Below are 131787 nucleotides of genomic sequence, written 5' to 3'. Positions count from 1 at the left end.
CCCCTCTGTTTCGCACCCTCTGTTTCAGCCCCACTGATTCAGCCCCTCTGATTCAGCCCCACTCATTCAGCCCCTCTGTTTCAGCCCCTCTGTTTCTCGCCCTCTGTTTCAGCACCTCTGTTTCTCGCCCTCTGTTTCAGCCCCTCTGTTTCAGCCCGTGTTTCTCGCCCTCTGTTTCAGCCCCTCTGTTTCTCGCCCCCTGTTTCAGCCACTCTGTTTCTCGCCCTCTGTTTCAGCCTCTCTGTTTCTCGCCCTCTGTTTCAGCCCCTCTGCTTCTCGCCCTCTGTTTCAGCCCCTCTGTTTCTCGCCCTCTGTTTCAGCCCCTCTGTTTCAGCCCCTCTGTTTCTCGCCCTCTGTTTCTCGCACACTGTTTCAGCCCCTCTGTTTCTCACCCTCTGTTTCTCGCCCTCTGTTTCTGGCCCTCTGTTTCAGCCCCTCTGTTTCTCGCCCTCTGTTTCTCGCCCTCTGTTTCAGCCCCTCTGTTTCTCACCCTCTGTTTCAGTCCCTCTGATTCAGCCCCTCTGATTCAGCCCCACTCATTCAGCCCCTCTGATTCAGCCCCTCTGTTTCTCGCCCTCTGTTTCTGCCCTTCTGTTTCTCGTCCTCTGTTTCAGCACCTCTGTTTCTCTCCCTCTGTTACAGCCCCTCTGATTCAGCCCCTCTGTTTCAGCCCTTCTGAATCACCACCCCTGATTCAGCCCCGCTGTTTCAACCCCTCTGTTTCAGCCCCTCTGTTTCTCCCCCTCTGTTTCTGCCCTTCTGTTTCTCGTCCTCTGTTTCAGCCCCTCTGTTTCTCGCCCTCTGTTACAGCCCCTCTGATTCAGCCCCTCTGTTTCAGCCCCTCTGCATCAGCCCCTCTGATTCAGCCCCTCTGTTTCAGCCGCTCTGTTTCAGCCCCTCTGTTTCTCGCCCACTGTATCTGCCCTTCTGTTTCTCGTCCTCTGTTTCAGCCCCTCTGTTTCTCGCCCTCTGTTACAGCCCATCTGATTCAGCCCCTCTGTTTCAGCCCCTCTGAATCAGCCCCTCTGATTCAGCCCCTCTGTTTCAACCCCTCTGTTTCAGCCCCTCTGTTTCTCGCCCACTGTTTCAGCCCCTCTGTTTCTCGCCCTCTGTTTCAGACCCTCTGTTTCTCGCCCTCTGTTTCTGCCCCTCTGTTTCTCGCCCTCTGTTTCAGCCCCTCTGTTTCTCGCCCTCTGTTTCTCGCCCACTGTTTCAGCCCCTCTGTTTCTCGCCCTCTGTTTCAGCCCCGCTGTTTCAGCCCCTCTGACTCAGCCCCTCTGATTGAGCCCCTCTGTTTCTGGCCCTCTGTTTCAGCCCCTCTGTTTCAGCCCTTCTGTTTCAGCCCCTCTGTTTCAGCCCCTCTGTTTCTCGCCCTCTGTTTCTCGCCCTCTGTTTCAGCCCCTCTGTTTCTCGCCCTCTGTTTCAGCCTCTCTGTTTCAGCCCCTCTGTTTCTCGCCCTCTGTTTCTGCCCTTCTGTTTCTCGTCCTCTGTTTCAGCCACTCTGTTTCTCGCCCACTGTTACAGCCCCTCTGATTCAGCCCCTCTGTTTCAGCCCCTCTGATTCAGCCCCTCTGTTTCAGCCCCTCTGAATCAGCCCCTCTGATTCAGCCCCTCTGTTTCAACCCCTCTGTTTCAGCCCCTCTGTTTCTCGCCCTCTGTTTCTGCCCTTCTGTTTCTCGTCCTCTGTTTCAGCCCCTCTGTTTCTCGCCCTCTGTTACAGCCCCTCTGATTCAGCCCCTCTGTTTCAGCCCCTCTGAATCAGCCCCTCTGTTTCAGCCCCTCTGAATCAGCCACTCTGAATCAGCCCCTCTGTTTCTCGCCCTCTGTTTCAGCCCCTCTGTTTCTCGCCCTCTGTTTCAGCCCCTCTGTTTCAGCCCCTCTGTTTCTCGCCCTCTGTTTCTCGCACACTGTTTCAGCCCCTCTGTTTATCGCCCTCTGTTTCAGCCTCTCTGTTTCTCGCCCCCTGTTTCAGCCCCTCTGTTTCTCGCCCTCTGTTTCTGCCTCTCTGTTTCTCGCCCTCTGTTTCAGCCCCTCTGTTTCAGCCCCTCTGTTTCTCGCCCTCTTTTTCAGCCCCTCTGTTTCTCGCCATCTGTTTCAGCCCCTCTGTTTCTCGCTCTCTGTATCAGCCCCTCTGTTTCAGCCCCTCTGTTTCTCGCCCTCTGTTTCTCGCCCTCTGTTTGAGCCCCTCTGTTTCTCGCCCTCTGTTTCAGCCCCTCTGTTTCAGCCCCTCTGATTCAGCCCCTCTGATTCAGCCCCTCTGTTTCTGGCCCTCTGTTTCAGCCCCTCTGTTTCAGCCCTTCTGTTTCAGCCCCTCTGTTTCAGCCCCTCTGTTTCTCGCCCTCTGTTTCAGCCCCTCTGTTTCAGCCCCTCTGTTTCTCACCCTCTGTTTCAGCCCCTCTGATTCAGACCCTCTGATTCAGCCCCACTCATTCAGCCCCTCTGTTTCAGCCCCTCTGTTTCTCGCCCTCTGTTTCTGCCCTTCTGTTTCTCGTCCTCTGTTTCAGCCCCTCTGTTTCTCGCCCTCTGTTACAGCCCCTCTGATTCAGCCCCTCTGTTTCAGCCCTTCTTAATCACCACCTCTGATTCAGCCCCGCTGTTTCAACCCCTCTGTTTCAGCCCCTCTGTTTCTCGCCCTTTGTTTCTGCCCTTCTGTTTCTCGTTCTCTATTTCAGCCCCTCTGTTTCTCGCCCTCTGTTACAGCCCCTCTGATTCAGCCCCTCTGTTTCAGCCCCTCTGAATCACCCCCTCTGATTCAGCCCCTCTGTTTCAGCCGCTCTGTTTCAGCCCCTCTGTTTCTCGCCCTCTGTATCGGCCCTTCTGTTTCTCGTCCTCTGTTTCAGCCCCTCTGTTTCTCGCCCTCTGTTACAGCCCCTCTGATTCAGCCCCTCTGTTTCAGCCCCTCTGTTTCTCGCCCTTTGTTTCTGCCCTTCTGTTTCTCGTTCTCTATTTCAGCCCCTCTGTTTCTCGCCCTCTGTTACAGCCCCTCTGATTCAGCCCCTCTGTTTCAGCCCCTCTGAATCACCCCCTCTGATTCAGCCCCTCTGTTTCAGCCGCTCTGTTTCAGCCCCTCTGTTTCTCGCCCTCTGTATCGGCCCTTCTGTTTCTCGTCCTCTGTTTCAGCCCCTCTGTTTCTCGCCCTCTGTTACAGCCCCTCTGATTCAGCCCCTCTGTTTCAGCCCCTCTGAATCAGCCCCTCTGATTCTGCCCCGCTGTTTCAACCCCTCTGTTTCAGCCCCTCTGTTTCTCGCCCTCTGTTTCTGCCCTTCTGTTTCTCGTCCTCTGTTTCAGCCCCTCTGTTTCTCGCCCTCTGTTACAGCCCCTCTGATTCAGCCCCTCTGTTTCAGCCCCTCTGAATCAGCCCCTCTGATTCAGCCCCTCTGTTTCAACCCCTCTGTTTCAGCCCCTCTGTTTCTCACCCTCTGTTTCAGCCCCTCTGATTCAGCCCCTCTGATTCAGCCCCACTCATTCAGCCCCTCTGTTTCAGCCCCTCTGTTCCTCGCCCTCTGTTTCTGCCCTTCTGTTTCTCGTCCTCTGTTTCAGCCCCTCTGTTTCTCGCCCTCTGTTACAGCCTCTCTGATTCAGCCCCTCTGTTTCAACCCCTCTGAATCAGCCCCTCTGATTCAGCCCCTCTGTTTCGACCCCTCTGTTTCAGCCCCTCTGTTTCTCGCCCTCTGTTTCTGCCCTTCTGTTTCACTTCCTCTGTTTCAGCCCCTCTGTTTCTCGCCCTCTGTTACAGCCCCTCTGATTCAGCCCCTCTGTTTCAGCCCCTCTGAATCAGCCCCTCTGATTCAGCCCCTCTGTTTCAGCCGCTCTGTTTCAGCCCCTCTGTTTCTCGCCCTCTGTTTCTGCCCTTCTGTTTCTCGTCCTCTGTTTCAGCCCCTCTGTTTCTCGCCCTCTGTTACAGCCCCTCTGATTCAGCCCCTCTGTTTCAGCCCCTCTGAATCAGCCCCTCTGATTCAGCCCCTCTGTTTCAACCCCTCTGTTTCAGCCCCTCTGTTTCTCGCCCTCTGTTTCAGCCCCTCTGTTTCTCGCCATCTGTTTCAGACCCTCTGTTTCTCGCCCTCTGTTTCTGCCCCTCTGTTTCTCGCCCTCTGTTTCAGCCCCTCTGTTTCTCGTCCTCTGTTTCAGCCCCGCTGATTCAGCCCCTCTGTTTCAGCCACTCTGAATCAGCCCCTCTGATTCAGCCCCTCTGTTTCAGCCCCTCTGTTTCAGCCCCTCTGTTTCAGCCCCTCTGTTTCTCACCCTCTGTTTCAGCCCCTCTGTTTCTCGCCCTCTGTTTCAGTCCCTTCGTTTCTCGCCCTCTGTTTCAGCCCCTCTGATTCAGCCCCTCTTTTTCCGCCCCTCTGATTCAGCCACTCTGATTTCGCCCCTCTGATTCAGCCCCTCTGTTTCTCGCCCTCTGTTTCAGCCCCTCTGTTTCAGCCCCTCTGTTTCAGCCCCTCTAGTTCAGCCCCTCTGTTTCTCGCCCCCTGTTTCAGCCCCTCTGTTTCAGCTCCTCTGTTTCAGCCCCTCTGTTTCTCGCCCTCTGTTTCAGCCCCTCTGTTTCTCGCCCTCTGTTTCAGCCTCTCTTTTTCTCGCCCTCTGTTTCAGCCCCTCTGTTTCTCGCCCTCTGTTTCAGCCCCTCTGTTTCTCGCCCTCTGTTTCAGCCCCTCTGTTTCTCGCCCTCTGTATCAGCCCCTCCGTTTCAGCCACTCTTTTTCTCGCCCTCTGTTTCCCGCCCTCTGTTTCAGCCCATCTGTTTCAGCCCCTCTGTTTCTCACCCTCTGTTTCAGCCCCTCTGATTCAGCCCCTCTGATTCAGCCCCACTCATTCAGCCCCTCTGTTTCAGCCCCTCTGTTTCTCGCCCTCTGTTTCAGCCCCTCTGTTTCTCGCCCTCTGTTTCAGCCCCTCTGTTTCAGCCCCTGTGTTTCTCGCCCTCTGTTTCAGCCCCTCTGTTTCTCGCCCCCTGTTTCAGCCACTCTGTTTCTCGCCCTCTGTTTCAGCCTCTCTGTTTCTCGCCCTCTGTTTCAGCCCCTCTGTTTCTCGCACTCTGTTTCAGCCCCTCTGTTTCTCGCCCTCTGTTTCAGCCCCTCTGTTTCAGCCCCTCTGTTTCTCGCCCTCTGTTTCTCGCACACTGTTTCAGCCCCTCTGTTTCTCGCCCTCTGTTTCTCGCCCTCTGTTTCTGGCCCTCTGTTTCAGCCCCTCTGTTTCTCGCCCTCTGTTTCAGCCCCTCTGTTTCAGCCCCTCTGTTTCTCACCCTCTGTTTCAGCCCCTCTGATTCAGCCCCTCTGATTCAGCCCCACTCATTCAGCCCCTCTGATTCAGCCCCTCTGTTTCTCGCCCTCTGTTTCTGCCCTTCTGTTTCTCGTCCTCTGTTTCAGCACCTCTGTTTCTCTCCCTCTGTTACAGCCCCTCTGATTCAGCCCCTCTGTTTCAGCCCTTCTGAATCACCACCCCTGATTCAGCCCCGCTGTTTCAACCCCTCTGTTTCAGCCCCTCTGTTTCTCCCCCTCTGTTTCTGCCCTTCTGTTTCTCGTCCTCTGTTTCAGCCCCTCTGTTTCTCGCCCTCTGTTACAGCCCCTCTGATTCAGCCCCTCTGTTTCAGCCCCTCTGCATCAGCCCCTCTGATTCAGCCCCGCTGTTTCAGCCGCTCTGTTTCAGCCACTCTGTTTCTCGCCCTCTGTATCTGCCCTTCTGTTTCTCGTCCTCTGTTTCAGCCCCTCTGTTTCTCGCCCTCTGTTACAGCCCCTCTGATTCAGCCCCTCTGTTTCAGCCCCTCTGAATCAGCCCCTCTGATTCAGCCCCTCTGTTTCAACCCCTCTGTTTCAGCCCCTCTGTTTCTCGCCCACTGTTTCAGCCCCTCTGTTTCTCGCCCTCTGTTTCAGACCCTCTGTTTCTCGCCCTCTGTTTCTGCCCCTCTGTTTCTCGCCCTCTGTTTCAGCCCCTCTGTTTCTCGCCCTCTGTTTCTCGCCCACTGTTTCAGCCCCTCTGTTTCTCGCCCTCTGTTTCAGCCCCTCTGTTTCAGCCCCTCTGACTCAGCCCCTCTGATTGAGCCCCTCTGTTTCTGGCCCTCTGTTTCAGCCCCTCTGTTTCAGCCCTTCTGTTTCAGCCCCTCTGTTTCAGCCCCTCTGTTTCGACCCCTCTGTTTCAGCCCCTCTGATTCAGCCCCTCTGATTCAGCCCCACTCATTCAGCCCCTCTGTTTCAGCCCCTCTGTTTCTCGCCCTCTGTTTCTGCCCTTCTGTTTCTCGTCCTCTGTTTCAGCCACTCTGTTTCTCGCCCTCTGTTACAGCCCCTCTGATTCAGCCCCTCTGTTTCAGCCCCTCAGAATCAGCCCCTCTGATTCAGCCCCTCTGTTTCAACCCCTCTGTTTCAGCCCCTCTGTTTCTCGCACTCTGTTTCTGCCCTTCTGTTTCTCGTCCTCTGTTTCAGCCCCTCTGTTTCTCGCCCTCTGTTACAGCCCCTCTGATTCAGCCCCTCTGTTTCAGCCCCTCTGCATCAGCCCCTCTGATTCAGCCCCTCTGTTTCAGCCGCTCTGTTTCAGCCCCTCTGTTTCTCGCCCTCTGTATCTGCCCTTCTGTTTCTCGTCCTCTGTTTCAGCCCCTCTGTTTCTCGCCCTCTGTTACAGCCCCTCTGATTCAGCCCCTCTGTTTCAGCCCCTCTGAATCAGCCCCTCTGATTCAGCCCCTCTGTTTCAACCCCTCTGTTTCAGCCCCTCTGTTTCTCGCCCACTGTTTCAGCCCCTCTGTTTCTCGCCCTCTGTTTCAGACCCTCTGTTTCTCGCCCTCTGTTTCTGCCCCTCTGTTTCTCGCCCTCTGTTTCAGCCCCTCTGTTTCTCGCCCTCTGTTTCTCGCCCACTGTTTCAGCCCCTCTGTTTCTCGCCCTCTGTTTCAGCCCCTCTGTTTCAGCCCCTCTGACTCAGCCCCTCTGATTGAGCCCCTCTGTTTCTGGCCCTCTGTTTCAGCCCCTCTGTTTCAGCCCTTCTGTTTCAGCCCCTCTGTTTCAGCCCCTCTGTTTCTCACCCTCTGTTTCAGCCCCTCTGATTCAGCCCCTCTGATTCAGCCCCACTCATTCAGCCCCTCTGTTTCAGCCCCTCTGTTTCTCGCCCTCTGTTTCTGCCCTTCTGTTTCTCGTCCTCTGTTTCAGCCACTCTGTTTCTCGCCCTCTGTTACAGCCCCTCTGATTCAGCCCCTCTGTTTCAGCCCCTCTGAATCAGCCCCTCTGATTCAGCCCCTCTGTTTCAACCCCTCTGTTTCAGCCCCTCTGTTTCTCGCACTCTGTTTCTGCCCTTCTGTTTCTCGTCCTCTGTTTCAGCCCCTCTGTTTCTCGCCCTCTGTTACAGCCCCTCTGATTCAGCCCCTCTGTTTCAGCCCCTCTGAATCAGCCCCTCTGAATCAGCCCCTCTGTTTCTCGCCCTCTGTTTCAGCCCCTCTGTTTCTCGCCCTCTGTTTCAGCCCCTCTGTTTCTCGCCCTCTGTTTCAGCCCCTCTGTTTCAGCCCCTCTGTTTCTCGCCCTCTGTTTCTCGCACACTGTTTCAGCCCCTCTGTTTATCGCCCTCTGTTTCAGCCTCTCTGTTTCTCGCCCTCTGTTTCAGCCCCTCTGTTTCTCGCCCTCTGTTTCAGCCTCTCTGTTTCTCGCCCTCTGTTTCAGCCCCTCTGTTTCAGCCCCTCTGTTTCTCGCCCTCTGTTTCAGCCCCTCTGTTTCTCGCCATCTGTTTCAGCCCCTCTGTTTCTCGCTCTCTGTATCAGCCCCTCTGTTTCAGCCCCTCTGTTTCTCGCCCTCTGTTTCTCGCCCTCTGTTTGAGCCCCTCTGTTTCTCGCCCTCTGTTTCAGCCCCTCTGTTTCAGCCACTCTGATTCAGCCCCTCTGATTCAGCCCCTCTGTTTCTGGCCCTCTGTTTCAGCCCCTCTGTTTCAGCCCTTCTGTTTCAGCCCCTCTGTTTCAGCCCCTCTGTTTCTCGCCCTATGTTTCTCGCCCTCTGTTTCAGCCCCTCTGTTTCTCGCCCTCTGTTTCAGCCCCTCTGTTTCAGCCCCTCTGTTTCTCGCCCTCTGTTTCAGCCCCTCTGATTCAGACCCTCTGATTCAGCCCCACTCATTCAGCCCCTCTGTTTCAGCCCCTCTGTTTCTCGCCCTTTGTTTCTGCCCTTCTGTTTCTCGTTCTCTATTTCAGCCCCTCTGTTTCTCGCCCTCTGTTACAGCCCCTCTGATTCAGCCCCTCTGTTTCAGCCCCTCTGAATCACCCCCTCTGATTCAGCCCCTCTGTTTCAGCCGCTCTGTTTGAGCCCCTCTGTTTCTCGCCCTCTGTATCGGCCCTTCTGTTTCTCGTCCTCTGTTTCAGCCCCTCTGTTTCTCGCCCTCTGTTACAGCCCCTCTGATTCAGCCCCTCTGTTTCAGCCCCTCTGAATCAGCCCCTCTGATTTAGCCCCTCTGTTTCAACCCCTCTGTTTCAGCCCCTCTGTTTCTCGCCCTCTGTTTCAGCCCCTCTGTTTCTCGCCCTCTGTTTCAGACCCTCTGTTTCTCGCCCTCTGTTTCTGCCCCTCTGTTTCTCGCCCTCTGTTTCAGCCCCTCTGTTTCTCGCCCTCTGTTTCTCGCCCTCTGTTTCAGCCCCTCTGTTTCTCGCCCTCTGTTTCAGCCCCTCTGTTTCAGCCCCTCTGATTCAGCCCCAATCATTCAGCCCCTCTGTTTCTGGCCCTCTGTTTCAGCCCCTCTGTTTCAGCCCTTCTGTTTCAGCCCCTCTGTTTCAGCCCCTCTGTTTCTCGCCCTATGTTTCTCGCCCTCTGTTTCAGCCCCTCTGTTTCTCGCCCTCTGTTTCAGCCCCTCTGTTTCAGCACCTCTGTTTCTCACCCTCTGTTTCAGCCCCTCTGATTCAGCCCCTCTGATTCAGCCCCACTCATTCAGCCCCTCTGTTTCAGCCCCTCTGTTTCTCGCCCTCTGTTTCTGCCCTTCTGTTTCTCGTCCTCTGTTTCAGCCCTTCTGTTTCTCGCCCTCTGTTACAGACCCTCTGATTCAGCCCCTCTGTTTCAGCCCTTCTGAATCACCACCTCTGATTCAGCCCCGCTGTTTCAATCCCTCTGTTTCAGCCCCTCTGTTTCTCGCCCTCTGTTTCTGCCCTTCTGTTTCTCGTCCTCTGTTTCAGCCCCTCTGTTTCTCGCCCTCTGTTACAGCCCCTCTGATTCAGCCCCTCTGTTTCAGCCCCTCTGAATCAGCCACTCTGATTCAGCCCCTCTGTTTTAGCCGCTCTGTTTCAGCCCCTCTGTTTATCGCCCTCTGTATCTGCCCTTCTGTTTCTCGTCCTCTGTTTCAGCCCCTCTGTTTCTCGCCCTCTGTTACAGCCCCTCTGATTCAGCCCCTCTGTTACAGCCCATCTGAATCAGCCCCTCTGATTCAGCCCCTCTGTTTCCCGCCCCTCTGTTTCAGCCCCTCTGTTTCTCGCCCTCTGTTTCAGCCCCTCTGTTTCTCGCCCTCTGTTTCTCACCCTCTGTTTCTCGCCCTCTGTTTCTGCCCCTCTGTTTCTCGCCCTCTGTTTCAGCCCCTCTGTTTCTCGCCCTCTGTTTCTCACCCTCTGTTTCAGCCCCTCTGTTTCTCGCCCTCTGTTTCAGCCCCTCTGTTTCAGCCCCTCTGATTCAGCCCCTCTGATTCAGCCCCTCTGTTTCTGGCCCTCTGTTTCAGCCCCTCTGTTTCAGCCCTTCTGTTTCAGCCCCTCTGTTTCAGCCCCTCTGTTTCTCGCCCTCTGGTTCTCGCCCTCTGTTTCAGCCCCTCTGTTTCTCGCCCTCTGTTTCAGCCCCTCTGTTTCAGCCCCTCTGTTTCTCACCCTCTGTTTCAGCCCCTCTGATTCAGCCCCTCTGATTCAGCCCCACTCATTCAGCCCCTCTGTTTCAGCCCCTCTGTTTCTCGCCCTCGGTTTCTGCCCTTCTGTTTCTCGTCCTCTGTTTCAGCCCCTCTGTTTCTCGCCCTCTGTTACAGCCTCTCTGATTCAGCCCCTCTGTTTCAGCCCCTCTGAATCAGCCCCTCTGATTCAGCCCCTCTGTTTCAACCCCTCTGTTTCAGCCCCTCTGTTTCTCGCCCTCTGTTTCTGCCCTTCTGTTTCACTTCCTCTGTTTCAGCCCCTCTGTTTCTCGCCCTCTGTTACAGCCCCTCTGATTCAGCCCCTCTGTTTCAGCCCCTCTGAATCAGCCCCTCTGATTCAGCCCCTCTGTTTCAGCCGCTCTGTTTCAGCCCCTCTGTTTCTCGCCCTCTGTATCTGCCCTTCTGTTTCTCGTCCTCTGTTTCAGCCCCTCTGTTTCTCGCCCTCTGTTACAGCCCCTCTGATTCAGCCCCTCTGTTTCAGCCCCTCTGAATCAGCCCCTCTGATTCAGCCCCTCTGTTTCAACCCCTCTGTTTCAGACCCTCTGTTTCTTGCCCTCTGTTTCAGACCCTCTGTTTCTCGCCCTCTGTTTCAGACCCTCTGTTTCTCGCCCTCTGTTTCTGCCCCTCTGTTTCTCGCCCTCTGTTTCAGCCCCTCTGTTTCTCGCCCTCTGTTTCAGCCCCGCTGATTCAGCCCCTCTGTTTCAGCCACTCTGAATCAGCCCCTCTGATTCAGCCCCTCTGTTTCAGCCCCTCTGTTTCAGCCCCTCTGTTTCAGCCCCTCTGTTTCTCACCCTCTGTTTCAGCCCCTCTGTTTCTCACCCTCTGTTTCAGTCCCTTCGTTTCTCGCCCTCTGTTTCAGCCCCTCTGATTCAGCCCCTCTTTTTCCGCCACTCTGATTCAGCCACTCTGATTTAGCCCCTCTGATTCAGCCCCTCTGTTTCTCGCCCTCTGTTTCAGCCCCTCTGTTTCAGCCCCTCTGTTTCAGCCCCTCTGTTTCTCACCCTCTGTTACAGCCCCTCTGATTCAGCCCCTCTGATTCAGCCACACTCATTCAGCCCCTCTATTTCAGCCCCTCTGTTTCTCGCCCTCTGTTTCAGCCCCTCTGTTTCTCGCCCCCTGTTTCAGCCCCTCTGTTTCAGCCCCTCTGTTTCAGCCCTTCTGTTTCTCGTACTCTGTTTCAGCCCCTCTGTTTCTCGCCCTCTGTATCAGCCCCTCTGTTTCAGCCCCTCTGTTTCTCGCCCTCTGTTTCTCGCCCTCTGTTTCAGCCCCTCTGTTTCTCGCCCTCTGTTTCAGCCCCTCTGTTTCAGCCCCTCTGATTCAGCCCCTCTGATTCAGCCCCTCTGTTTCTGGCCCTCTGTTTCAGCCCCTCTGTTTCAGCCCTTCTGTTTCAGCCCCTCTGTTTCAGCCCCTCTGTTTCTCGCCCTCTGTTCCAGCTCCTCTGTTTCTCGCCCTCTGTTTCAGCCCCTCTGTTTCTGGCCCTCTGTTTCAGCCCCTCTGCTTCAGCCCTTCTGATTCAGCCCCTCTGTTTCAGCCCCTCTGTTTCTCGCCCTCTGTTTCAGCCCCTCTGTTTCTCGCCCCCTGTTTCTGCCCCTCTGATTTAGCCCCTCTGTTTCAGCCCCTCTGTTTCAGCACCTCTGTTTCTCGCCCTCTGTTTCAGCCCCACTGTTTCGCGCTCTCTGTTTCAGCCGCTCTGTTTCAGCCCCTCTGTTTCTCGCCCTCTGTTTCTGCCCTTCTGTTTCTCGTCCTCTGTTTTAGCCCCTCTGTTTCTCGCCCTCTGTTACAGCCCCTCTGATTCAGCCCCTCTGTTTCTCGCCCTCTGTTTCAGACCCTCTGTTTCTCGCCCTCTGTTTCAGACCCTCTGTTTCTCGCCCTCTGCTCCTGCCCCTCTGTTTCTCGCCCTCTGTTTCAGCCCCTCTGTTTCTCGCCCTCTGTTTCAGCCCCGCTGATTCAGCCCCTCTGTTTCAGCCACTCTGTTTCTCACCCTCTGTTACAGCCCCTCTGATTCAGCCCCTCTGATTCAGCCCCACTCATTCACCCCCTCTATTTCAGCCCCTCTGTCCCTCGTCCTCTGTTTCAGCCCCTCTGTTTCTCGCCCCCTGTTTCAGCCCCTCTGTATCAGCCCCTCTGTTTCTCGCCCTCTGTTACAGCCCCTCTGATTCAGCCCCTCTGTTTCAGCCCCTCTGAATCAGCCCCTCTGATTCAGCCCCTCTGTTTCAACCCCTCTGTTTCAGCCCCTCTGTTTCTCGCCCTCTGTTTCAGCCCCTCTGTTTCTCGCCCTCTGTTTCAGACCCTCTGTTTCTCGCCCTCTGTTTCTGCCCCTCTGTTTCTCGCCCTCTGTTTCAGCCCCTCTGTTTCTCGCCCTCTGTTTCTCGCCCTCTGTTTCAGCCCCTCTGTTTCTCGCCCTCTGTTTCAGCCCCTCTGTTTCAGCCCCTCTGATTCAGCCCCTCTGATTCAGCCCCTCTGTTTCTGGCCCTCTGTTTCAGCCCCTCTGTTTCAGCCCTTCTGTTTCAGCCCCTCTGTTTCAGCCCCTCTGTTTCTCGCCCTATGTTTCTCGCCCTCTGTTTCAGCCCCTCTGTTTCTCGCCCTCTGTTTCAGCCCCTCTGTTTCTCGCCCTCCGTTTCAACCTCTCTTTTTCTCGCCCTCTGTGTCAGCCCCTCTGTTTCAGCCCCTCTGTTTCTCGCCCTCTGTTTCAGCCCCTCTGTTTCTCGCCCTCTGTTTCAGCCCCTCTGTTTCTCGCCCTATGTTTCAGCCCCTCTGTTTCAGCCCCTCTGTTTCTCACCCTCTGTTTCAGCCACTCTGATTCAGCCCCTCTGATTCAGCCCAACTCATTCAGCCCCTCTGTTTCAGCCCCTCTGTTTCTCACCCTCTGTTTCAGCCCCTCTGTTTCTCGCCCTCTGTTTCAGCCCCTCTGTTTCAGCCCCTCTGTTTCTCGCCCTCTGTTTCAGCCCCTCTGTTTCTCGCCCCCTGTTTCAGCCCCTCTGTTTCTCGCACTCTGTTTCAGCCTCTCTGTTTCTCGCCCTCTGTTTCAGCCCATCTGTTTCTCGCCCTCTGTTTTAGCCCCTCTGTTTCTCGCCCTCTGTTTCAGCCCCTCTGTTTCAGCCCCTCTGTTTCAGCCCCTCTGTTTCTCGCCCTCTGTTTCTCGCACACTGTTTCAGCCCCTCTGTTTCTCGCCCTCTGTTTCTCGCCCTCTGTTTCTGGCCCTCTGTTTCAGCCCCTCTGTTTCTCGCCCTCTGTTTCAGCCCCTCTGTTTCAGCCCCTCTGTTTCTCACCCTCTGTTTCAGCCCCTCTGATTCAGACCCTCTGATTCAGCCCCACTCATTCAGCCCCTCTGTTTCAGCCCCTCTGTTTCTCGCCCTCTGTTTCTGCCCTTCTGTTTCTCGTCCTCTGTTTCAGCACCTCTGTTTCTCGCCCTCTGTTACAGCCCCTCTGATTCAGCCCCTCTGTTTCAGCCCTTCTGAATCACCACCTCTGATTCAGCCCCGCTGTTTCAACCCGTCTGTTTCAGCCCCTCTGTTTCTCGCCCTCTGTTTCTTCCCTTCTGTTTCTCGTCCTCTGTTTCAGCCCCTCTGTTTCTCGCCCTCTGTTACAGCCCCTCTGATTCAGCCCCTCTGTTTCCGCCCCTCTGAATCAGCCCCTCTGATTCAGCCCCTCTGTTTCAGCCGCTCTGTTTCAGCCCCTCTGTTTCTCGCTCTCTGTATCTGCCCTTCTGTTTCTCGTCCTCTGTTTCAGCCCCTCTGTTTCTCGCCCTCTGTTACAGCCCCTCTGATTCAGCCCCTCTGTTTCAGCCCCTCTGAATCAGACCCTCTGATTCAGCCCCTCTGTTTCAACCCCTCTGTTTCAGCCCCACTGATTCTCGCCCTCTGTTTCTGCCCTTCTGTTTCTCTTCCTCTGTTTCGGCCCCTCTGTTTCTCGCCCACTGAATCAGCCCCTCTGATTCAGCCCCTCTGTTTCAGCCGCTCTGTTTCAGCCCCTCTGTTTCTCGCCCTCTGTTTCTGCCCTTCTGTTTCTCGCCCTCTGTTACAGCCCCTCTGATTCAGCCCCTCTGTTTCAGCCCCTCTGAATCAGCCCCTCTGATTCAGCCCCTCTGTTTCAACCCCTCTGTTTCTCGCCCTCTGTTTCAGCCCCTCTGTTTCTCGCCCTCTGTTTCAGCCCCTCTGTTTCTCGCCCTCTGTTTCTGCCCCTCTGATTTAGCCCCTCTGTTTCAGCCCCTCTGTTTCAGCCCCTCTGTTTCTCGCCCTCTGTTTCAGCCCCTCTGTTTCGCGCTCTCTGTTTCAGCCGCTCTGTTTCAGCCCCTCTGTTTCTCGCCCTCTGTTTCTGCCCTTCTGTTTCTCGTCCTCTGTTTCAGCCCCTCTGTTTCTCGCCCTCTGTTACAGCCCCTCTGATTCAGCCCCTCTGTTTCAGCCCCTCTGAATCAGCCCCTCTGATTCACCCCCTCTGTTTCAACCCCTCTGTTTCAGCCCCTCTGTTTCTCGCCCTCTGTTTCAGACCCTCTGTTTCTCGCCCTCTGTTTCAGACCCTCTGTTTCTCGCCCTCTGCTCCTGCCCCTCTGTTTCTCGCCCTCTGTTTCAGCACCTCTGTTTCTCGCCCTCTGTTTCAGCCCCGCTGATTCAGCCCCTCTGTTTCAGCCACTCTGTTTCTCACCCTCTGTTACAGCCCCTCTGGTTCAGCCCCTCTGATTCAGCCCCACTCATTCAGCCCCTCTATTTCAGCCCCTCTGTTCCTCGCCCTCTGTTTCAGCCCCTCTGTTTCTCGCCCCCTGTTTCAGCCCCTCTGTTTCAGCCCCTCTGTTTCAGCCCCTCTGTTTCTCGCCCTCTGTTTCAGCCCCTCTGTTTCTCGCCCTCTGTATCAGCCCCTCCCTTTCAGCCACTCTTTTTCTCGCACTCTGTTTCTCGCCCTCTGTTTCAGCCCCTCTGTTTCTCGCCCTATGTTTCAGCCCCTCTGTTTCAGCCCCTCTGTTTCTCACACTCTGTTTCAGCCCCTCTGATTCAGCCCCACTCATTCAGCCCCTCTGTTTCAGCCCCTCTGTTTCTCGCCCTCTGTTTCAGCCCCTCTGTTTCTCGCCCTCTGTTTCAGCCCCTCTGTTTCAGCCCCTCTGTTTCTCGCCCTCTGTTTCAACCCCTCTGTTTCTCGCCCCCTGTTTCAGCCCCTCTGTTTCTCGCCCTCTGTTTCAGCCTCTCTGTTTCTCGCCCTCTGTTTCAGCCCATCTGTTTCTCGCCCTCTGTTTCAGCCCCTCTGTTTCTTGCCCTCTGTTTCAGCCCCTCTGTTTCAGCCCCTCTGTTTCAGCCCCTCTGTTTCTCGCCCTCTGTTTCTCACACACTGTTTCAGCCCCTCTGTTTCTCGCCCTCTGTTTCTCGCCCTCTGTTTCTGGCCCTCTGTTTCAGCCCCTCTGTTTCTCGCCGTCTGTTTCAGCCCCTCTGTTTCAGCCCCTCTGTTTCTCACCCTTTGTTTCAGCCCCTCTGATTCAGCCCCACTGATTCAGCCCCACTCATTCAGCCCCTCTGTTTCAGCCCCTCTGTTTCTCGCCCTCTGTTTCTGCCCTTCTGTTTCTCGTCCTCTGTTTCAGCACCTCTGTTTCTCGCCCTCTGTTACAGCCCCTCTGATTCAGCCCCTCTGTTTCAGCCCTTCTGAATCACCACCTCTGATTCAGCCCCGCTGTTTCAACCCCTCTGTTTCAGCCCCTCTGTTTCTCGCCCTCTGTTTCTGTCCTTCTGTTTCTCGTCCTCTGTTTCAGCCCCTCAGTTTCTCGCCCTCTGTTCCAGCCCCTCTGATTCAGCCCCTCTGTTTCAGCCCCTCTGAATCAGCCCCTCTGATTCAGCCCCTCTGTTTCAGCCGCTCTGTTTCAGCCCCTCTGTTTCTCGCCCTCTGTTTCAGCCCCTCTGTTTCTCGCCCTGTGTTTCTCGCCCTCTGTTTCTCGCCCTCTGTTTCTGCCCCTCTGTTTCTCGCCCTCTGTTTCAGCCCCTCTGTTTCTCGCCCTCTGTTTCTCACCCTCTGTTTCAGCCCCTCTGTTTCTCGCCCTCTGTTTCAGCCCCTCTGTTTCAGCCCCTCTGATTCAGCCCCTCTGATTCAGCCTCTCTGTTTCTGGCCCTCTGTTTCAGCCCCTCTGTTTCAGCCCTTCTGTTTCAGCCCCTCTGTTTCAGCCCCTCTGTTTCTCGCCCTCTGGTTCTCGCCCTCTGTTTCAGCCCCTCTGTTTCTCGCCCTCTGTTTCAGCCCCTCTGTTTCAGACCCTCTGTTTCTCACCCTCTGTTTCAGCCCCTCTGATTCAGCCCCTCTGATTCAGCCCCACTCATTCAGCCCCTCTGTTTCAGCCCCTCTGTTTCTCGCCCTCTGTTTCTGCCCTTCTGTTTCTCGTCCTCTGTTTCAGCCCCTCTGTTTCTCGCCCTGTGTTACAGCCTCTCTGATTCAGCCCCTCTGTTTCAGCCCCTCTGAATCAGCCCCTCTGATTCAGCCCCTCTGTTTCAACCCCTCTGTTTCAGCCCCTCTGTTTCTCGCCCTCTGTTTCTGCCCTTCTGTTTCACTTCCTCTGTTTCAGCCCCTCTGTTTCTCGCCCTCTGTTACAGCCCCTCTGATTCAGCCCCTCTGTTTCAGCCCCTCTGAATCAGCCCCTCTGATTCAGCCCCTCTGTTTCAGCCGCTCTGTTTCAGCCCCTCTGTTTCTCGCCCTCTGTATCTGCCCTTCTGTTTCTCGTCCTCTGTTTCAGCCCCTCTGTTGCTCGCCCTCTGTTACAGCCCCTCTGATTCAGCCCCTCTGTTTCAGCCCCTCTGAATCAGCCCCTCTGATTCAGCCCCTCTGTTTCAACCCCTCTGTTTCAGCCCCTCTGTTTCTCGCCCTCTGTTTCAGACCCTCTGTTTCTCGCCCTCTGTTTCAGACCCTCTGTTTCTCGCCCTCTGTTTCTGCCCATCTGTTTCTCGCCCTCTGTTTCAGCCCCTCTGTTTCTCGCCCTCTGTTTCAGCCCCGCTGATTCAGCCCCTCTGTTTCAGCCACTCTGAATCAGCCCCTCTGATTCAGCCCCTCTGTTTCAGCCCCTCTGTTTCAGCCCCTCTGTTTCAGCCCCTCTGTTTCTCACCCTCTGTTTCAGCCCCTCTGTTTCTCACCCTCTGTTTCAGTCCCTTCGTTTCTCGCCCTCTGTTTCAGCCCCTCTGATTCAGCCCCTCTTTTTCCGCCACTCTGATTCAGCCACTCTGATTTAGCCCCTCTGATTCAGCCCCTCTGTTTCTCGCCCTCTGTTTCAGCCCCTCTGTTTCAGCCCCTCTGTTTCAGCCCCTCTGTTTCTCACCCTCTGTTACAGCCCCTCTGATTCAGCCCCTCTGATTCAGCCCCACTCATTCAGCCCCTCTATTTCAGCCCCTCTGTTTCTCGCCCTCTGTTTCAGCCCCTCTGTTTCTCGCCCCCTGTTTCAGCCCCTCTGTTTCAGCCCCTCTGTTTCAGCCCTTCTGTTTCTCGCACTCTGTTTCAGCCCCTCTGTTTCTCGCCCTCTGTATCAGCCCCTCTGTTTCAGCCCCTCTGTTTCTCGCCCTCTGTTTCTCGCCCTCTGTTTCAGCCCCTCTGTTTCTCGCCCTCTGTTTCAGCCCCTCTGTTTCAGCCCCTCTGATTCAGCCCCTCTGATTCAGCCCCTCTGTTTCTGGCCCTCTGTTTCAGCCCCTCTGTTTCAGCCCTTCTGTTTCAGCCCCTCTGTTTCAGCCCCTCTGTTTCTCGCCCTCTGTTCCAGCTCCTCTGTTTCTCGCCCTCTGTTTCAGCCCCTCTGTTTCTGGCCCTCTGTTTCAGCCCTTCTGTTTCAGCCCCTCTGTTTCAACCCCTCTGTTTCTCGCCCTCTGTTTCAGCCCCTCTGTTTCTCGCCCTCTGTTTCAGCCCCTCTGTTTCTCGCCCCCTGTTTCTGCCCCTCTGATTTAGCCCCTCTGTTTCAGCCCCTCTGTTTCAGCACCTCTGTTTCTCGCCCTCTGTTTCAGCCCCACTGTTTCGCGCTCTCTGTTTCAGCCGCTCTGTTTCAGCCCCTCTGTTTCTCGCCCTCTGTTTCTGCCCTTCTGTTTCTCGTCCTCTGTTTTAGCCCCTCTGTTTCTCGCCCTCTGTTACAGCCCCTCTGATTCAGCCCCTCTGTTTCAACCCCTCTGTTTCAGCCCCTCTGTTTCTCGCCCTCTGTTTCAGACCCTCTGTTTCTCGCCCTCTGTTTCAGACCCTCTGTTTCTCGCCCTCTGCTCCTGCCCCTCTGTTTCTCGCCCTCTGTTTCAGCCCCTCTGTTTCTCGCCCTCTGTTTCAGCCCCGCTGATTCAGCCCCTCTGTTTCAGCCACTCTGTTTCTCACCCTCTGTTACAGCCCCTCTGATTCAGCCCCTCTGATTCAGCCCCACTCATTCAGCCCCTCTATTTCAGCCCCTCTGTCCCTCGTCCTCTGTTTCAGCCCCTCTGTTTCTCGCCCCCTGTTTCAGCCCCTCTGTATCAGCCCCTCTGTTTCTCGCCCTCTGTTACAGCCCCTCTGATTCAGCCCCTCTGTTTCAGCCCCTCTGAATCAGCCCCTCTGATTCAGCCCCTCTGTTTCAACCCCTCTGTTTCAGCCCCTCTGTTTCTCGCCCGCTGTTTCAGCCCCTCTGTTTCTCGCCCTCTGTTTCAGACCCTCTGTTTCTCGCCCTCTGTTTCTGCCCCTCTGTTTCTCGCCCTCTGTTTCAGCCCCTCTGTTTCTCGCCCTCTGTTTCTCGCCCTCTGTTTCAGCCCCTCTGTTTCTCGCCCTCTGTTTCAGCCCCTCTGTTTCAGCCCCTCTGATTCAGCCCCTCTGATTCAGCCCCTCTGTTTCTGGCCCTCTGTTTCAGCCCCTCTGTTTCAGCCCTTCTGTTTCAGCCCCTCTGTTTCAGCCCCTCTGTTTCTCGCCCTCTGTTTCAGCCCCTCTGTTTCTCGCCCTCCGTTTCAACCTCTCTTTTTCTCGCCCTCTGTGTCAGCCCCTCTGTTTCAGCACCTCTGTTTCTCGCCCTCTGTTTCAGCCCCTCTGTTTCTCGCCCTCTGTTTCAGCCCCTCTGATTCTCGCCCTCTGTATCAGCCCCTCCGTTTCAGCCACTCTTTTTCTCGCCCTCTGTTTCTCGCCCTCTGTTTCAGCCCCTCTGTTTCTCGCCCTATGTTTCAGCCCCTCTGTTTCAGCCCCTCTGTTTCTCACCCTCTGTTTCAGCCACTCTGATTCAGCCCCTCTGATTCAGCCCAACTCATTCAGCCCCTCTGTTTCAGCCCCTCTGTTTCTCGCCCTCTGTTTCAGCCCCTCTGTTTCTCGCCCTCTGTTTCAGCCCCTCTGTTTCAGCCCCTCTGTTTCTCGCCCTCTGTTTCAGCCCCTCTGTTTCTCGCCCCCTGTTTCAGCCCCTCTGTTTCTCGCACTCTATTTCAGCCTCTCTGTTTCTCGCCCTCTGTTTCAGCCCATCTGTTTCTCGCCCTCTGTTTTAGCCCCTCTGTTTCTCGCCCTCTGTTTCAGCCCCTCTGTTTCAGCCCCTCTGTTTCAGCCCCTCTGTTTCTCGCCCTCTGTTTCTCGCACACTGTTTCAGCCCCTCTGTTTCTCGCCCTCTGTTTCTCGCCCTCTGTTTCTGGCCCTCTGTTTCAGCCCCTCTGTTTCTCGCCCTCTGTTTCAGCCCCTCTGTTTCAGCCCCTCTGTTTCTCACCCTCTGTTTCAGCCCCTCTGATTCAGACCCTCTGATTCAGCCCCACTCATTCAGCCCCTCTGTTTCAGCCCCTCTGTTTCTCGCCCTCTGTTTCTGCCCTTCTGTTTCTCGCCCTCTGTTACAGCCCCTCTGATTCAGCCCCTCTGTTTCAGCCCTTCTGAATCACCACCTCTGATTCAGCCCCGCTGTTTCAACCCCTCTGTTTCAGCCCCTCTGTTTCTCGCCCTCTGTTTCTTCCCTTCTGTTTCTCGTCCTCTGTTTCAGCCCCTCTGTTTCTCGCCCTCTGTTACAGCCCCTCTGATTCAGCCCCTCTGTTTCCGCCCCTCTGAATCAGCCCCTCTGATTCAGCCCCTCTGTTTCAGCCGCTCTGTTTCAGCCCCTCTGTTTCTCGCTCTCTGTATCTGCCCTTCTGTTTCTCGTCCTCTGTTTCAGCCCCTCTGTTTCTCGCCCTCTGTTACAGCCCCTCTGATTCAGCCCCTCTGTTTCAGCCCCTCTGAATCAGCCCCTCTGATTCAGCCCCTCTGTTTCAACCCCTCTGTTTCAGCCCCTCTGATTCTCGCCCTCTGTTTCTGCCCTTCTGTTTCTCTTCCTCTGTTTCAGCCCCTCTGTTTCTCGCCCACTGAATCAGCCCCTCTGATTCAGCCCCTCTGTTTCAGCCGCTCTGTTTCAGCCCCTCTGTTTCTCGCCCTCTGTTTCTGCCCTTCTGTTTCTCGTCCTCTGTTTAAGCCCGTCTGTTTCTCGCCCTCTGTTACAGCCCCTCTGATTCAGCCCCTCTGTTTCAGCCCCTCTGAATCAGCCCCTCTGATTCAGCCCCTCTGTTTCAACCCCTCTGTTTCTCGCCCTCTGTTTCAGCCCCTCTGTTTCTCGCCCTCTGTTTCAGCCCCTCTGTTTCTCGCCCTCTGTTTCTGCCCCTCTGATTTAGCCCCTCTGTTTCAAACCCTCTGTTTCAGCCCCTCTGTTTCTCGCCCTCTGTTTCAGCCCCTCTGTTTCGCGCTCTCTGTTTCAGCCGCTCTGTTTCAGCCCCTCTGTTTCTCGCCCTCTGTTTCTGCCCTTCTGTTTCTCGTCCTCTGTTTCAGCCCCTCTGTTTCTCGCCCTCTGTTACAGCCCCTCTGATTCAGCCCCTCTGTTTCAGCCCCTCTGAATCAGCCCCTCTGATTCAGCCCCTCTGTTTCAACCCCTCTGTTTCAGCCCCTCTGATTCTCGCCCTCTGTTTCTGCCCTTCTGTTTCTCTTCCTCTGTTTCAGCCCCTCTGTTTCTCGCCCACTGAATCAGCCCCTCTGATTCAGCCCCTCTGTTTCAGCCGCTCTGTTTCAGCCCCTCTGTTTCTCGCCCTCTGTTTCTGCCCTTCTGTTTCTCGTCCTCTGTTTAAGCCCGTCTGTTTCTCGCCCTCTGTTACAGCCCCTCTGATTCAGCCCCTCTGTTTCAGCCCCTCTGAATCAGCCCCTCTGATTCAGCCCCTCTGTTTCAACCCCTCTGTTTCTCGCCCTCTGTTTCAGCCCCGCTGATTCAGCCCCTCTGTTTCAGCCACTCTGTTTCTCACCCTCTGTTACAGCCCCTCTGGTTCAGCCCCTCTGATTCAGCCCCACTCATTCAGCCCCTCTATTTCAGCCCCTCTGTTCCTCGCCCTCTGTTTCAGCCCCTCTGTTTCTCGCCCCCTGTTTCAGCCCCTCTGTTTCAGCCCCTCTGTTTCAGCCCCTCTGTTTCTCGCCCTCTGTTTCAGCCCCTCTGTTTCTCGCCCTCTGTATCAGCCCCTCCCTTTCAGCCACTCTTTTTCTCGCACTCTGTTTCTCGCCCTCTGTTTCAGCCCCTCTGTTTCTCGCCCTATGTTTCAGCCCCTCTGTTTCAGCCCCTCTGTTTCTCACACTCTGTTTCAGCCCCTCTGATTCAGCCCCACTCATTCAGCCCCTCTGTTTCAGCCCCTCTGTTTCTCGCCCTCTGTTTCAGCCCCTCTGTTTCTCGCCCTCTGTTTCAGCCCCTCTGTTTCAGCCCCTCTGTTTCTCGCCCTCTGTTTCAGCCCCTCTGTTTCTCGCCCCCTGTTTCAGCCCCTCTGTTTCTCGCCCTCTGTTTCAGCCTCTCTGTTTCTCGCCCTCTGTTTCAGCCCATCTGTTTCTCGCCCTCTGTTTCAGCCCCTCTGTTTCTTGCCCTCTGTTTCAGCCCCTCTGTTTCAGCCCCTCTGTTTCAGCCCCTCTGTTTCTCGCCCTCTGTTTCTCGCACACTGTTTCAGCCCCTCTGTTTCTCGCCCTCTGTTTCTCGCCCTCTGTTTCTGGCCCTCTGTTTCAGCCCCTCTGTTTCTCGCCGTCTGTTTCAGCCCCTCTGTTTCAGCCCCTCTGTTTCTCACCCTTTGTTTCAGCCCCTCTGATTCAGCCCCACTGATTCAGCCCCACTCATTCAGCCCCTCTGTTTCAGCCCCTCTGTTTCTCGCCCTCTGTTTCTGCCCTTCTGTTTCTCGTCCTCTGTTTCAGCACCTCTGTTTCTCGCCCTCTGTTACAGCCCCTCTGATTCAGCCCCTCTGTTTCAGCCCTTCTGAATCACCACCTCTGATTCAGCCCCGCTGTTTCAACCCCTCTGTTTCAGCCCCTCTGTTTCTAGCCCTCTGTTTCTGTCCTTCTGTTTCTCGTCCTCTGTTTCAGCCCCTCTGTTTCTCGCCCTCTGTTCCAGCCCCTCTGATTCAGCCCCTCTGTTTCAGCCCCTCTGAATCAGCCCCTCTGATTCAGCCCCTCTGTTTCAGCCGCTCTGTTTCAGCCCCTCTGTTTCTCGCCCTCTGTTTCAGCCCCTCTGTTTCTCGCCCTCTGTTTCTGCCCTTCTGTTTCTCGTCCTCTGTTTCAGCCCCTCTGTTTCTCGCCCTCTGTTACAGCCCCTCTGATTCAGCCCCTCTGTTTCAGCCCCTCTGAATCGGCCCCTCTGATTCAGCCCCTCTGTTTCAACCCCTCTGTTTCAGCCCCTCTGTTTCTCGCCCTCTGTTTCAGACCCTCTGTTTCTCGCCCTCTGTTTCAGACCCTCTGTTTCTCGACCTCTGCTCCTGCCCCTCTGTTTCTCGCCCTCTGTTTCAGCACCTCTGTTTCTCGCCCTCTGTTTCAGCCCCGCTGATTCAGCCCCTCTGTTTCAGCCACTCTGTTTCTCACCCTCTGTTACAGCCCCTCTGATTCAGCCCCTCTGATTCAGCCCCACTCATTCAGCCCCTCTATTTCAGCCCCTCTGTTCCTCGCCCTCTGTTTCAGCCCCTCTGTTTCTCGCCCCCTGTTTCAGCCCCTCTGTTTCTCGCCCTATGTTTCAGCCGCTCTGTTTCTCGCCCTATGTTTCAGCCCCTCTGTTTCAGGCCCTCTGTTTCTCACACTCTGTTTCAGCCCCTCTGATTCAGCCCCACTCATTCAGCCCCTCTGTTTCAGCCCCACTGTTTCTCGCCCTCTGTTTCAGCCCCTCTGTTTCTCGCCCTCTGTTTCAGCCCCTCTGTTTCTCACACTCTGTTTCAGCCCCTCTGATTCAGCCCCACTCATTCAGCCCCTCTGTTTCAGCCCCTCTGTTTCTCGCCCTCTGTTTCAGCCCCTCTGTTTCTCGCCCTCTGTTTCAGACCCTCTGTTTCTCGCCCTCTGTTTCTGCCCCTCTGTTTCTCGCCCTCTGTTTCAGCCCCTCTGTTTCTCGCCCTCTGTTTCTCGCCCTCTGTTTCAACCCCTCTGTTTCTCGCCCTCTGTTTTAGCCCCTCTGTTTCAGACCCTCTGATTCAGCCCCACTCATTCAGCCCCTCTGTTTCTGGCCCTCTGTTTCAGCCCCTCTGTTTCAGCCCTTCTGTTTCAGCCCCTCTGTTTCAGCCCCTCTGTTTCTCGCCCTATGTTTCTCGCCCTCTGTTTCAGCCCCTCTGTTTCTCGCCGTCTGTTTCAGCCCCTCTGTTTCAGCACCTCTGTTTCTCACCCTCTGTTTCAGCCCCTCTGATTCAGCCCCTCTGATTCAGCCCCACTCATTCAGCCCCTCTGTTTCAGCCCCTCTGTTTCTCGCCCTCTGTTTCTGCCCTTCTGTTTCTCGTCCTCTGTTTCAGCCCCTCTGTTTCTCGCCCTCTGTTACAGCCCCTCTGATTCAGCCCCTCTGTTTCAGCCCTTCTGAATCACCACCTCTGATTCAGCCCCGCTGTTTCAACCCCTCTGTTTCAGCCCCTCTGTTTCTCGCCCTCTGTTTCTGCCCTTCTGTTTCTCGTCCTCTGTTTCAGCCCCTCTGTTTCTGGCCCTCTGTTACAGCCCCTCTGATTCAGCCCCTCTGTTTCAGCCCCTCTGAATCAGCCCCTCTGATTCAGCCCCTCTGTTTCAGCCGCTCTGTTTCAGCCCCTCTGTTTCTCGCCCTCTGTTTCTGCCCTTCTGTTTCTCGTCCTCTGTTTCAGCCCCTCTGTTTCTCGCCCTCTGTTACAGCCCCTCTGATTCAGCCCCTCTGTTACAGCCCATCTGAATCAGCCCCTCTGATTCAGACCCTCTGTTTCCCGCCCCTCTGTTTCAGCCCCTCTGTTTCTCGCCCTCTGTTTCAGCCCCTCTGTTTCTCGCCCTCTGTTTCTCGCCCTCTGTTTCTCGCCCTCTGTTTCTGCCCCTCTGTTTCTCGCCCTCTGTTTCAGCCCCTCTGTTTCTCGCCCTCTGTTTCTCACCCTCTGTTTCAGCCCCTCTGTTTCTCGCCCTCTGTTTCAGCCCCTCTGTTTCAGCCCCTCTGATTCAGCCCCTCTGATTCAGCCCCTCTGTTTCTGGCCCTCTGTTTCAGCCCCTCTGTTTCAGCCCTTCTGTTTCAGCCCCTCTGTTTCAGCCCCTCTGTTTCTCGCCCTCTGGTTCTCGCCCTCTGTTTCAGCCCCTCTGTTTCTCGCCCTCTGTTTCAGCCCCTCTGTTTCAGCCCCTCTGTTTCTCACCCTCTGTTTCAGCCCCTCTGATTCAGCCCCTCTGATTCAGCCCCACTCATTCAGCCCCTCTGTTTCAGCCCCTCTGTTTCTCGCCCTCTGTTTCTGCCCTTCTGTTTCTCGTCCTCTGTTTCAGCCCCTCTGTTTCTCGCCCTCTGTTACAGCCTCTCTGAGTCAGCCCCTCTGTTTCAGCCCCTCTGAATCAGCCCCTCTGATTCAGCCCCTCAGTTTCAACCCCTCTGTTTCAGCCCCTCTGTTTCTCGCCCTCTGTTTCCGCCCTTCTGTTTCACTTCCTCTGTTTCAGCCCCTCTGTTTCTCGCCCTCTGTTACAGCCCCTCTGATTCAGCCCCTCTGTTTCAGCCCCTCTGATTCAGCCCCTCTGATTCAGCCCCACTCATTCAGCCCCTCTGTTTCAGCCCCTCTGTTTCTCGCCCTCTGTATCTGCCCTTCTGTTTCTCGTCCTCTGTTTCAGCCCCTCTGTTTCTCGCCCTCTGTTACAGCCCCTCTGATTCAGCCCCTCTGTTTCAGCCCCTCTGAATCAGCCCCTCTGATTCAGCCCCTCTGTTTCAACCCCTCTGTTTCAGCCCCTCTGTTTCTCGCCCTCTGTTTCAGACCCTCTGTTTCTCGCCCTCTGTTTCAGACCCTCTGTTTCTCGCCCTCTTTTTCTGCCCCTCTGTTTCTCGCCCTCTGTTTCAGCCCCTCTGTTTCTCGCCCTCTGTTTCTGCCCCGCTGATTCAGCCCCTCTGTTTCAGCCACTCTGAATCAGCCCCTCTGATTCAGCCCCTCTGTTTCAGCCCCTCTGTTTCAGCCCCTCTGTTTCAGCCCCTCTGTTTCTCACCCTCTGTTTCAGCCCCTCTGTTTCTCACCCTCTGTTTCAGTCCCTTCGTTTCTCGCCCTCTGTTTCAGCCCCTCTGATTCAGCCCCTCTTTTTCCGCCACTCTGATTCAGCCACTCTGATTTAGCCCCTCTGATTCAGCCCCTCTGTTTCTCGCCCTCTGTTTCAGCCCCTCTGTTTCAGCCCCTCTGTTTCAGCCCCTCTGTTTCTCACCCTCTGTTACAGCCCCTCTGATTCAGCCCCTCTGATTCAGCCCCACTCATTCAGCCCACTCATTCAGCCCCTCTGTTTCAGCCCCTCTGTTTCTCGCCCTCTGTATCTGCCCTTCTGTTTCTCGTCCTCTGTTTCAGCCCCTCTGTTTCTCGCCCTCTGTTACAGCCCCTCTGATTCAGCCCCTCTGTTTCTCGCCCTCTGTTTCAGCCCCTCTGTTTCAGCCCCTCTGTTTCAGCCCCTCTGTTTCTCGCCCCCTGTTTCAGCATCTCTGTTTCAGCCCCTCTGTTTCAGCCCTTCTGTTTCTCGCCCTCTGTTTCAGCCCCTCTGTTTCTTGCCCTCTGTATCAGCCCCTCTGTTTCAGCCCCTCTGTTTCTCGCCCTCTGTTTCTCGCCCTCTGTTTCAGCCCCTCTGTTTCTCGCCCTCTGTTTCAGCCCCTCTGTTTCAGCCCCTCTGATTCAGCCCCTCTGATTCAGCCCCTCTGTTTCTGGCCCTCTGTTTCAGCCCCTCTGTTTCAGCCCTTCTGTTTCAGCCCCTCTGTTTCAGCCCCTCTGTTTCTCGCCCTCTGTTCCAGCTCCTCTGTTTCTCGCCCTCTGTTTCAGCCCCTCTGTTTCTGGCCCTCTGTTTCAGCCCCTCTGCTTCAGCCCTTCTGATTCAGCCCCTCTGTTTCAGCCCCTCTGTTTCTCGCCCTCTGTTTCAGCCCCTCTGTTTCTCGCCCCCTGTTTCTGCCCCTCTGATTTAGCCCCTCTGTTTCAGCCCCTCTGTTTCAGCCCCTCTGTTTCTCGCCCTCTGTTTCAGCCCCACTGTTTCGCGCTCTCTGTTTCAGCCGCTCTGTTTCAGCCCCTCTGTTTCTCGCCCTCTGTTTCTGCCCTTCTGTTTCTCGTCCTCTGTTTCAGCCCCTCTGTTTCTCGCCCTCTGTTACAGCCCCTCTGATTCAGCCCCTCTGTTTCAACCCCTCTGTTTCAGCCCCTCTGTTTCTCGCCCTCTGTTTCAGCCCCTCTGTTTCGCGCTCTCTGTTTCAGCCGCTCTGTTTCAGCCCCTCTGTTTCTCGCCCTCTGTTTCTGCCCTTCTGTTTCTCGTCCTCTGTTTCAGCCCCTCTGTTTCTCGCCCTCTGTTACAGCCCCTCTGATTCAGCCCCTCTGTTTCAGCCCCTCAGACTCAGCCCCTCTGATTCAGCCCCTCTGTTTCTGGCCCTCTGTTTCAGCCCCTCTGTTTCAGCCCTTCTGTTTCAGCCCCTCTGTTTCAGCCCCTCTGTTTCGCGCCCTATGTTTCTCGCCCTCTGTTTCAGCCCCTCTGTTTCTCGCCCTCTGTTTCAGCCCCTCTGTTTCTCGCCCTCCGTTTCAACCTCTCTTTTTCTCGCCCTCTGTGTCAGCCCCTCTGTTTCAGCCCCTCTGTTTCTCGCCCTCTGTTTCTGCCCCTCTGTTTCTCGCCCTCTGTTTCAGCCCCTCTGTTTCTCGCCCTCTGTATCAGCCCCTCCGTTTCAGCCACTCTTTTTCTCGCCCTCGGTTTCTCGCCCTCTGTTTCAGCCCCTCTGTTTCTCGCCCTATGTTTCAGCCCCTCTGTTTCAGCCCCTCTGTTTCTCACCCTCTGTTTCAGCCACTCTGATTCAGCCCCTCTGATTCAGCCCAACTCATTCAGCCCCTCTGTTTCAGCCCCTCTGTTTCTCGCCCTCTGTTTCAGCCCCTCTGTTTCTCGCCCTCTGTTTCAGCCCCTCTGTTTCAGCCCCTCTGTTTCTCGCCCTCTGTTTCAGCCCCTCTGTTTCTCGCCCCCTGTTTCAGCCCCTCTGTTTCTCGCACTCTGTTTCAGCCTCTCTGTTTCTCGCCCTCTGTTTCAGCCCATCTGTTTCTCGCCCTCTGTTTTAGCCCCTCTGTTTCTCGCCCTCTGTTTCAGCCCCTCTGTTTCAGCCCCTCTGTTTCAGCCCCTCTGTTTCTCGCCCTCTGTTTCTCGCACACTGTTTCAGCCCCTCTGTTTCTCGCCCTCTGTTTCTCGACCTCTGTTTCTGGCCCTCTGTTTCAGCCCCTCTGTTTCTCGCCCTCTGTTTCAGCCCCTCTGTTTCAGCCCCTCTGTTTCTCACCCTCTGTTTCAGCCCCTCTGATTCAGACCCTCTGATTCAGCCCCACTCATTCAGCCCCACTGTTTCAGCCCCTCTGTTTCTCGCCCTCTGTTTCTGCCCTTCTGTTTCTCGTCCTCTGTTTCAGCACCTCTGTTTCTCTCCCTCTGTCACAGCCCCTCTGATTCAGCCCCTCTGTTTCAGCCCTTCTGAATCACCACCTCTGATTCAGCCCCGCTGTTTCAACCCCTCTGTTTCAGCCCCTCTGTTCTCGCCCTCTGTTTCTTCCCTTCTGTTTCTCGTCCTCTGTTTCAGCCCCTCTGTTTCTCGCCCTCTGTTACAGCCCCTATGATTCAGCCCCTCAGTTTCAGCCCCTCTGAATCAGCCCCTCTGATTCAGCCCCTCTGTTTCAGCCGCTCTGTTTCAGCCCCTCTGTTTCTCGCTCTCTGTATCTGCCCTTCTGTTTCTCGTCCTCTGTTTCAGCCCCTCTGTTTCTCGCCCTCTGTTACAGCCCCTCTGAATCAGCCCCTCTGATTCAGCCCCTCTGTTTCAACCCCTCTGTTTCAGCCCCTCTGATTCTCGCCCTCTGTTTCTGCCCTTCTGTTTCTCTTCCTCTGTTTCAGCCCCTCTGTTTCTCGCCCTCTGAATCAGCCCCTCTGATTCAGCCCCTCTGTTTCAGCCGCTCTGTTTCAGCCCCTCTGTTTCTCGCCCTCTGTTTCTGCCCTTCTGTTTCTCGTCCTCTGTTTCAGCCCCTCTGTTTCTCGCCCTCTGTTACAGCCCCTCTGATTCAGCCCCTCTGTTTCAGCCCCTCTGAATCAGCCCCTCTGATTCAGCCCCTCTGTTTCAACCCCTCTGTTTCTCGCCCTCTGTTTCAGCCCCTCTGTTTCTCGCCCTCTGTTTCAGCCCCTCTGTTTCTCGCCCTCTGTTTCTGCCCCTCTGATTTAGCCCCTCTGTTTCAGCCCCTCTGTTTCAGCCCCTCTGTTTCTCGCCCTCTGTTTCAGCCCCTCTGTTTCGCGCTCTCTGTTTCAGCCGCTCTGTTTCAGCCCCTCTGTTTCTCGCCCTCTGTTTCTGCCCTTCTGTTTCTCGTCCTCTGTTTCAGCCCCTCTGTTTCTCGCCCTCTGTTACAGCCCCTCTGATTCAGCCCCTCTGTTTCAGCCCCTCTGAATCAGCCCCTCTGATTCAGCCCCTCTGTTTCAACCCCTCTGTATCAGCCCCTCTGTTTCTCGCCCTCTGTTTCAGACCCTCTGTTTCTCGCCCTCTGTTTCAGACCCTCTGTTTCTCGCCCTCTGCTCCTGCCCCTCTGTTTCTCGCCCTCTGTTTCAGCGCCTCTGTTTCTCGCCCTCTGTTTCAGCCCCGCTGATTCAGCCCCTCTGTTTCAGCCACTCTGTTTCTCACTCTCTGTTACAGCCCCTCTGATTCAGCCCCTCTGATTCAGCCCCACTCATTCAGCCCCTCTATTTCAGCCCCTCTGTTCCTCGCCCTCTGTTTCAGCCCCTCTGTTTCTCGCCCCCTGTTTCAGCCCCTCTGTTCCAGCCCCTCTGTTTCAGCCCCTCTGTCCCTCGTCCTCTGTTTCAGCCCCTCTGTTTCTCGCCCCCTGTTTCAGCCCCTCTGTTTCAGCCCCTCTGTTTCTCGCCCTCTGTTACAGCCCCTCTGATTCAGCCCCTCTGTTTCAACCCCTCTGTTTCAGCCCCTCTGTTTCTCGCCCTCTGTTTCAGCCCCTCTGTTTCTCGCCCTCTGTTTCAGACCCTCTGTTTCTCGCCCTCTGTTTCTGCCCCTCTGTTTCTCGCCCTCTGTTTCAGCCCCTCTGTTTCTCGCCCTCTGTTTCTCGCCCTCTGTTTCAGCCCCTCTGTTTCTCGCCCTCTGTTTCAGCCCCTCTGTTTCAGCCCCTCTGATTCAGCCCCTCTGATTCAGCCCCTCTGTTTCTGGCCCTCTGTTTCAGCCCCTCTGTTTCAGCCCTTCTGTTTCAGCCCCTCTGTTTCAGCCCCTCTGTTTCGCGCCCTATGTTTCTCGCCCTCTGTTTCAGCCCCTCTGTTTCTCGCCCTCTGTTTCAGCCCCTCTGTTTCTCGCCCTCCGTTTCAACCTCTCTTTTTCTCGCCCTCTGTGTCAGCCCGTCTGTTTCAGCCCCTCTGTTTCTCGCCCTCTGTTTCTGCCCCTCTGTTTCTCGCCCTCTGATTCAGCCCCTCTGTTTCTCGCCCTCTGTATCAGCCCCTCCGTTTCAGCCACTCTTTTTCTCGCCCTCGGTTTCTCGCCCTCTGTTTCAGCCCCTCTGTTTCTCGCCCTATGTTTCAGCCCCTCTGTTTCAGCCCCTCTGTTTCTCACCCTCTGTTTCAGCCACTCTGATTCAGCCCCTCTGATTCAGCCCAACTCATTCAGCCCCTCTGTTTCAGCCCCTCTGTTTCTCGCCCTCTGTTTCAGCCCCTCTGTTTCTCGCCCTCTGTTTCAGCCCCTCTGTTTCAGCCCCTCTGTTTCTCGCCCTCTGTTTCAGCCCCTCTGTTTCTCGCCCCCTGTTTCAGCCCCTCTGTTTCTCGCACTCTGTTTCAGCCTCTCTGTTTCTCGCCCTCTGTTTCAGCCCATCTGTTTCTCGCCCTCTGTTTTAGCCCCTCTGTTTCTCGCCCTCTGTTTCAGCCCCTCTGTTTCAGCCCCTCTGTTTCAGCCCCTCTGTTTCTCGCCCTCTGTTTCTCGCACACTGTTTCAGCCCCTCTGTTTCTCGCCCTCTGTTTCTCGACCTCTGTTTCTGGCCCTCTGTTTCAGCCCCTCTGTTTCTCGCCCTCTGTTTCAGCCCCTCTGTTTCAGCCCCTCTGTTTCTCACCCTCTGTTTCAGCCCCTCTGATTCAGACCCTCTGATTCAGCCCCACTCATTCAGCCCCTCTGTTTCAGCCCCTCTGTTTCTCGCCCTCTGTTTCTGCCCTTCTGTTTCTCGTCCTCTGTTTCAGCACCTCTGTTTCTCTCCCTCTGTTACAGCCCCTCTGATTCAGCCCCTCTGTTTCAGCCCTTCTGAATCACCACCTCTGATTCAGCCCCGCTGTTTCAACCCCTCTGTTTCAGCCCCTCTGTTCTCGCCCTCTGTTTCTTCCCTTCTGTTTCTCGTCCTCTGTTTCAGCCCCTCTGTTTCTCGCCCTCTGTTACAGCCCCTCTGATTCAGCCCCTCAGTTTCAGCCCCTCTGAATCAGCCCCTCTGATTCAGCCCCTCTGTTTCAGCCGCTCTGTTTCAGCCCCTCTGTTTCTCGCTCTCTGTATCTGCCCTTCTGTTTCTCGTCCTCTGTTTCAGCTCCTCTGTTTCTCGCCCTCTGTTACAGCCCCTCTGAATCAGCCCCTCTGATTCAGCCCCTCTGTTTCAACCCCTCTGTTTCAGCCCCTCTGATTCTCGCCCTCTGTTTCTGCCCTTCTGTTTCTCTTCCTCTGTTTCAGCCCCTCTGTTTCTCGCCCTCTGAATCAGCCCCTCTGATTCAGGCCCTCTGTTTCAGCCGCTCTGTTTCAGCCCCTCTGTTTCTCGCCCTCTGTTTCTGCCCTTCTGTTTCTCGTCCTCTGTTTCAGCCCCTCTGTTTCTCGCCCTCTGTTACAGCCCCTCTGATTCAGCCCCTCTGTTTCAGCCCCTCTGAATCAGCCCCTCTGATTCAGCCCCTCTGTTTCAACCCCTCTGTTTCTCGCCCTCTGTTTCAGCCCCTCTGTTTCTCGCCCTCTCTTTCAGCCCCTCTGTTTCTCGCCCTCTGTTTCTGCCCCTCTGATTTAGCCCCTCTGTTTCAGCCCCTCTGTTTCAGCCCCTCTGTTTCTCGCCCTCTGTTTCAGCCCCTCTGTTTCGCGCTCTCTGTTTCAGCCGCTCTGTTTCAGCCCCTCTGTTTCTCGCCCTCTGTTTCTGCCCTTCTGTTTCTCGTCCTCTGTTTCAGCCCCTCTGTTTCTCGCCCTCTGTTACAGCCCCTCTGATTCAGCCCCTCTGTTTCAGCCCCTCTGAATCAGCCCCTCTGATTCAGCCCCTCTGTTTCAACCCCTCTGTTTCAGCCCCTCTGTTTCTCGCCCTCTGTTTCAGACCCTCTGTTTCTCGCCCTCTGTTTCAGACCCTCTGTTTCTCGCCCTCTGCTCCTGCCCCTCTGTTTCTCGCCCTCTGTTTCAGCACCTCTGTTTCCCGCCCTCTGTTTCAGCCCCGCTGATTCAGCCCCTCTGTTTCAGCCACTCTGTTTCTCACTCTCTGTTACAGCCCCTCTGATTCAGCCCCTCTGATTCAGCCCCACTCATTCAGCCCCTCTATTTCAGCCCCTCTGTTCCTCGCCCTCTGTTTCAGCCCCTCTGTTTCTCGCCCCCTGTTTCAGCCCCTCTGTTTCAGCCCCTCTGTTTCAGCCCCTCTGTTTCTCGCCCTCTGTTTCAGCCCCTCTGTTTCTCGCCCTCTGTATCAGCCCCTCCCTTTCAGCCACTCTTTTTCTCGCACTCTGTTTCTTGCCCTCTGTTTCAGCCCCTCTGTTTCTCGCCCTATGTTTCAGCCCCTCTGTTTCAGCCCCTCTGTTTCTCACACTCTGTTTCAGCCCCTCTGATTCAGCCCCACTCATTCAGCCCCTCTGTTTCAGCCCCTCTGTTTCTCGCCCTCTGTTTCAGCCCCTCTGTTTCTCGCCCTCTGTTTCAGCCCCTCTGTTTCAGCCCCTCTGTTTCTCGCCCTCTGTTTCAGCCCCTCTGTTTCTCGCCCCCTGTTTCAGCCCCTCTGTTTCTCGCCCTCTGTTTCAGCCTCTCTGTTTCTCGCCCTCTGTTTCAGCCCATCTGTTTCTCGCACACTGTTTCAGCCCCTCTGTTTCTCGCCCTCTGTTTCTCGCCCTCTGTTTCTGGCCCTCTGTTTCAGCCCCTCTGTTTCTCGCCGTCTGTTTCAGCCCCTCTGTTTCAGCCCCTCTGTTTCTCACCCTTTGTTTCAGCCCCTCTGATTCAGCCCCACTGATTCAGCCCCACTCATTCAGCCCCATTGTTTCAGCCCCTCTGTTTCTCGCCCTCTGTTTCTGCCCTTCTGTTTCTCGTCCTCTGTTTCAGCACCTCTGTTTCTCGCCCTCTGTTACAGCCCCTCTGATTCAGCCCCTCTGTTTCAGCCCTTCTGAATCACCACCTCTGATTCAGCCCCGCTGTTTCAACCCCTCTGTTTCAGCCCCTCTGTTTCTCGCACTCTGTTTCTGTCCTTCTGTTTCTCGTCCTCTGTTTCAGCCCCTCTGTTTCTCGCCCTCTGTTCCAGCCCCTCTGATTCAGCCCCTCTGTTTCAGCCCCTCTGAATCAGCCCCTCTGATTCAGCCCCTCTGTTTCAGCCGCTCTGTTTCAGCCCCTCTGTTTCTCGCCCTCTGTTTCAGCCCCTCTGTTTCTCGCCCTCTGTTTCTGCCCTTCTGTTTCTCGTCCTCTGTTTCAGCCCCTCTGTTTCTCGCCCTCTGTTACAGCCCCTCTGATTCAGCCCCTCTGTTTCAGCCCCTCTGAATCAGCCCCTCTGATTCAGCCCCTCTGTTTCAACCCCTCTGTTTCAGCCCCTCTGTTTCTCGCCCTCTGTTTCAGACCCTCTGTTTCTCGCCCTCTGTTTCAGACCCTCTGTTTCTCGCCCTCTGCTCCTGCCCCTCTGTTTCTCGCCCTCTGTTTCAGCACCTCTGTTTCTCGCCTCTGTTTCAGCCCCGCTGATTCAGCCCCTCTGTTTCAGCCACTCTGTTTCTCACCCTCTGTTACAGCCCCTCTGATTCAGCCCCTCTGATTCAGCCCCACTCATTCAGCCCCTCTATTTCAGCCCCTCTGTTCCTCGCCCTCTGTTTCAGCCCCTCTGTTTGTCGCCCCCTGTTTCAGCCCCTCTGTTTCTCGCCCTATGTTTCAGCCCCTCTGTTTCTCGCCCTATGTTTCAGCCCCTCTGTTTCAGCCCCTCTGTTTCTCACACACTGTTTCAGCCCCTCTGAATCAGCCCCACTCATTCAGCCCCTCTGTTTCAGCCTTTCTGTTTCTCGCCCTCTGTTTCAGCCCCTCTGTTTCTCGCCCTCTGTTTCAGCCCCTCTGTTTCAGCCCCTCTGTTTCTCGCCCTCTGTTTCAGCCCCTCTGTTTCTCGCCCCCTGTTTCAGCCCCTCTGTTTCTCGCCCTCTGTTTCAGCCTCTCTGTTTCTCGCCCTCTGTTTCAGCCCATCTGTTTCTCGCCCTCTGTTTCAGCCCCTCTGTTTCTTGCCCTCTTTTTCAGCCCCTCTGTTTCAGCCCCTCTGTTTCAGCCCCTCTGTTTCTCGCCCTCTGTTTCTCGCACACTGTTTCAGCCCCTCTGTTTCTCGCCCTCTGTTTCTCGCCCTCTGTTTCTGGCCCTCTGTTTCAGCCCCTCTGTTTCTCGCCGTCTGTTTCAGCCCCTCTGTTTCAGCCCCTCTGTTTCTCACCCTTTGTTTCAGCCCCTCTGATTCAGCCCCTCTGATTCAGCCCCACTCATTCAGCCCCTCTGTTTCAGCCCCTCTGTTTCTCGCCCTCTGTTTCTGCCCTTCTGTTTCTCGTCCTCTGTTTCAGCACCTCTGTTTCTCGCCCTCTGGTACAGCCCCTCTGATTCAGCCCCTCTGTTTCAGCCCTTCTGAATCACCACCTCTGATTCAGCCCCGCTGTTTCAACCCCTCTGTTTCAGCCCCTCTGTTTCTCGCCCTCTGTTTCTGTCCTTCTGTTTCTCGTCCTCTGTTTCAGCCCCTCTGTTTCTCGCCCTCTGTTCCAGCCCCTCTGATTCAGCCCCTCTGTTTCAAACCCTCTGAATCAGCCCCTCTGATTCAGCCCCTCTGTTTCAGCCGCTCTGTTTCAGCCCCTCTGTTTCTCGCCCTCTGTATCTGCCCTTCTGTTTCTCGTCCTCTGTTTCAGCCCCTCTGTTTCTCGCCCTCTGTTAAAGCCCCTCTGATTCAGCCCCTCTGTTTCAGCCCTTCTGAATCAGCCCCTCTGATTCAGCCCCTCTGTTTCAACCCTTCTGTTTCAGCCCCTCTGTTTCTCGCCCTCTGTTTCAGCCCCTCTGTTTCTCGCCCTCTGTTTCAGACCCTCTGTTTCTCGCCCTCTGTTTCTGCCCCTCTGTTTCACGCCCTTTGTTTCAGCCCCTCTGTTTCTCGCCCTCTGTTTCTCGCCCTCTGTTTCAGCCCCTCTGTTTCTCGCCCTCTGTTTCAGCCCCTCTGATTCAGCCCCTGTGTTTCAGCCCCTCTGTTTCTCGCCCACTGTTTCAGCCCCTCTATTTCTCGCCCACTGTTTCAGCCCCTTTGTTTCTCGCCCTCTGTTTCAGCCCCTCTGATTCAGCCCCTCTTTTTCCGCCCCTCTGATTCAGCCACTCTGATTTAGCCCCTCTGATTCAGCCCCTCTGTTTCTCGCCCTCTGTTTCAGCCCCTCTGTTTCAGCCCCTCTGTTTCTCACCCTCTGTTACAGCCCCTCTGATTCAGCCCCTCTGATTCAGCCCCACTCATTCAGCCCCTCTATTTCGGCCCCTCTGTTTCTCGCCCTCTGTTTCAGCCCCTCTGTTTCTCGCCCCTCTGTTTCTCGCCCTCTGTTTCAGCCCCTCTGTTTCACGCCCTCTGTTTCAGCCCCTCTGTTTCTCGCCCTCTGTTTCAGCCCTTCTGTTTCTCGCACTCTGTTTCAGCCTCTCTTTTTCACGCCCTCTGTTTCAGCCCCTCTGTTTCAGCCCCTCTGTTTCTCGCCCTCTGTTTCAGCCCCTCTGTTTCTCACCCTCTGTTTCAGCCCCTCTGTTTCTCGCCCTCTGTATCAGCCCCTCCCTTTCAGCCCCTCTGTTTCTCGCCCTCTGTTTCTCGCCCTCTGTTTCAGCCCGTCTGTTTCTCGCCCTCTGTTTCAGCCCCTCTGTTTCAGCCCCTCTGTTTCTCAACCTCTGTTTCAGCCCCTCTGATTCAGCCCCTCTGATTCAGCCCCACTCATTCAGCCCCTCTGTTTCTCGCCCTCCGTTTCTCGCCCTCTCTTTCAGCCCCTCTGTTTCTCGCCCTCTGTTTCAGCCCCTCTGTTTCAGCCCCTCTGTTTCAGCCCCTCTGTTTCTCGCCCTCTGTTTCTCGCACACTGTTTCAGCCCCTCTGTTTCTCGCCCTCTGTTTCAGCCCCTCTGCTTCTCGCCCCCTGTTTCAGCCCCTCTGTTTCTCGCCCTCTGTTTCAGCCTCTCTGTTTCTCAACCTCTGTTTCAGACCCTCTGTTTCAGCCCCTCTGTTTCTCGCCCTCTGTTTCAGCCCCTCTGTTTCAGCCCCTCTGTTTCTCGCCCTCTGTTTCTCGCCCTCTGTTTCAGCCCCTCTGTTTCTCGCCCTCTGTTTCAGCCCCTCTGATTCAGCCCCTCTGATTCAGCCCCTCTGTTTCTGGCACTCTGTTTCAGCCCCTCTGTTTCAGCCCTTCTGTTTCAGCCCCTCTGTTTCAGCCCCTCTGTTTCTCGCCCTCTGTTTCAGCCCCTCTGTTTCAGCCCCCCTGTTTCAGCCCCTCTGTTTCAGCCCCTCTGTTTCTCACCCTCTGTTTCAGCGCCTCTGTTTCTCGCCCTCTGTTTCAGCCCTTATGTTTCAGCCCCTATGTTTCAGTCCCTCTGTTTCTCGTCCTCTGTTTCTCGCCCTCTGTTTCAGCCCCTCTGTTTCTTGCCCTCTGTTTCAGCCCCTCTGTTTCTCGCCCTCTGCTTCAGCCCCACTGTTTCAGCCCGTCTGTTTCAGCCCCTCTGTTTCAGCCCCTCTGTTTCAGCACCTCTGTTTCTCGCCCTCTGTTTCAGCCCCTCTGTTTCTCGCCCTCTGTTTCAGCCCCTCTGTTTCTCGCCCTCTGTTTCTCGCCCTCTGTTTCAGCCCCTCTGTTTCAGCCACTCTGTTTCTGCCCCTCTGTTTCTCGCCCTGTGTTTCAGGCCCTCTGTATCTCACCCTCTGTTTCAGCCCCTCTGTTTCTCGCCCTCTGTTTCAGCTCCTCTGATTCAGACCCTTTTTTTTCAGCCCCTCTCATTCAGCCCCTCTGTTTCAGCCCCTCTATTTCAGACCCTCTGTTTCAGCCCCTCTGTTTCATCCCCTCTGTTACTCGCCCTCTGTTTCTCACCCTCTGTTTCTCGCCCTCTGTTTCAGCCCCTCTGTTTTTCGCTCTCTGTTTCAGCCCCTCTGTTTCTCGCACTCTGTTTCTGCCCCTCTGTTTCAGCACCTCTGTTTCAGCCCCTCTGTTTCAGCCCCTCTGTTTCTCGCAATCTGTTACAGCCCCTCTGTTTCTCGCCCTATGTTTCAGCCCCTCTGTTTCTCGCACTCTGTTTCTGCCCCTCTGTTTCAGCACCTCTGTTTCAGCCCCTCTGTTTCAGCCCCTCTGTTTCTCGCAATCTGTTACAGCCCCTCTGTTTCTCGCCCTATGTTTCAGCCCCTCTGTTTCTCGCCCTCTGTTTCAGCCCCTCTGTTTCTCGCCCACTGTTTCAGCCACTCTGAATCAGCCCCTCTGATTCAGCCCCTCTGTTTCAGCCCCTCTGTTTCAGCCCCTCTGTTTCTCGCCCTATGTTTCAGCCCCTCTGTTTCTCGCCCTCTGTTTCAGCCCCTCTGTTTCTCGCCCTCTGTTTCAGCCCCTCTGATTCAGCCCCTCTGATTTAGCCCCTCTGATTCAGCCCCTCTGTTTCTCGCCCTCTGTTTCAGCCCCTCTGTTTCAGCCCCTCTGTTTCTCACCCTCTGTTTCAGCCCCTCTGATTCAGCCCCTGTGATTCAGCCCCACTCATTCAGCCCCTCTGAATCAGCCCCTCTGTTTCCCGCCCCTCTCTTTCAGCCCCTCTGTTCCTCGCCCACTCTTTCAGCCCCTCTGTTTCTCGCCCTCTGTTTCAGCCCCGCTGTTTCTCGCCCGCTGTTTCAGCCCCTCTGATTCAGCCCCTCTGTTTAGCCCCTCTGATTCAGCCCCTCTGATTTAGCCCCTCTGATTCAGCCCCTCTGTTTCTCGCCCACAGTTTCAGCCCCTCTGTTTCAGCCCCTCTGTTTCAGCCCCTCTGATTCAGCCCCTCTGTTTCAGCCACTCTGATTCAGCCCCACTGATTTAGCCCCTCTGATTCAGCCCCTCTGTTTCTCGCCCTCTATTTCAGCCCCTCTGTTTCAGCCCCTCTGTTTCAGTCCCTCTGTTTCTCACCCTCTGTTTCAGCGCCTCTGATTCAGCCCCTCTGATTCAGCCCCACTCATTCAGCCCCTCTGATTCAGCCCCTCTGTTTCCCGCCCCTCTGTTTCAGCCCCTCTGTTTCTCGCCATCTGTTTCAGCCCCTCTGTTTCTCGCCCTCTGTTTCAGCCCCTCTGTTTCTCGCCCTCTGTTTCAGCCCCTCTGTTTCTCCCCCTCTGTTTCAGCCCCCCTGTTTCAGCCCCTCTGTTTCAGCCCCTCTGTTTCAGCCCCTCTGTTTCAGCCCCTCTGTTTCTCGCCCTCTGTTTCAGCCCCTCTGTTTCAACCCCTCTGTTTCAGCCCCTCTGTTTCTCGCCCTCTGTCTCAGCCCCTCTGTTTCTCGCCCTCGGTTTCAGCCCCTCTGTTTCTGGCCCTCTGTTTTAGCCCCTCTGATTCAGCCCCTCTGTTTCAGCCCCTCTGTTTCTCCCCCTCTGTTCCAGCCCCTCTGTTTCAGCACCTCTGTTTCAGCCCCTCTGTTTCAGCCCCTCTGTTTCAGCCCCACTGTTTCTCGCCCTCTGTTTCAGCCCCGCTGTTTTTCGCCCTCTTTTTCAGCCCCTCTGTTTCAGCCCCTCTGTTTCAGCCCCTCTGTTTCTTGCCCTCTGTTTCAGCCCCTCTGTTTCAGCCCCTCTGTTTAAGCCCCTCTGTTTCAACCACTCTGTTTCTCGCCCTCTGTTTCAGCCCCTCTGTTTCTCCCCCTCTGTTTCAGCCCCACTGTTTCAGCCCCTCTATTTCAGCCCCTCTGTTTCTTGCCCTCTGTTTCAGCCCCTCTGTTTCAGCCCCTCTGTTTAAGCCCCTCTGTTTCAACCACTCTGTTTCTCGCCCTCTGTTTCAGCCCCTCTGTTTCAGCCCCTCTGTTTCTCGGCCCCTGTTTCAGCCCCTCTGTTTCTCGCCCTCTGTTTCAGCCCCTGTGTTTCAGCCCCTCTGTTTCAGCCCCTCTGTTTCTCGCCCTATGTTTCAGCCCCTCTGTTTCTCGCCCTCTGTTTCAGCCCCTCTGTTTCTCGCCCTCTGTTTTAGCCCCTCTGATTCAGCCCCATTGTTTCAGCCCCTCTGATGCAGCCCCTCTGATTTAGCCCCTCTGATTCAGGCCCTCTGTTTCTCGCCCTCTGTTTCAGCCCCTCTGTTTCAGCCCCTCTGTTTCAGACCCTCTGTTTCTCACCCTCTGTTTCAGCCCCTCTGATTCATCCCCTCTGATTCAGCCCCACTCAGTCAGCCCCTCTGATTCAGCCCCTCTGATTCCCGCCCCTCTGTTTCAGCCCCTCTGTTTCTCGCCATCTGTTTCAGCATCTCTGTTTCTCGCCCTCTGTTTCAGCCCCTCTGTTTCTGGCCCTCTGTTTCAGCCCCTCTGTATCTCCCCCTCTGTTTAGCCCCAGTGTTTACAGCCCCTCTGTTTCCGCCCCTCTGTTTCTCGCCCTCTGTTTCAGCCCCTCTGTTTCTCGCCCTCTGTTTCAGCCCCTCTGTTTCAGCCCCACTGTTTCAGCCCCTCTGTTTCTCGCCCTCTGTTTCAGCCCCTCTGTTTCTCGCCCTCGGTTTCAGCCCCTCTGTTTCTCCCCCTCTGTTCCAGCCCCTCTGTTTCTCGCCCTCTGTTTCAGCCCCTCTGTTCCTCGCCCTCTGTTTCAGCCCCTCTGATTCAGCCCCTCTGTTTCAGCCCCTCTGTTTCTCGCCCTCTATTTCAGCCCCTCTGTTTCAGCCCCTCTGTTTCAGACCCTCTGTTTCTCACCCTCTGTTTCAGCGCCTCTGATTCAGCCCCTCTGATTTAGCCCCACACATTCAGCCCCTCTGATTCAGCCCCTCTGTTTCCCGCCCCTCTGTTTCAGCCCCTCTGTTTCAGCCCCACTGTTTCTCGCCCTCTGTTTCAGCCCCGCTGTTTTTCGCCCTCTTTTTCAGCCCCTCTGTTTCAGCCCCTCTGTTTTATCCCCTCTGTTTCTCGCCCTCTGTTTCAGCCCCTCTGTTTCAGCCCCTCTGTTTAAGCCCCTCTGTTTCAGCCCCACTGTTTCTCGCCCTCTGTTACAGCCCCTCTGTTTCTCGCCCTCTGTTTCAGCCCCTCTGTTTCTCGACCTCTGTTTCAGCCCCTCTGTTTCAGCCCCGCTGTTTCAGCCCCTCTGTTTCATCCCCTCTGTTTCTCGCCCTCTGTTTCTCACCCTCTGTTTCACGCCCTCTGTTTCAGCCCCTCTGTTGGGCGCCCTCTGTTTCAGCCGCTCTGTTTCTCGCCCTCTGTTTCAGGCTCTCTGTTTCAGCCCGTCTGTTTGAGCCCCTCTGTTTCAGCCCCTCCGTTTCTCGGCCGCTGTTTCAGCCCCTTTGTTTCTCGCCCTCTGTTTCAGCCCCTCTGTTTCAGCCCCTCTGATTCAGCCCCTCTGATTCAGCCCCTCTGTTTCTCGCCCTCTGTTTCAGCCCCTCTGTTTCAGCCCCTCTGTTTCAGCCCCTCTGTTTCTCGCCCTCTGTTACAGCCCCACTGTTTCAGTCCATCTGTTTCAGCCCCTCTGTTTCTCGCCCTCTGTTTCAGCCCCTTTGTTTCAGCCCCTCTGTGTCAGCCCCTCTGTTTCAGCCCCACTGTTTCTCGCCCTCTGTTTCAGCCCCTCTGTTTCTCGCCCTCTGTTTCAGCCCCTCTGTTTCAGCCCCTCTGTTTCTCGCCCTCTGTTTCTGCCCCTCTGTTTCTCGCCCTCTGTTTCAGCCCCTCTGTTTCTCGCCCACTGTTTCAGCCCCGCTGATTCAGCCCCTCTGTTTCAGCCCCTCTGAATCAGCTCCTCTGATTCAACCCCCTGTGTTTCAGCCCCTCTGTTTTAGCCCCTCTGTTTCAGCCCCTCTGTTTCTCGCCCTCTGTTTCAGCCGCTCTGTTTCTCACCCTCTGTTTCAGACCCTCTGTTTCTCGCCCTCTGTTTCAGCCCCTCTGATTCAGCCCTCTGTTTCAGCCCCTCTGAATCAGGCCCTCTGATTCAGCCCCTCTGTTTCAGCCCCTCTGATTTAGCCCCTCTGTTTCAGCCCCTCTGTTTCTCGGCCCCTGTTTCAGCACCTCTGTTTCTCGCCCTCTGTTTCAGCCCCTCTGTTTCTCGCCCTCTGTTTCAGCCTCTCTGTTTCTCGCCCTCTGTTTCAGCCCCTCTGTTTCAGCCACTCTGTTTCAGCCCCTCTGTTTCTCGCCCTGTGTTTCAGGCCCTCTGTATCTCACCCTCTGTTTAAGCCCCTCTGTTTCTCGCCCTCTGTTTCAGCTCCTCTGATTCAGACCCTTTGTTTCAGCCCATCTCATTCAGCCCCTCTGTTTCAGCCCCTCTATTTCAGACCCTCTGTTTCAGCCCCTCTGTTTCATCCCCTCTGTTACTCGCCCTCTGTTTCTCACCCTCTGTTTCTCGCCCTCTGTTTCAGCCCCTCTGTTTTTCGCCCTCTGTTTCAGCCCCTCTGTTTCTCGCACTCTGTTTCTGCCCCTCTGTTTCACCACCTCTGTTTCAGCCCCTCTGTTTCAGCCCCTCTGTTTCTCGCAATCTGTTACAGCCCCTCTGTTTCTCGCCCTATGTTTCAGCCCCTCTGTTTCTCGCCCTCTGTTTCAGCCCCTCTGTTTCTCGCCCACTGTTTCAGCCTCTCTGAATCAGCCCCTCTGATTCAGCCCCTCTGTTTCAGCCCCTCTGTTTCAGCCCCTCTGTTTCTCGCCCTATGTTTCAGCCCCTCTGTTTCTCGCCCTCTGTTTCAGCCCCTCTGTTTCTCGCCCTCTGTTTCAGCCCCTCTGATTCAGCCCCTCTGTTTCAGCCCCTCAGATTCAGCCCCTCTGATTTAGCCCCTCTGATTCAGCCCCTCTGTTTCTCGCCCTCTGTTTCAGCCCCTCTGTTTCAGCCCCTCTGTTTCAGCCCCTCTGTTTCTCACCCTCTGTTTCAGCCCCTCTGATTCAGCCCCTGTGATTCAGCCCCACTCATTCAGCCCCTCTGAATCAGCCCCTCTGTTTCCCGCCCCTCTCTTTCAGCCCCTCTGTTTCTCGCCCACTCTTTCAGCCCCTCTGTTTCTCGCCATCTGTTTCAGCCCCTCTGTTTCTTGCCCTCTGTTTCAGCCCCTCTGATTCAGCCCCTCTGTTTAGCCCCTCTGATTCAGCCCCTCTGATTTAGCCCCTCTGATTCAGCCCCTCTGTTTCTCGCCCACTGTTTCAGCCCCTCTGTTTCAGCCCCTCTGTTTCAGCCCCTCTGATTCAGCCCCTCTGTTTCAGCCCCTCTGATTCAGCCCCTCTGATTTAGCCCCTCTGATTCAGCCCCTCTGTTTCTCGCCCTCTATTTCAGCCCCTCTGTTTCAGCCCCTCTGTTTCAGTCCCTCTGTTTCTCACCCTCTGTTTCAGCGCCTCTGATTCAGCTCCTCTGATTCAGCCCCACTCATTCAGCCCCTCTGATTCAGCCCCTCTGTTTCCCGCCCCTCTGTTTCAGCCCCTCTGTTTCTCGCCATCTGTTTCAGCCCCTCTGTTTCTCGCCCTCTGTTTCAGCCCCTCTGTTTCTCGCCCTCTGTTTCAGCCCCTCTGTTTCTCCCCCTCTGTTTCTGCCCCACCGTTTCAGCCCCTCTGTTTCAGCCCCTCTGTTTCAGCCCCTCTGTTTCAGCCCCTCTGTTTCTCGCACTCTGTTTCAGCCCCTCTGTTTCAACCCCTCTGTTTCAGCCCCTCTGTTTCTCGCCCACTGTCTCAGCCCCTCTGTTTCTCGCCCTCGGTTTCAGCCCCTCTGTTTCTGGCCCTCTGTTTTAGCCCCTCTGATTCAGCCCCTCTGTTTCAGCCCCTCTGTTTCTCCCCCTCTGTTTCAACCCCTCTGTTTCAGCCCCTCTGTTTCTCGCCCTCTGTCTCAGCCCCTCTGTTTCTCGCCCTCGGTTTCAGCCCCTCTGTTTCTGGCCCTCTGTTTTAGCCCCTCTGATTCAGCCCCTCTGTTTCTCCCCCTCTGTTCCAGCCCCTCTGTTTCAGCACCTCTGTTTCAGCCCCTCTGTTTCAGCCCCTCTGTTTCAGCCCCACTGTTTCTCGCCCTCTGTTTCAGCCCCGCTGTTTTTCGCCCTCTTTTTCAGCCCCTCTGTTTCAGCCCCTCTGTTTCAGCCCCTCTTTTTCTCGCCCTCTGTTTCAGCCCCTCTGTTTCAGCCCCTCTGTTTAAGCCCCTCTGTTTCAACCACTCTGTTTCTCGCCCTCTGTTTCAGCCCCTCTGTTTCAGCCACGCTGTTTCAGCCCCTCTGTTTCATCCCCTCTGTTCCTCGCCCTCTGTTTCTCACCCTCTGTTTCACGCCCTCTGTTTCAGCCCCTCTGTTTTGCGCCCTCTGTTTCAGCCACTCTGTTTCTCGCCCACTGTTTCCGGCTCTCTGTTTCAGCCCGTCTGTTTCAGCCCCTCTGTGTCTCGCCCGCTGTTTCAGCCCCTTTGTTTCTCGCCCTCTGTTTCAGCCCCTCTGTTTCAGCCCCTCTGATTCAGCCCCTCTGATTCAGCCCCTCTGTTTCTCGCCCTCTGTTTCAGCCCCTCTGTTTCAGCCCCTCTGTTTCAGCCCCTCTGTTTCTCTCCCTCTGTTTCAGCCACTCTGTTTCAGCCCCTCTGTTTCAGCCCCTCTGTTTCTCGCCCTCTGTTTCAGCCCCTTTGTTTCAGCCCCTCTGTGTCAGCCCCTCTGTTTCAGCCCCTCTGTTTCTCGCCCTCTGTTTCAGCCCCTCTGTTTCTCGCCCTTTGTTTCAACCCCTCTGTTTCAGCCCCTCTGTTTCTCGCCCACTGTTCCAGCCCCGCTGATTCAGCCCCTCTGTTTCAGCCCCTCTGAATCAGCTCCTCTGATTCAGCCCCTCTGTTTCAGCCCCTCTGTTTTAGCCACTCTGTTTCAGCCCCTCTGTTTCAGCCCCTCTGTTTCTCGCCCTCTGTTTCAGCCCCTCTGTTTCAGCCCCTCTGTTTCAGCCCCTCTGTTTCTCGCCCTCTGTTTCAGCCCCTCTGTTTCTCGCCCTCGGTTTCAGCCCCTCTGTTTCTGGCCCTCTGTTTTAGCCCCTCTGATTCAGCCCCTCTGTTTCTCCCCCTCTGTTCCAGCCCCTCTGTTTCAGCCCCTCTGTTTCAGCCGCTCTGTTTCAGCCCCTCTGTTTCAGCCCCGCTGTTTTATCCCCTCTGTTTCTCGCCCTCTGTTTCAGCCCCTCTGTTTCAGCCCCTCTGTTTAAGCCCCTCTGTTTCAGCCCCACAGTTTCTCGCCCTCTGTTACAGCCCCTCTGTTTCTCGCCCTCTGTTTCAGCCCCTCTGTTTCTCGCCCTCTGTTTCAGCCCCTCTGTTTCAGCCCCGCTGCTTCAGCCCCTCTGTTTCATCCCCTCTGTTTCTCGCCCTCTGTTTCTCACCCTCTGTTTCACGCCCTCTGTTTCAGCCCCTCTGTTGGGCGCCCTCTGTTTCAGCCCCTCTGTTTCTCGCCCTCTGTTTCAGGCTCTCTGTTTCAGACCGTCTGTTTGAGCCCCTCTGTTTCAGCCCCTCCGTTTCTCGGCCGCTGTTTCAGCCCCATTGTTTTTCGCCCTCTGTTTCAGCCCCTCTGTTTCAGCCCCTCTGATTCAGCCCCTCTGATTCAGCCCCTCTGTTTCTCGCCCTCTGTTTCACCCCTCTGTTTCAGCACCTCTGTTTCAGCCCCTCTGTTTCAGCCTCTCTGTTTCTCGCCCTCTGTTACAGCCCCACTGTTTCAGCCCCTCTGTTTCAGCCCCTCTGTTTCTCGCCCTCTGTTTCAGCCCCTTTGTTTCAGCCCCTCTGTGTCAGCCCCTCTGTTTCAGCCCCACTGTTTCTCGCCCTCTGTTTCAGCCACTCTGTTTCTCGCCCTCTGTTTCAGCCCCTCTGTTTCAGCCCCTCTGTTTCTCGCCCTCTGTTTCTGCCCCTCTGTTTCTCGCCCTCTGTTTCAGCCCCTCTGTTTCTCGCCCACTGTTTCAGCCCCGCTGATTCAGCCCCTCTGTTTCAGCCCCTCTGAATCAGCTCCTCTGATTCAACCCCCTCTGTTTCAGCCCCTCTGTTTCAGCCCCTCTGTTTCAGCCCCTCTGTTTCTCGCCCTCTGTTTCAGCCGCTCTGTTTCTCACCCTCTGTTTCAGACCCTCTGTTTCTCGCCCTCTGTTTCAGCCGCTCTGTTTCTCACCCTCTGTTTCAGACCCTCTGTTTCACGCCCTCTGTTTCAGCCCCTCTGTTTCTCGCCCTCTGTTTCAGCCCCTCTGTTTCAGCCCCTCTGTTTAAGCCCCTCTGTTTCAGCCCCACAGTTTCTCGCCCTCTGTTACAGCCCCTCTGTTTCTCGCCCTCTGTTTCAGCCCCTCTGTTTCTCGCCCTCTGTTTCAGCCCCTCTGTTTCAGCCCCGCTGCTTCAGCCCCTCTGTTTCATCCCCTCTGTTTCTCGCCCTCTGTTTCTCACCCTCTGTTTCACGCCCTCTGTTTCAGCCCCTCTGTTGGGCGCCCTCTGTTTCAGCCCCTCTGTTTCTCGCCCTCTGTTTCAGGCTCTCTGTTTCAGACCGTCTGTTTGAGCCCCTCTGTTTCAGCCCCTCCGTTTCTCGGCCGCTGTTTCAGCCCCATTGTTTTTCGCCCTCTGTTTCAGCCCCTCTGTTTCAGCCCCTCTGATTCAGCCCCTCTGATTCAGCCCCTCTGTTTCTCGCCCTCTGTTTCAGCCCCTCTGTTTCAGCACCTCTGTTTCAGCCCCTCTGTTTCAGCCTCTCTGTTTCTCGCCCTCTGTTACAGCCCCACTGTTTCAGCCCCTCTGTTTCAGCCCCTCTGTTTCTCGCCCTCTGTTTCAGCCCCTTTGTTTCAGCCCCTCTGTGTCAGCCCCTCTGTTTCAGCCCCACTGTTTCTCACCCTCTGTTTCAGCCACTCTGTTTCTCGCCCTCTGTTTCAGCCCCTCTGTTTCAGCCCCTCTGTTTCTCGCCCTCTGTTTCTGCCCCTCTGTTTCTCGCCCTCTGTTTCAGCCCCTCTGTTTCTCGCCCACTGTTTCAGCCCCGCTGATTCAGCCCCTCTGTTTCAGCCCCTCTGAATCAGCTCCTCTGATTCAACCCCCTCTGTTTCAGCCCCTCTGTTTCAGCCCCTCTGTTTCAGCCCCTCTGTTTCTCGCCCTCTGTTTCAGCCGCTCTGTTTCTCACCCTCTGTTTCAGACCCTCTGTTTCTCGCCCTCTGTTTCAGCCGCTCTGTTTCTCACCCTCTGTTTCAGACCCTCTGTTTCACGCCCTCTGTTTCAGCCCCTCTGTTTTGCGCCCTCTGTTTCAGCCACTCTGTTTCTCGCCCTCTGTTTCCGGCTCTCTGTTTCAGCCCGTCTGTTTCAGCCCCTCTGTGTCTCGCCCGCTGTTTCAGCCCCTTTGTTTCTCGCCCTCTGTTTCAGCCCCTCTGTTTCAGCCCCTCTGATTCAGCCGCTCTGATTCAGCCCCTCTGTTTCTCGCCCTCTGTTTCAGCCGCTCTGTTTCAGCCCCTCTGTTTCAGCCCCTCTGTTTCTCTCCCTCTGTTTCAGCCACTCTGTTTCAGCCCCTCTGTTTCAGCCCCCCTGTTTCTCGCCCTCTGTTTCAGCCCGTTTGTTTCAGCCCCTCTGTGTCAGCCCCTCTGTTTCAGCCCCTCTGTTTCTCGCCCACTGTTCCAGCCCCGCTGATTCAGCCCCTCTGTTTCAGCCCCTCTGAATCAGCTCCTCTGATTCAGCCCCTCTGTTTCAGCCCCTCTGTTTTAGCCCCTCTGTTTCAGCCCCTCTGTTTCTGGCCCTCTGTTTTAGCCCCTCTGATTCAGCCCCTCTGTTTCAGCCCCTCTGTTTCTCCCCCTCTGTTCCAGCCCCTCTGTTTCAGCCCCTCTGTTTCAGCCCCTCTGTTTCAGCCCCACTGTTTCTCGCCCTCTGTTTCAGCCCCACTGTTTTTCGCCCTCTTTTTCAGCCCCTCTGTTTCAGCCCCGCTGTTTTATCCCCTCTGTTTCTCGCCCTCTGTTTCAGCCCCTCTGTTTCAGCCCCTCTGTTTAAGCCCCTCTGTTTCAGCCCCACAGTTTCTCGCCCTCTGTTACAGCCCCTCTGTTTCAGCCCCTCTGTTTCAGCCCCGCTGCTTCAGCCCCTCTGTTTCATCCCCTCTGTTTCTCGCCCTCTGTTTCTCACCCTCTGTTTCACGCCCTCTGTTTCAGCCCCTCTGTTGGGCGCCCTCTGTTTAAGCCCCTCTGTTTCTCGCCCTCTGTTTCAGGCTCTCTGTTTCAGACCGTCTGTTTGAGCCCCTCTGTTTCAGCCCCTCCGTTTCTCGGCCGCTGTTTCAGCCCCATTGTTTCTCGCCCTCTGTTTCAGCCCCTCTGTTTCAGCCCCTCTGATTCAGCCCCTCTGATTCAGCCCCTCTGTTTCTCGCCCTCTGTTTCAGCCCCTCTGTTTCAGCCCCTCTGTTTCAGCCCCTCTGTTTCAGCCCCTCTGTTTCTCGCCCTCTGTTACAGCCCCACTGTTTCAGCCCCTCTGTTTCAGCCCCTCTGTTTCTCGCCCTCTGTTTCAGCCCCTTTGTTTCAGCCCCTCTGTGTCAGCCCCTCTGTTTCAGCCCCACTGTTTCTCGCCCTCTGTTTCAGCCCCTCTGTTTCTCGCCCTCTGTTTCAGCCCCTCTGTTTCAGCCCCTCTGTTTCTCGCCCTCTGTTTCTGCCCCTCTGTTTCTCGCCCTCTTTCAGCCCCTCTGTTTCTCGCCCACTGTTTCAGCCCCGCTGATTCAGCCCCTCTGTTTCAGCCCCTCTGAATCAGCTCCTCTGATTCAACCCCCTCTGTTTCAGCCCCTCTGTTTCAGCCCCTCTGTTTCAGCCCCTCTGTTTCTCGCCCTCTGTTTCAGCCGCTCTGTTTCTTACCCTCTGTTTCAGACCCTCTGTTTCTCGCCCTCTGTTTCAGCCCCTCTGATTCAGCCCTCTGTTTCAGCCCCTCTGAATCAGCCCCTCTGATTCAGCGCCTCTGTTTCAGCCCCTCTGATTTAGCCCCTCTGTTTCAGCCCCTCTGTTTCTCGGCCCCTGTTTCAGCCCCTCTGTTTCTCGCCCTCTGTTTCAGCCCCTCTGTTTCAGCCCCTCTGTTTCTCGCCCTATGTTTCAGCCCCTCTGTTTCTCGCCCTCTGTTTCAGCCCCGCTGTTTCTCGCCCTCTGTTTCAGCCCCTCTGATTCAGCCCCACTGTTTCAGCCCCTCTGATGCAACCCCTCTGATTTAGCCCCTCTGATTCAGGCCCTCTGTTTCTCGCCCTCTGTTTCAGCCCCTCTGTTTCAGCCCCTCTGTTTCAGACCCTCTGTTTCTCACCCTCTGTTTCAGAGCCTCTGATTCAGCCCCTCTGATTCAGCCCCACTCAGTCAGCCCCTCTGATTCAGCCCCTCTGTTTCCCGCCCCTCTGTTTCAGCCCCTCTGTTTCTCGCCATCTGTTTCAGCATCTCTGTTTCTCGCCCTCTGTTTCAGCCCCTCTGTTTCTCGCCCTCTGTTTCAGCCCCTCTGATTCAGCCCCTCTGTTTCAGCCCCTCTGTTTCTCCCCCTCTGTTCCAGCCCCTCTGTTTCCTCCCCTCTGTTTCAGCCCCTCTGTTTCGGCCCCTGTGTTTCAGCCCCACTGTTTCTCGCCCTCTGTTTCAGCCCCTCTGTTTCAGCCCCGCTGTTTCTCGCCCTCTGTTTCAGCCCCTCTGTTTCAGCCCCTCTGTTTCAGACCCTCTGTTTCTCGCCCTCTGTTACAGCCCCTCTGTTTCTCGCCCTCTGTTTCAGCCCCTCTGTTTCTCGCCCTCTGTTTCAGCCCCTCTGTTTCAGCCCCTCTGTTTCGCGCCCTCTGTTTCAGCCCCTCTGTTTCTCGCCCTCTGTTTCAGCCCCTCTGTTTCAGGCCCTCTGTTTCTCGCCCTCTGCTTCTGCCCCTCTGTTTCACGCCCTCTGTTTCAGCGCCTCTGTTTCTCGCCATCTGGTTCAGCCCCTCTGATTCAGCCCCTCTGTTTCAGCCCCTCTGATTCAGCCCCACAGTTTCAGCCCCTCTGTTTCAGCACCTCTGTTTCAGCCCCTGTGTTTCATCCCCTCTGTTTCTCGCCCTCTGTTTCTCACCCTCTGTTTCACGCCCTCTGTTTCAGCCCCTCTGTTTTGCGCCCTCTGTTTCAGCCCCTCTGTTTCTCGCCCTCTGTTTCAGGCGCTCTGTTTCAGCCCGTCAGTTTCAGCCCCTCTGTTTCAGCCCCTCTGTTTCTCGCCCGCTCTTTCAGCCCCTTTGTTTCTCGCCCTCTGTTTCAGCCCCTCTGTTTCAGCCCCTCTGATTCAGCCCCTCTGATTTAGCCCCTCTGTTTCTCACCCTCTGTTTCACCCCCTCTGTTTCAGCCCCTCTGTTTCAGCTCCTCTGTTTCTCGCCCTCTGTTTCAGCCCCTCTGTTTCTCGCCCTCTGTTTCAGCCCCTCTGTTTCTCGACCTCTGTTTCAGCCCCACTGTTTTGGCCCCTCTGTTTCAACCCCTCTATTTCAGCCCCTCTGTTTCTCGCCCTCTGTTTCAGCCACTCTGTTTCTCGCCCTCTGTTTCAGCCCCTCTGTTTCTCGCCCTCTTATTCAGCCCCTTTGTTTCAGCCCCTCTGTGTCAGCTCCTCTGTTTCAGCCCCTCTGTTTCAACCCCTCTATTTCAGCCCCTCTGTTTCTCGCCCTCTGTTTCAGCCACTCTGTTTCTCGCCCTCTGTTTCAGCCCCTCTGTTTCTCGCCCTCTTTTTCAGCCCCTTTGTTTCAGCCCCTCTGTGTCAGCTCCTCTGTTTCAGTCCCTCTGTTTCTCGCCCTCTGTTTCAGCCCCTCTGTTTCTCGCCCTCTGTTTAGCCCCTCTGTTTCAGCCCCCCTGTTTCTCGCCCTCTGTTTCAGCCCCTCTGTTTCTCGCCCTCTGTTTCAGCCCCTCTGATTGAGCCCTCTGTTTCAGCCGCACTGAATCAGCCCCTCTGTTTCAGCCCCTCTGTTTCAGCCCCTCTGATTCAGCCCCTCTGATTTAGCCACTCTGTTTCTCGCCCTCTGTTTCAGCCCCTCTGTTTCAGCCCCTCTGTTTCTCGCCCGCTGTTTCAGCCCCTTTGTTTCTCGCCCTCTGTTTCAGCCCCTCTGTTTCTCGCCCTCTGTTTCTGCCCCTCTGATTTAGCCCCTCTGTTTCAAACCCTCTGTTTCAGCCCCTCTGTTTCTCGCCCTCTGTTTCAGCCCCTCTGTTTCGCGCTCTCTGTTTCAGCCGCTCTGTTTCAGCCCCTCTGTTTCTCGCCCTCTGTTTCTGCCCTTCTGTTTCTCGTCCTCTGTTTCAGCCCCTCTGTTTCTCGCCCTCTGTTACAGCCCCTCTGATTCAGCCCCTCTGTTTCAGCCCCTCTGAATCAGCCCCTCTGATTCAGCCCCTCTGTTTCAACCCCTCTGTTTCAGCCCCTCTGTTTCTCGCCCTCTGTTTCAGACCCTCTGTTTCTCGCCCTCTGTTTCAGACCCTCTGTTTCTCGCCCTCTGCTCCTGCCCCTCTGTTTCTCGCCCTCTGTTTCAGCCCCTCTGTTTGTCTCCCTCTGTTTCAGCCCCACTGTTTCAGCCCCTCTGTTTCAGCCCCTCTGTTTCTCGCCCTCTGTTTCAGCCCCTTTGTTTCAGCCCCTCGGTGTCCGCCCCTCTGTTTCAGCCCCTCTGTTTCTCGCCCTCTGTTTCAGCCCCTCTGTTTCTCGCCCTCTGTTTCAGCCCCTCTGTATCAGCCCCTCTGTTTCTCGCCCTCTTTTTCTACCCCTCTGTTTCTCGCCCACTGTTTCAGCCCCGCTGATTCAGCCCCTCTGTTTCAGCCCCTCTGAATCAGCTCCTCTGATTCAGCCCCTCTGTTTCAGCCCCTCTGTTTTAGCCCCTCTGTTTCAGCGCCTCTGTTTCTCCCCCTCTGTTTCAGCGCCTCTGTTTCTCCCCCTCTGTTTCAGCCCCTCTGTTTCTCACCCTCTGTTTCACACCCTCTGTTTCAGCCCCTCTGTTTCAGCCCCTCTGTTTCTCGCCCTCTGTTTCTGCCCCTCTGTTTCTCGCCCACTGTTTCAGCCCCGCTGATTCAGCCCCTCTGTTTCAGTCCCTCTGAATCAGCTCCTCTGATTCAGCCCCTCTGTTTCAGCCCCTCTGATTTAGCCCCTCTGTTTCAGCCCCTGTGTTTACCGGCCCCTGTTTCAGCCCCTCTGTTTCTCGCCGTCTGTTTCAGCCCCTCTGTTTCAGCCCCTCTGTTTCAGCCCCTCTGTTTCTCGCCCTATGTTTCCGCCCCTCTGTTTCTCGCCCTCTGTTTCAGCCCCGCTGTTTCTCTCCCTCTGTTTCAGCCCATCTGATTCAGCCCCTCTGTTTCTCGCCCTATGTTTCAGCCCCTCTGTTTCTCACCCTCTGTTTCAGCGCCTCTGATTCAGCCCCTCTGATTCAGCCCCACTCAGTCAGCACCTCTGATTCAGCCCCTCTGTTTCCCGCCCCTCTGTTTCAGCCCCTCTGTTTCTCGCGATCTGTTTCAGCCCCTCTGTTTCTCCCCCTCTGTTTCATCCCCACTGTTTCAGCCCCTCTGTTTCCGCCCCTCTGTTTCTCGCCCTCTGTTTCAGCCCCTCTGTTTCTCGCCCTCTGTTTCAGCCCCTCTGTTTCAGCCCCTCTGTTTCAGCCCCTCTGTTTCTCGCCCTCTGTTTCAGCCCCTCTGTTTCTCGCCCTCGGTTTCAGACCCTCTGTTTCTCGCCCTCTGTTTCAGCCCCTCTGATTCAGCCCCTCTGTTTCAGCCCCTCTGTTTCTCCCCCTCTGTTCCAGCCCCTCTGTTTCAGCCCCTCTGTTTCAGCCCCTCTGTTTCAGCCCCACTGTTTCTCGACCTCTGTTTCAGCCCCGCTGTTTTTCACCATCTTTTTCAGCACCTCTGTTTCAGCCCCTCTGTTTCAGCCCCTCTGTTTCTCGCCCTCTGTTTCAGCCCCTCTGTTTCAGCCCCTCTGTTTCAGCCCCTCTGTTTCTCGCCCTCTGTTACAGCCCCTCTGTTTCTCGCCCTCTGTTTCAGCCCCTCTGTTTCTCGCCCTCTGTTTCAGACCCTCTGTTTCAGCCCCTCTGTTTCAGCCCCTCTGTTTCTCGCCCTCTGTTTCAGCCCCTCTGTTTCTCGCCCTCTGTTTCAGCCCCTCTGTTTCAGGCCCTCTGTTTCTCGCCCTCTGCTTCTGCCCCTCTGTTTCTCGCCCTCTGTTTCAGCGCCTCTGTTTCTCGCCATCTGGTTCAGCCCCTCTGATTCAGCCCCTCTGTTTCAGCCCCTCTGATTCAGCCCCTCAGTTTCAGCCCCTCTGTTTCTCGCCCTCTGTTTCTCACCCTCTGTTTCACGCCCTCTGTTTCAGCCCCTCTGTTTTGCGCCCTCTGTTTCAGCCCCTCTGTTTCTCGCCCTCTGTTTCAGGCTCTCTGTTTCAGCCCGTCTGTTTCAGCCCCTCTGTTTCAGCCCCTCTGTTTCTCGCCCGCTCTTTCAGCCCCTTTGTTTCTCGCTCTCTGTTTCAGCCCCTCTGTTTCAGCCCCTCTGATTCAGCCCCTCTGATTTAGCCCCTCTGTTTCTCACCCTCTGTTTCAGCCCCTCTGTTTCAGCCCCTCTGTTTCAGCCCCTCTGTTTCAACCCGTCTGTTTCAGCCCCTCTGTTTCTCGCCCTCTGTTTCAGCCCCTCTGTTTCTCGCCCTCTGTTTCAGCCCCTCTGTTTTAGCCCCTCTGTTTCTCGCCCTCTGTTTCAGCCCCTCTGTTTCTCGCCCACTGTTTCAGCCCCGCTGATTCAGCCCCTCTGTTTCAGCCCCACTGAATCAGCCACTCTGATTCAGCCCCTCTGTTTCAGCCCCTCTGTTTTAGCCCCTCTGTTTCAGCCCCTCTGTTTCTCGCCCTCTGTTTCAGCCCCTCTGTTTCTCACACTCTGTTTCAGACCCTCTGTTTCTCGCCCTCTGTTTCAGCCCCTCTGATTCAGCCCTCTGTTTCAGCCGCTCTGAATCAGCCCCTCTGATTCAGCCCCTCTGTTTCAGCCCCTCTGATTTAGCCCCTCTGTTTCAGCCCCTCTGTTTCTCGCCCTCTGTTTCAGCCCCTCTGTTTCTCGCCCTCTGTTTCAGCCCCTCTGTTTCAGCCCCTCTGTTTCTCGCCCTCTGTTTCAGCCCCTCTGTTTCTCGCCCACTGTTTCAGCCCCGCTGATTCAGCCCCTCTGTTTCAGCCCCTCTGAATCAGCTCCTCTGATTCAACCCCTCTGTTTCAGCCCCTCTGTTTTAGCCCCTCTGTTTCAGCCCCTCTGTTTCTCGCCCTCTGTTTCAGCCCCTCTGTTTCTCACCCTCTGTTTCAGACCCTCTGTTTCTCGCCCTCTGTTTCAGCCCCTCTGATTCAGCCCTCTGTTTCAGACCCTCTGAATCAGCCCCTATGATTCAGCCCCTCTGTTTCAGCCCCTCTGATTTAGCCCCTCTGTTTCAGCCCCTCTGTTTCTCACCCCCTGTTTCAGCCCCTCTGTTTCTCGCCCTCTGTTTCAGCCCCTCTGTTTCTCGCCCTCTGTTTCAGCCCCTCTGTTTCAGCCCCTCTGTTTCAGCCCCTCTGTTTCGCACCCTCTGGTCAGCCCCTCTGATTCAGCCCCTCTGATTCAGCCCCTCTGATTCAGCCCCTCTGTTTCCCGCCCCTCTGTTTCAGCCACTCTGTTTCTCGCCCTCTGTTTCAGCCCCTCTGTTTCTCGCCCTCTGTTTCAGCCCCTCTGTTTTGCGCCCTCTGTTTCAGCCCCTCTGTTTCTCGCCCTCTGTTTCAGGCTCTCTGTTTCAGCCCGTCTGTTTCAGCCCCTCTGTTTCAGCCCCTCTGTTTCTCGCCCGCTCTTTCAGCCCCTTTGTTTCTCGCTCTCTGTTTCAGCCCCTCTGTTTCAGCCCCTCTGATTCAGCCCCTCTGATTTAGCCCCTCTGTTTCTCACCCTCTGTTTCAGCCCCTCTGTTTCAGCCCCTCTGTTTCTCGCCCTCTGTTTCAGCCCCTCTGATTCAGCCCCGCTGTTTCTCGCCCTCTGCTTCTCGCCTTCTGTTTCAGCCCCTCTGTTTCTCGCCCTCTGTTTCTTGCCCACTGTTTCAGCCCCACTGTTTCAGCCCGTCTGTTTCAGCCCCTCTGTTTCTCGCCCTCTGTTTCAGCCCCTCTGTTTCAGCCCCTCTGTTTCAGCCCCTCTGTTTCTCGCCCTCTGTTACAGCCCCTCTGTTTCTCGCGCTCTGTTTAAGCCCCTCTGTTTCTCGCACTCTGTTTCAGACCCTCTGTTTCAGCCCCTCTGTTTCAGCCCCGCTGTTTCTCGCCCTCTGTTTCAGCCCCTCTGTTTCTCGCCCTCCGTTTCAGCCCCGCTGTTTTTCACCATCTTTTTCAGCCCCTCTGTTTCAGCCCCTCTGTTTCAGCCACTCTGTTTCTCGCCCTCTGTTTCAGCCCCTCTGTTTCAGCCCCTCTGTTTCAGCCCCTCTGTTTCTCGCCCTCTGTTACAGCCCCTCTGTTTCTCGCCCTCTGTTTCAGCCCCTCTGTTTCTCGCACTCTGTTTCAGACCCTCTGTTTCAGCCCCTCTGTTTCAGCCCCTCTGTTTCTCGCCCTCTGTTTCAGCCCCTCTGTTTCTCGCCCTCTGTTTCAGCCCCTCTGTTTCAGGCCCTCTGTTTCTCGCCCTCTGCTTCTGCCCCTCTGTTTCGCGCCCTCTGTTTCAGTGCCTCTGTTTCTCGCCATCTGGTTCAGCCCCTCTGATTCAGCCCCTCTGTTTCAGCCCCTCTGATTCAGCCCCTCAGTTTCGGCCCCTCTGTTTCAGCCCCTCTGTTTCAGCCCCTGTGTTTCATCCCCTCTGTTTCTCGCCCTCTGTTTCTCACCCTCTGTTTCACGCCCTCTGTTTCAGCCCCTCTGTTTTGCGCCCTCTGTTTCTCGCCCTCTGTTTCAGGCTCTCTGTTTCAGCCCGTCTGTTTCAGCCCCTCTGTTTCAGACCCTCTGTTTCCTGCCCGCTCTTTCAGCCCCTTTGTTTCTCGCTCTTTGTTTCAGCCCCTCTGTTTCAGCCCCTCTGATTCAGCCCCACTGATTTAGCCCCTCTGTTTCTCACCCTCTGTTTCAGCCCCTCTGTTTCAGCCCCTCTGTTTCAGCCCCTCTGTTTCAACCCCTCTGTTTCAGCCCCTCTGTTTCTCGACCTCTGTTTCAGCCACTCTGTTTCTCGCCCTCTGTTTCAGCCCCTCTGTTTCTCGCCTTCTGTTTCAGCCCCTCTGATTCAGCCCTCTGTTTCAGCCCCTCTGTTTCAGCCCCTCTGATTCAGCCCCTCTGATTTAGCCCCTCTGTTTCTCACCCGCTGATTCAGCCCCTCTGTTTCAGCCCCTCTGAATCAGCTCCTCTGATTCAACCCCTCTGTTTCAGCCCCTCTGTTTTAGCCCCTCTGTTTCAGCCCCTCTGCTTCTCGCCCTCTGTTTCAGCCCCTCTGTTTCTCACCCTCTGTTTCAGACCCTCTGTTTCTCGCCCTCTGTTTCAGCCACTCTGATTCAGCTCTCTGTTTCAGACCCTCTGAATCAGCCCCTCTGATTCAGCCCCTCTGTTTCAGCCTCTCTGATTTAGCCCCTCTGTTTCAGCCCCTCTGTTTCTCGCCCCCTGTTTCAGCCCCTCTGTATCTCGCCCTCTGTTTCAGCCCCTCTGTTTCTCGCCCTCTGTTTCAGCACCTCTGTTTCAGCCCCTCTGTTTCGCACCCTCTGGTCGGCCTCTCTGATTCAGCCCCTCTGATTCAGCACCTCTGATTCAGCCCCTCTGTTTCCCGCCCCTCTGTTTCAGCCACTCTGTTTCTCGCCCTCTGTTTCAGCCCCTCTGTTTCTCGCCCTCTGTTTCAGCCCCTCTGTTTCAGCCCCTCTGTTTCAGCCCATCTGTTTCAGCCCCTCTGTTTCTCGCCCTCTGTTTCAGCCCCTTTGTTTCTCGCCCTCTGTTTCAGCCCCTCTGATTCAGCCCCGCTGTTTCTCGCCCTCTGCTTCTCGCCTTCTGTTTCAGCCCCTCTGTTTCTCGCCCTCTGTTTCATGCCCACTGTTTCAGCCCCACTGTTTCAGCCCGTCTGTTTCAGCCCCTCTGTTTCTCGCCCTCTGTTTCAGCCCCTCTGTTTCAGCCCCTCTGTTTCAGCCCCTCTGTTTCTCGCCCTCTGTTACAGCCCCTCTGTTTCAGACCCTCTGTTTCAGCCCCTCTGTTTCAGCCCCGATGTTTCTCGCCCTCTGTTTCAGCCCCTCTGTTTCTCGCCCTCCGTTTCAGCCCCTCTGTTTCTCGCCCTCTGTTTTAGCCCCTCTGATTCAGCCCCTCTGTTTCAGCCCCTCTGTTTCTCCCCCTCTGTTCCAGTCCCTCTGTTTCAGCCCCTCTGTTTCAGCCCCTCTGTTTCAGCCCCTCTGTTTCAGCCCCACAGTTTCTCGCCCTCTGTTTCAGCCCCGCTGTTTTTCACCATCTTTTTCAGCCCCTCTGTTTCAGCCCCTCTGTTTCTCGCCCTCTGTTTCAGCCCCTCTGTTTCAGCCCCTCTGTTTCAGCCCCTCTGTTTCTCGCCCTCTGTTTCAGGCCCTCTGTTTCTCGCCCTCTGTTTCAGCCCCTCTGTTTCTCGCCCTCTGTTTCAGCCCCTCTGTTTCAGCCCCTCTGTTTCAGCCCCTCTGTTTCTCGCCCTCTGTTTCAGCCCCTCTGTTTCTCGCCCTCTGTTTCAGCCCCTCTGTTTCAGGCCCTCTGTTTCTCGCCCTCTGCTTCTGCCCCTCTGTTTCTCGCCCTCTGTTTCAGCGCCTCTGTTTCTCACCATCTGGTTCAGCCCCTCTGATTCAGCCCCTCTGTTTCAGCCCCTCTGATTCAGCCCCTCAGTTTCAGCCCCTCTGTTTCAGCCCCTCTGTTTCAGCCCCTGTGTTTCATCCCCTCTGTTTCTCGCCCTCTGTTTCTCACTCTCTGTTTCACGCCCTCTGTTTTGCGCCCTCTGTTTCTCGCCCTCTGTTTCAGGCTCTCTGTTTCAGCCCGTCTGTTTCAGCCCCTCTGTTTCAGCCCCTCTGTTTCTCGCCCGCTCTTTCAGCCCCTTTGTTTCTCGCTCTCTGTTTCAGCCCCTCTGTTTCATCCCCTCTGATTCAGCCCCTCTGATTTAGCCCCTCTGTTTCACACCCTCTGTTTCAGCCCCTCTGTTTCAGCCCCTCTGTTTCAGCCCCTCTGTTTCTCGCCCTCTGTTTCAGCCCCTCTGTTTCTCGCCCTCTGTTTCAGCCACTCTGTTTCTCGCCCTCTGTTTCAGCCCCTCTGTTTCTCGCCCTCTGTTTCAGCCCCTTTGTTTCAGCCCCTCTGTGTCAGCCCCTCTGTTTCAGCCCCTCTGTTTCTCGCCCTCTGTTTCAGCCCCTCTGTTTCTCGCCCTCTGTTTCAGCCCCTCTGTTTTAGCCCCTCTGTTTCTCGCCCTCTGTTTCAGCCCCTCTGTTTCTCGCCCACTGTTTCAGCCCCGCTGATTCAGCCCCTCTGTTTCAGCCCCTCTGAATCAGCCCCTCAGATTCAGCCCCTCTGTTTCAGCCCCTCTGTTTTAGCCCCTCTGTTTCAGCCCCTCTGTTTCTCGCCCTCTGTTTCAGCCCCTCTGTTTCTCACACTCTGTTTCAGACCCTCTGTTTCTCGCCCTCTGTTTCAGCCCCTCTGATTCAGCCCTCTGTTTCAGCCGCTCTGAATCAGCCCCTCTGATTCAGCCCCTCTGTTTCAGCCCCTCTGATTTAGCCCCTCTGTTTCAGCCCCTCTGTTTCTCGCCCGCTGTTTCAGTTCCTTTGTTCTCGCCCTCTGTTTCAGCCCCTCTGTTTCAGCCCCTCTGTTTCAGCCCCTCTGTTTTAGCCCCTCTGTTTCAGCCCCTCTGTTTCTCGCCCTCTGTTTCAGCCCCTCTGTTTCTCACACTCTGTTTCAGCCCCTTTGTTTCTCGCCCTCTGTTTCAGCCCATCTGTTTCTCGCCCACTGTTTCAGACCCGCTGATTCAGCCCCTCTGTTTCAGCCCCTCTGAATCAGCTCCTCTGATTCAACCCCTCTGTTTCAGCTCCTCTGTTTTAGCCCCTCTGTTTCAGCCCCCCTGTTTCAGCCCCTCTGTTTCAGCCCCTCTGTTTCTCGCCCTCTGTTTCATCCCCTCTGTTTCTCGCCCTCTGTTTCAGCCCCACTGTTTCAGCCCCTCTGTTTCAACCCCTCTATTTCAGCCCCTCTGTTTCTCGCCCTCTGTTTCAGCCCCTCTGTTTCTCGCCCTCTGTTTCAGCCCCTCTGTTTCAGCCCCTCTGTTTCTCGCCCTCTGTTTCAGCCCCTCTGTTTCTCGCCCACTGTTTCAGCCCCGCTGATTCAGCCTCTCTGTTTCAGCCCCTCTGAATCAGCTCCTCTGATTCAACACTTCTGTTTCAGCCCCTCTGTTTCAGCCCCTCTGTTTCAGCCCCTCTGTTTCAGCCCCTCTGTTTCTCGCCCTCTGTTTCAGCCACTCTGTTTCTCGCCCTCTGTTTCAGCCCCTCAGTTTCTCGCCCTCTGTTTCAGCCCCTTTGTTTCAGCCCCTCTGTGTCAGCCCCTCTGTTTCAGCCCCTCTGTTTCTCGCCCTTTGTTTCAACCCCTCTGTTTCTCGCCCTCTGTTTCAGCCCCTCTGTTTCAGCCCCTCTGTTTCTCGCCCTCGGTTTCAGCCCCTCTGTTTTAGCCCATCTGTTTCAGCCCCTCTGTTTCTCGCCCTCTGTTTCAGCCCCTCTGTTTCTCACCCTCTGTTTCAGACCCTCTGTTTCTCGCCCTCTGTTTCAGCCCCTCTGATTCAGCCCTCTGTTTCAGCCCCTCTGAATCAACCCCTCTGATTCAGCCTCTCTGTTTCAGCCCCTCTGATTTAGCCCCTCTGTTTCAGCCCCTCTGTTTCTCGCCCCCTGTTTCAGCCCCTCCTTTTCTCGCCCTCTGTTTTAGCCCCTCTGTTTTTCGCCCTCTGTTTCAGCCCCTCTGTTTCAGCACCTCTGTTTCGCACCCTCTGGTCAGCCCCTCTGATTCAGCCCCTCTGATTCAGCCCCTCTGTTTCTCGCCCTCTGTTTCAGCCCCTCTGTTTCTCGCCCACTGTTTCAGCCCCGCTGATTCAGCCCCTCTGTTTCAGCCCCTCTGAATCAGCTCCTCTGATTCAACCCCTCTGTTTCAGCCCCTCTGTTTTAGCCCCTCTGTTTCAGCCCCTCTGTTTCTCGCCCTCTGTTTCAGCCCCTCTGTTTCTCACCCTCTGTTTCAGACCCTCTGTTTCTCGCCCTCTGTTTCAGCCCCTCTGATTCAGCCCTCTGTTTCAGACCCTCTGAATCAGCCCCTCTGATTCAGCCCCTCTGTTTCTCACCCTCTGTTTCAGACCCTCTGTTTCTCGCCCCCTGTTTCAGCCCCTCTGTTTCTCGCCCTCTGTTTCAGCCCCTCTGTTTCTCGCCCTCTGTTTCAGCCCCTCTGTTTCAGCCCCTCTGTTTCAGCCCCTCTGTTTCGCACCCTCCGGTCAGCCCCTCTGATTCAGCCCCTCTGATTCAGCCCCTCTGATTCAGCCCCTCTGTTTCCCGCCCCTCTGTTTCAGCCACTCTGTTTCTCGCCCTCTGTTTCAGCCCCTCTGTTTCTCGCCCTCTGTTTCAGCCCCTCTGTTTCAGCCCCTCTGTTTCAGCCCCTCTGAATCAGCTCCTCTGATTCAACCCCTCTGTTTCAGCCCCTCTGTTTTAGCCCCTCTGTTTCAGCCCCTCTGATTCAGCCCCTCTGTTTCTCGCCCTCTGTTTCAGCCCCTCTGTTTCTCGCCCACTGTTTCAGCCCCGCTGATTCAGCCCCTCTGTTTCAGCCCCTCTGAATCAGCTCCTCTGATTCAACCCCTCTGTTTCAGCCCCACTGTTTTAGCCCCTCTGTTTCAGCCCCTCTGTTTCTCGCCCTCTGTTTCAGCCCCTCTGTTTCTCACCCTCTGTTTCAGACCCTCTGTTTCTCGCCCTCTGTTTCAGCCCCTCTGATTCAGCCCTCTGTTTCAGACCCTCTGAATCAGCCCCTCTGATTCAGCCCCTCTGTTTCTCACCCTCTGTTTCAGACCCTCTGTTTCTCGCCCCCTGTTTCAGCCCCTCTGTTTCTCGCCCTCTGTTTCAGCCCCTCTGTTTCTCGCCCTCTGTTTCAGCCCCTCTGTTTCAGCCCCTCTGTTTCAGCCCCTCTGAATCAGCTCCTCTGATTCAACCCCTCTGTTTCAGCCCCTCTGTTTTAGCCCCTCTGTTTCAGCCCCTCTGATTCAGCCCCTCTGTTTCTCGCCCTCTGTTTCAGCCCCTCTGTTTCTCGCCCACTGTTTCAGCCCCGCTGATTCAGCCCCTCTGTTTCAGCCCCTCTGAATCAGCTCCTCTGATTCAACCCCTCTGTTTCAGCCCCTCTGTTTTAGCCCCTCTGTTTCAGCCCCTCTGTTTCTCGCCCTCTGTTTCAGCCCCTCTGTTTCTCCCCCTCTGTTTCAGACCCTCTGTTTCTCGCCCTCTGTTTCAGCCCCTCTGATTCAGCCCTCTGTTTCAGACCCTCTGAATCAGCCCCTCTGATTCAGCCCCTCTGTTTCTCACCCTCTGTTTCAGACCCTCTGTTTCTCGCCCCCTGTTTCAGCCCCTCTGTTTCTCGCCCTCTGTTTCAGCCCCTCTGTTTCTCGCCCTCTGTTTCAGCCCCTCTGTTTCAGCCCCTCTGTTTCAGCCCCTCTGTTTCGCACCCTCCGGTCAGCCCCTCTGATTCAGCCCCTCTGATTCAGCCCCTCTGATTCAGCCCCTCTGTTTCCCGCCCCTCTGTTTCAGCCACTCTGTTTCTCGCCCTCTGTTTCAGCCCCTCTGTTTCTCGCCCTCTGTTTCAGCCCCTCTGTTTCAGCCCCTCTGTTTCAGCCCCTCTGTTTCAGCCCCTCTGTTTCTCGCCCTCTGTTTCAGCCCCTCTGTTTCAGCCCCTCTGTTTCAGCCCCTCTGATTCAGCCCCTCTGTTTCTCGCCCTCTGTTTCTCGCCCTCTGTTTCAGCCCCTCTGTTACTCGCCCTCTGTTTCATGCCCACTGTTTCAGCCCCTCTGTTTCAGCCCGTCTGTTTCAGCCCCTCTGTGTCTCGCCCTCTGTTTCAGCCCCTCTGTTTCAGCCCCTCTGTTTCTCGCCCTCTATTTCAACCCCTCTGTTTCTCGCCCTCTGTTACAGCCCCTCTGTTTCTCGCCCTCTGTTTCAGCCCCTCTGTTTCTCGCACTCTGTTTCAGACCCTCTGTTTCAGCCCCTCTGTTTCAGCCCCTCTGTTTCTCGCCCTCTGTTTCAGCCCCTCTGTTTCAGCCCCTCTGTTTCTCGCCCTCTGTTTCAGCCCCTCTGTTTCTCACCCTCTGTTTCAGACCCTCTGTTTCTCGCCCTCTGTTTCAGCCCCTCTGATTCAGCCCTCTGTTTCAGACCCTCTGAATCAGCCCCTCTGATTCAGCCCCTCTGTTTCATCCCCTCTGATTTAGCATCTCTGCTTCAGCCCCTCTGTTTCTCGCCCACTGTTTCAGCCCCTCTGTTTCTCGCCCTCTGTTTCAGCCCCTCTGTTTCAGCCCCTCTGTTTCAGCCCCTCTGTTTCGCACCCTCTGGTCAGCGCCTCTGATTCAGCCCCTCTGATTCAGCCCCTCTGATTCAGCCCCTCTGTTTCCCGCTCCTCTGTTTCAGCCACTCTGTTTCTCGCCCTCTGTTTCAGCCCCTCTGTAGCTGGCCCTCTGTTTCAGCCCCTCTGTTTCAGCCCCTCTGTTTCAGCCCCTCTGTTTCTCGCCCTCTGTTTCAGCCCCTCTGTTTCTCGCCCTCTGTTTCAGCCCCTCTGATTCAGCCCCTCTGTTTCTCGCCCTCTGTTTCTCGCCCTCTGTTTCAGCCCCTCTGTTTCTCGCCCTCTGTTTCATGCCCACTGTTTCAGCCCCTCTGTTTCAGCCCGTCTGTTTCAGCCCCTCTGTTTCTCGCCCTCTGTTTCAGCCCCTCTGTTTCAGCCCCTCTGTTTCAGCCCCTTTGTTTCAACCCCTCTGTTTCTCGCCCTCTGTTACAGCCCCTCTGTTTCTCGCCCTCTGTTTCAGCCCCTCTGTTTCTCGCACTCTGTTTCAGACCCTCTGTTTCAGCCCCTCTGTTTCAGCCCCTCTGTTTCTCGCCCTCTGTTTCAGCCGCTCTGTTTCTCGCCCTCTGTTTCAGCCCCTATGTTTCAGGCCCTCTGTTTCTCGCCCTCTGCTTCTGCCCCTCTGTTTCACGCCCTCTGTTTCAGCCCCTCTGTTTCTCGCCATCTGGTTCAGCCCCTCTGATTCAGCCCCTCTGTTTCAGCCCCTCTGATTCAGCCCCTCAGTTTCAGCCCCTCCGTTTCAGCCCCTCTGTTTCAGCCCCTCTGTTTCATCCCCTCTGTTTCTCGCCCTCTGTTTGTCACCCTCTGTTTCACGCCCTCTGTTTCAGCCCCTCTGTTTTGCGCCCTCTGTTTCAGCCCCTCTGTTTCTCGCCCTCTGTTTCAGGCTCTCTGTTTCAGCCCGTCTGTTTCAGCCCCTCTGTTTCAGCCCCTCTGTTTCTCGCCCGCTGTTTCAGCCCCTTTGCTTCTCGCCCTCTATTTCAGCCCCTCTGTTTCAGCCCCTCTGATTCAGTCCCTCTGATTCAGCCCCTCTGTTTCTCGCCCGCTGTTTCAGCCCCTCTGTTTCAGCCCCTCAGTTTCTCGCCCTCAGTTTCAGCCCCTTTGTTTCAGCCCCTCTGTGTCAGCCCCTCTGTTTCAGCCCCTCTGTTTCTCGCCGTCTGTTTCAGCCCCTCTGTTTCTCGCCCTCTGTTTCAGCCCCTCTGTTTCAGCCCCTCTGTTTCTCGCCCTCTGTTTCAGCCCCTCTGTTTCTCGCCCACTGTTTCAGCCCCGCTGATTCAGCCCCTCTGTTTCAGCCCCTCTGAATCAGCTCCTCTGATTCAACCCCTCTGTTTCAGCCCCTCTGTTTTAGCCCCTCTGTTTCAGCCCCTCTGTTTCTCGCCCTCTGTTTCAGCCCCTCTGTTTCTCACCCTCTGTTTCAGACCCTCTGTTTCTCGCCCTCTGTTTCAGCCCCTCTGATTCAGCCCTCTGTTTCAGCCCCTCTGAATCAGCCCCTCTGATTCAGCCTCTCTGTTTCAGCCCCTCTGATTTAGCCCCTCTGTTTCAGCCCCTCTGTTTCTCGCCCCCTGTTTCAGCCCCTCCTTTTCTCGCCCTCTGTTTCAGCCCCTCTGTTTCTCGCCCTCTGTTTCAGCCCCTCTGTTTCAGCCCCTCTGTTTCAGCCCCTCTGTTTCGCACCCTCTGGTCAGCCCCTCTGATTCTGCCCCTCTGATTCAGCCCCTCTGTTTCTCGCCCTCTGTTTCAGCCCCTCTGTTTCTCGCCCACTGTTTCACCCCCGCTGATTCAGCCCCTCTGTTTCAGCCCCTCTGAATCAGCTCCTCTGATTCAACCCCTCTGTTTCAGCCCCTCTGTTTCAGCCCGTCTGTTTCTCGCCCTCTGTTTCAGCCCCTCTGTTTCTCACCCTCTGTTTCAGACCCTCTGTTTCTCGCCCTCTGTTTCAGCCCCTCTGATTCAGCCCTCTGTTTCAGACCCTCTGAATCAGCCCCTCTGATTCAGCCCCTCTGTTTCTCACCCTCTGTTTCAGACCCTCTGTTTCTCGCCTCCTGTTTCAGCCCCTCTGTTTCTCGCCCTCTGTTTCAGCCCCTCTGTTTCTCGCCCTCTGTTTCAGCCCCTCTGTTTCAGCCCCTCTGTTTCAGCCCCTCTGTTTCGCACCCTCTGGTCAGCCCCTCTGATTCAGCCCCTCTGATTCAGCCCCTCTGATTCAGACCCTCTGTTTCCCGCCCCTCTGTTTCAGCCACTCTGTTTCTCGCCCTCTGTTTCAGCCCCTCTGTTTCTCGCCCTCTGTTTCAGCCCCTCTGTTTCAGCCCCTCTGTTTCAGCCCCTCTGTTTCAGCCCCTCTGTTTCTCGCCCTCTGTTTCAGCCACTCTGTTTCTCGCCCTCTGTTTCAGCCCCGCTGTTTCTCGCCCTCTGTTTCAGCCCCTCTGTTTCTCGCCATCCGTTTCAGCCCCTCTGTTTCTCGCCCTCTGTTTTAGCCCCTCTGATTCAGCCCCTCTGTTCCAGCCCCTCTGTTTCAGCCCCTCTGTTTCAGCCCCTCTGTTTCAGCCCCTCTGTTTCAGCCCCACTGTTTCTCGCCCTCTGTTTCAGCCCCGCTGTTTTTCACCATCTTTTTCAGCCCCTCTGTTTCAGCCCCTCTGTTTCAGCCCCTCTGTTTCTCGCCCTCTGTTTCAGCCCCTCTGTTTCAGCCCCTCTGTTTCAGCCCCTCTGTTTCTCGCCCTCTGTTACAGCCCCTCTGTTTCTCGCCCTCTGTTTCAGCCCCTCTGTTTCAGCCCCCCTGTTTCAGCCCCTCTGTTTCTCGCCCTCTGTTTCAGCCCCTCTGTTTCTCGCCCTCTGTTTCAGCCCCTCTGTTTCAGGCCCTCTGTTTCTCGCCCTCTGCTTCTGCCCCTCTTTTTCTCGCCCTCTGTTTCAGCGCCTCTGTTTCTCGCCATCTGGTTCAGCCCCTCTGATTCAGCCCCTCTGTTTCAGCCCCTCTGATTCAGCCCCTCAGTTTCAGCCCCTCTGTTTCAGCCCCTCTGTTTCAGCCCCTGTGTTTTATCCCCTCTGTTTCTCGCCCTCTGTTTCTCACCCTCTGTTTCACGCCCTCTGTTTCAGCCCCTCTGTTTTGCGCCCTCTGTTTCTCGCCCTCTGTTTCAGGCTCTCTGTTTCAGCCCGTCTGTTTCAGCCCCTCTGTTTCAGCCCCTCTGTTTCTCGCCCGCTCTTTCAGCCAATTTGTTTCTCGCTCTCTGTTTCAGCCCCTCTGTTTCAGCCCCTCTGATTCAGCCCCTCTGATTTAGCCCCTCTGTTTCTCACCCTCTGTTTCAGCCCCTCTGTTTCAGCCCCTCTGTTTCAGCCCCTCTGTTTCTCGCCCTCTGTTTCAGCCCCTCTGTTTCTCGCCCTCTGTTTCAGCCACTCTGTTTCTCGCCCTCTGTTTCAGCCCCTCTGTTTCTCGCCCTCTGTTTCAGCCCCTTTGTTTCAGCCCCTCTGTGTCAGCCCCTCTGTTTCAGCCCCTCTGTTTCTCGCAATCTGTTTCAGCCCCTCTGTTTCTCGCCCTCTGTTTCAGCCCCTCTGTTTTAGCCCCACTGTTTCTCGCCCTCTGTTTCAGCCCCTCTGTTTCTCGCCCACTGTTTCAGCCCCGCTGATTCAGCCCCTCTGTTTCAGCCCCTCTGAATCAGCCCCTCAGATTCAGCCCCTCTGTTTCAGCCCCTCTGTTTTAGCCCCTCTGTTTCAGCCCCACTGTTTCTCGCCCTCTGTTTCAGCCCCTCTGTTTCTCACACTCTGTTTCAGACCCTCTGTTTCTCGCCCTCTGTTTCAGCCCCTCTGATTCAGCCCTCTGTTTCAGCCGCTCTGAATCAGCCCCTCTGATTCAGCCCCTCTGTTTCAGCCCCTCTGATTTAGCCCCTCTGTTTCAGCCCCTCTGTTTCTCGCCCGCTGTTTCAGTTCCTTTGTTCTCGCCCTCTGTTTCAGCCCCTCTGTTTCAGCCCCTCTGTTTCAGCCCCTCTGTTTTAGCCCCTCTGTTTCAGCCCCTCTGTTTCTCGCCCTCTGTTTCAGCCCCTCTGTTTTTCACACTCTGTTTCAGCCCCTTTGTTTCTCGCCCTCTGTTTCAGCCCATCTGTTTCTCGCCAACTGTTTCAGCCCCGCTGATTCAGCCCCTCTGTTTCAGCCCCTCTGAATCAGCTCCTCTGATTCAACCCCTCTGTTTCAGCCCCTCTGTTTTAGCCCCTCTGTTTCAGCCCCTCTGTTTCTCGCCCTCTGTTTCAGCCCCTCTGTTTCTCACCCTCTGTTTCAGACCCTCTGTTTCTCGCCCTCTGTTTCAGCCCCTCCGATTCAGCCCTCTGTTTCAGACCCTCTGAATCAGCCCCTCTGATTCAGCCCCCCTGTTTCTCACCCTCTGTTTCAGCCCCTCTGTTTTGCGCCCTCTGTTTCTCGCCCTCTGTTTCAGGCTCTCTGTTTCAGCCCGTATGTTTCAGCCCCTCTGTTTCAGCCCCTCTGTTTCTCGCCCACTCTTTCAGCCCCTTTGTTTCTCGCTCTCTGTTTCAGCCCCTCTGTTTCAGCCCCTCTGATTCAGCCCCTCTGATTTAGCCCCTCTGTTTCTCACCCTCTGTTTCAGCCCCTCTGTTTCAGCCCCTCTGTTTCAGCCCCTCTGTTTCTCGCCCTCTGTTTCAGCCCCTCTGATTCAGCCCCTCTGTTTCTCGCCCTCTGTTTCTCGCCCTCTGTTTCAGCCCCTCTGTTTCTCGCCCTCTGTTTCAGCCCCTCTGTTTCTCGCCCTCTGTTTCAGCCCCTCTGTTTCTCGCCCTCTGTTTCAGCCCCTCTGTTTCAGCCCGTCTGTTTCAGCCCCTCTGTGTCTCGCCCTCTGTTTCAGCCCCTCTGTTTCAGCCCCTCTGTTTCAACCCCTCTGTTTCAACCCCTCTGTTTCTCGCCCTCTGTTACAGCCCCTCTGTTTCTCGCCCTCTGTTTCAGACCCTCTGTTTTACCCCCTCTGTTTCAGCCCCTCTGTTTCTCGCCCTCTGTTTCAGCCGCTCTGTTTCTCGCCCTCTGTTTCAGCCCCTCTGTTTCAGCCCCTCTGTTTCTCGCCCTCTGTTTCAGCCCCTCTGTTTCTCACCCTCTGTTTCAGACCCTCTGTTTCTCGCCCTCTGTTTCAGCCCCTCTGATTCAGCCCTCTGTTTCAGACCCTCTGAATCAGCTCCTCTGATTCAGCCCCTCTGTTTCATCCCCTCTGATTTAGCATCTCTGTTTCAGCCCCTCTGTTTCTCGCCCCCTGTTTCAGCCCCTCTGTTTCTCGCCCTCTGTTTCAGCCCCTCTGTTTCTCGCCCTCTGTTTCAGCCCCTCTGTTTCAGCCCCTCTGTTTCAGCCACTCTGTTTCGCACCCTCTGGTCAGCCCCTCTGATTCAGCCCCTCTGATTCAGCCCCTCTGATTCAGACCCTCTGTTTCCCGCCCCTCTGTTTCAGCCACTCTGTTTCTCGCCCTCTGTTTCAGCCCCTCTGTTTCTCGCCCTCTGTTTCAGCCCCTCTGTTTCAGCCCCTCTGTTTCAGCCCCTCTGTTTCTCGCCCTCTGTTTCAGCCCCTCTGTTTCTCGCCCTCTGTTTCAGCCCCTCTGTTTCTCGCCCTCTGTTTCAGCCCCTCTGTTTCAGCCCCTCTGTTTCAGCCACTCTGTTTCTCGCCCTCTGTTACAGCCCCTCTGTTTCTCGCCCTCTGTTTCAGCCCATCTGTTTCCCGCCCCTCTGTTTCAGCCACTCTGTTTCTCGCCCTCTGTTTCAGCCCCTCTGTTTCTCGCCCTCTGTTTCAGCCCCTCTGTTTCAGCCCCTCTGTTACAGCCCCTCTGTTTCTCGCCCTCTGTTTCAGCCCATCTGTTTCTCGCCCACTGTTTCAGACCCGCTGATTCAGCCCCTCTGTTTCAGCCCCTCTGAATCAGCTCCTCTGATTCAACCCCTCTGTTTCAGCTCCTCTGTTTTAGCCCCTCTGTTTCAGCCCCCCTGTTTCAGCCCCTCTGTTTCAGCCCCTCTGTTTCTCGCCCTCTGTTTCATCCCCTCTGTTTCTCGCCCTCTGTTTCAGCCCCACTGTTTCAGCCCCTCTGTTTCAACCCCTCTATTTCAGCCCCTCTGTTTCTCGCCCTCTGTTTCAGCCCCTCTGTTTCTCGCCCTCTGTTTCAGCCCCTCTGTTTCAGCCCCTCTGTTTCTCGCCCTCTGTTTCAGCCCCTCTGTTTCTCGCCCACTGTTTCAGCCCCGCTGATTCAGCCTCTCTGTTTCAGCCCCTCTGAATCAGCTCCTCTGATTCAACACTTCTGTTTCAGCCCCTCTGTTTCAGCCCCTCTGTTTCAGCCCCTCTGTTTCAGCCCCTCTGTTTCTCGCCCTCTGTTTCAGCCACTCTGTTTCTCGCCCTCTGTTTCAGCCCCTCAGTTTCTCGCCCTCTGTTTCAGCCCCTTTGTTTCAGCCCCTCTGTGTCAGCCCCTCTGTTTCAGCCCCTCTGTTTCTCGCCCTTTGTTTCAACCCCTCTGTTTCTCGCCCTCTGTTTCAGCCCCTCTGTTTCAGCCCCTCTGTTTCTCGCCCTCGGTTTCAGCCCCTCTGTTTTAGCCCATCTGTTTCAGCCCCTCTGTTTCTCGCCCTCTGTTTCAGCCCCTCTGTTTCTCACCCTCTGTTTCAGACCCTCTGTTTCTCGCCCTCTGTTTCAGCCCCTCTGATTCAGCCCTCTGTTTCAGCCCCTCTGAATCAACCCCTCTGATTCAGCCTCTCTGTTTCAGCCCCTCTGATTTAGCCCCTCTGTTTCAGCCCCTCTGTTTCTCGCCCCCTGTTTCAGCCCCTCCTTTTCTCGCCCTCTGTTTTAGCCCCTCTGTTTTTCGCCCTCTGTTTCAGCCCCTCTGTTTCAGCACCTCTGTTTCGCACCCTCTGGTCAGCCCCTCTGATTCAGCCCCTCTGATTCAGCCCCTCTGTTTCTCGCCCTCTGTTTCAGCCCCTCTGTTTCTCGCCCACTGTTTCAGCCCCGCTGATTCAGCCCCTCTGTTTCAGCCCCTCTGAATCAGCTCCTCTGATTCAACCCCTCTGTTTCAGCCCCTCTGTTTTAGCCCCTCTGTTTCAGCCCCTCTGTTTCTCGCCCTCTGTTTCAGCCCCTCTGTTTCTCACCCTCTGTTTCAGACCCTCTGTTTCTCGCCCTCTGTTTCAGCCCCTCTGATTCAGCCCTCTGTTTCAGACCCTCTGAATCAGCCCCTCTGATTCAGCCCCTCTGTTTCTCACCCTCTGTTTCAGACCCTCTGTTTCTCGCCCCCTGTTTCAGCCCCTCTGTTTCTCGCCCTCTGTTTCAGCCCCTCTGTTTCTCGCCCTCTGTTTCAGCCCCTCTGTTTCAGCCCCTCTGTTTCAGCCCCTCTGTTTCGCACCCTCCGGTCAGCCCCTCTGATTCAGCCCCTCTGATTCAGCCCCTCTGATTCAGCCCCTCTGTTTCCCGCCCCTCTGTTTCAGCCACTCTGTTTCTCGCCCTCTGTTTCAGCCCCTCTGTTTCTCGCCCTCTGTTTCAGCCCCTCTGTTTCAGCCCCTCTGTTTCAGCCCCTCTGAATCAGCTCCTCTGATTCAACCCCTCTGTTTCAGCCCCTCTGTTTTAGCCCCTCTGTTTCAGCCCCTCTGATTCAGCCCCTCTGTTTCTCGCCCTCTGTTTCAGCCCCTCTGTTTCTCGCCCACTGTTTCAGCCCCGCTGATTCAGCCCCTCTGTTTCAGCCCCTCTGAATCAGCTCCTCTGATTCAACCCCTCTGTTTCAGCCCCACTGTTTTAGCCCCTCTGTTTCAGCCCCTCTGTTTCTCGCCCTCTGTTTCAGCCCCTCTGTTTCTCACCCTCTGTTTAAGACCCTCTGTTTCTCGCCCTCTGTTTCAGCCCCTCTGATTCAGCCCTCTGTTTCAGACCCTCTGAATCAGCCCCTCTGATTCAGCCCCTCTGTTTCTCACCCTCTGTTTCAGACCCTCTGTTTCTCGCCCCCTGTTTCAGCCCCTCTGTTTCTCGCCCTCTGTTTCAGCCCCTCTGTTTCTCGCCCTCTGTTTCAGCCCCTCTGTTTCAGCCCCTCTGTTTCAGCCCCTCTGAATCAGCTCCTCTGATTCAACCCCTCTGTTTCAGCCCCTCTGTTTTAGCCCCTCTGTTTCAGCCCCTCTGATTCAGCCCCTCTGTTTCTCGCCCTCTGTTTCAGCCCCTCTGTTTCTCGCCCACTGTTTCAGCCCCGCTGATTCAGCCCCTCTGTTTCAGCCCCTCTGAATCAGCTCCTCTGATTCAACCCCTCTGTTTCAGCCCCTCTGTTTTAGCCCCTCTGTTTCAGCCCCTCTGTTTCTCGCCCTCTGTTTCAGCCCCTCTGTTTCTCCCCCTCTGTTTCAGACCCTCTGTTTCTCGCCCTCTGTTTCAGCCCCTCTGATTCAGCCCTCTGTTTCAGACCCTCTGAATCAGCCCCTCTGATTCAGCCCCTCTGTTTCTCACCCTCTGTTTCAGACCCTCTGTTTCTCGCCCCCTGTTTCAGCCCCTCTGTTTCTCGCCCTCTGTTTCAGCCCCTCTGTTTCTCGCCCTCTGTTTCAGCCCCTCTGTTTCAGCCCCTCTGTTTCAGCCCCTCTGTTTCGCACCCTCCGATCAGCCCCTCTGATTCAGCCCCTCTGATTCAGCCCCTCTGATTCAGCCCCTCTGTTTCCCGCCCCTCTGTTTCAGCCACTCTGTTTCTCGCCCTCTGTTTCAGCCCCTCTGTTTCTCGCCCTCTGTTTCAGCCCCTCTGTTTCAGCCCCTCTGTTTCAGCCCCTCTGTTTCAGCCCCTCTGTTTCTCGCCCTCTGTTTCAGCCCCTCTGTTTCAGCCCCTCTGTTTCAGCCCCTCTGATTCAGCCCCTCTGTTTCTCGCCCTCTGTTTCTCGCCCTCTGTTTCAGCCCCTCTGTTTCTCGCCCTCTGTTTCATGCCCACTGTTTCAGCCCCTCTGTTTCAGCCCGTCTGTTTCAGCCCCTCTGTGTCTCGCCCTCTGTTTCAGCCCCTCTGTTTCAGCCCCTCTGTTTCTCGCCCTCTATTTCAACCCCTCTGTTTCTCGCCCTCTGTTACAGCCCCTCTGTTTCTCGCCCTCTGTTTCAGCCCCTCTGTTTCTCGCACTCTGTTTCAGACCCTCTGTTTCAGCCCCTCTGTTTCAGCCCCTCTGTTTCTCGCCCTCTGTTTCAGCCCCTCTGTTTCAGCCCCTCTGTTTCTCGCCCTCTGTTTCAGCCCCTCTGTTTCTCACCCTCTGTTTCAGACCCTCTGTTTCTCGCCCTCTGTTTCAGCCCCTCTGATTCAGCCCTCTGTTTCAGACCCTCTGAATCAGCCCCTCTGATTCAGCCCCTCTGTTTCATCCCCTCTGATTTAGCATCTCTGCTTCAGCCCCTCTGTTTCTCGCCCACTGTTTCAGCCCCTCTGTTTCTCGCCCTCTGTTTCAGCCCCTCTGTTTCAGCCCCTCTGTTTCAGCCCCTCTGTTTCGCACCCTCTGGTCAGCGCCTCTGATTCAGCCCCTCTGATTCAGCCCCTCTGATTCAGCCCCTCTGTTTCCCGCTCCTCTGTTTCAGCCACTCTGTTTCTCGCCCTCTGTTTCAGCCCCTCTGTAGCTGGCCCTCTGTTTCAGCCCCTCTGTTTCAGCCCCTCTGTTTCAGCCCCTCTGTTTCTCGCCCTCTGTTTCAGCCCCTCTGTTTCTCGCCCTCTGTTTCAGCCCCTCTGATTCAGCCCCTCTGTTTCTCGCCCTCTGTTTCTCGCCCTCTGTTTCAGCCCCTCTGTTTCTCGCCCTCTGTTTCATGCCCACTGTTTCAGCCCCTCTGTTTCAGCCCGTCTGTTTCAGCCCCTCTGTTTCTCGCCCTCTGTTTCAGCCCCTCTGTTTCAGCCCCTCTGTTTCAGCCCCTTTGTTTCAACCCCTCTGTTTCTCGCCCTCTGTTACAGCCCCTCTGTTTCTCGCCCTCTGTTTCAGCCCCTCTGTTTCTCGCACTCTGTTTCAGACCCTCTGTTTCAGCCCCTCTGTTTCAGCCCCTCTGTTTCTCGCCCTCTGTTTCAGCCGCTCTGTTTCTCGCCCTCTGTTTCAGCCCCTATGTTTCAGGCCCTCTGTTTCTCGCCCTCTGCTTCTGCCCCTCTGTTTCACGCCCTCTGTTTCAGCCCCTCTGTTTCTCGCCATCTGGTTCAGCCCCTCTGATTCAGCCCCTCTGTTTCAGCCCCTCTGATTCAGCCCCTCAGTTTCAGCCCCTCCGTTTCAGCCCCTCTGTTTCAGCCCCTCTGTTTCATCCCCTCTGTTTCTCGCCCTCTGTTTGTCACCCTCTGTTTCACGCCCTCTGTTTCAGCCCCTCTGTTTTGCGCCCTCTGTTTCAGCCCCTCTGTTTCTCGCCCTCTGTTTCAGGCTCTCTGTTTCAGCCCGTCTGTTTCAGCCCCTCTGTTTCAGCCCCTCTGTTTCTCGCCCGCTGTTTCAGCCCCTTTGCTTCTCGCCCTCTATTTCAGCCCCTCTGTTTCAGCCCCTCTGATTCAGTCCCTCTGATTCAGCCCCTCTGTTTCTCACCCGCTGTTTCAGCCCCTCTGTTTCAGCCCCTCAGTTTCTCGCCCTCTGTTTCAGCCCCTTTGTTTCAGCCCCTCTGTGTCAGCCCCTCTGTTTCAGCCCCTCTGTTTCTCGCCGTCTGTTTCAGCCCCTCTGTTTCTCGCCCTCTGTTTCAGCCCCTCTGTTTCAGCCCCTCTGTTTCTCGCCCTCTGTTTCAGCCCCTCTGTTTCTCGCCCACTGTTTCAGCCCCGCTGATTCAGCCCCTCTGTTTCAGCCCCTCTGAATCAGCTCCTCTGATTCAACCCCTCTGTTTCAGCCCCTCTGTTTTAGCCCCTCTGTTTCAGCCCCTCTGTTTCTCGCCCTCTGTTTCAGCCCCTCTGTTTCTCACCCTCTGTTTCAGACCCTCTGTTTCTCGCCCTCTGTTTCAGCCCCTCTGATTCAGCCCTCTGTTTCAGCCCCTCTGAATCAGCCCCTCTGATTCAGCCTCTCTGTTTCAGCCCCTCTGATTTAGCCCCTCTGTTTCAGCCCCTCTGTTTCTCGCCCCCTGTTTCAGCCCCTCCTTTTCTCGCCCTCTGTTTCAGCCCCTCTGTTTCTCGCCCTCTGTTTCAGCCCCTCTGTTTCAGCCCCTCTGTTTCAGCCCCTCTGTTTCGCACCCTCTGGTCAGCCCCTCTGATTCTGCCCCTCTGATTCAGCCCCTCTGTTTCTCGCCCTCTGTTTCAGCCCCTCTGTTTCTCGCCCACTGTTTGACCCCCGCTGATTCAGCCCCTCTGTTTCAGCCCCTCTGAATCAGCTCCTCTGATTCAACCCCTCTGTTTCAGCCCCTCTGTTTCAGCCCGTCTGTTTCTCGCCCTCTGTTTCAGCCCCTCTGTTTCTCACCCTCTGTTTCAGACCCTCTGTTTCTCGCCCTCTGTTTCAGCCCCTCTGATTCAGCCCTCTGTTTCAGACCCTCTGAATCAGCCCCTCTGATTCAGCCCCTCTGTTTCTCACCCTCTGTTTCAGACCCTCTGTTTCTCGCCTCCTGTTTCAGCCCCTCTGTTTCTCGCCCTCTGTTTCAGCCCCTCTGTTTCTCGCCCTCTGTTTCAGCCCCTCTGTTTCAGCCCCTCTGTTTCAGCCCCTCTGTTTCGCACCCTCTGGTCAGCCCCTCTGATTCAGCCCCTCTGATTCAGCCCCTCTGATTCAGACCCTCTGTTTCCCGCCCCTCTGTTTCAGCCACTCTGTTTCTCGCCCTCTGTTTCAGCCCCTCTGTTTCTCGCCCTCTGTTTCAGCCCCTCTGTTTCAGCCCCTCTGTTTCAGCCCCTCTGTTTCAGCCCCTCTGTTTCTCGCCCTCTGTTTCAGCCACTCTGTTTCTCGCCCTCTGTTTCAGCCCCGCTGTTTCTCGCCCTCTGTTTCAGCCCCTCTGTTTCTCGCCATCCGTTTCAGCCCCTCTGTTTCTCGCCCTCTGTTTTAGCCCCTCTGATTCAGCCCCTCTGTTCCAGCCCCTCTGTTTCAGCCCCTCTGTTTCAGCCCCTCTGTTTCAGCCCCTCTGTTTCAGCCCCACTGTTTCTCGCCCTCTGTTTCAGCCCCGCTGTTTTTCACCATCTTTTTCAGCCCCTCTGTTTCAGCCCCTCTGTTTCAGCCCCTCTGTTTCTCGCCCTCTGTTTCAGCCCCTCTGTTTCAGCCCCTCTGTTTCAGCCCCTCTGTTTCTCGCCCTCTGTTACAGCCCCTCTGTTTCTCGCCCTCTGTTTCAGCCCCTCTGTTTCAGCCCCCCTGTTTCAGCCCCTCTGTTTCTCGCCCTCTGTTTCAGCCCCTCTGTTTCTCGCCCTCTGTTTCAGCCCCTCTGTTTCAGGCCCTCTGTTTCTCGCCCTCTGCTTCTGCCCCTCTTTTTCTCGCCCTCTGTTTCAGCGCCTCTGTTTCTCGCCATCTGGTTCAGCCCCTCTGATTCAGCCCCTCTGTTTCAGCCCCTCTGATTCAGCCCCTCAGTTTCAGCCCCTCTGTTTCAGCCCCTCTGTTTCAGCCCCTGTGTTTTATCCCCTCTGTTTCTCGCCCTCTGTTTCTCACCCTCTGTTTCACGCCCTCTGTTTCAGCCCCTCTGTTTTGCGCCCTCTGTTTCTCGCCCTCTGTTTCAGGCTCTCTGTTTCAGCCCGTCTGTTTCAGCCCCTCTGTTTCAGCCCCTCTGTTTCTCGCCCGCTCTTTCAGCCAATTTGTTTCTCGCTCTCTGTTTCAGCCCCTCTGTTTCAGCCCCTCTGATTCAGCCCCTCTGATTTAGCCCCTCTGTTTCTCACCCTCTGTTTCAGCCCCTCTGTTTCAGCCCCTCTGTTTCAGCCCCTCTGTTTCTCGCCCTCTGTTTCAGCCCCTCTGTTTCTCGCCCTCTGTTTCAGCCACTCTGTTTCTCGCCCTCTGTTTCAGCCCCTCTGTTTCTCGCCCTCTGTTTCAGCCCCTTTGTTTCAGCCCCTCTGTGTCAGCCCCTCTGTTTCAGCCCCTCTGTTTCTCGCAATCTGTTTCAGCCCCTCTGTTTCTCGCCCTCTGTTTCAGCCCCTCTGTTTTAGCCCCACTGTTTCTCGCCCTCTGTTTCAGCCCCTCTGTTTCTCGCCCACTGTTTCAGCCCCGCTGATTCAGCCCCTCTGTTTCAGCCCCTCTGAATCAGCCCCTCAGATTCAGCCCCTCTGTTTCAGCCCCTCTGTTTTAGCCCCTCTGTTTCAGCCCCTCTGTTTCTCGCCCTCTGTTTCAGCCCCTCTGTTTCTCACACTCTGTTTCAGACCCTCTGTTTCTCGCCCTCTGTTTCAGCCCCTCTGATTCAGCCCTCTGTTTCAGCCGCTCTGAATCAGCCCCTCTGATTCAGCCCCTCTGTTTCAGCCCCTCTGATTTAGCCCCTCTGTTTCAGCCCCTCTGTTTCTCGCCCGCTGTTTCAGTTCCTTTGTTCTCGCCCTCTGTTTCAGCCCCTCTGTTTCAGCCCCTCTGTTTCAGCCCCTCTGTTTTAGCCCCTCTGTTTCAGCCCCTCTGTTTCTCGCCCTCTGTTTCAGCCCCTCTGTTTCTCACACTCTGTTTCAGCCCCTTTGTTTCTCGCCCTCTGTTTCAGCCCATCTGTTTCTCGCCCACTGTTTCAGCCCCGCTGATTCAGCCCCTCTGTTTCAGCCCCTCTGAATCAGCTCCTCTGATTCAACCCCTCTGTTTCAGCCCCTCTGTTTTAGCCCCTCTGTTTCAGCCCCTCTGTTTCTCGCCCTCTGTTTCAGCCCCTCTGTTTCTCACCCTCTGTTTCAGACCCTCTGTTTCTCGCCCTCTGTTTCAGCCCCTCTGATTCAGCCCTCTGTTTCAGACCCTCTGAATCAGCCCCTCTGATTCAGCCCCTCTGTTTCTCACCCTCTGTTTCAGCCCCTCTGTTTTGCGCCCTCTGTTTCTCGCCCTCTGTTTCAGGCTCTCTGTTTCAGCCCGTATGTTTCAGCCCCTCTGTTTCAGCCCCTCTGTTTCTCGCCCACTCTTTCAGCCCCTTTGTTTCTCGCTCTCTGTTTCAGCCCCTCTGTTTCAGCCCCTCTGATTCAGCCCCTCTGATTTAGCCCCTCTGTTTCTCACCCTCTGTTTCAGCCCCTCTGTTTCAGCCCCTCTGTTTCAGCCCCTCTGTTTCTCGCCCTCTGTTTCAGCCCCTCTGATTCAGCCCCTCTGTTTCTCGCCCTCTGTTTCTCGCCCTCTGTTTCAGCCCCTCTGTTTCTCGCCCTCTGTTTCAGCCCCTCTGTTTCTCGCCCTCTGTTTCAGCCCCTCTGTTTCTCGCCCTCTGTTTCAGCCCCTCTGTTTCAGCCCGTCTGTTTCAGCCCCTCTGTGTCTCGCCCTCTGTTTCAGCCCCTCTGTTTCAGCCCCTCTGTTTCAACCCCTCTGTTTCAACCCCTCTGTTTCTCGCCCTCTGTTACAGCCCCTCTGTTTCTCGCCCTCTGTTTCAGACCCTCTGTTTTACCCCCTCTGTTTCAGCCCCTCTGTTTCTCGCCCTCTGTTTCAGCCGCTCTGTTTCTCGCCCTCTGTTTCAGCCCCTCTGTTTCAGCCCCTCTGTTTCTCGCCCTCTGTTTCAGCCCCTCTGTTTCTCACCCTCTGTTTCAGACCCTCTGTTTCTCGCCCTCTGTTTCAGCCCCTCTGATTCAGCCCTCTGTTTCAGACCCTCTGAATCAGCTCCTCTGATTCAGCCCCTCTGTTTCATCCCCTCTGATTTAGCATCTCTGTTTCAGCCCCTCTGTTTCTCGCCCCCTGTTTCAGCCCCTCTGTTTCTCGCCCTCTGTTTCAGCCCCTCTGTTTCTCGCCCTCTGTTTCAGCCCCTCTGTTTCAGCCCCTCTGTTTCAGCCACTCTGTTTCGCACCCTCTGGTCAGCCCCTCTGATTCAGCCCCTCTGATTCAGCCCCTCTGATTCAGCCCCTCTGTTTCCCGCCCCTCTGTTTCAGCCACTCTGTTTCTCGCCCTCTGTTTCAGCCCCTCTGTTTCTCGCCCTCTGTTTCAGCCCCTCTGTTTCAGCCCCTCTGTTTCAGCCCCTCTGTTTCTCGCCCTCTGTTTCAGCCCCTCTGTTTCTCGCCCTCTGTTTCAGCCCCTCTGTTTCTCGCCCTCTGTTTCAGCCCCTCTGTTTCAGCCCCTCTGTTTCAGCCACTCTGTTTCTCGCCCTCTGTTACAGCCCCTCTGTTTCTCGCCCTCTGTTTCAGCCCCTCTGTTTCTCGCCCTCTGTTTCAGGCGCTCTGTTTCAGCCCGTCTGTTTCAGCCCCTCTGTTTCAGCCCCTCTGTTTCTCGCCCGCTGTTTCAGCCCCTTTGCTTCTCGCCCTCTATTTCAGCCCTCTCTGTTTCTCGCCCACTGTTTCAGCCCCGCTGATTCAGCCCCTCTGTTTCAGCCCCTCTGAATCAGCTCCTCTGATTCAACACTTCTGTTTCAGCCCCTCTGTTTCAGCCCCTCTGTTTCATCCCCTCTGTTTCTCGCCCTCTGTTTCAGCCCCTCTGTTTCTCGCCCTCTGTTTCAGCCCCTCTGTTTCTCGCCCTCTGTTTCAGCCCCACTGTTTCAGCCCCTCTGTTTCAACCCCTCTATTTCAGCCCCTCTGTTTCTCGCCCTCTGTTTCAGCCACTCTGTTTCTCGCCCTCTGTTTCAGCCCCTCAGTTTCTCGCCCTCTGTTTCAGCCCCTTTGTTTCAGCCCCTCTGTGTCAGCCCCTCTGTTTCAGCCCCTCTGTTTCTCGCCCTCTGTTTCAGCCCCTCTGTTTCTCGCCCTCTGTTTCAGCCCCTCTGTTTCAGCCCCTCTGTTTCTCGCCCTCTGTTTCAGCCCTTCTGTTTTAGCCCCTCTGTTTCAGCCCCTCTGTTTCTCGCCCTCTGTTTCATCCCCTCTGTTTCTCACCCTCTGTTTCAGACCCTCTGTTTCTCGCCCTCTGTTTCAGCCCCTCTGATTCAGCCCTCTGTTTCAGCCCCTCTGAATCAGCCCCTCTGATTCAGCCTCTCTGTTTCAGCCCCTCTGATTTAGCCCCTCTGTTTCAGCCCCTCTGTTTCTCGCCCCCTGTTTCAGCCCCTCCTTTTCTCGCCCTCTGTTTCAGCCCCTCTGTTTCTCGCCCTCTGTTTCAGCCCCTCTGTTTCAGCCCCTCTGTTTCGCACCCTCTGGTCAGCCCCTCTGATTCAGCCCCTCTGATTCAGCCCCTCTGATTCAGCCCCTCTGTTTCTCGCCCTCTGTTTCAGCCCCTCTGTTTCTCGCCCACTGTTTCAGCCCCGCTGATTCAGCCCCTCTGTTTCAGCCCCTCTGATTCAGCTCCTCTGATTCAACCCCTCTGTTTCAGCCCCTCTGTTTTAGCCCCTCTGTTTCAGCCCCTCTGTTTCTCGCCCTCTGTTTCAGCCCCTCTGTTTCTCACCCTCTGTTTCAGACCCTCTGTTTCTCGCCCTCTGTTTCAGCCCCTCTGATTCAGCCCTCTGTTTCAGACCCTCTGATTCAGCCCCTCTGATTCAGCCCCTCTGTTTCTCACCCTCTGTTTCAGACCCTCTGTTTCTCGCCCTCTGTTTCAGCCCCTCTGTTTCTCGCCCTGTTTCAGCCCCTCTGTTTCTCACCCTCTGTTTCACGCCCTCTGTTTCAGCCCCTCTGTTTTGCGCCCTCTGTTTCTCGCCCTCTGTTTCAGGCTCTCTGTTTCAGCCCGTCTGTTTCAGCCCCTCTGTTTCAGCCCCTCTGTTTCTCGCCCGCTCTTTCAGCCAATTTGTTTCTCGCTCTCTGTTTCAGCCCCTCTGTTTCAGCCCCTCTGATTCAGCCCCTCTGATTTAGCCCCTCTGTTTCTCACCCTCTGTTTCAGCCCCTCTGTTTCAGCCCCTCTGTTTCAGCCCCTCTGTTTCTCGCCCTCTGTTTCAGCCCCTCTGTTTCTCGCCCTCTGTTTCAGCCACTCTGTTTCTCGCCCTCTGTTTCAGCCCCTCTGTTTCTCGCCCTCTGTTTCAGCCCCTTTGTTTCAGCCCCTCTGTGTCAGCCCCTCTGTTTCAGCCCCTCTGTTTCTCGCAATCTGTTTCAGCCCCTCTGTTTCTCGCCCTCTGTTTCAGCCCCTCTGTTTTAGCCCCACTGTTTCTCGCCCTCTGTTTCAGCCCCTCTGTTTCTCGCCCACTGTTTCAGCCCCGCTGATTCAGCCCCTCTGTTTCAGCCCCTCTGAATCAGCCCCTCAGATTCAGCCCCTCTGTTTCAGCCCCTCTGTTTTAGCCCCTCTGTTTCAGCCCCTCTGTTTCTCGCCCTCTGTTTCAGCCCCTCTGTTTCTCACACTCTGTTTCAGACCCTCTGTTTCTCGCCCTCTGTTTCAGCCCCTCTGATTCAGCCCTCTGTTTCAGCCGCTCTGAATCAGCCCCTCTGATTCAGCCCCTCTGTTTCAGCCCCTCTGATTTAGCCCCTCTGTTTCAGCCCCTCTGTTTCTCGCCCGCTGTTTCAGTTCCTTTGTTCTCGCCCTCTGTTTCAGCCCCTCTGTTTCAGCCCCTCTGTTTCAGCCCCTCTGTTTTAGCCCCTCTGTTTCAGCCCCTCTGTTTCTCGCCCTCTGTTTCAGCCCCTCTGTTTCTCACACTCTGTTTCAGCCCCTTTGTTTCTCGCCCTCTGTTTCAGCCCATCTGTTTCTCGCCCACTGTTTCAGCCCCGCTGATTCAGCCCCTCTGTTTCAGCCCCTCTGAATCAGCTCCTCTGATTCAACCCCTCTGTTTCAGCCCCTCTGTTTTAGCCCCTCTGTTTCAGCCCCTCTGTTTCTCGCCCTCTGTTTCAGCCCCTCTGTTTCTCACCCTCTGTTTCAGACCCTCTGTTTCTCGCCCTCTGTTTCAGCCCCTCTGATTCAGCCCTCTGTTTCAGACCCTCTGAATCAGCCCCTCTGATTCAGCCCCTCTGTTTCTCACCCTCTGTTTCAGCCCCTCTGTTTTGCGCCCTCTGTTTCTCGCCCTCTGTTTCAGGCTCTCTGTTTCAGCCCGTATGTTTCAGCCCCTCTGTTTCAGCCCCTCTGTTTCTCGCCCACTCTTTCAGCCCCTTTGTTTCTCGCTCTCTGTTTCAGCCCCTCTGTTTCAGCCCCTCTGATTCAGCCCCTCTGATTTAGCCCCTCTGTTTCTCACCCTCTGTTTCAGCCCCTCTGTTTCAGCCCCTCTGTTTCAGCCCCTCTGTTTCTCGCCCTCTGTTTCAGCCCCTCTGATTCAGCCCCTCTGTTTCTCGCCCTCTGTTTCTCGCCCTCTGTTTCAGCCCCTCTGTTTCTCGCCCTCTGTTTCAGCCCCTCTGTTTCTCGCCCTCTGTTTCAGCCCCTCTGTTTCTCGCCCTCTGTTTCAGCCCCTCTGTTTCAGCCCGTCTGTTTCAGCCCCTCTGTGTCTCGCCCTCTGTTTCAGCCCCTCTGTTTCAGCCCCTCTGTTTCAACCCCTCTGTTTCAACCCCTCTGTTTCTCGCCCTCTGTTACAGCCCCTCTGTTTCTCGCCCTCTGTTTCAGACCCTCTGTTTTACCCCCTCTGTTTCAGCCCCTCTGTTTCTCGCCCTCTGTTTCAGCCGCTCTGTTTCTCGCCCTCTGTTTCAGCCCCTCTGTTTCAGCCCCTCTGTTTCTCGCCCTCTGTTTCAGCCCCTCTGTTTCTCACCCTCTGTTTCAGACCCTCTGTTTCTCGCCCTCTGTTTCAGCCCCTCTGATTCAGCCCTCTGTTTCAGACCCTCTGAATCAGCTCCTCTGATTCAGCCCCTCTGTTTCATCCCCTCTGATTTAGCATCTCTGTTTCAGCCCCTCTGTTTCTCGCCCCCTGTTTCAGCCCCTCTGTTTCTCGCCCTCTGTTTCAGCCCCTCTGTTTCTCGCCCTCTGTTTCAGCCCCTCTGTTTCAGCCCCTCTGTTTCAGCCACTCTGTTTCGCACCCTCTGGTCAGCCCCTCTGATTCAGCCCCTCTGATTCAGCCCCTCTGATTCAGCCCCTCTGTTTCCCGCCCCTCTGTTTCAGCCACTCTGTTTCTCGCCCTCTGTTTCAGCCCCTCTGTTTCTCGCCCTCTGTTTCAGCCCCTCTGTTTCAGCCCCTCTGTTTCAGCCCCTCTGTTTCTCGCCCTCTGTTTCAGCCCCTCTGTTTCTCGCCCTCTGTTTCAGCCCCTCTGTTTCTCGCCCTCTGTTTCAGCCCCTCTGTTTCAGCCCCTCTGTTTCAGCCACTCTGTTTCTCGCCCTCTGTTACAGCCCCTCTGTTTCTCGCCCTCTGTTTCAGCCCCTCTGTTTCTCGCCCTCTGTTTCAGGCGCTCTGTTTCAGCCCGTCTGTTTCAGCCCCTCTGTTTCAGCCCCTCTGTTTCTCGCCCGCTGTTTCAGCCCCTTTGCTTCTCGCCCTCTATTTCAGCCCTCTCTGTTTCTCGCCCACTGTTTCAGCCCCGCTGATTCAGCCCCTCTGTTTCAGCCCCTCTGAATCAGCTCCTCTGATTCAACACTTCTGTTTCAGCCCCTCTGTTTCAGCCCCTCTGTTTCATCCCCTCTGTTTCTCGCCCTCTGTTTCAGCCCCTCTGTTTCTCGCCCTCTGTTTCAGCCCCTCTGTTTCTCGCCCTCTGTTTCAGCCCCACTGTTTCAGCCCCTCTGTTTCAACCCCTCTATTTCAGCCCCTCTGTTTCTCGCCCTCTGTTTCAGCCACTCTGTTTCTCGCCCTCTGTTTCAGCCCCTCAGTTTCTCGCCCTCTGTTTCAGCCCCTTTGTTTCAGCCCCTCTGTGTCAGCCCCTCTGTTTCAGCCCCTCTGTTTCTCGCCCTCTGTTTCAGCCCCTCTGTTTCTCGCCCTCTGTTTCAGCCCCTCTGTTTCAGCCCCTCTGTTTCTCGCCCTCTGTTTCAGCCCTTCTGTTTTAGCCCCTCTGTTTCAGCCCCTCTGTTTCTCGCCCTCTGTTTCATCCCCTCTGTTTCTCACCCTCTGTTTCAGACCCTCTGTTTCTCGCCCTCTGTTTCAGCCCCTCTGATTCAGCCCTCTGTTTCAGCCCCTCTGAATCAGCCCCTCTGATTCAGCCTCTCTGTTTCAGCCCCTCTGATTTAGCCCCTCTGTTTCAGCCCCTCTGTTTCTCGCCCCCTGTTTCAGCCCCTCCTTTTCTCGCCCTCTGTTTCAGCCCCTCTGTTTCTCGCCCTCTGTTTCAGCCCCTCTGTTTCAGCCCCTCTGTTTCGCACCCTCTGGTCAGCCCCTCTGATTCAGCCCCTCTGATTCAGCCCCTCTGATTCAGCCCCTCTGTTTCTCGCCCTCTGTTTCAGCCCCTCTGTTTCTCGCCCACTGTTTCAGCCCCGCTGATTCAGCCCCTCTGTTTCAGCCCCTCTGATTCAGCTCCTCTGATTCAACCCCTCTGTTTCAGCCCCTCTGTTTTAGCCCCTCTGTTTCAGCCCCTCTGTTTCTCGCCCTCTGTTTCAGCCCCTCTGTTTCTCACCCTCTGTTTCAGACCCTCTGTTTCTCGCCCTCTGTTTCAGCCCCTCTGATTCAGCCCTCTGTTTCAGACCCTCTGATTCAGCCCCTCTGATTCAGCCCCTCTGTTTCTCACCCTCTGTTTCAGACCCTCTGTTTCTCGCCCTCTGTTTCAGCCCCTCTGTTTCTCGCCCTGTTTCAGCCCCTCTGTTTCTCGCCCTCTGTTTCAGCCCCTCTGTTTCAGCCCCTCTGTTTCAGCCCCTCTGTTTCGCACCCTCCGGTCAGCCCCTCTGATTCAGCCCCTCTGATTCAGCCCCTCTGATTCAGCCCCTCTGTATCCCGCCCCTCTGTTTCAGCCACTCTGTTTCTCGCCCTCTGTTTCAGCCCCTCTGTTTCTCGCCCTCTGTTTCAGCCCCTCTGTTTCAGCCCCTCTGTTTCAGCCCCTCTGTTTCAGCCGTTCTGTTTCTCGCCCTCTGTTTCAGCCCCTCTGTTTCTCGCCCTCTGTTTCAGCCCCTCTGATTCAGCCCCTCTGTTTCTCGCCCTCTGTTTCTCGCCCTCTGTTTCAGCCCCTCTGTTTCTCACCCTCTGTTTCAGCCCCTCTGTTTCTCGCCCTCTGTTTCAGCACCTCTGTTTCTCGCCCTCTGTTTCAGCCCCTCTGTTTCAGCCCGTCTGTTTCAGCCCCTCTGTGTCTCGCCCTCTGTTTCAGCCCCTCTGTTTCAGCCCCTCTGTTTCAACCCCTCTGTTTCAACCCCTCTGTTTCTCGCCCTCTGTTACAGCCCCTCTGTTTCTCGCCCTCTGTTTCAGCCCATCTGTTTCTCGCACTCTGTTTCAGACCCTCTGTTTCAGAACCCTCTGTTTCAGCCCCTCTGTTTCTCGCCCTCTGTTTCAGCCGCTCTGTTTCTCGCCCTCTGTTTCAGCCCCTCTGTTTCAGCCCCTCTGTTTCTCGCCCTCTGTTTCAGCCCCTCTGTTTCTCACCCTCTGTTTCAGACCCTCTGTTTCTCGCCCTCTGTTTCAGCCCCTCTGATTCAGCCCTCTGTTTCAGACCCTCTGAATCAGCCCCTCTGATTCAGCCCCTCTGTTTCATCCCCTCTGATTTAGCATCTCTGTTTCAGCCCCTCTGTTTCTCGCCCCCTGTTTCAGCCCCTCTGTTTCTCGCCCTCTGTTTCACCCCCTCTGTTTCTCGCCCTCTGTTTCAGCCCCTCTGTTTCAGCCCCTCTGTTTCAGCCCCTCTGTTTCGCACCCTCTGGTCAGCCCCTCTGATTCAGCCCCTCTGATTCAGCCCCTCTGATTCAGACCCTCTGTTTCCCGCCCCTCTGTTTCAGCCACTCTGTTTCTCGCCCTCTGTTTCAGCCCCTCTGTTTCTCGCCCTCTGTTTCAGCCCCTCTGTTTCAGCCCCTCTGTTTCAGCCCCTCTGTTTCTCGCCCTCTGTTTCAGCCACTCTGTTTCTCGCCCTCTGTTTCAGCCCCTCTGTTTCTCGCCCTCTGTTTCAGCCCCTCTGTTTCAGCCCCTCTGTTTCAGCCCCTCTGTTTCTCACCCTCTGTTTCAGCCCCTCTGTTTCTCGCCCTCTGTTTCAGCCCCTCTGTTTCTCGCCCTCTGTTTCAGGCTCTCTGTTTCAGCCCGTCTGTTTCAGCCCCTCTGTTTCAGCCCCTCTGTTTCTCGCCCGCTGTTTCAGCCCCTTTGCTTCTCGCCCTCTATTTCAGCCCCTCTGTTTCAGCCCCTCTGATTCAGCCCCTCTGATTCAGCCCCTCTGTTTCTCGCCCGCTGTTTCAGCCCCTCTGTTTCAGCCCCTCAGTTTCTCGCCCTCTGTTTCAGCCCCTTTGTTTCAGCCCCTCTGTGTCAGCCCCTCTGTTTCAGCCCCTCTGTTTCTCGCCGTCTGTTTCAGCCCCTCTGTTTCTCGCCCTCTGTTTCAGCCCCTCTGTTTCAGCCCCTCTGTTTCTCGCCCTCTGTTTCAGCCCCTCTGTTTCTCGCCCACTGTTTCAGCCCCGCTGATTCAGCCCCTCTGTTTCAGCCCCTCTGAATCAGCTCCTCTGATTCAACCCCTCTGTTTCAGCCCCTCTGTTTTAGCCCCTCTGTTTCAGCCCCTCTGTTTCAGCCCCTCTGTTTCAGCCCCTCTGTTTCTCGCCCTCTGTTTCAGCCCCTCTGTTTCAGCCCCTCTGTTTCAGCCCCTCTGATTCAGCCCCTCTGTTTCTCGCCCTCTGTTTCTCGCCCTCTGTTTCAGCCCCTCTGTTTCTCGCCCTCTGTTTCATGCCCACTGTTTCAGCCCCTCTGTTTCAGCCCGTCTGTTTCAGCCCCTCTGTGTCTCGCCCTCTGTTTCAGCCCCTCTGTTTCAGCCCCTCTGTTTCTCGCCCTCTATTTCAACCCCTCTGTTTCTCGCCCTCTGTTACAGCCCCTCTGTTTCTCGCCCTCTGTTTCAGCCCCTCTGTTTCTCGCACTCTGTTTCAGACCCTCTGTTTCAGCCCCTCTGTTTCAGCCCCTCTGTTTCTCGCCCTCTGTTTCAGCCCCTCTGTTTCAGCCCCTCTGTTTCTCGCCCTCTGTTTCAGCCCCTCTGTTTCTCACCCTCTGTTTCAGACCCTCTGTTTCTCGCCCTCTGTTTCAGCCCCTCTGATTCAGCCCTCTGTTTCAGACCCTCTGAATCAGCCCCTCTGATTCAGCCCCTCTGTTTCATCCCCTCTGATTTAGCATCTCTGCTTCAGCCCCTCTGTTTCTCGCCCACTGTTTCAGCCCCTCTGTTTCTCGCCCTCTGTTTCAGCCCCTCTGTTTCAGCCCCTCTGTTTCAGCCCCTCTGTTTCGCACCCTCTGGTCAGCGCCTCTGATTCAGCCCCTCTGATTCAGCCCCTCTGATTCAGCCCCTCTGTTTCCCGCTCCTCTGTTTCAGCCACTCTGTTTCTCGCCCTCTGTTTCAGCCCCTCTGTAGCTGGCCCTCTGTTTCAGCCCCTCTGTTTCAGCCCCTCTGTTTCAGCCCCTCTGTTTCTCGCCCTCTGTTTCAGCCCCTCTGTTTCTCGCCCTCTGTTTCAGCCCCTCTGATTCAGCCCCTCTGTTTCTCGCCCTCTGTTTCTCGCCCTCTGTTTCAGCCCCTCTGTTTCTCGCCCTCTGTTTCATGCCCACTGTTTCAGCCCCTCTGTTTCAGCCCGTCTGTTTCAGCCCCTCTGTTTCTCGCCCTCTGTTTCAGCCCCTCTGTTTCAGCCCCTCTGTTTCAGCCCCTTTGTTTCAACCCCTCTGTTTCTCGCCCTCTGTTACAGCCCCTCTGTTTCTCGCCCTCTGTTTCAGCCCCTCTGTTTCTCGCACTCTGTTTCAGACCCTCTGTTTCAGCCCCTCTGTTTCAGCCCCTCTGTTTCTCGCCCTCTGTTTCAGCCGCTCTGTTTCTCGCCCTCTGTTTCAGCCCCTATGTTTCAGGCCCTCTGTTTCTCGCCCTCTGCTTCTGCCCCTCTGTTTCACGCCCTCTGTTTCAGCCCCTCTGTTTCTCGCCATCTGGTTCAGCCCCTCTGATTCAGCCCCTCTGTTTCAGCCCCTCTGATTCAGCCCCTCAGTTTCAGCCCCTCCGTTTCAGCCCCTCTGTTTCAGCCCCTCTGTTTCATCCCCTCTGTTTCTCGCCCTCTGTTTGTCACCCTCTGTTTCACGCCCTCTGTTTCAGCCCCTCTGTTTTGCGCCCTCTGTTTCAGCCCCTCTGTTTCTCGCCCTCTGTTTCAGGCTCTCTGTTTCAGCCCGTCTGTTTCAGCCCCTCTGTTTCAGCCCCTCTGTTTCTCGCCCGCTGTTTCAGCCCCTTTGCTTCTCGCCCTCTATTTCAGCCCCTCTGTTTCAGCCCCTCTGATTCAGTCCCTCTGATTCAGCCCCTCTGTTTCTCACCCGCTGTTTCAGCCCCTCTGTTTCAGCCCCTCAGTTTCTCGCCCTCTGTTTCAGCCCCTTTGTTTCAGCCCCTCTGTGTCAGCCCCTCTGTTTCAGCCCCTCTGTTTCTCGCCGTCTGTTTCAGCCCCTCTGTTTCTCGCCCTCTGTTTCAGCCCCTCTGTTTCAGCCCCTCTGTTTCTCGCCCTCTGTTTCAGCCCCTCTGTTTCTCGCCCACTGTTTCAGCCCCGCTGATTCAGCCCCTCTGTTTCAGCCCCTCTGAATCAGCTCCTCTGATTCAACCCCTCTGTTTCAGCCCCTCTGTTTTAGCCCCTCTGTTTCAGCCCCTCTGTTTCTCGCCCTCTGTTTCAGCCCCTCTGTTTCTCACCCTCTGTTTCAGACCCTCTGTTTCTCGCCCTCTGTTTCAGCCCCTCTGATTCAGCCCTCTGTTTCAGCCCCTCTGAATCAGCCCCTCTGATTCAGCCTCTCTGTTTCAGCCCCTCTGATTTAGCCCCTCTGTTTCAGCCCCTCTGTTTCTCGCCCCCTGTTTCAGCCCCTCCTTTTCTCGCCCTCTGTTTCAGCCCCTCTGTTTCTCGCCCTCTGTTTCAGCCCCTCTGTTTCAGCCCCTCTGTTTCAGCCCCTCTGTTTCGCACCCTCTGGTCAGCCCCTCTGATTCTGCCCCTCTGATTCAGCCCCTCTGTTTCTCGCCCTCTGTTTCAGCCCCTCTGTTTCTCGCCCACTGTTTGACCCCCGCTGATTCAGCCCCTCTGTTTCAGCCCCTCTGAATCAGCTCCTCTGATTCAACCCCTCTGTTTCAGCCCCTCTGTTTCAGCCCGTCTGTTTCTCGCCCTCTGTTTCAGCCCCTCTGTTTCTCACCCTCTGTTTCAGACCCTCTGTTTCTCGCCCTCTGTTTCAGCCCCTCTGATTCAGCCCTCTGTTTCAGACCCTCTGAATCAGCCCCTCTGATTCAGCCCCTCTGTTTCTCACCCTCTGTTTCAGACCCTCTGTTTCTCGCCTCCTGTTTCAGCCCCTCTGTTTCTCGCCCTCTGTTTCAGCCCCTCTGTTTCTCGCCCTCTGTTTCAGCCCCTCTGTTTCAGCCCCTCTGTTTCAGCCCCTCTGTTTCGCACCCTCTGGTCAGCCCCTCTGATTCAGCCCCTCTGATTCAGCCCCTCTGATTCAGACCCTCTGTTTCCCGCCCCTCTGTTTCAGCCACTCTGTTTCTCGCCCTCTGTTTCAGCCCCTCTGTTTCTCGCCCTCTGTTTCAGCCCCTCTGTTTCAGCCCCTCTGTTTCAGCCCCTCTGTTTCAGCCCCTCTGTTTCTCGCCCTCTGTTTCAGCCACTCTGTTTCTCGCCCTCTGTTTCAGCCCCGCTGTTTCTCGCCCTCTGTTTCAGCCCCTCTGTTTCTCGCCATCCGTTTCAGCCCCTCTGTTTCTCGCCCTCTGTTTTAGCCCCTCTGATTCAGCCCCTCTGTTCCAGCCCCTCTGTTTCAGCCCCTCTGTTTCAGCCCCTCTGTTTCAGCCCCACTGTTTCTCGCCCTCTGTTTCAGCCCCGCTGTTTTTCACCATCTTTTTCAGCCCCTCTGTTTCAGCCCCTCTGTTTCAGCCCCTCTGTTTCTCGCCCTCTGTTTCAGCCCCTCTGTTTCAGCCCCTCTGTTTCAGCCCCTCTGTTTCTCGCCCTCTGTTACAGCCCCTCTGTTTCTCGCCCTCTGTTTCAGCCCCTCTGTTTCAGCCCCCCTGTTTCAGCCCCTCTGTTTCTCGCCCTCTGTTTCAGCCCCTCTGTTTCTCGCCCTCTGTTTCAGCCCCTCTGTTTCAGGCCCTCTGTTTCTCGCCCTCTGCTTCTGCCCCTCTTTTTCTCGCCCTCTGTTTCAGCGCCTCTGTTTCTCGCCATCTGGTTCAGCCCCTCTGATTCAGCCCCTCTGTTTCAGCCCCTCTGATTCAGCCCCTCAGTTTCAGCCCCTCTGTTTCAGCCCCTCTGTTTCAGCCCCTGTGTTTTATCCCCTCTGTTTCTCGCCCTCTGTTTCTCACCCTCTGTTTCACGCCCTCTGTTTCAGCCCCTCTGTTTTGCGCCCTCTGTTTCTCGCCCTCTGTTTCAGGCTCTCTGTTTCAGCCCGTCTGTTTCAGCCCCTCTGTTTCAGCCCCTCTGTTTCTCGCCCGCTCTTTCAGCCAATTTGTTTCTCGCTCTCTGTTTCAGCCCCTCTGTTTCAGCCCCTCTGATTCAGCCCCTCTGATTTAGCCCCTCTGTTTCTCACCCTCTGTTTCAGCCCCTCTGTTTCAGCCCCTCTGTTTCAGCCCCTCTGTTTCTCGCCCTCTGTTTCAGCCCCTCTGTTTCTCGCCCTCTGTTTCAGCCACTCTGTTTCTCGCCCTCTGTTTCAGCCCCTCTGTTTCTCGCCCTCTGTTTCAGCCCCTTTGTTTCAGCCCCTCTGTGTCAGCCCCTCTGTTTCAGCCCCTCTGTTTCTCGCAATCTGTTTCAGCCCCTCTGTTTCTCGCCCTCTGTTTCAGCCCCTCTGTTTTAGCCCCACTGTTTCTCGCCCTCTGTTTCAGCCCCTCTGTTTCTCGCCCACTGTTTCAGCCCCGCTGATTCAGCCCCTCTGTTTCAGCCCCTCTGAATCAGCCCCTCAGATTCAGCCCCTCTGTTTCAGCCCCTCTGTTTTAGCCCCTCTGTTTCAGCCCCTCTGTTTCTCGCCCTCTGTTTCAGCCCCTCTGTTTCTCACACTCTGTTTCAGACCCTCTGTTTCTCGCCCTCTGTTTCAGCCCCTCTGATTCAGCCCTCTGTTTCAGCCGCTCTGAATCAGCCCCTCTGATTCAGCCCCTCTGTTTCAGCCCCTCTGATTTAGCCCCTCTGTTTCAGCCCCTCTGTTTCTCGCCCGCTGTTTCAGTTCCTTTGTTCTCGCCCTCTGTTTCAGCCCCTCTGTTTCAGCCCCTCTGTTTCAGCCCCTCTGTTTTAGCCCCTCTGTTTCAGCCCCTCTGTTTCTCGCCCTCTGTTTCAGCCCCTCTGTTTCTCACACTCTGTTTCAGCCCCTTTGTTTCTCGCCCTCTGTTTCAGCCCATCTGTTTCTCGCCCTCTGTTTCAGCCCCGCTGATTCAGCCCCTCTGTTTCAGCCCCTCTGTTTCTCGCCCTCTGTTTCAGCCCCTCTGTTTCTCACCCTCTGTTTCAGACCCTCTGTTTCTCGCCCTCTGTTTCAGCCCCTCTGATTCAGCCCTCTGTTTCAGACCCTCTGAATCAGCCCCTCTGATTCAGCCCCTCTGTTTCTCACCCTCTGTTTCAGCCCCTCTGTTTTGCGCCCTCTGTTTCTCGCCCTCTGTTTCAGGCTCTCTGTTTCAGCCCGTATGTTTCAGCCCCTCTGTTTCAGCCCCTCTGTTTCTCGCCCACTCTTTCAGCCCCTTTGTTTCTCGCTCTCTGTTTCAGCCCCTCTGTTTCAGCCCCTCTGATTCAGCCCCTCTGATTTAGCCCCTCTGTTTCTCACCCTCTGTTTCAGCCCCTCTGTTTCAGCCCCTCTGTTTCAGCCCCTCTGTTTCTCGCCCTCTGTTTCAGCCCCTCTGATTCAGCCCCTCTGTTTCTCGCCCTCTGTTTCTCGCCCTCTGTTTCAGCCCCTCTGTTTCTCGCCCTCTGTTTCAGCCCCTCTGTTTCTCGCCCTCTGTTTCAGCCCCTCTGTTTCTCGCCCTCTGTTTCAGCCCCTCTGTTTCAGCCCGTCTGTTTCAGCCCCTCTGTGTCTCGCCCTCTGTTTCAGCCCCTCTGTTTCAGCCCCTCTGTTTCAACCCCTCTGTTTCAACCCCTCTGTTTCTCGCCCTCTGTTACAGCCCCTCTGTTTCTCGCCCTCTGTTTCAGACCCTCTGTTTTACCCCCTCTGTTTCAGCCCCTCTGTTTCTCGCCCTCTGTTTCAGCCGCTCTGTTTCTCGCCCTCTGTTTCAGCCCCTCTGTTTCAGCCCCTCTGTTTCTCGCCCTCTGTTTCAGCCCCTCTGTTTCTCACCCTCTGTTTCAGACCCTCTGTTTCTCGCCCTCTGTTTCAGCCCCTCTGATTCAGCCCTCTGTTTCAGACCCTCTGAATCAGCTCCTCTGATTCAGCCCCTCTGTTTCATCCCCTCTGATTTAGCATCTCTGTTTCAGCCCCTCTGTTTCTCGCCCCCTGTTTCAGCCCCTCTGTTTCTCGCCCTCTGTTTCAGCCCCTCTGTTTCTCGCCCTCTGTTTCAGCCCCTCTGTTTCAGCCCCTCTGTTTCAGCCACTCTGTTTCGCACCCTCTGGTCAGCCCCTCTGATTCAGCCCCTCTGATTCAGCCCCTCTGATTCAGCCCCTCTGTTTCCCGCCCCTCTGTTTCAGCCACTCTGTTTCTCGCCCTCTGTTTCAGCCCCTCTGTTTCTCGCCCTCTGTTTCAGCCCCTCTGTTTCAGCCCCTCTGTTTCAGCCCCTCTGTTTCTCGCCCTCTGTTTCAGCCCCTCTGTTTCTCGCCCTCTGTTTCAGCCCCTCTGTTTCTCGCCCTCTGTTTCAGCCCCTCTGTTTCAGCCCCTCTGTTTCAGCCACTCTGTTTCTCGCCCTCTGTTACAGCCCCTCTGTTTCTCGCCCTCTGTTTCAGCCCCTCTGTTTCTCGCCCTCTGTTTCAGGCGCTCTGTTTCAGCCCGTCTGTTTCAGCCCCTCTGTTTCAGCCCCTCTGTTTCTCGCCCGCTGTTTCAGCCCCTTTGCTTCTCGCCCTCTATTTCAGCCCTCTCTGTTTCTCGCCCACTGTTTCAGCCCCGCTGATTCAGCCCCTCTGTTTCAGCCCCTCTGAATCAGCTCCTCTGATTCAACACTTCTGTTTCAGCCCCTCTGTTTCAGCCCCTCTGTTTCATCCCCTCTGTTTCTCGCCCTCTGTTTCAGCCCCTCTGTTTCTCGCCCTCTGTTTCAGCCCCTCTGTTTCTCGCCCTCTGTTTCAGCCCCACTGTTTCAGCCCCTCTGTTTCAACCCCTCTATTTCAGCCCCTCTGTTTCTCGCCCTCTGTTTCAGCCACTCTGTTTCTCGCCCTCTGTTTCAGCCCCTCAGTTTCTCGCCCTCTGTTTCAGCCCCTTTGTTTCAGCCCCTCTGTGTCAGCCCCTCTGTTTCAGCCCCTCTGTTTCTCGCCCTCTGTTTCAGCCCCTCTGTTTCTCGCCCTCTGTTTCAGCCCCTCTGTTTCAGCCCCTCTGTTTCTCGCCCTCTGTTTCAGCCCTTCTGTTTTAGCCCCTCTGTTTCAGCCCCTCTGTTTCTCGCCCTCTGTTTCATCCCCTCTGTTTCTCACCCTCTGTTTCAGACCCTCTGTTTCTCGCCCTCTGTTTCAGCCCCTCTGATTCAGCCCTCTGTTTCAGCCCCTCTGAATCAGCCCCTCTGATTCAGCCTCTCTGTTTCAGCCCCTCTGATTTAGCCCCTCTGTTTCAGCCCCTCTGTTTCTCGCCCCCTGTTTCAGCCCCTCCTTTTCTCGCCCTCTGTTTCAGCCCCTCTGTTTCTCGCCCTCTGTTTCAGCCCCTCTGTTTCAGCCCCTCTGTTTCGCACCCTCTGGTCAGCCCCTCTGATTCAGCCCCTCTGATTCAGCCCCTCTGATTCAGCCCCTCTGTTTCTCGCCCTCTGTTTCAGCCCCTCTGTTTCTCGCCCACTGTTTCAGCCCCGCTGATTCAGCCCCTCTGTTTCAGCCCCTCTGATTCAGCTCCTCTGATTCAACCCCTCTGTTTCAGCCCCTCTGTTTTAGCCCCTCTGTTTCAGCCCCTCTGTTTCTCGCCCTCTGTTTCAGCCCCTCTGTTTCTCACCCTCTGTTTCAGACCCTCTGTTTCTCGCCCTCTGTTTCAGCCCCTCTGATTCAGCCCTCTGTTTCAGACCCTCTGATTCAGCCCCTCTGATTCAGCCCCTCTGTTTCTCGCCCTCTGTTTCAGCCCCTCTGTTTCAGCCCCTCTGTTTCAGCCCCTCTGTTTCTCGCCCTCTGTTTCAGCCCCTCTGTTTCTCGCCCTCTGTTTCAGCCCCTCTGATTCAGCCCCTCTGTTTCTCGCCCTCTGTTTCTCGCCCTCTGTTTCAGCCCCTCTGTTTCTCGCCCTCTGTTTCATGCCCACTGTTTCAGCCCCTCTGTTTCAGCCCGTCTGTTTCAGCCCCTCTGTTTCTCGCCCTCTGTTTCAGCCCCTCTGTTTCAGCCCCTCTGTTTCAGCCCCTTTGTTTCAACCCCTCTGTTTCTCGCCCTCTGTTACAGCCCCTCTGTTTCTCGCCCTCTGTTTCAGCCCCTCTGTTTCTCGCACTCTGTTTCAGACCCTCTGTTTCAGCCCCTCTGTTTCAGCCCCTCTGTTTCTCGCCCTCTGTTTCAGCCGCTCTGTTTCTCGCCCTCTGTTTCAGCCCCTATGTTTCAGGCCCTCTGTTTCTCGCCCTCTGCTTCTGCCCCTCTGTTTCACGCCCTCTGTTTCAGCCCCTCTGTTTCTCGCCATCTGGTTCAGCCCCTCTGATTCAGCCCCTCTGTTTCAGCCCCTCTGATTCAGCCCCTCAGTTTCAGCCCCTCCGTTTCAGCCCCTCTGTTTCAGCCCCTCTGTTTCATCCCCTCTGTTTCTCGCCCTCTGTTTGTCACCCTCTGTTTCACGCCCTCTGTTTCAGCCCCTCTGTTTTGCGCCCTCTGTTTCAGCCCCTCTGTTTCTCGCCCTCTGTTTCAGGCTCTCTGTTTCAGCCCGTCTGTTTCAGCCCCTCTGTTTCAGCCCCTCTGTTTCTCGCCCGCTGTTTCAGCCCCTTTGCTTCTCGCCCTCTATTTCAGCCCCTCTGTTTCAGCCCCTCTGATTCAGTCCCTCTGATTCAGCCCCTCTGTTTCTCACCCGCTGTTTCAGCCCCTCTGTTTCAGCCCCTCAGTTTCTCGCCCTCTGTTTCAGCCCCTTTGTTTCAGCCCCTCTGTGTCAGCCCCTCTGTTTCAGCCCCTCTGTTTCTCGCCGTCTGTTTCAGCCCCTCTGTTTCTCGCCCTCTGTTTCAGCCCCTCTGTTTCAGCCCCTCTGTTTCTCGCCCTCTGTTTCAGCCCCTCTGTTTCTCGCCCACTGTTTCAGCCCCGCTGATTCAGCCCCTCTGTTTCAGCCCCTCTGAATCAGCTCCTCTGATTCAACCCCTCTGTTTCAGCCCCTCTGTTTTAGCCCCTCTGTTTCAGCCCCTCTGTTTCTCGCCCTCTGTTTCAGCCCCTCTGTTTCTCACCCTCTGTTTCAGACCCTCTGTTTCTCGCCCTCTGTTTCAGCCCCTCTGATTCAGCCCTCTGTTTCAGCCCCTCTGAATCAGCCCCTCTGATTCAGCCTCTCTGTTTCAGCCCCTCTGATTTAGCCCCTCTGTTTCAGCCCCTCTGTTTCTCGCCCCCTGTTTCAGCCCCTCCTTTTCTCGCCCTCTGTTTCAGCCCCTCTGTTTCTCGCCCTCTGTTTCAGCCCCTCTGTTTCAGCCCCTCTGTTTCAGCCCCTCTGTTTCGCACCCTCTGGTCAGCCCCTCTGATTCTGCCCCTCTGATTCAGCCCCTCTGTTTCTCGCCCTCTGTTTCAGCCCCTCTGTTTCTCGCCCACTGTTTGACCCCCGCTGATTCAGCCCCTCTGTTTCAGCCCCTCTGAATCAGCTCCTCTGATTCAACCCCTCTGTTTCAGCCCCTCTGTTTCAGCCCGTCTGTTTCTCGCCCTCTGTTTCAGCCCCTCTGTTTCTCACCCTCTGTTTCAGACCCTCTGTTTCTCGCCCTCTGTTTCAGCCCCTCTGATTCAGCCCTCTGTTTCAGACCCTCTGAATCAGCCCCTCTGATTCAGCCCCTCTGTTTCTCACCCTCTGTTTCAGACCCTCTGTTTCTCGCCTCCTGTTTCAGCCCCTCTGTTTCTCGCCCTCTGTTTCAGCCCCTCTGTTTCTCGCCCTCTGTTTCAGCCCCTCTGTTTCAGCCCCTCTGTTTCAGCCCCTCTGTTTCGCACCCTCTGGTCAGCCCCTCTGATTCAGCCCCTCTGATTCAGCCCCTCTGATTCAGACCCTCTGTTTCCCGCCCCTCTGTTTCAGCCACTCTGTTTCTCGCCCTCTGTTTCAGCCCCTCTGTTTCTCGCCCTCTGTTTCAGCCCCTCTGTTTCAGCCCCTCTGTTTCAGCCCCTCTGTTTCAGCCCCTCTGTTTCTCGCCCTCTGTTTCAGCCACTCTGTTTCTCGCCCTCTGTTTCAGCCCCGCTGTTTCTCGCCCTCTGTTTCAGCCCCTCTGTTTCTCGCCATCCGTTTCAGCCCCTCTGTTTCTCGCCCTCTGTTTTAGCCCCTCTGATTCAGCCCCTCTGTTCCAGCCCCTCTGTTTCAGCCCCTCTGTTTCAGCCCCTCTGTTTCAGCCCCACTGTTTCTCGCCCTCTGTTTCAGCCCCGCTGTTTTTCACCATCTTTTTCAGCCCCTCTGTTTCAGCCCCTCTGTTTCAGCCCCTCTGTTTCTCGCCCTCTGTTTCAGCCCCTCTGTTTCAGCCCCTCTGTTTCAGCCCCTCTGTTTCTCGCCCTCTGTTACAGCCCCTCTGTTTCTCGCCCTCTGTTTCAGCCCCTCTGTTTCAGCCCCCCTGTTTCAGCCCCTCTGTTTCTCGCCCTCTGTTTCAGCCCCTCTGTTTCTCGCCCTCTGTTTCAGCCCCTCTGTTTCAGGCCCTCTGTTTCTCGCCCTCTGCTTCTGCCCCTCTTTTTCTCGCCCTCTGTTTCAGCGCCTCTGTTTCTCGCCATCTGGTTCAGCCCCTCTGATTCAGCCCCTCTGTTTCAGCCCCTCTGATTCAGCCCCTCAGTTTCAGCCCCTCTGTTTCAGCCCCTCTGTTTCAGCCCCTGTGTTTTATCCCCTCTGTTTCTCGCCCTCTGTTTCTCACCCTCTGTTTCACGCCCTCTGTTTCAGCCCCTCTGTTTTGCGCCCTCTGTTTCTCGCCCTCTGTTTCAGGCTCTCTGTTTCAGCCCGTCTGTTTCAGCCCCTCTGTTTCAGCCCCTCTGTTTCTCGCCCGCTCTTTCAGCCAATTTGTTTCTCGCTCTCTGTTTCAGCCCCTCTGTTTCAGCCCCTCTGATTCAGCCCCTCTGATTTAGCCCCTCTGTTTCTCACCCTCTGTTTCAGCCCCTCTGTTTCAGCCCCTCTGTTTCAGCCCCTCTGTTTCTCGCCCTCTGTTTCAGCCCCTCTGTTTCTCGCCCTCTGTTTCAGCCACTCTGTTTCTCGCCCTCTGTTTCAGCCCCTCTGTTTCTCGCCCTCTGTTTCAGCCCCTTTGTTTCAGCCCCTCTGTGTCAGCCCCTCTGTTTCAGCCCCTCTGTTTCTCGCAATCTGTTTCAGCCCCTCTGTTTCTCGCCCTCTGTTTCAGCCCCTCTGTTTTAGCCCCACTGTTTCTCGCCCTCTGTTTCAGCCCCTCTGTTTCTCGCCCACTGTTTCAGCCCCGCTGATTCAGCCCCTCTGTTTCAGCCCCTCTGAATCAGCCCCTCAGATTCAGCCCCTCTGTTTCAGCCCCTCTGTTTTAGCCCCTCTGTTTCAGCCCCTCTGTTTCTCGCCCTCTGTTTCAGCCCCTCTGTTTCTCACACTCTGTTTCAGACCCTCTGTTTCTCGCCCTCTGTTTCAGCCCCTCTGATTCAGCCCTCTGTTTCAGCCGCTCTGAATCAGCCCCTCTGATTCAGCCCCTCTGTTTCAGCCCCTCTGATTTAGCCCCTCTGTTTCAGCCCCTCTGTTTCTCGCCCGCTGTTTCAGTTCCTTTGTTCTCGCCCTCTGTTTCAGCCCCTCTGTTTCAGCCCCTCTGTTTCAGCCCCTCTGTTTTAGCCCCTCTGTTTCAGCCCCTCTGTTTCTCGCCCTCTGTTTCAGCCCCTCTGTTTCTCACACTCTGTTTCAGCCCCTTTGTTTCTCGCCCTCTGTTTCAGCCCATCTGTTTCTCGCCCTCTGTTTCAGCCCCGCTGATTCAGCCCCTCTGTTTCAGCCCCTCTGTTTCTCGCCCTCTGTTTCAGCCCCTCTGTTTCTCACCCTCTGTTTCAGACCCTCTGTTTCTCGCCCTCTGTTTCAGCCCCTCTGATTCAGCCCTCTGTTTCAGACCCTCTGAATCAGCCCCTCTGATTCAGCCCCTCTGTTTCTCACCCTCTGTTTCAGCCCCTCTGTTTTGCGCCCTCTGTTTCTCGCCCTCTGTTTCAGGCTCTCTGTTTCAGCCCGTATGTTTCAGCCCCTCTGTTTCAGCCCCTCTGTTTCTCGCCCACTCTTTCAGCCCCTTTGTTTCTCGCTCTCTGTTTCAGCCCCTCTGTTTCAGCCCCTCTGATTCAGCCCCTCTGATTTAGCCCCTCTGTTTCTCACCCTCTGTTTCAGCCCCTCTGTTTCAGCCCCTCTGTTTCAGCCCCTCTGTTTCTCGCCCTCTGTTTCAGCCCCTCTGATTCAGCCCCTCTGTTTCTCGCCCTCTGTTTCTCGCCCTCTGTTTCAGCCCCTCTGTTTCTCGCCCTCTGTTTCAGCCCCTCTGTTTCTCGCCCTCTGTTTCAGCCCCTCTGTTTCTCGCCCTCTGTTTCAGCCCCTCTGTTTCAGCCCGTCTGTTTCAGCCCCTCTGTGTCTCGCCCTCTGTTTCAGCCCCTCTGTTTCAGCCCCTCTGTTTCAACCCCTCTGTTTCAACCCCTCTGTTTCTCGCCCTCTGTTACAGCCCCTCTGTTTCTCGCCCTCTGTTTCAGACCCTCTGTTTTACCCCCTCTGTTTCAGCCCCTCTGTTTCTCGCCCTCTGTTTCAGCCGCTCTGTTTCTCGCCCTCTGTTTCAGCCCCTCTGTTTCAGCCCCTCTGTTTCTCGCCCTCTGTTTCAGCCCCTCTGTTTCTCACCCTCTGTTTCAGACCCTCTGTTTCTCGCCCTCTGTTTCAGCCCCTCTGATTCAGCCCTCTGTTTCAGACCCTCTGAATCAGCTCCTCTGATTCAGCCCCTCTGTTTCATCCCCTCTGATTTAGCATCTCTGTTTCAGCCCCTCTGTTTCTCGCCCCCTGTTTCAGCCCCTCTGTTTCTCGCCCTCTGTTTCAGCCCCTCTGTTTCTCGCCCTCTGTTTCAGCCCCTCTGTTTCAGCCCCTCTGTTTCAGCCACTCTGTTTCGCACCCTCTGGTCAGCCCCTCTGATTCAGCCCCTCTGATTCAGCCCCTCTGATTCAGCCCCTCTGTTTCCCGCCCCTCTGTTTCAGCCACTCTGTTTCTCGCCCTCTGTTTCAGCCCCTCTGTTTCTCGCCCTCTGTTTCAGCCCCTCTGTTTCAGCCCCTCTGTTTCAGCCCCTCTGTTTCTCGCCCTCTGTTTCAGCCCCTCTGTTTCTCGCCCTCTGTTTCAGCCCCTCTGTTTCTCGCCCTCTGTTTCAGCCCCTCTGTTTCAGCCCCTCTGTTTCAGCCACTCTGTTTCTCGCCCTCTGTTACAGCCCCTCTGTTTCTCGCCCTCTGTTTCAGCCCCTCTGTTTCTCGCCCTCTGTTTCAGGCGCTCTGTTTCAGCCCGTCTGTTTCAGCCCCTCTGTTTCAGCCCCTCTGTTTCTCGCCCGCTGTTTCAGCCCCTTTGCTTCTCGCCCTCTATTTCAGCCCTCTCTGTTTCTCGCCCACTGTTTCAGCCCCGCTGATTCAGCCCCTCTGTTTCAGCCCCTCTGAATCAGCTCCTCTGATTCAACACTTCTGTTTCAGCCCCTCTGTTTCAGCCCCTCTGTTTCATCCCCTCTGTTTCTCGCCCTCTGTTTCAGCCCCTCTGTTTCTCGCCCTCTGTTTCAGCCCCTCTGTTTCTCGCCCTCTGTTTCAGCCCCACTGTTTCAGCCCCTCTGTTTCAACCCCTCTATTTCAGCCCCTCTGTTTCTCGCCCTCTGTTTCAGCCACTCTGTTTCTCGCCCTCTGTTTCAGCCCCTCAGTTTCTCGCCCTCTGTTTCAGCCCCTTTGTTTCAGCCCCTCTGTGTCAGCCCCTCTGTTTCAGCCCCTCTGTTTCTCGCCCTCTGTTTCAGCCCCTCTGTTTCTCGCCCTCTGTTTCAGCCCCTCTGTTTCAGCCCCTCTGTTTCTCGCCCTCTGTTTCAGCCCTTCTGTTTTAGCCCCTCTGTTTCAGCCCCTCTGTTTCTCGCCCTCTGTTTCATCCCCTCTGTTTCTCACCCTCTGTTTCAGACCCTCTGTTTCTCGCCCTCTGTTTCAGCCCCTCTGATTCAGCCCTCTGTTTCAGCCCCTCTGAATCAGCCCCTCTGATTCAGCCTCTCTGTTTCAGCCCCTCTGATTTAGCCCCTCTGTTTCAGCCCCTCTGTTTCTCGCCCCCTGTTTCAGCCCCTCCTTTTCTCGCCCTCTGTTTCAGCCCCTCTGTTTCTCGCCCTCTGTTTCAGCCCCTCTGTTTCAGCCCCTCTGTTTCGCACCCTCTGGTCAGCCCCTCTGATTCAGCCCCTCTGATTCAGCCCCTCTGATTCAGCCCCTCTGTTTCTCGCCCTCTGTTTCAGCCCCTCTGTTTCTCGCCCACTGTTTCAGCCCCGCTGATTCAGCCCCTCTGTTTCAGCCCCTCTGATTCAGCTCCTCTGATTCAACCCCTCTGTTTCAGCCCCTCTGTTTTAGCCCCTCTGTTTCAGCCCCTCTGTTTCTCGCCCTCTGTTTCAGCCCCTCTGTTTCTCACCCTCTGTTTCAGACCCTCTGTTTCTCGCCCTCTGTTTCAGCCCCTCTGATTCAGCCCTCTGTTTCAGACCCTCTGATTCAGCCCCTCTGATTCAGCCCCTCTGTTTCTCACCCTCTGTTTCAGACCCTCTGTTTCTCGCCCCCTGTTTCAGCCCCTCTGTTTCTCGCCCTGTTTCAGCCCCTCTGTTTCTCGCCCTCTGTTTCAGCCCCTCTGTTTCAGCCCCTCTGTTTCAGCCCCTCTGTTTCGCACCCTCCGGTCAGCCCCTCTGATTCAGCCCCTCTGATTCAGCCCCTCTGATTCAGCCCCTCTGTATCCCGCCCCTCTGTTTCAGCCACTCTGTTTCTCGCCCTCTGTTTCAGCCCCTCTGTTTCTCGCCCTCTGTTTCAGCCCCTCTGTTTCAGCCCCTCTGTTTCAGCCCCTCTGTTTCAGCCGTTCTGTTTCTCGCCCTCTGTTTCAGCCCCTCTGTTTCTCGCCCTCTGTTTCAGCCCCTCTGATTCAGCCCCTCTGTTTCTCGCCCTCTGTTTCTCGCCCTCTGTTTCAGCCCCTCTGTTTCTCACCCTCTGTTTCAGCCCCTCTGTTTCTCGCCCTCTGTTTCAGCACCTCTGTTTCTCGCCCTCTGTTTCAGCCCCTCTGTTTCAGCCCGTCTGTTTCAGCCCCTCTGTGTCTCGCCCTCTGTTTCAGCCCCTCTGTTTCAGCCCCTCTGTTTCAACCCCTCTGTTTCAACCCCTCTGTTTCTCGCCCTCTGTTACAGCCCCTCTGTTTCTCGCCCTCTGTTTCAGCCCCTCTGTTTCTCGCACTCTGTTTCAGACCCTCTGTTTCAGAACCCTCTGTTTCAGCCCCTCTGTTTCTCGCCCTCTGTTTCAGCCGCTCTGTTTCTCGCCCTCTGTTTCAGCCCCTCTGTTTCAGCCCCTCTGTTTCTCGCCCTCTGTTTCAGCCCCTCTGTTTCTCACCCTCTGTTTCAGACCCTCTGTTTCTCGCCCTCTGTTTCAGCCCCTCTGATTCAGCCCTCTGTTTCAGACCCTCTGAATCAGCCCCTCTGATTCAGCCCCTCTGTTTCATCCCCTCTGATTTAGCATCTCTGTTTCAGCCCCTCTGTTTCTCGCCCCCTGTTTCAGCCCCTCTGTTTCTCGCCCTCTGTTTCAGCCCCTCTGTTTCTCGCCCTCTGTTTCAGCCCCTCTGTTTCAGCCCCTCTGTTTCAGCCCCTCTGTTTCGCACCCTCTGGTCAGCCCCTCTGATTCAGCCCCTCTGATTCAGCCCCTCTGATTCAGACCCTCTGTTTCCCGCCCCTCTGTTTCAGCCACTCTGTTTCTCGCCCTCTGTTTCAGCCCCTCTGTTTCTCGCCCTCTGTTTCAGCCCCTCTGTTTCAGCCCCTCTGTTTCAGCCCCTCTGTTTCTCGCCCTCTGTTTCAGCCACTCTGTTTCTCGCCCTCTGTTTCAGCCCCTCTGTTTCTCGCCCTCTGTTTCAGCCCCTCTGTTTCAGCCCCTCTGTTTCAGCCCCTCTGTTTCTCACCCTCTGTTTCAGCCCCTCTGTTTCTCGCCCTCTGTTTCAGCCCCTCTGTTTCTCGCCCTCTGTTTCAGGCTCTCTGTTTCAGCCCGTCTGTTTCAGCCCCTCTGTTTCAGCCCCTCTGTTTCTCGCCCGCTGTTTCAGCCCCTTTGCTTCTCGCCCTCTATTTCAGCCCCTCTGTTTCAGCCCCTCTGATTCAGCCCCTCTGATTCAGCCCCTCTGTTTCTCGCCCGCTGTTTCAGCCCCTCTGTTTCAGCCCCTCAGTTTCTCGCCCTCTGTTTCAGCCCCTTTGTTTCAGCCCCTCTGTGTCAGCCCCTCTGTTTCAGCCCCTCTGTTTCTCGCCGTCTGTTTCAGCCCCTCTGTTTCTCGCCCTCTGTTTCAGCCCCTCTGTTTCAGCCCCTCTGTTTCTCGCCCTCTGTTTCAGCCCCTCTGTTTCTCGCCCACTGTTTCAGCCCCGCTGATTCAGCCCCTCTGTTTCAGCCCCTCTGAATCAGCTCCTCTGATTCAACCCCTCTGTTTCAGCCCCTCTGTTTTAGCCCCTCTGTTTCAGCCCCTCTGTTTCTCGCCTTCTGTTTCAGCCCCTCTGTTTCTCACCCTCTGTTTCAGACCCTCTGTTTCTCGCCCTCTGTTTCAGCCCCACTGATTCAGCCCTCTGTTTCAGCCCCTCTGAATCAGCCCCTCTGATTCAGCCTCTCTGTTTCAGCCCCTCTGATTTAGCCCCTCTGTTTCAGCCCCTCTGTTTCTCGCCCCCTGTTTCAGCCCCTCCTTTTCTCGCCCTCTGTTTCAGCCCCTCTGTTTCTCGCCCTCTGTTTCAGCCCCTCTGTTTCAGCCCCTCTGTTTCAGCCCCTCTGTTTCGCACCCTCTGGTCAGCCCCTCTGATTCAGCCCCTCTGATTCAGCCCCTCTGTTTCTCGCCCTCTGTTTCAGCCCCTCTGTTTCTCGCCCACTGTTTCAGCCCCGCTGATTCAGCCCCTCTGTTTCAGCCCCTCTGAATCAGCTCCTCTGATTCAACCCCTCTGTTTCAGCCCCTCTGTTTCTCGCCCTCTGTTTCAGCCCCTCTGTTTCTCACCCTCTGTTTCAGACCCTCTGTTTCTCGCCCTCTGTTTCAGCCCCTCTGATTCAGCCCTCTGTTTCAGACCCTCTGAATCAGCCCCTCTGATTCAGCCCCTCTGTTTCTCACCCTCTGTTTCAGACCCTCTGTTTCTCGCCTCCTGTTTCAGCCCCTCTGTTTCTCGCCCTCTGTTTCAGCCCCTCTGTTTCTCGCCCTCTGTTTCAGCCCCTCTGTTTCAGCCCCTCTGTTTCAGCCCCTCTGTTTCGCACCCTCTGGTCAGCCCCTCTGATTCAGCCCCTCTGATTCAGCCCCTCTGATTCAGACCCTCTGTTTCCCGCCCCTCTGTTTCAGCCACTCTGTTTCTCGCCCTCTGTTTCAGCCCCTCTGTTTCAGCCCCTCTGTTTCAGCCCCTCTGTTTCTCGCCCTCTGTTTCAGCCACTCTGTTTCTCGCCCTCTGTTTCAGCCCCTCTGTGTCTCGCACTCTGTTTCAGAGCCTCTGTTTCAGCCCCTCTGTTTCAGCCCCGCTGTGTCTCGCCCTCTGTTTCAGCCCCTCTGTTTCTCGCCCTCCGTTTCAGCCCCTCTGTTTCTCGCCCTCTGTTTTAGCCCCTCTGATTCAGCCCCTCTGTTTCAGCCCCTCTGTTTCTCCCCCTCTGTTCCAGCCCCTCTGTTTCAGCCCCTCTGTTTCAGCCCCTCTGTTTCAGCCCCTCTGTTTCAGCCCCACTGTTTCTCGCCCTCTGTTTCAGCCCCGCTGTTTTTCACCATCTTTTTCAGCCCCTCTGTTTCAGCCACTCTGTTTCTCGCCCTCTGTTTCAGCCCCTCTGTTTCAGCCCCTCTGTTTCAGCCCCTCTGTTTCTCGCCCTCTGTTACAGCCCCTCTGTTTCTCGCCCTCTGTTTCAGCCCCTCTGTTTCTCGCCCTCTGTTTCAGCCCCTCTGTTTCAGCCCCTCTGTTTCAGCCCCTCTGTTTCTCGCCCTCTGTTTCAGCCGCTCTGTTTCTCGCCCTCTGTTTCAGCCCCTCTGTTTCAGGCCCTCTGTTTCTCGCCCTCTGCTTCTGCCCCTCTTTTTCTCGCCCTCTGTTTCAGCGCCTCTGTTTCTCGCCATCTGGTTCAGCCCCTCTGATTCAGCCCCTCTGTTTCAGCCCCTCTGATTCAGCCCCTCAGTTTCAGCCCCTCTGTTTCAGCCCCTCTGTTTCAGCCCCTGTGTTTTATCCCCTCTGTTTCTTGCCCTCTGTTTCTCACCCTCTGTTTCACGCCCTCTGTTTCAGCCCCTCTGTTTTGCGCCCTCTGTTTCTCGCCCTCTGTTTCAGGCTCTCTGTTTCAGCCCGTCTGTTTCAGCCCCTCTGTTTCAGCCCCTCTGTTTCTCGCCCGCTCTTTCAGCCCCTTTGTTTCTCGCTCTCTGTTTCAGCCCCTCTGTTTCAGCCCCTCTGATTCAGCCCCTCTGATTTAGCCCCTCTGTTTCTCACCCTCTGTTTCAGCCCCTCTGTTTCAGCCCCTCTGTTTCAGCCCCTCTGTTTCTCGCCCTCTGTTTCAGCCCCTCTGTTTCTCGCCCTCTGTTTCAGCCACTCTGTTTCTCGCCCTCTGTTTCAGCCCCTCTGTTTCTCGCCCTCTGTTTCAGCCCCTTTGTTTCAGCCCCTCTGTGTCAGCCCCTCTGTTTCAGCCCCTCTGTTTCTCGCAATCTGTTTCAGCCCCTCTGTTTCTCGCCCTCTGTTTCAGCCCCTCTGTTTTAGCCCCACTGTTTCTCGCCCTCTGTTTCAGCCCCTCTGTTTCTCGCCCACTGTTTCAGCCCCGCTGATTCAGCCCCTCTGTTTCAGCCCCTCTGAATCAGCCCCTCAGATTCAGCCCCTCTGTTTCAGCCCCTCTGTTTTAGCCCCTCTGTTTCAGCCCCTCTGTTTCTCGCCCTCTGTTTCAGCCCCTCTGTTTCTCACACTCTGTTTCAGACCCTCTGTTTCTCGCCCTCTGTTTCAGCCCCTCTGATTCAGCCCTCTGTTTCAGCCGCTCTGAATCAGCCCCTCTTATTCAGCCCCTCTGTTTCAGCCCCTCTGATTTAGCCCCTCTGTTTCAGCCCCTCTGTTTCTCGCCCGCTGTTTCAGTTCCTTTGTTCTCGCCCTCTGTTTCAGCCCCTCTGTTTCAGCACCTCTGTTTCAGCCCCTCTGTTTTAGCCCCTCTGTTTCAGCCCCTCTGTTTCTCGCCCTCTGTTTCAGCCCCTCTGTTTCTCACACTCTGTTTCAGCCCCTTTGTTTCACGCCCTCTGTTTCAGCCCATCTGTTTCTCGCCCACTGTTTCAGCCCCGCTGATTCAGCCCCTCTGTTTCCGCCCCTCTGAATCAGCTCCTCTGATTCAACCCCTCTGTTTCAGCCCCTCTGTTTTAGCCCCTCTGTTTCAGCCCCTCTGTTTCAGCCCCTCTGTTTCAGCCCCTCTGTTTCTCGCCCTCTGTTTCAGCCCCTCTGTTTCTCGCCCTCTGTTTCAGCCCCACTGTTTCAGCCCCTCTGTTTCAACCCCTCTATTTCAGCCCCTCTGTTTCTCGCCCTCTGTTTCAGCCCCTCTGTTTCTCGCCCTCTGTTTCAGCCCCTCTGTTTCTCGCCCTCTGTTTCAGCCCCTCTGTTTCTCGCCCACTGTTTCAGCCCCGCTGATTCAGCCCCTCTGTTTCAGCCCCTCTGAATCAGCTCCTCTGATTCAACACTTCTGTTTCAGCCCCTCTGTTTCAGCCCCTCTGTTTCAGCCCCTCTGTTTCAGCCCCTCTGTTTCTCGCCCTCTGTTTCAGCCCCTCTGTTTCTCGCCCTCTGTTTCAGCCCCTCTGTTTCTCGCCCTCTGTTTCAGCCCCACTGTTTCAGCCCCTCTGTTTCAACCCCTCTATTTCAGCCCCTCTGTTTCTCGCCCTCTGTTTCAGACACTCTGTTTCTCGCCCTCTGTTTCAGCCCCTCAGTTTCTCGCCCTCTGTTTCAGCCCCTTTGTTTCAGCCCCTCTGTGTCAGCCCCTCTGTTTCAGCCCCTCTGTTTCTCGCGCTCTGTTTCAGCCCCTCTGTTTCTCGCCCTCTGTTTCAGCCCCTCTGTTTCAGCCCCTCTGTTTCTCGCCCTCTGTTTCAGCCCCTCTGTTTTAGCCCCTCTGTTTCAGCCCCTCTGTTTCTCGCCCTCTGTTTCAGCCCCTCTGTTTCTCACCCTCTGTTTCATACCCTCTGTTTCTCGCCCTCTGTTTCAGCCCCTCTGATTCAGCCCTCTGTTTCAGCCCCTCTGAATCAGCCCCTCTGATTCAGCCTCTCTGTTTCAGCCCCTCTGATTTAGCCCCTCTGTTTCAGCCCCTCTGTTTCTCGCCCCCTGTTTCAGCCCCTCCTTTTCTCGCCCTCTGTTTCAGCCCCTCTGTTTCTCGCCCTCTGTTTCAGCCCCTCTGTTTCAGCCCCTCTGTTTCGCACCCTCTGGTCAGCCCCTCTGATTCAGCCCCTCTGATTCAGCCCCTCTGATTCAGCCCCTCTGTTTCTCGCCCTCTGTTTCAGCCCCTCTGTTTCTCGCCCACTGTTTCAGCCCCGCTGATTCAGCCCCTCTGTTTCAGCCCCTCTGAATCAGCTCCTCTGATTCAACCCCTCTGTTTCAGCCCCTCTGTTTTAGCCCCTCTGTTTCAGCCCCTCTGTTTCTCGCCCTCTGTTTCAGCCCCTCTGATTCTCACCCTCTGTTTCAGACCCTCTGTTTCTCGCCCTCTGTTTCAGCCCCTGTGATTCAGCCCTCTGTTTCAGACCCTCTGAATCAGCCCCTCTGATTCAGCCCCTCTGTTTCTCACCCTCTGTTTCAGACCCTCTGTTTCTCGCCCCCTGTTTCAGCCCCTCTGTTTCTCGCCCTCTGTTTCAGCCCCTCTGTTTCTCGCCCTCTGTTTCAGCCCCTCTGTTTCAGCCCCTCTGTTTCAGCCCCTCTGTTTCGCACCCTCCGGTCAGCCCCTCTGATTCAGCCCCTCTGATTCAGCCCCTCTGATTCAGCCCCTCTGTTTCCCGCCCCTCTGTTTCAGCCACTCTGTTTCTCGCCCTCTGTTTCAGCCCCTCTGTTTCTCGCCCTCTGTTTTAGCCCCTCTGATTCAGCCCCTCTGTTTCAGCCCCTCTGTTTCTCCCCCTCTGTTCCAGCCCCTCTGTTTCAGCCCCTCTGTTTCAGCCCCTCTGTTTCAGCCCCTCTGTTTCAGCCCCACTGTTTCTCGCCCTCTGTTTCAGCCCCGCTGTTTTTCACCATCTTTTTCAGCCCCTCTGTTTCAGCCACTCTGTTTCTCGCCCTCTGTTTCAGCCCCTCTGTTTCAGCCCCTCTGTTTCAGCCCCTCTGTTTCTCGCCCTCTGTTACAGCCCCTCTGTTTCTCGCCCTTTGTTTCAGCCCCTCTGTTTCTCGCCCTCTGTTTCAGCCCCTCTGTTTCAGCCCCTCTGTTTCAGCCCCTCTGTTTCTCGCCCTCTGTTTCAGCCCCTCTGTTTCTCGCCCTCTGTTTCAGCCCCTCTGTTTCAGGCCCTCTGTTTCTCGCCCTCTGCTTCTGCCCCTCTTTTTCTCGCCCTCTGTTTCAGCGCCTCTGTTTCTCGCCATCTGGTTCAGCCCCTCTGATTCAGCCCCTCTGTTTCAGCCCCTCTGATTCAGCCCCTCAGTTTCAGCCCCTCTGTTTCAGCCCCTCTGTTTCAGCCCCTGTGTTTTATCCCCTCTGTTTCTCGCCCTCTGTTTCTCACCCTCTGTTTCACGCCCTCTGTTTCAGCCCCTCTGTTTTGCGCCCTCTGTTTCTCGCCCTCTGTTTCAGGCTCTCTGTTTCAGCCCGTCTGTTTCAGCCCCTCTGTTTCAGCCCCTCTGTTTCAGCCCCTCTGTTTCGCACCCTCCGGTCAGCCCCTCTGATTCAGCCCCTCTGATTCAGCCCCTCTGATTCAGCCCCTCTGTTTCCCGCCCCTCTGTTTCAGCCACTCTGTTTCTCACCCTCTGTTTCAGACCCTCTGTTTCTCGCCCCCTGTTTCAGCCCCTCTGTTTCTCGCCCTCTGTTTCAGCCCCTCTGTTTCTCGCCCTCTGTTTCAGCCCCTCTGATTCAGCCCCTCTGTTTCAGCCCCTCTGTTTCGCACCCTCCGGTCAGCCCCTCTGATTCAGCCCCTCTGATTCAGCCCCTCTGATTCAGCCCCTCTGTTTCCCGCCCCTCTGTTTCAGCCACTCTGTTTCTCGCCCTCTGTTTCAGCCCCTCTGTTTCTCGCCCTCTGTTTTAGCCCCTCTGATTCAGCCCCTCTGTTTCAGCCCCTCTGTTTCTCCCCCTCTGTTCCAGCCCCTCTGTTTCAGCCCCTCTGTTTCAGCCCCTCTGTTTCAGCCCCTCTGTTTCAGCCCCACTGTTTCTCGCCCTCTGTTTCAGCCCCGCTGTTTTTCACCATCTTTTTCAGCCCCTCTGTTTCAGCCACTCTGTTTCTCGCCCTCTGTTTCAGCCCCTCTGTTTCAGCCCCTCTGTTTCAGCCCCTCTGTTTCTCGCCCTCTGTTACAGCCCCTCTGTTTCTCGCCCTCTGTTTCAGCCCCTCTGTTTCTCGCCCTCTGTTTCAGCCCCTCTGTTTCAGCCCCTCTGTTTCAGCCCCTCTGTTTCTCGCCCTCTGTTTCAGCCCCTCTGTTTCTCGCCCTCTGTTTCAGCCCCTCTGTTTCAGGCCCTCTGTTTCTCGCCCTCTGCTTCTGCCCCTCTTTTTCTCGCCCTCTGTTTCAGCGCCTCTGTTTCTCGCCATCTGGTTCAGCCCCTCTGATTCAGCCCCTCTGTTTCAGCCCCTCTGATTCAGCCCCTCAGTTTCAGCCCCTCTGTTTCAGCCCCTCTGTTTCAGCCCCTGTGTTTTATCCCCTCTGTTTCTCGCCCTCTGTTTCTCACCCTCTGTTTCACGCCCTCTGTTTCAGCCCCTCTGTTTTGCGCCCTCTGTTTCTCGCCCTCTGTTTCAGGCTCTCTGTTTCAGCCCGTCTGTTTCAGCCCCTCTGTTTCAGCCCCTCTGTTTCTCGCCCGCTCTTTCAGCCCCTTTGTTTCTCGCTCTCTGTTTCAGCCCCTCTGTTTCAGCCCCTCTGATTCAGCCCCTCTGATTTAGCCCCTCTGTTTCTCACCCTCTGTTTCAGCCCCTCTGTTTCAGCCCCTCTGTTTCTCGCCCTCTGTTTCAGCCCCTCTGTTTCTCGCCCTCTGTTTCAGCCACTCTGTTTCTCGCCCTCTGTTTCAGCCCCTCTGTTTCTCGCCCTCTGTTTCAGCCCCTTTGTTTCAGCCCCTCTGTGTCAGCCCCTCTGTTTCAGCCCCTCTGTTTCTCGCAATCTGTTTCAGCCCCTCTGTTTCTCGCCCTCTGTTTCAGCCCCTCTGTTTTAGCCCCACTGTTTCTCGCCCTCTGTTTCAGCCCCTCTGTTTCTCGCCCACTGTTTCAGCCCCGCTGATTCAGCCCCTCTGTTTCAGCCCCTCTGAATCAGCCCCTCAGATTCAGCCCCTCTGTTTCAGCCCCTCTGTTTTAGCCCCTCTGTTTCAGCCCCTCTGTTTCTCGCCCTCGTTTTCAGCCCCTCTGTTTCTCACACTCTGTTTCAGACCCTCTGTTTCTCGCCCTCTGTTTCAGCCCCTCTGATTCAGCCCTCTGTTTCAGCCGCTCTGAATCAGCCCCTCTGATTCAGCCCCTCTGTTTCAGCCCCTCTGATTTGGCCCCTCTGTTTCAGCCCCTCTGTTTCTCGCCCGCTGTTTCAGTTCCTTTGTTCTCGCCCTCTGTTTCAGCCCCTCTGTTTCAGCCCCTCTGTTTCAGCCCCTCTGTTTTAGCCCCTCTGTTTCAGCCCCTCTGTTTCTCGCCCTCTGTTTCAGCCCCTCTGTTTCTCACACTCTGTTTCAGCCCCTTTGTTTCACGCCCTCTGTTTCAGCCCATCTGTTTCTCGCCCACTGTTTCAGCCCCGCTGATTCAGCCCCTCTGTTTCCGCCCCTCTGAATCAGCTCCTCTGATTCAACCCCTCTGTTTCAGCCCCTCTGTTTTAGCCCCTCTGTTTCAGCCCCTCTGTTTCAGCCCCTCTGTTTCAGCCCCTCTGATTCTCGCCCTCTGTTTCAGCCCCTCTGTTTCTCGCCCTCTGTTTCAGCCCCACTGTTTCAGCCCCTCTGTTTCAACCCCTCTATTTCAGCCCCTCTGTTTCTCGCCCTCTGTTTCAGCCCCACTGTTTCAGCCCCTCTGTTTCAACCCCTCTATTTCAGCCCCTCTGTTTCTCGCCCTCTGTTTCAGCCCCTCTGTTTCAGCCCCTCTGTTTCTCGCCCTCTGTTTCAGCCCCTCTGTTTCTCGCCCACTGTTTCAGCCCCGCTGATTCAGCCCCTCTGTTTCAGCCCCTCTGAATCAGCTCCTCTGATTCAACACTTCTGTTTCAGCCCCTCTGTTTCAGCCCCTCTGTTTCAGCCCCTCTGTTTCAGCCCCTCTGTTTCTCGCCCTCTGTTTCAGCCCCTCTGTTTCTCGCCCTCTGTTTCAGCTCCTCTGTTTCTCGCCCTCTGTTTCAGCCCCACTGTTTCAGCCCCTCTGTTTCAACCCCTCTATTTCAGCCCCTCTGTTTCTCGCCCTCTGTTTCAGCCACTCTGTTTCTCGCCCTCTGTTTCAGCCCCTCAGTTTCTCGCCCTCTGTTTCAGCCCCTTTGTTTCAGCCCCTCTGTGTCAGCCCCTCTGTTTCAGCCCCTCTGTTTCTCGCCCTCTGTTTCAGCCCCTCTGTTTCTCGCCCTCTGTTTCAGCCCCTCTGTTTCAGCCCCTCTGTTTCTCGCCCTCTGTTTCAGCCCCTCTGTTTTAGCCCATCTGTTTCAGCCCCTCTGTTTCTCGCCCTCTGTTTCAGCCCCTCTGTTTCTCACCCTCTGTTTCATACCCTCTGTTTCTCGCCCTCTGTTTCAGCCCCTCTGATTCAGCCCTCTGTTTCAGCCCCTCTGAATCAGCCCCTCTGATTCAGCCTCTCTGTTTCAGCCCCTCTGATTTAGCCCCTCTGTTTCAGCCCCTCTGTTTCTCGCCCCCTGTTTCAGCCCCTCCTTTTCTCGCCCTCTGTTTCAGCCCCTCTGTTTCTCGCCCTCTGTTTCAGCCCCTCTGTTTCAGCCCCTCTGTTTCGCACCCTCTGGTCAGCCCCTCTGATTCAGCCCCTCTGATTCAGCCCCTCTGATTCAGCCCCTCTGTTTCTCGCCCTCTGTTTCAGCCCCTCTGTTTCTCGCCCACTGTTTCAGCCCCGCTGATTCAGCCCCTCTGTTTCAGCCCCTCTGAATCAGCTCCTCTGATTCAACCCCTCTGTTTCAGCCCCTCTGTTTTAGCCCCTCTGTTTCAGCCCCTCTGTTTCTCGCCCTCTGTTTCAGCCCCTCTGTTTCTCACCCTCTGTTTCAGACCCTCTGTTTCTCGCCCTCTGTTTCAGCCCCTCTGATTCAGCCCTCTGTTTCAGACCCTCTGAATCAGCCCCTCTGATTCAGCCCCTCTGTTTCTCACCCTCTGTTTCAGACCCTCTGTTTCTCGCCCCCTGTTTCAGCCCCTCTGTTTCTCGCCCTCTGTTTCAGCCCCTCTGTTTCTCGCCCTCTGTTTCAGCCCCTCTGTTTCAGCCCCTCTGTTTCAGCCCCTCTGTTTCGCACCCTCCGGTCAGCCCCTCTGATTCAGCCCCTCTGATTCAGCCCCTCTGATTCAGCCCCTCTGTTTCCCGCCCCTCTGTTTCAGCCACTCTGTTTCTCGCCCTCTGTTTCAGCCCCTCTGTTTCTCGCCCTCTGTTTCAGCCCCTCTGTTTCAGCCCCTCTGTTTCAGCCCCTCTGTTTCAGCCCCTCTGTTTCTCGCCCTCTGTTTCAGCCCCTCTGTTTCTCGCCCTCTGTTTCAGCCCCTCTGATTCAGCCCCTCTGTTTCTCGCCCTCTGTTTCTCGCCCTCTGTTTCAGCCCCTCTGTTTCTCGCCCTCTGTTTCATGCCCACTGTTTCAGCCCCTCTGTTTCAGCCCGTCTGTTTCAGCCCCTCTGTGTCTCGCCCTCTGTTTCAGCCCCTCTGTTTCAGCCCCTCTGTTTCAACCCCTCTGTTTCAACCCCTCTGTTTCTCGCCCTCTGTTACAGCCCCTCTGTTTCTCGCCCTCTGTTTCAGCCCCTCTGTTTCTCGCACTCTGTTTCAGACCCTCTGTTTCAGCCCCTCTGTTTCAGCCCCTCTGTTTCTCGCCCTCTGTTTCAGCCGCTCTGTTTCTCGCCCTGTGTTTCAGCCCCTCTGTTTCAGCCCCTCTGTTTCTCGCCCTCTGTTTCAGCCCCTCTGTTTCTCACCCTCTGTTTCAGACCCTCTGTTTCTCGCCCTCTGTTTCAGCCCCTCTGATTCAGCCCTCTGTTTCATACCCCTCTGAATCAGCCCCTCTGATTCAGCCTCTCTGTTTCAGCCCCTCTGATTTAGCCCCTCTGTTTCAGCCCCTCTGTTTCTCGACCCCTGTTTCAGCCCCTCCTTTTCTCGCCCTCTGTTTCAGCCCCTCTGTTTCTCGCCATCTGTTTCAGCCCCTCTGTTTCAGCCCCTCTGTTTCAGCCCCTCTGTTTCGCACCCTCTGGTCAGCCCCTCTGATTCAGCCCCTCTGATTCAGCCCCTCTGTTTCTCGCCCTCTGTTTCAGCCCCTCTGTTTCTCGCCCACTGTTTCAGCCCCGCTGATTCAGCCCCTCTGTTTCAGCCCCTCTGAATCAGCTCCTCTGATTCAACCCTTCTGTTTCAGCCCCTCTGTTTTAGGCCCTCTGTTTCAGCCCCTCTGTTTCTCGCCCTCCGTTTCAGCCCCTCTGTTTCTCACCCTCTGTTTCAGACCCTCTGTTTCTCGCCCTCTGTTTCAGCCCCTCTGATTCAGCCCTCTGTTTCAGACCCTCTGAATCAGCCCCTCTGATTCAGCCCCTCTGTTTCTCACCCTCTGTTTCAGACCCTCTGTTTCTCGCCCCCTGTTTCAGCCCCTCCTTTTCTCGCCCTCTGTTTCAGCCCCTCTGTTTCTCGCCCTCTGTTTCAGCCCCTCTGTTTCAGCCCCTCTGTTTCGCACCCTCTGGTCAGCCCCTCTGATTCAGCCCCTCTGATTCAGCCCCTCTGATTCAGCCCCTCTGTTTCTCGCCCTCTGTTTCAGCCCCTCTGTTTCTCGCCCACTGTTTCAGCCCCGCTGATTCAGCCCCTCTGTTTCAGCCCCTCTGAATCAGCTCCTCTGATTCAACCCCTCTGTTTCAGCCCCTCTGTTTTAGCCCCTCTGTTTCAGCCCCTCTGTTTCTCGCCCTCTGTTTCAGCCCCTCTGTTTCTCACCCTCTGTTTCAGACCCTCTGTTTCTCGCCCTCTGTTTCAGCCCCTCTGATTCAGCCCTCTGTTTCAGACCCTCTGAATCAGCCCCTCTGATTCAGCCCCTCTGTTTCTCACCCTCTGTTTCAGACCCTCTGTTTCTCGCCCCCTGTTTCAGCCCCTCTGTTTCTCGCCCTCTGTTTCAGCCCCTCTGTTTCTCGCCCTCTGTTTCAGCCCCTCTGTTTCAGCCCCTCTGTTTCAGCCCCTCTGTTTCGCACCCTCCGGTCAGCCCCTCTGATTCAGCCCCTCTGATTCAGCCCCTCTGATTCAGCCCCTCTGTTTCCCGCCCCTCTGTTTCAGCCACTCTGTTTCTCGCCCTCTGTTTCAGCCCCTCTGTTTCTCGCCCTCTGTTTCAGCCCCTCTGTTTCAGCCCCTCTGTTTCAGCCCCTCTGTTTCTCGCCCTCTGTTTCAGCCCCTCTGTTTCTCGCCCTCTGTTTCAGCCCCTCTGATTCAGCCCCTCTGTTTCTCGCCCTCTGTTTCTCGCCCTCTGTTTCAGCCCCTCTGTTTCTCGCCCTCTGTTTCATGCCCACTGTTTCAGCCCCTCTGTTTCAGCCCGTCTGTTTCAGCCCCTCTGTGTCTCGCCCTCTGTTTCAGCCCCTCTGTTTCAGCCCCTCTGTTTCAACCCCTCTGTTTCAACCCCTCTGTTTCTCGCCCTCTGTTACAGCCCCTCTGTTTCTCGCCCTCTGTTTCAGCCCCTCTGTTTCTCGCACTCTGTTTCAGACCCTCTGTTTCAGCCCCTCTGTTTCAGCCCCTCTGTTTCTCGCCCTCTGTTTCAGCCGCTCTGTTTCTCGCCCTGTGTTTCAGCCCCTCTGTTTCAGCCCCTCTGTTTCTCGCCCTCTGTTTCAGCCCCTCTGTTTCTCACCCTCTGTTTCAGACCCTCTGTTTCTCGCCCTCTGTTTCAGCCCCTCTGATTCAGCCCTCTGTTTCATACCCCTCTGAATCAGCCCCTCTGATTCAGCCTCTCTGTTTCAGCCCCTCTGATTTAGCCCCTCTGTTTCAGCCCCTCTGTTTCTCGACCCCTGTTTCAGCCCCTCCTTTTCTCGCCCTCTGTTTCAGCCCCTCTGTTTCTCGCCATCTGTTTCAGCCCCTCTGTTTCAGCCCCTCTGTTTCAGCCCCTCTGTTTCGCACCCTCTGGTCAGCCCCTCTGATTCAGCCCCTCTGATTCAGCCCCTCTGTTTCTCGCCCTCTGTTTCAGCCCCTCTGTTTCTCGCCCACTGTTTCAGCCCCGCTGATTCAGCCCCTCTGTTTCAGCCCCTCTGAATCAGCTCCTCTGATTCAACCCTTCTGTTTCAGCCCCTCTGTTTTAGGCCCTCTGTTTCAGCCCCTCTGTTTCTCGCCCTCCGTTTCAGCCCCTCTGTTTCTCACCCTCTGTTTCAGACCCTCTGTTTCTCGCCCTCTGTTTCAGCCCCTCTGATTCAGCCCTCTGTTTCAGACCCTCTGAATCAGCCCCTCTGATTCAGCCCCTCTGTTTCTCACCCTCTGTTTCAGACCCTCTGTTTCTCGCCCCCTGTTTCAGCCCCTCTGTTTCTCGCCCTCTGTTTCAGCCCCTCTGTTTCTCGCCCTCTCTTTCAGCCCCTCTGTTTCATCCCCTCTGTTTCAGCCCCTCTGTTTCGCACCCTCTGGTCAGCCCCTCTGATTCAGCCCCTCTGATTCAGCCCCTCTGTTTCCCGCCCCTCTGTTTCAGCCACTCTGTTTCTCGCCCTCTGTTTCAGCCCCTCTGTTTCTCGCCCTCTGTTTCAGCCCCTCTGTTTCTCGCCCTCTGTTTCAGCCCCTCTGTTTCAGCCCCTCTGTTTCGCACCCTCTGGTCAGCCCCTCTGATTCAGCCCCTCTGATTCAGCCCCTCTGTTTCCCGCCCCTCTGTTTCAGCCACTCTGTTTCTCGCCCTCTATTTCAGCCCCTCTGTTTCTCGCCCTCTGTTTCAGCCCCTCTGTTTCAGCCCCGCTGTTTCAGCCCCTCTGTTTCAGCCCCTCTGTTTCAGACCCTCTGAATCAGCCCCTCTGATTCAGCCCCTCTGTTTCATCCCCTCTGATTTAGCATCTCTGTTTCAGCCCCTCTGTTTCTCGCCCCCTGTTTCAGCCCCTCTGTTTCTCGCCCTCTGTTTCAGCCCCTCTGTTTCTCGCCCTCTGTTTCAGCCCCTCTGTTTCAGCCCCTCTGTTTCAGCCCCTCTGTTTCGCACCCTCTGGTCAGCCACTCTGATTCAGCCCCTCTGATTCAGCCCCTCTGAATCAGCCCCTCTGTTTCCCGCCCCTCTGTTTCAGCCACTCTGTTTCTCGCCCTCTGTTTCAGCCCCTCTGTTTCTCGCCCTCTGTTTCTCGCCCTCTGTTTCAGCCCCTCTGTTTCAGCCCCTCTGTTTCTCGCCCTCTGTTTCAGCCCCTCTGTTTCTCGCCCTCTGTTTCAGCCCCTCTGATTCAGCCCCTCTGTTTCTCGCCTCTGTTTCTCGCCCTCTGTTTCAGCCCCTCTGTTTCTCGCCCACTGTTTCATGCCCACTGTTTCAGCCCCTCTGTTTCAGCCCGTCTGTTTCAGCCCCTCTGTTTCTCGCCCTCTGTTTCAGCCCCTCTGTTTCAGCCCCTCTGTTTCAGCCCCTCTGTTTCAACGCCTCTGTTTCTCGCCCTCTGTTACAGCCCCTCTGTTTCTCGCCCTCTGTTTCAGCCCCTCTGTTTCTCGCACTCTGTTTCAGACCCTCTGTTTCAGCCCCTCTGTTTCAGCCCCTCTGTTTCTCGCCCTCTGTTTCAGCCGCTCTGTTTCTCGCCCTCTGTTTCAGCCCCTCTGTTTCAGGCCCTCTGTTTCTCGCCCTCTGCTTCTGCCCCTCTGTTTCTCGCCCTCTGTTTCAGCCCCTCTGTTTCTCGCCATCTGGTTCAGCCCCTCTGATTCAGCCCCTCTGTTTCAGCCCCTCTGATTCAGCCCCTCAGTTTCAGCCCCTCCGTTTCAGCCCATCTGTTTCAGCCCCTCTGTTTCATCCCCTCTGTTTCTCGCCCTCTGTTTGTCACCCTCTGTTTCACGCCCTCTGTTTCAGCCCCTCTGTTTTGCGCCCTCTGTTTCAGCCCCTCTGTTTCTCGCCCTCTGTTTCAGGCTCTCTGTTTCAGCCCGTCTGTTTCAGCCCCTCTGTTTCTCGCCCGCTGTTTCTGCCCCTTTGCTTCTCGCCCTCTATTTCAGCCCCTCTGTTTCAGCCCCTCTGATTCAGCCCCTCTGATTCAGCCCCTCTGTTTCTCGCCCGCTGTTTCAGCCCCTCTGTTTCAGCCCCTCAGTTTCTCGCCCTCTGTTTCAGCCCCTTTGTTTCAGCCCCTCTGTGTCAGCCCCTCTGTTTCAGCCCCTCTATTTCTCGCCGTCTGTTTCAGCCCCTCTGTTTCTCGCCCCCTGTTTCAGCCCCTCTGTTTCAGCCCCTCTGTTTCTCGCCCTCTGTTTCAGCCCCTCTGTTTCTCGCCCACTGTTTCAGCCCCGCTGATTCAGCCCCTCTGTTTCAGCCCCTCTGAATCAGCTCCTCTGATTCAACCCCTCTGTTTCAGCCCCTCTGTTTTAGCCCCTCTGTTTCAGCCCCTCTGTTTCTCGCCCTCTGTTTCAGCCCCTCTGTTTCTCACCCTCTGTTTCAGACCCTCTGTTTCTCGCACTCTGTTTCAGCCCCTCTGATTCAGCCCTCTGTTTCAGACCCCTCTGAATCAGCCCCTCTGATTCAGCCTCTCTGTTTCAGCCCCTCTGATTTAGCCCCTCTGTTTCAGCCCCTCTGTTTCTCGCCCCCTGTTTCAGCCCCTCCTTTTCTCGCCCTCTGTTTCAGCCCCTCTGTTTCTCGCCCTCTGTTTCAGCCCCTCTGTTTCAGCCCCTCTGTTTCAGCCCCTCTGTTTCGCACCCTCTGGTCAGCCCCTCTGTTTCAGCCCCTCTGATTCAGCCCTCTGTTTCAGACCCCTCTGAATCAGCCCCTCTGATTCAGCCTCTCTGTTTCAGCCCCTCTGATTTAGCCCCTCTGTTTCAGCCCCTCTGTTTCTCGCCCCCTGTTTCAGCCCCTCTGTTTCTCGCCCTCTGTTTCAGCCCCTCTGTTTCTCGCCCACTGTTTCAGCCCCGCTGATTCAGCCCCTCTGTTTCAGCCCCTCTGAATCAGCTCCTCTGATTCAACCCCTCTGTTTCAGCCCCTCTGTTTTAGCCCCTCTGTTTCAGCCCCTCTGTTTCTCGCCCTCTGTTTCAGCCCCTCTGTTTCTCACCCTCTGTTTCAGACCCTCTGTTTCTCGCCCTCTGTTTCAGCCCCTCTGATTCAGCCCTCTGTTTCAGACCCTCTGAATCAGCCCCTCTGATTCAGCCCCTCTGTTTCTCACCCTCTGTTTCAGACCCTCTGTTTCTCGCCCCCTGTTTCAGCCCCTCTGTTTCTCGCCCTCTGTTTCGGCCACTCTGTTTCTCGCCCTCTGTTTCAGCCCCTCTGTTTCAGCCCCTCTGTTTCAGCCCCTCTGTTTCGCACCCTCTGGTCAGCCCCTCTGATTCAGCCCCTCTGATTCAGCCCCTCTGATTCAGCCCCTCTGTTTCCCGCCCCTCTGTTTCAGCCACTCTGTTTCTCGCCCTCTGTTTCAGCCCCTCTGTTTCTCGCCCTCTGTTTCAGCCCCTCTGTTTCAGCCCCTCTGTTTCAGCCCCTCTGTTTCAGCCCCTCTGTTTCTCCCCCTCTGTTTCAGCCCCTCTGTTTCTCGCCCTCTGTTTCAGCCCCTCTGATTCAGCCCCTCTGTTTCTCGCCCTCTGTTTCTCGCCCTCTGTTTCAGCCCCTCTGTTTCTCGCCCTCTGTTTCATGCCCACTGTTTCAGCCCCTCTGTTTCAGCCCGTCTGTTTCAGCCCCTCTGTGTCTCGCCCTCTGTTTCAGCCCCTCTGTTTCAGCCCCTCTGTTTCAGCCCCTCTGTTTCAACCCCTCTGTTTCTCGCCCTCTGTTACAGCCCCTCTGTTTCTCGCCCTCTGTTTCAGCCCCTCTGTTTCTCGCACTCTGTTTCAGACCCTCTGTTTCAGCCCCTCTGTTTCAGCCCCTCTGTTTCTCACCCTCTGTTTCAGACCCTCTGTTCTCGCCCTCTGTTTCAGCCCCTCTGATTCAGCCCTCTGTTTCAGACCCTCTGAATCAGCCCCTCTGATTCAGCCCCTCTGTTTCAGCCCCTCTGATTTAGCCCCTCTGTTTCAGCCCCTCTGTTTCTCGCCCCCTGTTTCAGCCCCTCTGTTTCTCGCCCTCTGTTTCAGCCCCTCTGTTTCTCGCCCTCTGTTTCAGCCCCTCTGTTTCAGCCCCTCTGTTATAGCCCATCTGTTTCGCACCCTCTGGTCAGCCCCTCTGATTCAGCCCCTCTGATTCAGCCCCTCTGATTCAGCCTCTCTGTTTCCCGCCCCTCTGTTTCAGCCACTCTGTTTCTCGCCCTCTGTTTCAGCCCCTCTGATTCAGCCCCTCTGTTTCTCGCCCTCTGTTTCAGCCCCTCAGTTTCTCGCCCTCTGTTTCAGCCCCTCTGATTCAGCCCCTCTGTTTCTCGCCCTCTGTTTCTCGCCCTCTGTTTCAGCCCCTCTGTTTCTCGCCCTCTGTTTCATGGCCACTGTTTCAGCCCCTCTGTTTCAGCCCGTCTGTTTCAGCCCCTCTGTTTCTCGCCCTCTGTTTCAGCCCCTCTGTTTCAGCCCCTCTGTTTCAGCCCCTCTGTTTCCACCCCTCTGTTTCTCGCCCTCTGTTACAGCCCCTCTGTTTCTCGCCCTCTGTTTCAGCCCCTCTGTTTCTCGCACTCTGTTTCAGACACTCTGTTTCAGCCCCTCTGTTTCAGCCCCTCTGTTTCTCGCCCTCTGTTTCAGCCGCTCTGTTTCTCGCCCTCTGTTTCAGCCCCTCTGTTTCAGGCCCTCTGTTTCTCGCCCTCTGCTTCTGCCCCTCTGTTTCTCGCCCTCTGTTTCAGCCCCTCTGTTTCTCGCCATCTGGTTCAGCCCCTCTGATTCAGCCCCTCTGTTTCAGCCCCTCTGATTCAGCCCCTCAGTTTCAGCCCCTCCGTTTCAGCCCCTCTGTTTCAGCCCCTCTGTTTCATCCCATCTGTTTCTCGCCCTCTGTTTGTCACCCTCTGTTTCACGCCCTCTGTTTCAGCCCCTCTGTTTTGCGCCCTGTGTTTCAGCCCCTCTGTTTCTCGCCCTCTGTTTCAGGCTCTCTGTCTCAGCCCGTCTGTTTCAGCCCCTCTGTTTCAGCCCCTCTGTTTCTCGCCCTCTGTTTCAGCCCCTCTGTTTCTCGCCCTCTGTTTCAGCCCCTCTGATTCAGCCCCTCTGTTTCTCGCCCTCTGTTTCTCGCCCTCTGTTTCAGCCCCTCTGTTTCTCGCCCTCTGTTTCATGCCCACTGTTTCAGCCCCTCTGTTTCAGCCCGTCTGTTTCAGCCCCTCTGTGTCTCGCCCTCTGTTTCAGCCCCTCTGTTTCAGCCCCTCTGTTTCAGCCCCTCTGTTTCAACCTCTCTGTTTCTCGCCCTCTGTTACAGCCCCTCTGTTTCTCGCCCTCTGTTTCAGCCCCTCTGTTTCTCGCACTCTGTTTCAGACCTTCTGTTTCAGCCCCTCTGTTTCTCGCCCTCTGTTTCAGCCGCTCTGTTTCTCGCCCTCTGTTTCAGCCCCTCTGTTTCAGCCCCTCTGTTTCTCGCCCTCTGTTTCAGCCCCTCTGTTTCTCACCCTCTGTTTCAGACCCTCTGTTTCTCGCCCTCTGTTTCAGCCCCTCTGATTCAGCCCTCTGTTTCAGACCCTCTGAATCAGCCCCTCTGATTCAGCCCCTCTGTTTCAGCCCCTCTGATTTAGCCCCTCTGTTTCAGCCCCTCTGTTTCTCGCCCCCTGTTACAGCCCCTCTGTTTCTCGCCCTCTGTTTCAGCCCCTCTGTTTCTCGCCCTCTGTTTCAGCCCCTCTGTTTCAGCCCCTCTGTTTCAGCCCCTCTGTTTCGCACCCTCTGGTCAGCCCCTCTGATTCAGCCCCTCTGATTCAGCCCCTCTGATTCAGCCCCTCTGTTTCCCGCCCCTCTTTTTCAGCCACTCTGTTTCTCGCCCTCTGTTTCAGCCCCTCTGTTTCTCGCCCTCTGTTTCAGCCCCTCTGTTTCAGCCCCTCTGTTTCAGCCCTTCTGTTTCAGCCCCTCTGTTTCTCGCCCTCTGTTTCAGCCCCTCTGTTTCTCGCCCTCTGTTTCAGCCCCTTGATTCAGCCCCTCTGTTTCTCGCCCTCTGTTTCTCACCCTCTGTTTCTTGCCCTCTGTTTCTCGCCATCTGGTTCATGCCCACTGTTTCAGCCCCTCTGTTTCAGCCCGTCTGTTTCAGCCCCTCTGTTTTTCGCCATCTGGTTCATGCCCACTGTTTCAGCCCCTCTGTTTCAGCCCGTCTGTTTCAGCCCCTCTGTTTCTCGCCCTCTGTTTCAGCCCCTCTGTTTCAGCCCCTCTGTTTCAGCGCCTCTGTTTCAACCCCTCTGTTTCTCGCCCTCTGTTACAGCCCCTCTGTTTCTCGCCCTCTGTTTCAGCCCCTCTGTTTCTCGCACTCTGTTTCAGACCCTCTGTTTCAGCCCCTCTGTTTCAGCCCCTCTGTTTCTCGCCCTCTGTTTCAGCCGCTCTGTTTCTCGCCCTCTGTTTCAGCCCCTCTGTTTCAGGCCCTCTGTTTCTCGCCCTCTGCTTCTGCCCCTCTGTTTCTCGCCCTCTGTTTCAGCCCCTCTGTTTCTCGCCATCTGGTTCAGCCCCTCTGATTCAGCCCCTCTGTTTCAGCCCCTCTGATTCAGCCCCTCAGTTTCAGCCCCTCTGTTTCAGCCCCTCTGTTTCAGCCCCTCTGTTTCATCCCCTCTGTTTCAGCCCCTCTGTTTTGCGCCCTCTGTTTCAGCCCCTCTGTTTCTCGCCCTCTGTTTCAGGCTCTCTGTTTCAGCCCGTCTGCTTCTGCCCCTCTGTTTCTCGCCCGCTGTTTCAGCCCCTTTGCTTCTCGCCCTCTATTTCAGCCCCTCTGTTTCAGCCCATCTGATTCAGCCCCTCTGATCCAGCCCCTCTGTTTCTCGCCCGCTGTTTCAGCCCCTCTGTTACAGCACCTCTGTTTCAGCCCCTCTGTTTCATCCCCTCTGTTTCTCGCCCTCTGTTTCAGCCCCTCTGTTTCTCGCCCTCTGTTTCAGACCCTCTGTTTCTCCCCCTCTGTTTCCGACCCACTGTTTCAGCCCCTCTGTTTCAACCCCTCTATTTCAGCCCCTCTGTTTCTCGCCCTCTGTTTCAGCCACTCTGTTTCTCGCCCTCTGTTTCAGCCCCTCTGTTTCTCGCCCTCTGTTTCAGTCCCTTTGTTTCAGGCCCTCTGTGTCAGCCCCTCTGTTTCAGCCCCTCTGTTTCTCGCCCTCTGTTTCAGCCCCTCTGTTTCTCGCCCTCTGTTTCAGCCCCTCTGTTTCAGCCCCTCTGTTTCAGACCCTCAGTTTCTCGCCCTCTGTTTCAGCCCCGCTGATTCAGCCCCTCTGTTTCAGCCACTCTGAATCAGCCCCTCTGATTCAGCCCCTCTGTTTCAGCCCCTCTGTTTCAGCCCCTCTGTTTCAGCCCCACTGTTTCTCGCCCTATGTTTCAGCCCCTCTGTGTCTCGCCCTCTGTTTCAGCCACTCTGTTTCTCGGCCTCTGTTTCAGACCCTCTCTTTCTCGCCCTCTGTTTCAGCCCCTCTGTTTCTAGCCCTCTGTTTCAGCCCCTCTGTTTCAGCCCCTCTGTTTCAGCCCCTCTGTTTCTCGCCCTCTGTTTCAGCCCCTCTGTTTCTCGCCCTCTGTTTCAGCCCCTTTGTTTCTCGCCCTCTATTTTAGCCCCTCTGATTCAGCCCCTCTGATTTAGCCCCTCTGTTTCTCGCCCTCTGTTTCAGCCCCTCTGTTTCTCGCCCGCTGTTTCAGCCCCTTTGTTTCTCACCCTCTGTTTCAGCCCCTCTGTTTCAGCCCCTCTGATTCAGCCCCTCTGATTCAGCCCCTCTGTTTCTCGCCCTCTGTTTCAGCCCCTCTGTTTCTCGCCATTTGTTTCAGCATCTCTGTTTCGACCCCTCTATTTCAGCCCCTCTGTTTCAGCCCCTCTGATTTAGCCCCTCTGTTTCAGCCCCTCTGTTTCTCGCCCGCTGTTTCAGTTCCTTTGTTCTCGCCCTCTGTTTCAGCCCCTCTGTTTCAGCCCCTCTGTTTCAGCCCTTCTGTTTTAGCCCCTCTGTTTCAGCCCCTCTGTTTCTCGCCCTCTGTTTCAGCCCCTCTGTTTCTCACACTCTGTTTCAGCCCCTTTGTTTCTCGCCCTCTGTTTCAGCCCATCTGTTTCTCGCCCACTGTTTCAGCCCCGCTGATTCATCCCCTCTGTTTCAGCCCCTCTGAATCAGCTCCTCTGATTCAACCCCTCTGTTTCAGCCCCTCTGTTTTAGCCCCTCTGTTTCAGGCCCTCTGTTTCAGCCCCTCTGTTTCAGCCCCTCTGTTTCTCGCCCTCTGCTTCTGCCCCTCTGTTTCTCGCCCTCTGTTTCAGCCCCTCTGTTTCTCGCCATCTGGTTCAGCCCCTCTGATTCAGCCCCTCTGTTTCAGCCCCTCTGATTCAGCCCCTCAGTTTCAGCCCCTCTGTTTCAGCTCCTCTGTTTCAGCCCCTCTGTTTCATCCCCTCTGTTTCAGCCCCTCTGTTTTGCGCCCTCTGTTTCAGCCCCTCTGTTTCTCGCCCTCTGTTTCAGGCTCTCTGTTTCAGCCCGTCTGTTTCAGCCCCTCTGTTTCAGCCCCTCTGTTTCTCGCCCGCTGTTTCAGCCCCTTTGCTTCTCGCCCTCTATTTCAGCCCCTCTGTTTCAGCCCATCTGATTCAGCCCCTCTGATTCAGCCCCTCTGTTTCTCGCCCGCTGTTTCAGCCCCTCTGTTACAGCACCTCTGTTTCAGCCCCTCTGTTTCATCCCCTCTGTTTCTCGCCCTCTGTTTCAGCCCCTCTATTTCTCGCCCTCTGTTTCAGACCCTCTGTTTCTCCCCCTCTGTTTCCGACCCACTGTTTCAGCCCCTCTGTTTCAACCCCTCTATTTCAGCCCCTCTGTTTCTCGCCCTCTGTTTCAGCCACTCTGTTTCTCGCCCTCTGTTTCAGCCCCTCTGTTTCTCGCCCTCTGTTTCAGCCCCTTTGTTTCAGGCCCTCTGTGTCAGCCCCTCTGTTTCAGCCCCTCTGTTTCTCGCCCTCTGTTTCAGCCCCTCTGTTTCTCGCCCTCTGTTTCAGCCCCTCTGTTTCAGCCCCTCTGTTTCAGCCCCACTGTTTCTCGCCCTATGTTTCAGCCCCTCTGTGTCTCGCCCTCTGTTTCAGCCACTCTATTTCTCGGCCTCTGTTTCAGACCCTCTCTTTCTCGCCCTCTGTTTCAGCCCCTCTGTTTCTAGCCCTCTGTTTCAGCCCCTCTGTTTCAGCCCCTCTGTTTCAGCCCCTCTGTTTCTCGCCCTCTGTTTCAGCCCCTCTGTTTCTCGCCCTCTGTTTCAGCCCCTTTGTTTCTCGCCCTCTATTTTAGCCCCTCTGATTCAGCCCCTCTGATTTAGCCCCTCTGTTTCTCGCCCTCTGTTTCAGCCCCTCTGTTTCTCGCCCGCTGTTTCAGCCCCTTTGTTTCTCACCCTCTGTTTCAGCCCCTCTGTTTCAGCCCCTCTGATTCAGCCCCTCTGATTCAGCCCCTCTGTTTCTCGCCCTCTGTTTCAGCCCCTCTGTTTCTCGCCATTTGTTTCAGCATCTCTGTTTCGACCCCTCTATTTCAGCCCCTCTGTTTCAGCCCCTCTGATTTAGCCCCTCTGTTTCAGCCCCTCTGTTTCTCGCCCGCTGTTTCAGTTCCTTTGTTCTCGCCCTCTGTTTCAGCCCCTCTGTTTCAGCCCCTCTGTTTCAGCCCTTCTGTTTTAGCCCCTCTGTTTCAGCCCCTCTGTTTCTCGCCCTCTGTTTCAGCCCCTCTGTTTCTCACACTCTGTTTCAGCCCCTTTGTTTCTCGCCCACTGTTTCAGCCCCGCTGATTCATCCCCTCTGTTTCAGCCCCTCTGAATCAGCTCCTCTGATTCAACCCCTCTGTTTCAGCCCCTCTGTTTTAGCCCCTCTGTTTCAGCCCCTCTGTTTCAGCCCCTCTGTTTCAGCCCCTCTGTTTCTCGCCCTCTGTTTCAGCCCCTCTGTTTCTCGCACTCTGTTTCAGCCCCACTGTTTCAGCCCCTCTGTTTCAACCCCTCTATTTCAGCCCCTCTGTTTCTCGCCCTCTGTTTCAGCCCCTCTGTTTCTCGCCCTCTGTTTCAGCCCCTCTGTTTCAGCCCCTCTGTTTCTCGCCCTCTGTTTCAGCCCCTCTGTTTCAGCCCCTCTGTTTCTCGCCCTCTGTTTCAACCCCTCTGTTTCTCGCCCTCTGTTTCAGCCCCTCTGTTTCTCGCCCTCTGTTTCAGCCCCACTGTTTCAGCCCCTCTGTTTCAACACCTCTATTTCAGCCCCTCTGTTTCTCGCCCTCTGTTTCAGCCCCTCTGTTTCTCGCACTCTGTTTCAGCCCCTCTGTTTCAGCCCCTCTGTTTCTCGCCCTCTGTTTCAGCCACTCAGTTTCTCGCCCTCTGTTTCAGCCCCTTTGTTTCAGCCCCTCTGTGTCAGCCCCTCTGTTTCAGCCCCTCTGTTTCTCACCCTCTGTTTCAGCCCCTCTGTTTCTCGCCCTCTGTTTCAGCCCCTCTGTTTGAGCCCCTCTGTTTCTCGCCCTCTGTTTCAGCCCCTCTGTTTCTCGCCCACTGTTTCAGCCCCGCTGATTCAGCCCCTCTGTTTCAGCCCCTCTGAATCAGCTCCTCTGATTCAACCCCTCTGTTTCAGCCCCTCTGTTTTAGCCCCTCTGTTTCAGCCCCTCTGTTTCTCGCCCTCTGTTTCAGACCCTCTGTTTCTCGCCCTCTGTTTCAGCCCCTCTGAATCAGCCCTCTGTTTCAGCCCCTCTGAATCAGCCCCTCTGATTCAGCCTCTCTGTTTCAGCCCCTCTGATTTAGCCCCTCTGTTTCAGCCCCTCTGTTTCTCGCCCCCTGTTTCAGCCCCTCCTTTTCTCGCCCTCTGTTTCAGCCCCTCTGTTTCTCGCCCTCTGTTTCAGCCCCTCTGTTTCAGCCCCTCTGTTTCAGCCCCTCTGTTTCGCACCCTCTGGTCAGCCCCTCTGATACAGCCCCTCTGATTCAGCCCCTCTGATTCAGCCCCTCTGTTTCTCGCCCTCTGTTTCAGCCCCTCTGTTTCTCGCCCACTGTTTCAGCCCCGCTGATTCAGCCCCTCTGTTTCAGCCCCTCTGAATCAGCTCCTCTGATTCAACCCCTCTGTTTCAGCCCCTCTGTTTTAGCCCCTCTGTTTCAGCCCCTCTGTTTCTCGCCCTCTGTTTCAGCCCCTCTGTTTCTCACCCTCTGTTTCAGACCCTCTGTTTCTCGCCCTCTGTTTCAGCCCCTCTGATTCAGCCCTCTGTTTCAGACCCTCTGAATCAGCCCCTCTGATTCAGCCCCTCTGTTTCAGCCCCTCTGATTTAGCCCCTCTGTTTCAGCCCCTCTGTTTCTCGCCCCCTGTTTCAGCCCCTCTGTTTCTCGCCCTCTGTTTCAGCCCCTCTGTTTCTCGCCCTCTGTTTCAGCCCCTCTGTTTCAGCCCCTCTGTTTCAGCCCCTCTGTTTCGCACCCTCTGGTCAGCCCCTCTGATTCAGCCCCTCTGATTCAGCCCCTCTGATTCAGCCCCTCTGTTTCCCGCCCCTCTGTTTCAGCCACTCTGTTTCTCGCCCTCTGTTTCAGCCCCTCTGTTTCAGCCCCTCTGTTTCAGCCCCTCTGTTTCTCGCCCTCTGTTTCAGCCCCACTGTTACTCGCCCTCTGTTTCAGCCCCTCTGATTCAGCCCCTCTGTTTCTCGCCCTTTGTTTCTCGCCCTCTGTTTCAGCCCCTCTGTTTCTCGCCCTCTGTTTCATGCCCACTGTTTCAGCCCCTCTGTTTCAGCCCGTCTGTTTCAGCCCCTCTGTGTCTCGCCCTCTGTTTCAGCCCCTCTGTTTCAGCCCCTCTGTTTCAGCCCCTCTGTTTCAACCCCTCTGTTTCTCGCCCTCTGTTACAGCCCCTCTGTTTCTCGCCCTCTGTTTCAGCCCCTCTGTTTCTCGCACTCTGTTTCAGACCCTCTGTTTCAGACCCTCTGTTTCAGCCCCTCTGTTTCTCGCCCTCTGTTTCAGCCGCTCTGTTTCTCGCCCTCTGTTTCAGCCCCTCTGTTTCAGCCCCTCTGTTTCTCGCCCTCTGTTTCAGCCCCTCTGTTTCTCACCCTCTGTTTCAGACCCTCTGTTTCTCGCCCTCTGTTTCAGCCCCTCTGATTCAGCCCACTGTTTCAGACCCTCTGAATCAGCCCCTCTGATTCAGCCCCTCTGTTTCAGACCCTCTGATTTAGCCCCTCTGTTTCAGCCCCTCTGTTTCTCGCCCCCTGTTTCAGCCCCTCTGTTTCTCGCCCTCTGTTTCAGCCCCTCTGTTTCTCGCCCTCTGTTTCAGCCCCTCTGTTTCAGCCCCTTGTTTCAGCCCCTCTGATTCAGCCCCTCTGATTCAGCCCCTCTGTTTCCCGCCCCTCTGTTTCAGCCACTCTGTTTCTCGCCCTCTGTTTCAGCCCCTCTGTTTCTCGCGCTCTGTTTCAGCCCCTATGTTTCAGCCCCTCTGTTTCAGCCCCTCTGTTTCAGCCCCTCTGTTTCTCGCCCTCTGTTTCAGCCCCTCTGTTTCTCGCCCTCTGTTTCAGCCCCTCTAATTCAGCCCCTCTGTTTCTCGCCCTCTGTTTCTCGCCCTCTGTTTCAGCCCCTCTGTTTCTCGCCCTCTGTTTCATGCCCACTGTTTCAGCCCCTCTGTTTCAGCCCGTCTGTTTCAGCCCCTCTGTTTCTCGCCCTCTGTTTCAGCCCCTCTGTTTCAGCCCCTCTGTTTCAGCCCCTCTGTTTCAACCCCTCTGTTTCTCGCCCTCTGTTACAGCCCCTCTGTTTCTCGCCCTCTGTTTCAGCCCCTCTGTTTCTCGCACTCTGTTTCAGACCCTCTGTTTCAGCCCCTCTGTTTCAGCCCCTCTGTTTCTCGCCCTCTGTTTCAGCCACTCTGTTTCTCGCCCTCTGTTTCAGCCCCTCTGTTTCAGGCCCTCTGTTTCTCGCCCTCTGCTTCTGCCCCTCTGTCTCTCGCCCTCTGTTTCAGCCCCTCTGTTTCTCGCCATCTGGTTCAGCCCCTCTGTTTCTCGCCCCCTGTTTCAGCCCCTCTGTTTCTCGCCCTCTGTTTCAGCCCCTCTGTTTCTCGCCCTCTGTTTCAGCCCCTCTGTTTCAGCCCCTTGTTTCAGCCCCTCTGATTCAGCCCCTCTGATTCAGCCCCTCTGTTTCCCGCCCCTCTGTTTCAGCCACTCTGTTTCTCGCCCTCTGTTTCAGCCCCTCTGTTTCTCGCTCTCTGTTTCAGCCCCTATGTTTCAGCCCCTCTGTTTCAGCCCCTCTGTTTCAGCCCCTCTGTTTCTCGCCCTCTGTTTCAGCCCCTCTAATTCAGCCCCTCTGTTTCTCGCCCTCTATTTCTCGCCCTCTGTTTCAGCCCCTCTGTTTCTCGCCCTCTGTTTCATGCCCACTGTTTCAGCCCCTCTGTTTCTGCCCGTCTGTTTCAGCCTCTCTGTTTCTCGCCCTCTGTTTCAGCCCCTCTGTTTCAGCCCCTCTGTTTCAGCCCCTCTGTTTCAACCCCTCTGTTTCTCGCCCTCTGTTACAGCCCCTCTGTTTCTCGCCCTCTGTTTCAGCCCCTCTGTTTCTCGCACTCTGTTTCAGACCCTCTGTTTCAGCCCCTCTGTTTCAGCCCCTCTGTTTCTCGCCCTCTGTTTCAGCCGCTCTGTTTCTCGCCCTCTGTTTCAGCCCCTCTGTTTCAGGCCCTCTGTTTCTCGCCCTCTGCTTCTGCCCCTCTGTCTCTCGCCTTCTGTTTCAGCCCCTCTGTTTCTCGCCCTCTGTTTCAGCCCCTCTGTTTCTCGCACTCTGTTTCAGACCCTCTGTTTCAGCCCCTCTGATTCAGCCCCTCTGTTTCAGCCCCTCTGATTCGGCCCCTCAGTTTCAGCCCCTCTGTTTCAGCCCCTCTGTTTCAGCCCCTCTGTTTCATCCCATCTGTTTCTCGCCCTCTGTTTGTCACCCTCTGTTTCACGCCCTCTGTTTCAGCCCCTCTGTTTTGCGCCCTCTGTTTCAGCCCCTCTGTTTCTCGCCCTCTGATTCAGGCTCTCTGTTTCAGCCCCTCTGTTTCAGCCCCTCTGTTTCAGCCCCTCTGATTCAGCCCCTCTGTTTCTCGCCCGTTGTTTCAGCCCCTCTGTTACAGCACCTCTGTTTCAGCCCCTCTGTTTCATCCCCTCTGTTTCTCGCCCTCTGTTTCAGCCCCTCTGTTTCTCGCCCTCTGTTTCAGCCCCTCTGTTTCTCGCCCTCTGTTTCCAACCCACTGTTTCAGCCCCTCTGTTTCAACCCCTCTATTTCAGCCCCTCTGTTTCTCGCCCTCTGTTTCAGCCACTCTGTTTCTCGCCCTCTGTTTCAGCCCCTCTGTTTCTCGCCCTCTGTTTCAGCCCCTTTGTTTCAGCCCCTCTGTGTCAGCCCCTCTGTTTCAGCCCCTCTGTTTCTCGCCCTCTGTTTCAGCCCCTCTGTTTCTCGCCCTCTGTTTCTGCCCCTCTGTTTCAGCCCCTCTGTTTCTCGCCCTCTGTTTCTGCCCCTCTGTTTCTCGCCCTCTGTTTCAGCCCCTCTGTTTCTCGCCCACTGTTTCAGCCCCTCTAATTCAGCCCCTCTGTTTCAGCCCCTCTGAATCAGCTCCTCTGATTCAGCCCCTCTGTTTCAGCCCCTCTGTTTTAGCCCCTCTGTTTCAGACCCTCAGTTTCTCGCCCTCTGTTTCAGCCCCGCTGATTCAGCCCCTCTGTTTCAGCCACTCTGAATCAGCCCCTCTGATTCAGCCCCTCTGTTTCAGCCCCTCTGTTTCAGCCCCTCTGTTTCAGCCCCACTGTTTCTCGCCCTATGTTTCAGCCCCTCTGTGTCTCGCCCTCTGTTTCAGCCACTGTGTTTCTCGGCCTCTGTTTCAGACCCTCTCTTTCTCGCCCTCTGTTTCAGCCCCTCTGTTTCTAGCCCTCTGTTTCAGCCCCTCTGTTTCAGCCCCTCTGTTTCAGCCCCTCTGTTTCTCGCCCTCTGTTTCAGCCCCTCTGTTTCTCGCCCTCTGTTTCAGCCCCTTTGTTTCTCGCCCTCTATTTTAGCCCCTCTGATTCAGCCCCTCTGATTTAGCCCCTCTGTTTCTCGCCCTCTGTTTCAGCCCCTCTGTTTCAGCCCCTCTGTTTCTCGCCCGCTGTTTCAGCCCCTTTGTTTCTCACCCTCTGTTTCAGCCCCTCTGTTTCAGCCCCTCTGATTCAGCCCCTCTGATTCAGCCCCTCTGTTTCCCGCCCCTCTGTTTCAGCCCCTCTGTTTCTCGCCATCTGTTTCAGCATCTCTGTTTCGACCCCTCTATTTCAGCCCCTCTGTTTCTCGACCTCTGTTTCAGCCACTCTGTTACTCGCCCTCTGTTTCAGCCCCTCTGTTTCTCGCACTCTGTTTCAGCCCCTTTGTTTCAGCCCCTCTGTATCAGCCCCTCTGTTTCAGCCCCTCTGTTTCTCGCCCTCTGTTTCAGCCCCTCTGTTTCTCGCCCTCTGTTTCAGCCCCTCTGTTTCAGCCCCTCTGTTTCTCGCCCTCTGTTTCAGCCCCTCTGTATCTCGCCCACTGTTTCAGCCCCGCTGATTCAGCCCCTCTGTTTCAGCCCCTCTGAATCAGCTCCTCTGATTCAACCCCTCTGTTTCAGCCCATCTGTTTTAGCCCCTCTGTTTCAGCCCCTCTGTTTCTCGCCCTCTGTTTCAGCCCCTCTGTTTCTAAACCTCTGTTTCAGACCCTCTGTTTCTCGCCCTCTGTTTCAGCCCCTCTGATTCAGCCCCTCTGTTTCAGCCCCTCTGAATCAGCCCCTCTGATTCAGCCCCTCTGTTTCAGCCCCTCTGATTTAGCCCCTCTGTTTCAGCCCCTCCGTTTCTCGCCCCCTGTTTCAGCCCCTCTGTTTCTCGCCCTCTGTTTCAGCCCCTCTGTTTCTCGCCCTCTGTTTCAGCCCCTCTATTTCAGCCCCTCTGTTTCAGCCCCTCTGTTTCGCACACTCGATTTCAGCCCCTCTGATTCAGCCCCTCTGATTCAGCCCCTCTGATTCTGCCCCTCTGTTTCCCGCCCCTCTGTTTCAGCCACTCTGTTTCTCGCCCTCTGTTTCAGCCCCTCTGTTTCAGCCCCTCTGTTTCTCGCCCTCTGTTTCAGTCCCTCTGTTTCTCGCCCTCTGTTTCAGCCCCTCTGTTTCTCGCCCTCTGTTTCATGCCCACTGTTTCAGTCCCTCTGTTTCAGCCCCTCTGTTTCAGCCCCTCTGTTTCTCGCCCTCTGTTTCAGCCCCTCTGTTTCAGCCCCTCTGTTTCAGCCCCTCTTTTTCTCGCCCTCTGTTACAGCCCCTCTGTTTCTCGCACTCTGTTTCAGACCCTCTGTTTCAGCCCCTCTGTTTCAGCCCCTCTGTTTCTCGCCCTCTGTTTCAGCCGCTCTGTTTCTCGCCCTCTGTTTCAGCCCCTCTGTTTCAGGCCCTCTGTTTCTCGCCCTCTGCTTCTGCCCCTCTGTTTCTCGCCCTCTGTTTCAGCCCCTCTGTTTCAGCCCCTTGTTTCAGCCCCTCTGATTCAGCCCCTCTGATTCAGCCCCTCTGTTTCTCGCGCTCTGTTTCAGCCCCTATGTTTCAGCCCCTCTGTTTCAGCCCCTCTGTTTCAGCCCCTCTGTTTCTCGCCCTCTGTTTCAGCCCCTCTGTTTCTCGCCCTCTGTTTCAGCCCCTCTAATTCAGCCCCTCTGTTTCTCGCCCTCTGTTTCTCGCCCTCTGTTTCAGCCCCTCTGTTTCTCGCCCTCTGTTTCATGCCCACTGTTTCAGCCCCTCTGTTTCAGCCCGTCTGTTTCAGCCCCTCTGTTTCTCGCCCTCTGTTTCAGCCCCTCTGTTTCAGCCCCTCTGTTTCAGCCCCTCTGTTTCAACCCCTCTGTTTCTCGCCCTCTGTTACAGCCCCTCTGTTTCTCGCCCTCTGTTTCAGCCCCTCTGTTTCTCGCACTCTGTTTCAGACCCTCTGTTTCAGCCCCTCTGTTTCAGCCCCTCTGTTTCTCGCCCTCTGTTTCAGCCACTCTGTTTCTCGCCCTCTGTTTCAGCCCCTCTGTTTCAGGCCCTCTGTTTCTCGCCCTCTGCTTCTGCCCCTCTGTCTCTCGCCCTCTGTTTCAGCCCCTCTGTTTCAGCCCCTCTGTTTCTCGCCATCTGGTTCAGCCCCTCTGTTTCTCGCCCTCTGTTTCAGCCCCTCTGTTTCTCGCCCTCTGTTTCAGCCCCTCTGTTTCAGCCCATTGTTTCAGCCCCTCTGATTCAGCCCCTCTGATTCAGCCCCTCTGTTTCCCGCCCCTCTGTTTCAGCCACTCTGTTTCTCGCCCTCTGTTTCAGCCCCTCTGTTTCTCACGCTCTGTTTCAGCCCCTATGTTTCAGCCCCTCTGTTTCAGCCCCTCTGTTTCAGCCCCTCTGTTTCTCGCCCTCTGTTTCAGCCCCTCTAATTCAGCCCCTCTGTTTCTCGCCCTCTGTTTCTCGCCCTCTGTTTCAGCCCCTCTGTTTCTCGCCCTCTGTTTCATGCCCACTGTTTCAGCCCCTCTGTTTCAGCCCGTCTGTTTCAGCCCCTCTGTTTCTCGCCCTCTGTTTCAGCCCCTCTGTTTCAGCCCCTCTGTTTCAGCCCCTCTGTTTCAACCCCTCTGTTTCTCGCCCTCTGTTACAGCCCCTCTGTTTCTCGCCCTCTGTTTCAGCCCCTCTGTTTCTCGCACTCTGTTTCAGACCCTCTGTTTCAGCCCCTCTGTTTCAGCCCCTCTGTTTCTCGCCCTCTGTTTCAGCCCCTCTGTTTCAGCCCCTCTGTTTCAGCCCCTCTGTTTCAACCCCTCTGTTTCTCGCCCTCTGTTACAGCCCCTCTGTTTCTCGCCCTCTGTTTCAGCCCCTCTGTTTCTCGCACTCTGTTTCAGACCCTCTGTTTCAGCCCCTCTGTTTCAGCCCCTCTGTTTCTCGCCCTCTGTTTCAGCCCCTCTGTTTCTCGCCCTCTGTTTCAGCCGCTCTGTCTCTCGCCCTCTGTTTCAGCCCCTCTGTTTCTCGCCATCTGGTTCAGCCCCTCTGATTCAGCCCCTCTCTTTCAGCCCCTCTGATTCAGCCCCTCAGTTTCAGCCCCTCTGTTTCAGCCCCTCTGTTTCAGCCCCTCTGTTTCATCCCATCTGTTTCTCGCCCTCTGTTTGTCACCCTCTGTTTCACGCCCTCTGTTTCAGCCCCTCTGTTTTGCGCCCTCTGTTTCAGCCCCTCTGTTTCTCGCCCTCTGTTTCAGGCTCTCTGTTTCAGCCCGTCTGTTTCAGCCCCTCTGTTTCAGCCCCTCTGTTTCTCGCCCGCTGTTTCAGCCCCTTTGCTTCTCGCCCTCTATTTCAGCCCCTCTGTTTCAGCCCCTCTGATTCAGCCCCTCTGATTCAGCCCCTCTGTTTCTCGCCCGCTGTTTCAGCCCCTCTGTTACAGCACCTCTGTTTCAGCCCCTCTGTTTCATCCCCTCTGTTTCTCGCCCTCTGTTTCAGCCCCTCTGTTTCTCGCCCTCTGTTTCAGCCCCTCTGTTTCTCGCCCTCTGTTTCCAACCCACTGTTTCAGCCCCTCTGTTTCAACCCCTCTATTTCAGCCCCTCTGTTTCTCGCCCTCTGTTTCAGCCACTCTGTTTCTCGCCCTCTGTTTCAGCCCCTCTGTTTCTCGCCCTCTGTTTCAGCCCCTTTGTTTCAGCCCCTCTGTGTCAGCCCCTCTGTTTCAGCCCCTCTGTTTCTCGCCCTCTGTTTCAGCCCCTCTGTTTCTCGCCCTCTGTTTCTGCCCCTCTGTTTCAGCCCCTCTGTTTCTCGCCCTCTGTTTCTGCCCCTCTGTTTCTCGCCCTCTGTTTCAGCCCCTCTGTTTCTCGCCCACTGTTTCAGCCCCGCTGATTCAGCCCCTCTGTTTCAGCCCCTCTGAATCAGCTCCTCTGATTCAGCCCCTCTGTTTCAGCCCCTCTGTTTTAGCCCCTCTGTTTCAGACCCTCAGTTTCTCGCCCTCTGTTTCAGCCCCGCTGATTCAGCCCCTCTGTTTCAGCCACTCTGAATCAGCCCCTCTGATTCAGCCCCTCTGTTTCAGCCCCTCTGTTTCAGCCCCTCTGTTTCAGCCCCACTGTTTCTCGCCCTATGTTTCAGCCCCTCTGTGTCTCGCCCTCTGTTTCAGCCACTCTGTTTCTCGGCCTCTGTTTCAGACCCTCTCTTTCTCGCCCTCTGTTTCAGCCCCGCTGATTCAGCCCCTCTGTTTCAGCCACTCTGAATCAGCCCCTCTGATTCAGCCCCTCTGTTTCAGCCCCTCTGTTTCAGCCCCTCTGTTTCAGCCCCACTGTTTCTCGCCCTATGTTTCAGCCCCTCTGTGTCTCGCCCTCTGTTTCAGCCACTGCGTTTCTCGGCCTCTGTTTCAGACCCTCTCTTTCTCGCCCTCTGTTTCAGCCCCTCTGTTTCTAGCCCTCTGTTTCAGCCCCTCTGTTTCAGCCCCTCTGTTTCTCGCCCTCTGTTTCAGCCCCTCTGTTTCTCGCCCTCTGTTTCAGCCCCTTTGTTTCTCGCCCTCTATTTTAGCCCCTCTGATTCAGCCCCTCTGATTTAGCCCCTCTGTTTCTCGCCCTCTGTTTCAGCCCCTCTGTTTCAGTCCCTCTGTTTCTCGCCCGCTGTTTCAGCCCCTTTGTTTCTCACCCTCTGTTTCAGCCCCTCTGTTTCAGCCCCTCTGATTCAGCCCCTCTGATTCAGCCCCTCTGTTTCCAGCCCCTCTGTTTCAGCCCCTCTGTTTCTCGCCATCTGTTTCAGCATCTCTGTTTCGACCCCTCTATTTCAGCCCCTCTGTTTCTCGACCTCTGTTTCAGCCACTCTGTTACTCGCCCTCTGTTTCAGCCCCTCTGTTTCTCGCACTCTGTTTCAGCCCCTTTGTTTCAGCCCCTCTGTGTCAGCCCCTCTGTTTCAGCCCCTCTGTTTCTCGCCCTCTGTTTCAGCCCCTCTGTTTCTCGCCCTCTGTTTCAGCCCCTCTGTTTCAGCCCCTCTGTTTCTCGCCCTCTGTTTCAGCCCCTCTGTATCTCGCCCACTGTTTCAGCCCCGCTGATTCAGCCCCTCTGTTTCAGCCCCTCTGAATCAGCTCCTCTGATTCAACCCCTCTGTTTCAGCCCATCTGTTTTAGCCCCTCTGTTTCAGCCCCTCTGTTTCTCGCCCTCTGTTTCAGCCCCTCTGTTTCTAAACCTCTGTTTCAGACCCTCTGTTTCTCGCCCTCTGTTTCAGCCCCTCTGATTCAGCCCCGCTGTTTCAGCCCCTCTGAATCAGCCCCTCTGATTCAGCCCCTCTTTTTCAGCCCCTCTGATTTAGCCCCTCTGTTTCAGCCCCTCTGTTTCTCGCCCCCTGTTTCAGCCCCTCTGTTTCTCGCCCTCTGTTTCAGCCCCTCTGTTTCTCGCCCTCTGTTTCAGCCCCTCTGTTTCAGCCCCTCTGTTTCAGCCCCTCTGTTTCGCACACTCGATTTCAGCCCCTCTGATTCAGCCCCTCTGATTCAGCCCCTCTGATTCTGCCCCTCTGTTTCCCGCCCCTCTGTTTCAGCCACTCTGTTTCTCGCCCTCTGTTTCAGCCCCTCTGTTTCAGCCCCTCTGTTTCTCGCCCTCTGTTTCAGTCCCTCTGTTTCTCGCCCTCTGTTTCAGCCCCTCTGTTTCTCTCCCTCTGTTTCATGCCCACTGTTTCAGTCCCTCTGTTTCAGCCCCTCTGTTTCA

Source organism: Chiloscyllium punctatum, chromosome 47 (genome assembly GCF_047496795.1).
Source record: "Chiloscyllium punctatum isolate Juve2018m chromosome 47, sChiPun1.3, whole genome shotgun sequence".
In the NCBI taxonomy this organism is placed as follows: domain Eukaryota; kingdom Metazoa; phylum Chordata; class Chondrichthyes; order Orectolobiformes; family Hemiscylliidae; genus Chiloscyllium; species Chiloscyllium punctatum.
The sequence above is the reverse complement of the archived record's forward strand: the minus strand, read 5'-3'. Positions refer to the sequence as shown.